The sequence below is a fragment of the Bufo gargarizans genome, unplaced genomic scaffold (genome assembly GCF_014858855.1).
Source record: "Bufo gargarizans isolate SCDJY-AF-19 unplaced genomic scaffold, ASM1485885v1 fragScaff_scaffold_228_pilon, whole genome shotgun sequence".
In the NCBI taxonomy this organism is placed as follows: domain Eukaryota; kingdom Metazoa; phylum Chordata; class Amphibia; order Anura; family Bufonidae; genus Bufo; species Bufo gargarizans.
Genome location: NW_025334074.1, coordinates 1 through 117,297, shown reverse-complemented (window position 1 = coordinate 117,297; position 117,297 = coordinate 1). Strand labels below are relative to the sequence as shown.

Below are 117,297 nucleotides of genomic sequence, written 5' to 3'. Positions count from 1 at the left end.
CCAGCCCTATACTGCCGCTCCATAGGATGATATTAGGGTGTGCTGAGCCCAGCCCTATACTGCCGGCTCCATATGGATGAATATTAGGGTGGCTGAGCCCAGCCCTATACTGCCGGCTCCATATGGATGAATATAAGGGAGTGCTGAGCCCGGCCCTATACTGCCGGCAGCTGTAGGACAGGAAAATACAATCTATTGCCTCCTGTTATCAGCTATTTCAGGGGAGAGGATGACTGTAGGACAGGAGAATACAATCTATTGCCTCCTGTTATCAGCCATTTCAGAGGAGAGGATGACTGTAGGACAGGAGAATACAGTCTATTGCCCCCTGTTATCAGCCATTTCAGGGGAGAGGATGACTGTAGGACAGGAGAATACAATCTATTGCCCCTGTTATCAGCCATTTCAGGGGGGAGGATGACTGTAGGACAGGAGAATACAGTCTATTGCCCCCTGTTATCAGTCATTTCAGGAGAGAGGATGACTGTAGGACAGGAGAATACAGTCTATTGCTCCCTGTTATCAGCTAATATAGGGGGAGAGGATGACTGTAGGACAGGAGAATACAATCTATTGCTCCCTGTTATCAGCCATTTCAGGGGAGAGGATGACTGTAGGACAGGAGAATACAGTCTATTGCCCCCTGTTATCAGCCATTTCAGGGGAGAGGATGACTGTAGGACAGGAGAATACAGTCTATTGCCCCGTTATCAGCCATTTCAGGGGAGAGAATGACTGTAGGACAGGAGAATACAGTCTATTGCTCCCTGTTATCAGCCATATCAGGGGAGAGGATGACTGTAGGACAGGAGAATACAGTCTATTGCACCCTGTTATCAGCCATTTCAGGGGAGAGGATGACTGTAGGACAGGAGAATACAATCTATTGCTCCCTGTTATCAGCCATTTCAGGGGAGAGGATGACTGTAGGACAGGAGAATACAGTCTATTGCACCCTGTTATCAGCCATTTCAGGGGAGAGGATGACTGTAGGACAGGAGAATACAGTCTATTGCCCCCTGTTATCAGCCATTTCAGGGAGAGGATGACTGTAGGACAGGAGAATACAGTCTATTGCCCCCTGTTATCAGACATTTCAGAGGAGAGAATGACTGTAGGACAGGAGAATACAATCTATTGCTTCCTGTTATCAGCTAATTCAGGGGAGAGGATGACTGTAGGACAGGAGAATACAGTCTATTGCCCCCTGTTATCAGCCATTTCAGAGGAGAGGATGACTGTAGGACAGGAGAATACAGTCTATTGCCCCTGTTATCAGACATTTCAGGGAGAGGATGACTGTAGGACAGGAGAATACAATCTATTGCTCCCTGTTATCAGCCATTTCAGGGGAGAGGACGACTGTAGGACTGGAGAATATAATCTATTGCTCCCTTTTATCAGCAATTTCAGGGGAGAGGATGACTGTAGGACAGGAGAATACAGTCTATTGCCCCCCTGTTATCAGCCATTTCAGGGGAGAGGACGACTGTAGGACTGGAGAATGCAATCTATTGCTCCCTGTTATCAGCCATTTCAGGGGAGAGGATGACTGTAGGACAGGAGAATACAGTCTTTTGCTCCATGTTATCAGCAATTTCAGGGGAGAGGACGACTGTAGGAAAGGAGAATACAATCTATTGCCCCCCGTTATCAGCCATTTCAGGCCGGGGAGAGAATGACTGTAGGACAGGAGAATACAGTCTATCGCCCCCTGTTATCAGCCATTTCAGGGGAGAGGATGACTGTAGGAAAGGAAAATACAATCTATTGCCCCCTGTTATCAGCCATTTCTGGCTGGGGAGAGGACGACTGTAGGACAGGAGAATACAATCTATTGCCCCCTGTTATCAGCCATTTCAGGGGAGAGGATGACTGTAGGACAGGAGAATACAATCTATTGCTCCCTGTTATCAGCAATTTCAGGGGAGAGGATGACTGTAGGACAGAATACAGTCTTTGCTCCATGTTATCAGCAATTTCAGGGGAGAGGACGACTGTAGGAAAGGAGAATACAATCTATTGCCCCCTGTTATCAGCCATTTCTGGCTGGGGAGAGGACGACTGTAGGACAGGAGAATACAATCTATTTCTCCCTGTTATCAGCCATTTCTGGGGAGAGGATGACTGTAGAATAGGAGAATACAGTCTATCGCCCCCTGTTATCAGCCATTTCAGGGGAGAGGATGACTGTAGGAAAGGAAAATACAATCTATTGCCCCCTGTTATCAGCCATTTCAGGCTGGAAAGAGGATAACTGTAGGACAGGGGAATACAATCTATTGCTCCCTTTTATTAGCTATTTTAGGGGAGAGGATGACTGTAGGACAGGAGAATACAATCTATTGCTCCCTGTTATCAGCCATTTCAGGGGAGAGGATGACTGTAGGACAGGAGAATACAGTTTATCGCCTCTTGTTATCAGCCATTTCAGGGGAGGGGATGACTGTAGGACAGGAGAGTACAGTCTATTGCTCCCTGTTATCAACCATTTTAGGGGACAGGATGACTGTAGGACAGGAGAATACAGTCTATTGCTCCCTGTTATCAGCTATTTAAGGCTGGGGAGAGGATGACTGTAGGACAGGAGAATACAATCTATTGCTTCCTGTTATCAGCCATATCCAGCCGGGGAGAGGATGACTGTAGGACAGGAAAATACAGTCTATTACTCACTGTTATCAGCCATTTTAGGGGAGAAGATGACGGTAGTACAGGAGAATACAATCTATTGCTCCCTGTTATACGCCATTTCACCCCGGAAAGAGGATAACTGTAGGACAGGAGAATACAGTCTATTACTCCCTGTTATCATGCATTTCAGGGGAGAGGATGACTGTAGGACAGGAGAATACAATCAATTGCTCCCTGTTATCAGCCATTTATGGCCGGGGAGAGGATGACTGCAAGAGAGGAGAATACAATCTATTGCCCCCTGTTATCAGCCATTTCCGGGGAGAGGATGACTGTAGGACAGGAAAAATAAATTCTATTGCCCCCTGTTATCAGCCATTTCCGGGGTGAGGATGTCTGTAGGACAGGAGAATACAGTCTATTGCTCCCTTTTATCAGCCATTTTATGGGAGAGGATGCCTGTAGGACAGGAGAATACAGTCTATTGCCCCCTGTTATCAGCCATTTCAGGGGAGGGGATGACTGTAGGACAGGAGAATACAGTCTATTGCCCCCTGTTATCAGCCATTTCAGAGGAGAGGATGACTGTAGGACAGGAGAATACAGTCTATTGCCCCTGTTATCAGCCATTTCAGGGGAGAGGATGACTGTAGGACAGGAGAATACAGTCTATTGCCCCCTGTTATCAGCCATTTCAGGGGGGAGGATGACTGTAGGACAGGAGAATACAGTCTATTGCCCCCTGTTATCAGCCATTTCAGGGGGGAGAGGATGACTATAGGACAGGAGAATACAGTCTATTGCTCCCTGTTATCAGCCATTTCAGAGGAGAGGATGACTGTAGGACAGGAGAATACAGTCTATTGCCCCCTGTTATCAGCCATTTCAGGGGAGAGGATGACTGTAGGACAGGAAAATACTATCTATTGCCCCCTGTTATCAGCCATTTCAGGGGAGAGGATGACTGTAGGACAGGAGAATACAGTCTATTGCCCCCTGTTATCAGCCATTTCAGTGGAGAGGATGACTGTAGGACAGGAGAATACAATCTATTGCCCCCCTGTTATCAGCCATTTCAGAGGAGAGGACGACTGTAGGACAGGAGAATACAGTCTATTGCTCCCTGTTATCAGCCATTTCAGGGGAGAGGATAACTTTAGGATAGAAGAATACAGTCTATTGCTACCTGTTATCTGCCATTTCAGGGGAGAGGATGACTGTAGGACAGGAGAATACAGTCTATTGCCCCCTGTTATCAGCCATGTCAGGGGAGAGGATGACTGTAAGACAGGAGAATACAGTCTATCGCCCCTGTTATCAGCCATTTCAGGGGAGAGGGTGACTGTAGGACAGGAGAATACAGTCTATTGCTCCCTGTTATCGGCCATTTCAGAGGTGAGGATGACTGTAGGACAGGAGAATGCAATCTATTGCTCCCTGTTATCAGCCATCTCAGGGGAGAGGATGACTGTAGGACAGGAGAATACAGTCTATTGCTCCCTGTTCTCAGCCATTTCAGGGGAGAGGATGACTGTAGGACAGGAGAATACAGTCTATTGCTCCCTGTTCTCAGCCATTTCAGGGGAGAGGATGACTGTAGGACAGGAGAATACAATCTATTGCTCCCTGTTATCAGCCATTTCAGGGGAGAGGATGACTGTAGGACAGGAGAATACAGTCTATTGCTCCCTGTTATCAGCCATTTCAGGGGAGAGGATAACTTTAGGACAGGAGAATACAATCTATTTCTCCCTGTTATCAGCCATTTTAGGCTGGGGAGAGGATGACTGTAGGACAGGAGAATACAATCTATATGTGCAACCTGCGGCTCTCCAGCTATTGTAAAACTACAACTCCCACCATGCCCTTCTGTAGGCTTATAGCTGTACGCTGTTTTGGAATTATGGGAGTTGTAGTTTGGCAACAGCTGGAGGGCCGCAGGTTGGGCTTGCCTGCTTTAGGCCTCTTGTACACGAATGTATGTCCTCCGAGATATACGGTCTGTGAGCGGGCCATATTTCCCGGGCGGCCTTGATCGTGCACGGAAGTAGGCAGCAGCATAGATTACAATGATGCTGTCCATGTCGGCCGCCCCCCACTCATATGATGTGTGAATGAGTGAATATAGTATAGGAAGTTGTACAGGATTTGAGGTTCCCACATTTGCTGTATATCGGGGTTGTAGGATCATGACTCCTTGTTAATAAAGGGGGCTGGAAACTGAGAGTGGGGTGCACATGAATTAGGGGTATAAAGAGTAGGTTAGCATTTGGGGGTCCCTCCATTACTTTTGATAAGATTGAGAATAATTTCCTAACTCATGACATTACACAGATATCTAAGGAATACAGCGGAGCAGAAGAGGTTAATGTTGTGCAGGGTTTGGGGGTTCAGTCTATTTTTGGGTGTCCTGGCCTGACCCGACTCCTGCTGTGTCAGGTGGAGCGGCAGGGGTTAATGCTGTGTGCAGGGGAGGGCAGTGTGTGGACATATTTGGATCCCCTGTAGGTTGGGCTGTCAGTCATTGGGGTGAGGGGGGTGTGGAGTCCTCCCCGGACGCCGGAGCAGTGCGGGCTCGGCAGTCAGTGGGGCAGCAGGGCACATGGTGGGCTCCGGCTGGCAGGACCATGAGTGACAGGAGGAGATGCCCGGGGGTCACTCTCAGCTCCAGGGCTCATGCGTTTTCGGTGGAGGCGCTGATCGGGGGGCACAAAAAAAGGAAACTTCGGGACTGGGAGCCGGACAAGGGCCTGGATCTCTCCATGGACGGACTGAGCCCACATGGGGACCTGGGGGAAGGAGAGGACGGGGGAGCCTGCCTGGACCTCAACCCCGGTGAGTGCCCGATCTGTGCCCCAAACCGTACTCTATACTGCCGCCTGGTACTATACCCCTATATACTGCCGCCTGGTACTATACCCCTATATACTGCCGCCTGGTACTATACCCCTATATACTGCCGCCTGGTACTATACCTCTATATACTGCCGCCTGGTACTATACCCCTATATACTGCCGCCTGGTACTATACCCCTATATACTGCCGCCTGGTACTATACCCCTATATACTGCTATCTGGTACTATACCCCTATATACTGCCGCCTGGTACTATACCCCTAAATACTGCTACCTGGTACTATACCCCTATATACTGCCGCCTGATACTATACCCCTATATACTGCTACCTGGTACTATACCCCTATATACTGCCGCCTGGTACTATACCCCTATATACTGCTACCTGGTACTATACCCCTATATACTGCCGCCTGGTACTATACCCCTATATACTGCCGCCTGATACTATACCCCTATATACTGCCGGCTGATACTATACCCCTATATACTGCCGGCTGATACTATACCCCTATATACTGCCGGCTGATACTATACCCCTATATACTGCCGCCTGATACTATACCCCTATATACTGCTACCTGGTACTATACCCCTATATACTGCCGCCTGGTACTATACCCCTATATACTGCTACCTGGTACTTTACCCATATATACTGCCGCCTGGTACTATACCCCTATATACTGCTACCTGGTACTATACTCCTATATACTGCCGCCTGATACTATACCCCTATATACTGCCCCCTGATACTATACCCCTATATACTGCTACCTGGTACTATACTCCTATATACTGCTGCCCGGTATTATATCCCTATATACTGCCGCCTGGTACTATACCCCTATATACTGCTACCCGGTACTATACTCCTATATGCTGCTGCCCGATACTATACCCCTATATACTGCCGCCTGGTACTATACCCCTATATACTGCCGCCTGATACTATAACCCTATATACTGCTGCCCGGTAGTATACTCCTATATACTGCCGCCTGATACTATACCCCTATACACTGCCCCCTGATACTATACCCTTATATACTGCAGCCTGATACTATGCTCCTATATACTTCTACCCGGTACTATACTCCTATATACTGCTGCCCGATATTATACCCCTATATACTGCTGCCTGGTACTAAAGCCCTATATACTGCCGCCTGATACTATACATCTATATACTGCTGCCTGATACTATACCCCTATATACTGCCGCCTGGTACTATACCCCTATATACTGCCGCCTGATACTATACCCCTATACACTGCCCCCTGATACTATACCGCTATATACTGCAGCCTGATACTATGCTCCTATATACTGCTACCCGGTACTATACTCCTATATACTACTGCCCGACATTATAGCCCTATATACCGCTGCCTGGTACCAAAGCCCTATATACTGCCGCCTGATACTATACATCTATATACTGCTGCCTGATACAATACTCCTATATACTGCAGCCTGGTATTATACCCCTATATACTGCTGCCCGGTATTATAGCCCTATATGCTGCTTCCCGATACTATACCACTATATACTGTCGCCTGATACTATACTCCTATATGCTGCTGCCCGGTACTATACTCCTATATACTGCTGCCTGGTATTATACCCCTATATACTGCTTCCTGATACTATACCCCTATATACTGCTGCCCGGTATTATACCCCTATATACTGATGCCTGATACTATACCCCTATATACTGCTGCCCGGTATTTACCTCTATATACTGCCTCATACTATAACCTTATATACTGCCGCCTGATACTATGTCCCTATATACTGCCACCTAATACTATACCCCTATATACTGCTGCCTGGTATTACACCCCTATATACTGCCGCCTGATACTATACCCCTATATACTGCTGTCTGATACTATACCCCTATATACTGCTGCCTGGTATTATACCCCTATATACTGCCGCCTGATACTATACCCCTATATACTGCTGCCCGGTACTATACCCCTATATACTGCTGCCTGGTATTACACCCCTATATACTGCCGCCTGATACTATACCCCTATATACTGCTGCCTGATACTATACCACTATACACTCCTGCCCAGTATTACACCTCTATATACTCCTGCCCGTTATTACACCCCTATATTTGGTCTTCTGGTATTGCACCTGCCTGGATTATACCACTATTATGGTTGTTTGTATTATTATACTAGTATTTTTTAACCCTATATGTGGCCGCTTGGTATTTTATTCCTGTATATTACTTTCTGGTATTATATTTCATAATGGGGCGGCCTGGTATTCTGCCCTATATACTCCTGCCCGGTGATGGTCTGGTTCTACCCCTGTATATGGTTATTACATGGTGTTACACCTTGGTATTATACATGTGGAGGTGCAGCTGACTGGTATCATATTATTATTATATGTGACTGCCTGGTAATGTATCTCATATCTGACCCTGGTGTATTATACTGTTACATATGACCCGTACAGCCGGCCCGGTATAATAACCTGTATACTATAGTGTCATACAGTAAGGCCTGGTAATGACAGTGTACACTGCTCCTAGACGTGAGCACTGTATACACTCCGGGGGTTATATTCCTATATGTGACTAGCCTGTACTATATATCATTATACCTGGATCCCGGCTTTTAGATTATTTTTGGATGTGGCTGCCCGGTATCATAATAGCATATGTTACTGATAAGTACTGTACCCTAATATCTGACTTTTCAGTATTATATCACAGCCCGATATTAATAAATGACTACCTGGCCGACTAGAATTATATTATTATATCTGACTGTCCGGTATTTTATTATTATATCTGTCTGTCCGGTATAATATTATTATATGTCTGTCCGGTATTATATCTGTCCGGTATTATATTATTATATCTGTCTGTCAGGTATTATATCTGTCTGTCCGGTATTATTATATCTGGCTGTCTGGTATTATATCATTATATTTGGCTGTCCGGTATTATATTATTATATCTGTCTGTCCGGTATAATATCTGTCTGTCCGGTTTTATTATATCTGTCTGTCCGGTATTATATCTGGCTGTCCAGTATTATTATATCTGGCTGTCCGGTATTATATTATTATATCTGGCTGTCCGGTATTATATTATTATATCTGTCTGTCCGGTATAATATCTGTCTGTCCGGTTTTATTATATCTGTCTGTCCGGTATTATATCTGGCTGTCCAGTATTATTATATCTGGCTGTCCGGTATTATATTATTATATCTGGCTGTCCGGTATTATATTATTATATCTGGCTGTCCGGTATTATATTATTATATCTGGCTGTCCGGTATTATATTATTATATCTGGCTGTCCGGTATAATATCTGTCTGTCCGGTTTTATTATATCTGTCTGTCCGGTATTATATCTGGCTGTCCAGTATTATTATATCTGGCTGTCCGGTATTATATTATTATATCTGGCTGTCCGGTATTATATTATTATATCTGGCTGTCTGGTATTATATCATTATATCTGGCTGTCCGGTATTATATTATTATATCTGGCTGTCCGGTATTATATCACTAAAGTATATGTGACTGCCTGGTATTATATTATTATATGTGACCGGTATTATGTTCTTATGTGACTGCTCTGTTCTCACAGCCAGGCTGCCCCTCTCGGCTGGAGCCTCTGCCCCGGGCTCTGTATTATCAGTGCTGGTGTCTGAGGGGGAGCAGCAGCAGGACCGGGAGTGTCTGAGGGGGAGCAGCAGCAGGACCGGGGGTGTCTGAGGGGGAGCAGCAGCAGGACCTGTGGTGTCTGAGGGGGAGCAGCAGCAGGACCTGTGGTGTCTGAGGGGGAGCAGCAGCAGGACCGGGGGTGTCTGAGGGGGAGCAGCAGCAGGGCCGGGGGTGTCTGAGGGGAGCAGCAGCAGGACCGGGGGTGTCTGAGGGGGAGCAGCAGCAGGACCGGGGGAGTCTGAGGGGGAGCAGCAGCAGGGCCGGGGGTGTCTGAGGGGGAGCAGCAGCAGGACCGGGGGTGTCTGAGGGGGAGCAGCAGCAGGACCGGGGGTGTCTGAGAGGGAGCAGCAGCAGGGCCGGGGGTGTCTGAGAGGGAGCAGCAGCAGGACCGGGGGTGTCTGAGGGGGAAGAGCAGCAGGACCGGGGGTGTCTGAGGGGGAGCAGCAGCAGGAGTGGGGGTGTCTGGGAGGGAGCAGCAGGGCTGGGGGTGTCTGAGGGGGAGCAGCAGCAGGGCATGGGGTGTCTGAGGGGGAGAAGCAGCAGGGCCTGGGGTGTCTGAGAGGGAGCAGCAGCAGGGCCTGGGGTGTCTGAGGGGGAGCAGCAGCAGGGCATGGGATGTCTGAGGGGGAGAAGCAGCAGGGCCTGGGGTGTCTGAGAGGGAGCAGCAGCAGGGCCTGGGGTGTGTGAGGGGGAGCAGCAGCAGGACCTGTGGTGTCTGAGGGGGAGCAGCAGCAGGACCGGAGGTGTCTGAGGGGGAGCAGCAGCAGGACCTGGGGTGTCTGAGGGGGAGCAGCAGCAGGGCCTGGGGTGTGTGAGAGGGAGCAGCAGCAGGGCCGGGGGTGTCTGAGGGGGAGCAGCAGCAGGACCGGGAGTGTCTGAGGGGGAGCAGCAGCAGGACCGGGAGTGTCTGAGGGGGAGCAGCAGCAGGACCGGGGGTGTCTGAGGGGGAGCAGCAGCAGGACCGGGGGTGTCTGAGGGGGAGCAGCAGCAGGACCGGGGGTGTCTGAGGGGGAGCAGCAGCAGGACCGGGGCACACAATATACAGTGCAAAATACATAAAACACATATATATAATAACACGTACAGCACACAATATACAGTGCAAAATACATAAAACACAGGTATATAATAACACGTACAGTGCAAAATACATAAAACACGGGTGTATAATAATATGTCTCAACAAAAACCACACGTAAAATCTATACATACTTCATTTCATTTTAAAAGGACATCCAATCAGTTCTAACGTATTCCACAAGATGCAGCGCAGGCTAACCCTGTGGATAGCCTCTCACCTCACAAGCTCTAGGTCTTATAACCCCCAGAACAGTCTAGGTTACTATTCCATGTGTCTGTTTGCTGCGTACATATACGTTTGATTTGCACTTTAAAATGCTCAAATCAGCAGAAAATGTTGGACAAGGCTGGAGGGCTGTGATGTCAGTAGGACTGTGGTCCTCTAACCTTCACTACTATTCCGAGGTCCCAGCATCTATACAAGTTGCTGGGGACTATTGCCTGTACCGCTACCAGTTCCACATTCATTATTATATGTTTTGGGGGTTTATAAGACCTAGAGCTTGTGAGGTGAGAGGCTATCCACAGGGGGCTGCGCTGTTAGAACTGATTTGATGTCCTTTTAAAATGAAATAAAGTATGTATAGATTTTATTTTGGTTTTCTGTATTTGGTGATCTGTGCATCACTTATGTTTTTTGGGTTATCATGCAATAAAATGTACAGCACACAATATACAGTGCAAAATACACAAAACACACGTGTATAACATGTACAGCACACAATAGACAGTGCAAAATACACAAAACACACGTGTATAACATGTACAGCACACAATAGACAGTGCAAAATACACAAAACACACGTGTATAACATGTACAGCACACAATAGACAGTGCAAAATACACAAAACACACGTGTATAACATGTACAGCACACAATATACAGTACAAAATACACAAAACACACGTGTATAACATGTACAGCACAAAATATACAGTGCAAAATACACAAAACACAGGTATATAATAACATGTACAGCACACAATATACAGTGCAAAATACATAAAACACAGGTATATAACACGTACAGCACACAATATACAGTGCAAAATACACAAAACACACGTGTATAACATGTACAGCACACAATATACAGTGCAAAATACATAAAACACAGGTATATAATAACACGTACAGCACACAATATACAGTGCAAAGTACACAAAACACACGTATATAATAACACGTACAGCACACAATATACAGTGCAAAATACACAAAACACAGGTATATAATAACACGTACAGCACACAATATACAGTGCAAAATACATAAAACACACGTGTATAATAACACGTACAGCACACAATATACAGTGCAAAATACACAAAACACACGTATATAATAACATGTACAGCACACAATACACAGTGCAAAATACATAAAACACACGTATATAATAACATGGACAGCACACAATACACAGTGCAAAATACATAAAACACAGGTATATAATAACATGTACAGCGCAAAATACACAAAACACAGGTATATAATAATAACACGTACAGCACACAATATACAGTGCAAAATACACAAAACACACGTATATAAAAACACATACAGCACAATATACAGTGCAAAATACACAACACACATGTATATAATAACACGTACAGCACACAATATACAGTGCAAAATACACAACACACAAGTATATAATAACATGTACAGCACACAATATACAGTGCAAAATACATAAAACACAAGTATATAATAACACGTACAGCACACAATATACAGTGCAAAATACATAAAACACACGTATATAATAACACGTACAGCACACAATATACAGTGCAAAATACACAACACAAAAGTATATAACATGTACAGCACACAATATACAGTGCAAAATACATAAAACACAAGTATATAATAACACGTACAGCACACAATATACAGTGCAAAATACATAAAACACACGTATATAATAACACGTACAGCACACAATATACAGTGCAAAATACACAACACACAAGTATATAATAACACGTACAGCACACAATATACAGTGCAAAATACACAACACACAAGTATATAATAACATGTACAGCACACAATATACAGTGCAAAATACATAAAACACAAGTATATAATAACACGTACAGCACACAATATACAGTGCAAAATACATAAAACACACGTATATAATAACACATACAGCACACAATAGACAGTGCAAAATACATAAAACACACGTATATAATAACACATACAGCACACAATATACAGTGCAAAATACATAAAACACAGGTATATAATAACATGTACAGCACACAATATACAGCGCAAAATACATAAAACACAGGTATATAATAACATGTACAGCACACAATATACAGTGCAAAATACACAAAACACAGGTATATAATAACATGTACAGCACACAATATACAGTGCAAAATACACAAAACACAGGTATATAATAACACGTACAGCACACAATATACAGTGCAAAATACATAAAACACAGGTATATAATAACACGTACAGCACACAATATACAGTGCAAAATACACCTGTATAATAACACGCACAGCACACAATATACAGTGCAAAATACATAAAACACGTATATTATATGGCTACTTTCGAACCTGCGTTAGGTGCGGATCCGTTTGGTATCTGCACAGACGGATCCGCACCTATAATGCAAACGCTTGTATCCGTTCAGAATGGATCCGTTTGCATTACCATGAAAAAAAATAAAAATAAAAGATATATTATATTTTTTTTCATGATAATGCAAACGGATACGTTTTGACTTACATTGAAAGTCAATGGGAGGCGGATCTGTTTTCAATTGCACCATATTGTGTCAGTAAAAACGGATCCGTCCCCATTGGCTTACATTGTAAGTCAGGACGGATCCGTTTGGCTCAGTTTCGTCAGACGGACACCAAAACGCTGCAGGCGGCCTCCAGAGCGGAATGGAGGCTGAACGGAGGCAAACTGATGCATTCTGAACGGATCCTTATCCATTCAGAATGCATTGGGGCTGAACTGATCTGTTATGGGCCGCTTGTGGAAGCCTTGAAACGGATCTCACAGGCGGACCCAGAAACGCCAGTGTGAAAGTAGCCCTACACGTACAGCACACAATATACAATGCAAAATACACAAAACACAGGTATATAATAACACGTACAGCACACAATATACAATGCAAAGTACACAAAACACAGGTATATAATAACACGTACAGCACACAATATACAATGCAAAGTACACAAAACACAGGTATATAATAACACGTACAGCACACAATATACAATGCAAAGTACACAAAACACAGGTATATAATAACACGTACAGCACACAATATACAATGCAAAGTACACAAAACACACGTATATAATAACACGTACAGCACACAATATACAATGCAAAGTACACAAAACACAGGTATATAATAACACGTACAGCACACAATATACAGTGCAAAATACACAAAACACACGTATATAATAACACGTACAGCACACAATATACAGTGCAAAATACATAAAACACAGGTATATAATAACACGTACAGCACACAATATACAGTGCAAAATACATAAAACACAGGTATATAATAACACGTACAGCACACAATATACAGTGCAAAGTACATAAGACACGTATATAATAACATGTACAGCACACAATATACAGTGCAAAATACATAAAACACACGTATATAATAACACGTACAGCACACAATATACAATGCAAAGTACACAAAACACACGTATATAATAACACGTACAGCACACAATATACAGTGCAAAATACATAAAACACAGGTATATAATAACACATACAGCACACAATATACAGTGCAAAATACATAAAACACAGGTATATAATAACACGTACAGCACACAATATACAGCGCAAAATACATAAAACACAGGTATATAACACGTACAGCACACAATATACACTGCAAAATACATAAAACACACGTATATAATAACACGTACAGCACACAATATACAGCGCAAAATACATAAAACACAGGTATATAATAACACATACAGCACACAATATACAGTGCAAAGTACATAAGACACGTATATAATAACATGTACAGCACACAATATACAGTGCAAAGTACATAAGACACGTATATAATAACATGTACAGCACACAATATACAGTGCAAAATACATAAAACACACGTATATAATAACACGTACAGCGCACAATATACACTGCAAAATACATAAAACACAGGTATATAATAACACGTACAGCACACAATATACACTGCAAAATACATAAAACACACGTATATAATAACACGTACAGCACACAATATACAGCGCAAAATACACAAAACACACGTATATAATAACACGTACAGCACACAATATACAGTGCAAAATACATAAAACACACGTATATAATAACACGTACAGCACACAATATACAGTGCAAAATACATAAAACACACGTATATAATAACATGTACAGCACACAATATACAGTGCAAAATACATAAAACACACGTATATAATAACACGTACAGCACACAATATACAGCGCAAAATACATAAAACACACGTATATAATAACACGTACAGCACACAATATACAGTGCAAAATACATAAAACACACGTGTATAATAACACGTACAGCACACAATATACAGTGCAAAATACATAAAACACACGTATATAATAACATGTACAGCACACAATATACAGTGCAAAATACATAAAACACACGTATATAATAACACGTACAGCACACAATATACAATGCAAAATACACAAAACACAGGTATATAATAACATGTACAGCGCAAAATACATAAAACACAGGTATATGATAACACGTACAGCACACAATATACAGTGCAAAATACATAAAACACAGGTATATAATAACACGTACAGCACACAATATACAGTGAAAAATACATAAAACACAGGTATATAATAACACGTACAGCACACAATACACAGTGCAAAATATATAAAACACAGGTATATAATAACACGTACAGCACACAATATACAGTGCAAAATACATAAAACACAGGTATATAACACGTACAGCACACAATATACAGTGCAAAGTACATAAAACACACGTATATAATAACACGTACAGCACACAATATACAGCGCAAAATACATAAAACACAGGTATATAATAACACATACAGCACACAATATACAGCGCAAAATACATAAAACACAGGTATATAATAACACGTACAGCACACAATATACAGCGCAAAATACATAAAACACACGTATATAATAACACGTACAGCACACAATATACAGTGCAAAATACATAAAACACACGTATATAATAACACGTACAGCACACAATATACAATGCAAAATACACAAAACACACGTATATAATAATACGTACAGCACACAATATACAGTGCAAAGTACATAAAACACAGGTATATAATAACACGTACAGCACACAATATACAGTGCAAAATACATAAAACACAGGTATATAATAACACGTACAGCACACAATATACAGTGCAAAATACATAAAACACACGTATATAATAACACGTACAGCACACAATATACAGTGAAAAATACATAAAACACACGTATATAATAACACGTACAGCACACAATACACAGTGCAAAATACATAAAACACACGTATATAATAACACGTACAGCACACAATATACAATGCAAAATACACAAAACACAGGTATATAATAACACGTACAGCACACAATACACAGTGCAAAATACATAAAACACAGGTATATAATAACACGTACAGCACACAATATACAGTGCAAAATACATAAAACACAGGTATATAATAACACGTACAGCACACAATATACACTGCAAAATACATAAAACACAAGTATATAATAACACGTACAGCACACAATATACAGTGCAAAATACATAAAACACAGGTATATAATAACACGTACAGCACACAATATACAGCGCAAAATACATAAAACACAGGTATATAATAACACGTACAGCACACAATATACACTGCAAAATACATAAAACACAAGTATATAATAACACGTACAGCACACAATATACAGTGCAAAATACATAAAACACAGGTGTATAACACGTACAGCACACAATATACAGTGCAAAATACATAAAACACAGGTATATAATAACACGTACAGCACACAATATACAGCGCAAAATACATAAAACACAGGTATATAATAACATGTACAGCACACAATATACAGTGCAAAATACATAAAACACAGGTATATAATAACACGTACAGCACACAATATACAGTGAAAAATACATAAAACACAGGTATATAATAACACGTACAGCACACAATATACAGTGAAAAATACATAAAACACACGTATATAATAACACGTACAGCACACAATATACAGGGCAAAATACATAAAACACAGGTATATAATAACACGTACAGCACACAATATACAGTGCAAAATACATAAAACACAGGTATATAATAACACATACAGCACACAATACACAGTGCAAAATATATAAAACACAGGTATATAATAACACGTACAGCACACAATATACAGTGCAAAATACATAAAACACAGGTGTATAACACGTACAGCACACAATATACAGTGCAAAATACATAAAACACACGTGTATAATAACATGTACAGCACACAATATACAGCGCAAAATACATAAAACACAGGTATATAATAACACGTACAGCACACAATATACAGTGCAAAATACATAAAACACAGGTGTATAACACGTACAGCACACAATATACAGTGCAAAATACATAAAACACAGGTATATAATAACACGTACAGCACACAATATACAGCGCAAAATACATAAAACACACGTATATAATAACACGTACAGCACACAATATACAGCGCAAAATACACAAAACACACGTATATAATAACACGTACAGCACACAATATACAGTGCAAAATACATAAAACACAGGTATATAATAACATGTACAGCGCAAAATACATAAAACACAGGTATATAATAACACGTACAGCACACAATATACAGTGCAAAATACATAAAACACACGTGTATAATAACATGTACAGCACACAATATACAGCGCAAAATACATAAAACACAGGTATATAATAACACGTACAGCACACAATATACAGTGCAAAATACATAAAACACAGGTGTATAACACGTACAGCACACAATATACAGTGCAAAATACATAAAACACAGGTATATAATAACACGTACAGCACACAATATACAGCGCAAAATACATAAAACACACGTATATAATAACACGTACAGCACACAATATACAGCGCAAAATACACAAAACACACGTATATAATAACACGTACAGCACACAATATACAGTGCAAAATACATAAAACACAGGTATATAATAACATGTACAGCGCAAAATACATAAAACACAGGTATATAATAACACGTACAGCACACAATATACAGTGCAAAATACATAAAACACAGGTATATAATAACATGTACAGCACACAATATACAGTGCAAAATACATAAAACACACATATATAATAACACGTACAGCACACAATATACAGTGCAAAATACATAAAACACACATATATAATAACACGTACAGCACACAATATATATATTATTTTTATGCTCTTATATAGCGGTACTATATTCCGCAGCGCATTACAGACATTATCATCCAAACTGTCCCCAATGGGGCTCACAATCTAAGGTCCCTATCAGTCTGTCTTTGGAGTGTGGGAGGAAATCGGCGAACCCAGGGGAAACCCACGCAAACATGCGAAGAACATACAAACTCCATGCAGATGTTGTTCTTGGTCGGATATATACAGTGCAAAATACATAAGACACACGTATATTATAACATGTATAGCACACAATACACAGTGCAAAATCCATAAAACACGTGTATAATAACGTATACAGCACACAATATAAAGTGCAAAATACATAAAACACGTGTATAATAACATATACAGCACACAATATACAGCGCAAAATACATAAAAAAACACCTATATAACATGTACAGCACACAATATACAAAGTAAAATACATTAAACACATGTATATTATAACATGTACAGCACACAATATACAGTGCAAAATCCATAAAACACAGGTATATAATAGGCCTGCACAATATATCGCCAAAGCAATCGCAATGGCAATTAATCGCCATATCGCAATCGCCAATTGGCCGACCCAAAAATGCTGCAATTATATTATCATATTTTTCGCTTTATAAGACAAACTCCCCCCCCCCCAAAAGTGGGGGGGAAATGGCAGTGCGCCTTATAAAGCGATGGTTGACTTTTTACGCGGTTGACACGGATGTATCGCCGGCCGCTATGCTGCACAGCGCGTCCGGCGATACATCAGTTACAGTGCGGGGAGGGAGGAGGGGCTGGAGGCAAGTCGTTATTTTAATGAACAAATGTTCTTTTATTTATTCTATTTTATTTCTCTGTTCTGTGCAGCGCTATTAAGAAAATCGCAAGTTTTGTATTTTGTACTTTTGCAGTAATGCAAATATGTTATTTAATTTAGTAAAAGATGTTTTATTTTGAAAAACACTGTGCATTTCAGTTCTGGAGTTAAGCATAACTACATTTCAGCATTATTAGTAATTTCTCTGTGCTTTTGCCTTGAAAATCCAAGCAAATAGACCTCTAGCACAATTCCCTTAAAATATCGCATCGCATACCGTTATCGCAATTTTTAGGGCCCTAATCGCAATTGCACAAAATTCCCATATCGTGCAGCCCTAGTATATAATAACACGTACAGCACACAATATACAGCGCAAAATACATAAACACGTATATAATAACATGTACAGCACACAATATACAGCGCAAAATACATAAAACACGCATATAATAACACGTACAGCACAGAATATACAGTGCAAAATACATAAAACACAGGTATATAATAACACGTACAGCACACAATATACAGCGCAAAATACATAAACACGTATATAATAACATGTACAGCACACAATACACAGTGCAAAATACATAAAACACGCATATAATAACACGTACAGCACATAATATACAGTGCAAAATACATAAGACACATTTGTATAATAACACGTACAGCACACAATATACAGTGCAAAATACATAAAACACATATATAATAACACGTACAGCACACAATATACAGTGCAAAATACATAAAACACATATATAATAACACGTACAGCACACAATATACAGTGCAAAATACATAAAACACATATATAATAACACGTACAGCACACAATATACAGTGCAAAATACATAAAACACGTATATAATAACACGTACAGCACACAATATACAATGCAAAATACATAAAACACATATATAATAACACATACAGCACACAATACACAGTGCAAAATACATAAAACACATATATAATAACACGTACAGCACACAATATACAGTGCATAAAACATGTATATAATAACACGTACAGCACACAATATACAGCGCAAAATACATAAAACACATATATAATAATACATACAGCACACAATATACAGTGCAAAATACATAAAACATAGGTATATAATAGCATGTACAGCACACAATATACAGTGCAAAATACATAAAACATAGGTATATAATAACACGTACAGCACACAATACACAGTGCAAAGTACACAAAACACATATATAATAACACATACAGCACACAATATACAGTGCAAAATACATAAAACACACATTATATAAAGCATAGCTCATAACATAAAACAGTTACAATGCAACATACAAGACACACATAATCCAGGATGTTAGGCTGCGCAAAGGATTGAGTAGTTACACTCTTTTCCCTATATACTCTGCTTTTTATTGGCCGTACTATTTATACTCCTACTGATAGGAAACATAGATTGTGAGCCCCATTGGGGACAGCCAGTGATGAGAATGTCTGTACAGCGCTGTGGAATATGTCAGTGATATATAGTGATGAGAATGTCTGTACATCGCTGTGGAATATGTCAGTGATATATAAGTGATGAGAATGTCTGTACAGCGCTGTGGAATATGTCAGTGATATATAAGTGATGAGAATGTCTGTACAGCACTGTGGAATATGTCAGAGATATATAAGTGATGAGAATGTCTGTACAGTGCTGTGGAATATGTCAGTGATATATAAGGGATGAGAATGTCTGTACAGCGCTGTGGAATATGTCAGTGATATATAAGTGATGAGAATGTCTGTACAGCGCTGTGGAATATGTCAGTGATATGTGTGTAAAATAAATAAAATCAATAAATCATACATCCAGGGCTCTGTACTAGGGCATACACTGAGGTCTGTTCTCCCACACTCCATCATATTTTTAGCTCTATACTGGAATGAGTACTATTATATTCTGCTCTTTACTGGACCATCTTATCCTATTCTCTGCTATAGCGCGGCTCATACTGTGACACTCTATGCTGAGCCCTATACTCCGCTCTGTACTCCTATAATCACCCTGATGTATAATATACTTCTATGCCAACAGATACAGGTTATAATCACCCTGATGTATAATATACTTCTATGCCTACAGATACACGAGGTTATGTACCGATTATTTATATATGGATAATAGTGTGTGATCCTGTGATATAAGCACAGAACAGGCATCATTAACTTGATAATCACAGTGTATAGTTTTACGGAGAGTTTATAATGACAATGATAATTAATATACAAAGTGTATAATCAGTCATTTATAATATAGCTCATAATATTAATGGTATATAATATATACAGGGAATGTATAATTACAGTAATATAGGAGCTGTGTAAGGGTACTTTCACACTAGCGTTTTTCTTTTCCGGCATAGAGTTCCGTCACAGGGGCTCTATACCGGAAAAGAACTGATCAGGCATATCCCCATGCATTCTGAATGGAGAGTAATCCGTTCAGTTTGCATCAGGATGTCTTCAGTTCAGTCGTTTTGACTGATCAGGCAAAAGAGAAAACCGTAGCATGCTACGGTTTTTTCTCCGGCGAAAAAAACTGAAGACATGCCTGAACGCCGGATCCGGCATTTTTTCCCATAGGAATGTATTAGCGCCGGATCCGGCATTCAGAATACCGGAATGCCGGATCCGTCGTTCCGGCATGCGCATGCGCAGATCGGTAAAAATGCGAAAAATGTACAAGACGGATCCGTCGGTCCGCATGACAAGCGGAGAGACGGATCCGTCCTTGCAATGCATTTGTGAGACGGATCCGCATCCGGATCCGTCTCACAAATGCTTTCAGGCAGCAGCAGATCGGCGGATCCGGCGGCCAGTTCCGACGACGGAACTGCCCGCCGGATCACACTGCCGCAAGTGTGAAAGTAGCCTAAGAATTCTATATAATATCCGGGGCGTTTATGTCACACACACTGCGGTGATATAGAGTATACAGGCAGTATAACATCACAGTGCCATATATGCGGTATTATATACAGGGTGTGTCCGCCTATATATATATATATATTTATTATTTTTTCTGTGTGGGGATTCGCTCTGGTAGGCAGGGTGAGCGGATGCAGTACAGAGGCAAAAAACTGTTTGTAAAGCAAAACTTCAGTGTTTATTCACACACAAGGCAAACACAAAACGACACTTTGCAGTCTTGGTGTTAGTTCACACAATGGAAAGTCCACAGAACAAAAATCACCTTGTTGGCAGTTCAATCTACAGCAGGCTGTAGGGGGCCTGTTTCCCCCAGCGTGCGTCTCTCAGTCCTCCAACATGGCACAAAACCTCAGATCCCAAAAACAGAGACTCAGCTGCTGAGCCCAGCTGCCTATTAAAGGACAGCCAGGTGCTGCCAAAACCCGGACCGGCACTTAAACTCCGGTCCGATATTTGACCTCACCTGGCTGAAAACCAGCCCAGCCGCACATGTTGGGAGGAAAATACCTGCCTTCCAGACAAAAACCCTCGCTGTGTCACATACCCCCTCTTCCTTTGTTCAACCCTGAGGGCGTGAACACACGCCAGACAGTGTACCAGGCACAGGGCATCCTCGTTTCCCTGTAACCGGCCTGCCCTGTGTTCCACTGAAAACTTAAAGTTTTGACAGGTGACGCGGACATTTCTGTCCTTGGCCTGGCTCATCCATTTGATAGGGGAGTGGTCGGTCACCAGGCGGAACTTTCTCCCTCAACAAATAATAGCGGAGAGACTCGAGTGCCCATTTGATGGCCAGGCACTCTCTCTTCACTATCCTATACCCGGTCTCGGCTGGGGTAAGTGTCACGGTCCCTCAGGTGACTGATGTCAGGAGATCGGGGAGACTGGCTGAGCGTGGAGGAATCTAAGGCTGGGTTCACACGGGCGTTGCAGGAAAATGCAAGATCTTTCCCCGCGAGTGCAAAGCGTTTTAATGCATTTTACACACACGTGAGAAAAATCGGCATGTTTGGTACCCAGACCTGAACTCGGACTTCTTCACAGAAGTTCAGGTTTGGGTTAGGTGTAGTGCAGATTTTATTATTTTCCCTTATAACATGGTTATAAGGGAAAATTATAGCATTCTTAATACAGAATGCTTAGTAAAATAGGGATGGAGGGGTTAAAAAATAAATTAAAAAATAATTTAACTCACCTCATCCACTTGTTCGCACAGCCTGGCTTCTCCTCTGTCTTCTTCTTTGATGCCCAGGAGAAAAAGGACCTGTGGTGACGTCACTGCGCTCATCACATGGTCCATCACATGATCCATCACCATGGATCTGGGGAGGCCCCGTAGCCCCGCCCAAAAAATATAACCTGTCCTATTTTTGTCCGTTTTGCGGACAAGAATAGGCAGTTATATCAATGGCTGTCCGTGCCGTTCCGTAAATTGCGGTACGTACACGGACGCCATCTGTGTTTTGCGGATCCGCAATTTGCAGACCCCAAAACACACAATGGTTGTGTGCATGTAGCCTAAGGATGATGCACAGTCTTGGGCTTTTTCTCTGCCGACTGGATCACCGTCCCTCTAATTGGTAGATGAGTGTTTTAGAGCCTTGGGTCTTATTTATGATGAACCGGATTGGATCTCTCAGGCTGAGACCAAGTTACGTGGTTTACAGCAGGGAGAACGCTCCGTGAAAATCTATTGCTCTGAATTTAGGAGATGGGCTACGGATACGGTATGGAATGATCCTGCTCTCCGTAGCCAGCTCTGTCAGGGTCTAACTGAGAGGCTGCAGAACGCGTTGGCCTTTCATGAAAAACCTCAGTCATTGGAAGCAGCCATGTCCCTTGCTGTACGTCTGGATAGACGCCTGTGGGGGAGATCTAAGGGTCCTCACCCTCAGGACGTACTGTCAAATTTGACACTTATGGTAAAGAGACACCTGTGGATACGCCTTGTGAGGAGCCTATGCAGTTGGGGGGAGCTACTCCTGGGGCTGCTGGTAAGAGCTCTGGTCATATGAAGGGAGTCCGTACAGTCAGCGTCAAGGTGTAAACAAAAAAAAAAAAAACGCTTAATCCCCAAATTACTATTAGTGGTGTGGGTGGGGAGCAAGAAAACTTACTTTTGTCATTTACTGGTAGTACCCAATTTCTTCTGTCTGCCGAGGTTGCGCTAGAGTCCAAAACTGTGGAAATCAAGGTATTTATCGACAGTGGGGCAGGAGTTAACCTGATTGATGGACAGTTTGTTCGTATTCATGGGTTGACTAATAACGCACTAGAGAAAAACATTTCTGTCTTTGCAATTGATTCTGCACCTCTTACCCCAAAAATACCTGTCGCAGGTGGTAAATGACATCCATTTAAGAGTGGGCGATTTCCATCAGGAATCTGTCTCGTGTTATGTGTTGGAGGGTCTGCCTGCTTCGTTGGTTTTCGGATAACCATGGTTAAGCAAACATAACCCTACCATCAACTGGCAAGCGATTCTTGATAGCGATATTCCTGTTTTCTGAGAGTGGTAACCAGGAGTTACCCCCGCATCCGGAGTATGACTGTCCCGTCAATCTTATTCCTGGAGCTAAACTGCCCAAAACTCGGTTGTATAATCTTTCGGAGCCAGAGTATATCACCGATAGCTTGGCGAAGGGTCCTATCAGACCATCCAAATCCCCAGTGGCTACTGGATTTGTCTTAGTAAAAAAAAAAAAAAAAAAGACGGTACCCTTAGACCATGTCTGGACTTCCGTGAGCTTAACCGTATTACCGTCCGTGATCCTTACTCCCTTCCTTTAATTCCGGATTCTGGATCTGAGGGGGGCATATAATTTGGTAAGGATCAAAGAGGGAGACGAATTGAAGACTGCCTTTAATACCCCTGAGGGTCATTTTGAGAATCTGGTCATGCCTTTTGGGTTAACCAATGCTCCAGCGTTTTTTCAATACTTTGTCAATGACATCATTAATCATCTGGTGGGGAGATTTGTTGTTGTAAATCTGGATGACTAATTTATTCTCCAGACATGGAGACTCATCAGCATCATGTGAGACAGGTGTTACAGATCCTAAGAGACAATAAATTGTATGAGAAGATGGAAAAATGTGTGTTTTTGCTGCTCAGGAAGTGCAATTCCTGGGTTACCTGCTCTCATCCTTAGGTTTTCGTATGGATCCCGAGAAAGTCCGTGCAGTGTTGGACTGGGATCGACCCGAAAATCTGAAAGCGCTTATGCGGTTTTTGGGATTCACCAACTACTACCGTAAATTTGTCTTGAACTATTCGAATGTGGTTAAACCTTTTAACTCTGGTCTGAGGCGGCATTACAAGCCTTTTCTGCTGTGAAGGTATGTTTTGCTTCCGCCCCTATTCTGGTGCAACCGAGCGTGTCTCAGCCATTCATTGTAGAGGTTGACGCATCCGAGGTAGGGGTGGGAGCACTTTTGTCGCAAGGTCCTTCACCTAGTAAATGGCACCCATGTGCTTTCTTCTCTAAGAAACTCTCGACTGCTGAAAGAAATTATGATGTAGGTAATAAGGAATTGCTGGGCAGTAAGTTGGCTTTTGAAGAATGGCGCCATTGGTTGAAAGGAGCAATTCATCCTATTACAGTAATTACTGATCACAAAAATTTGGCTTACCTTGAGTCGGCTAAACGACTGAACCCAAGGCAGGCCAGATGGTCGCTGTTTTTCACCAGGTTTAACTTCATTGTCACCTTCCGCCCTGGGGTTAAGAATGTCAAGGCGGATGCTTTGTCACGCAGCTTTCCTGGGGGGCGGGTGATTCTAAAGATCCTAGTCCTATTTTGTCTGAAGGGGTAATCATATCTGCCCAATATCCTGATCTTGAGGCTAAGGTGTTGGAGGCCCAAGAGGATGCACCGGACTCTTGTCCTCCAGGGAAATTGTTTGTTCCCTCAGAGTTACGTCACAAGGTATTTGAGGAACATCACTGTACTGTCTTGGCTGTACACCCTGGGAGTAGATCCACCGTCAATCTCATCTCGCGCAAATTTTGATGGCCGGTGACACATACTCGGCCTTCTGGATCTCTTCTTCCATTACCCATCCCGTCCAGACCTTGGGCGCATTTGTCCATGGACTTTATCACAGATTTACCAAATTCTTTGGGAAAAACTGTGATCCTGTGGTAGTTGGTTTAGCAAAATGGTGCATTTTATAGCATTGCCTGCTCTACCCAATGCCAAAACTCTTGCACAAGTGTTTGTCGATAACATCGTGAAACTACATGGCATTCCCTCTGATGTGGTGTCTGATCGTGGGACTCAGTTTGTTTCCAGATTCTGGAAAGCGTTCTGTACTTGACTGGGGGTACAATTGTCCTTTTATTCGGCTTTTCATCCTCAGTCGAACAGACAGACGGAGCGCACCAATCAGAATCTGGAGACTTACTTGAAATGTTTTGTTTCGGAGAACCAGGAGGAGTGGTCTTCATTCTTGTCGTTAGCTGAGTTTGCCATTAATAACCGTAGACAGGAGTCCACTGATAAGTCGCCGTTTTTCGGGGCACATGGATTCCATCCGCAGTTATACACTTTTCAGGTTCTCAAACTTCCGGTGTTCCTGAGGAGGAACGATTTTCCTCTTCTTTGTCTTCAATTTGGCAGAAAATTCTAAATAACCTGAAAAAGATGGGCAACAGGTAGAGGCGTGTCAGATAATATACAGATACTATGACCCCCATCATGTCCTGACACCCTGTATAAGTCTATAGTCGACCTGTATATGTGGTGTCAGATAATATACAGATACTATGACCCCCATCATGTCCTGACACCCTGTATAAGTCTATAGTCGACCTGTATATGTGGTGTCAGATAATATACAGATACTATGACCCCCATCATGTCCTGACACCCTGTATAAGTCTATAGCCGACCTGTATATGTGGTGTCAGATAATATACAGATACTATGACCCCCATCATGTCCTGACACCCTGTATATTGTCTATAGCCGACCTGTATATGTGGTGTCAGATAATATACAGATACTATGACCCCCATCATGTCCTGACACCCTATATAAGTCTATAGCCGACCTGTATATGTGGTGTCAGATAATATACAGATACTATGACCCCCATCATGTCCTGACACCCTTTATTAGTCTATAGCCGACCTGTATATGTGGTGTCAGATAATATACAGATACTATGACCCCCATCATGTCCTGACACCCTGTATAAGTCTATAGCCGACCTGTATATGTGGTGTCAGATAATATACAGATACTATGACCCCCATCATGTCCTGACACCCTATAGAAGTCTATAGCCGACCTGTATATGTGGTGTCAGATAATATACAGATACTATGACCCCCATCATGTCCTGACACCCTGTATAAGTCTATAGCCGACCTGTATAATATGTGGTGTCAGATAATATACAGATACTATGACCCCCATCATGTCCTGACACCCTGTATAAGTCTATAGCCGACCTGTATATGTGGTGTTAGATAATATACAGATACTATGACCCCCATCATGTCCTGACACCCTGTATAAGTCTATAGCCGACCTGTATATGTGGTGTCAGATAATATACAGATACTATGACCCCCATCATGTCCTGACACCCTGTATAAGTCTATAGCCGACCTGTATATGTGGTGTCAGATAATATACAGATACTATGACCCCCATCATGTCCTGACACCCTGTATATGTCTATAGCCGACCTGTATATGTGGTGTCAGATAATATACAGATACTATGACCCCCATCATGTCCTGACACCCTGTATAAGTCTATAGTCGACCTGTATATGTGGTGTCAGATAATATACAGATACTATGACCCCCATCATGTCCTGACACCCTGTATAAGTCTATAGTCGACCTGTATATGTGGTGTCAGATAATATACAGATACTATGACCCCCATCATGTCCTGACACCCTGTATAAGTCTATAGCCGACCTGTATATGTGGTGTCAGATAATATACAGATACTATGACCCCCATCATGTCCTGACACCCTATATAAGTCTATAGCCGACCTGTATATGTGGTGTCAGATAATATACAGATACTATGACCCCCATCATGTCCTGACACCCTATATAAGTCTATAGCCGACCTGTATATGTGGTGTCAGATAATATACAGATACTATGACCCCCATCATGTCCTGACACCCTGTATAAGTCTATAGCCGACCTGTATATGTGGTGTCAGATAATATACAGATACTATGACCCCCATCATGTCCTGACACCCTGTATATTGTCTATAGCCGACCTGTATATGTGGTGTCAGATAATATACAGATACTATGACCCCCATCATGTCCTGACACCCTATATAAGTCTATAGCCGACCTGTATATGTGGTGTCAGATAATATACAGATACTATGACCCCCATCATGTCCTGACACCCTGTATAAGTCTATAGCCGACCTGTATAATATGTGGTGTCAGATAATATACAGATACTATGACCCCCATCATGTCCTGACACCCTGTATAAGTCTATAGCCGACCTGTATATGTGGTGTCAGATAATATACAGATACTATGACCCCCATCATGTCCTGATACCCTGTATAAGTCTATAGCCGACCTGTATATGTGGTGTCAGATAATATACAGATACTATGACCACCCCATCATGTCCTGATACCCTGTATAAGTCTATAGCCGACCTGTATATGTGGTGTCAGATAATATACAGATACTATGACCCCCATCATGTCCTGACACCCTGTATATGTCTATAGCCGACCTGTATATGTGGTGTTAGATAATATACAGATACTATGACCACCCCATCATGTCCTGATACCCTGTATAAGTCTATAGCCGACCTGTATATGTGGTGTCAGATAATATACAGATACTATGACCCCCATCATGTCCTGACACCCTGTATAAGTCTATAGCCGACCTGTATATGTGGTGTCAGATAATATACAGATACTATGACCCCCATCATGTCCTGACACCCTGTATAAGTCTATAGCCGACCTGTATATGTGGTGTCAGATAATATACAGATACTATGACCCCCATCATGTCCTGACACCCTGTATAAGTCTATAGCCGACCTGTATATGTGGTGTCAGATAATATACAGATACTATGACCCCCATCATGTCCTGACACCCTGTATAAGTCTATAGCCGACCTGTATATGTGGTGTCAGATAATATACAGATACTATGACCCCCATCATGTCCTGACACCCTGTATAAGTCTATAGCCGACCTGTATATGTGGTGTCAGATAATATACAGATACTATGACCCCCATCATGTCCTGACTCCCTGTATATGTCTATAGCCGACCTGTATATGTGGTGTCAGATAATATACAGATACTATGACCCCCATCATGTCCTGACACCCTATATAAGTCTATAGCCGACCTGTATATGTGGTGTCAGATAATATACAGATACTATGACCCCCATTATGTCCTGACACCCTGTATAAGTCTATAGCCGACCTGTATATGTGGTGTCAGATAATATACAGATACTATGACCCCCATCATGTCCTGACACCCTATATAAGTCTATAGCCGACCTGTATATGTGGTGTCAGATAATATACAGATACTATGACCCCCATCATGTCCTGACTCCCTGTATATGTCTATAGCCGACCTGTATATGTGGTGTCAGATAATATACAGATACTATGACCCCCATCATGTCCTGACACCCTATATAAGTCTATAGCCGACCTGTATATGTGGTGTCAGATAATATACAGATACTATGACCCCCATTATGTCCTGACACCCTGTATAAGTCAATAGCCGACCTGTATATGTGGTGTCAGATAATATACAGATACTATGACCCCCATCATGTCCTGACACCCTATATAAGTCTATAGCCGACCTGTATATGTGGTGTCAGATAATATACTGATACTATGACCCCCATCATGTCCTGACACCCTGTATATGTCTATAGTCGACCTTTATATGTGGTGTCAGATAATATACAGATACTATGACCCCCATCATGTCCTGACACCCTGTATATTGTCTATAGCCGACCTGTATATGTGGTGTCAGATAATATACAGATACTATGACCCCCATCATGTCCTGACACCCTGTATATGTCTATAGCCGACCTGTATATGTGGTGTCAGATAATATACAGATACTATGACCCCCATCATGTCCTGACACCCTGTATATGTCTATAGCCGACCTTTATATGTGGTTTCAGATAATATACAGATACTATGACCCCCATCATGTCCTGACACCCTGTATATTGTCTATAGCCGACCTGTATATGTGGTGTCAGATAATATACAGATACTATGACCCCCATCATGTCCTGACACCCTGTATATGTCTATAGCCGACCTGTATATGTGGTGTCAGATAATATACAGATACTATGACCCCCATCATGTCCTGACACCCTGTATATGTCTATAGCCGACCTGTATATGTGGTGTCAGATAATATACAGATACTATGACCCCCATCATGTCCTGGCACCCTGTATATGTCTATAGCCGACCTGTATATGTGGTGTCAGATAATATACAGATACTATGGCCCCCATCATGTCCTGACACCCTGTATATGTCTATAGCCGACCTGTATATGTGGTGTCAGATAATATACAGATACTATGACCCCCATCATGTCCTGACACCCTGTATATGTCTATAGCCGACCTGTATATGTGGTGTCAGATAATATACAGATACTATGACCCCCATCATGTCCTGACACCCTGTATATGTCTATAGCCGACCTGTATATGTGGTGTCAGATAATATACAGATACTATGACCCCCATCATGTCCTGACACCCTGTATATGTCTATAGCCGACCTGTATATGTGGTGTCAGATAATATACAGATACTATGACACCCATCATGTCCTGACACCCTGTATATGTCTATAGCCGACCTGTATATGTGGTGTCAGATAATATACAGATACTATGACCCCCATCATGTCCTGACACCCTGTATATTGTCTATAGCCGACCTGTATATGTGGTGTCAGATAATATACAGATACTATGAGCCCCATCATGTCCTGACACCCTGTATAAGTCTATAGCCGACCTGTATAATATGTGGTGTCAGATGATATACAGATACTATGACCCCCATCATGTCCTGACACCCTGTATAAGTCTATAGCCGACCTGTATAATATGTGGTGTCAGATAATATACAGATACTATGACCCCCATCATGTCCTGACACCCTGTATATTGTCTATAGCCGACCTGTATATGTGGTGTCAGATAATATACAGATACTATGACCCCCATCATGTCCTGACACCCTGTATATTGTCTATAGCCGACCTGTATATGTGGTGTCAGATAATATACAGATACTATGACACCCATCATGTCCTGACACCCTGTATATGTCTATAGCCGACCTGTATATGTGGAGTCAGATAATATACAGATACTATGACCCCCATCATGTCCTGACACCCTGTATATGTCTATAGCCGACCTGTATATGTGGTGTCAGATAATATACAGATACTATGACCCCCATCATGTCCTGACACCCTGTATATGTCTATAGCCGACCTGTATATGTGGTGTCAGATAATATACAGATACTATGACCCCCATCATGTCCTGACACCCTGTATAAGTCTATAGCCGACCTGTATATGTGGTGTCAGATAATATACAGATACTATGACCCCCATCATGTCCTGACACCCTGTATATGTCTATAGCCGACCTGTATATGTGGTGTCAGATAATATACAGATACTATGACCCCCATCATGTCCTGACACCCTGTATATTGTCTATAGCCGACCTGTATATGTGGTGTCAGATAATATACAGATACTATGACCCCCATCATGTCCTGACACCCTGTATATGTCTATAGCCGACCTGTATATGTGGTGTCAGATAATATACAGATACTATGACCCCCATCATGTCCTGGCACCCTGTATATGTCTATAGCCGACCTGTATACGTGGTGTCATATAATATACAGATACTATGACCCCCATCATGTCCTGACACCCTGTATAAGTCTATAGCCGACCTGTATATGTGGTGTCAGATAATATACAGATACTATGACCCCCATCATGTCCTGACACCCTGTATAAGTCTATAGCCGACCTGTATATGTGGTGTCAGATAATATACAGATACTATGACCCCCATCATGTCCTGACACCCTGTATATGTCTATAGCCGACCTGTATATGTGGTGTCAGATAATATACAGATACTATGACCCCCATCATGTCCTGACACCCTGTATATGTCTATAGCCGACCTGTATATGTGGTGTCAGATAATATACAGATACTATGACACCCATCATGTCCTGACACCCTGTATATGTCTATAGCCGACCTGTATATGTGGTGTCAGATAATATACAGATACTATGACCCCCATCATGTCCTGACACCCTGTATAAGTCTATAGCCGACCTGTATATGTGGTGTCAGATAATATACAGATACTATGACCCCCATCATGTCCTGACACCCTGTATAAGTCTATAGCCGACCTGTATATGTGGTGTCAGATAATATACAGATACTATGACCCCCATCATGTCCTGACACCCTGTATATGTCTATAGCCGACCTGTATATGTGGTGTCAGATAATATACAGATACTATGACACCCATCATGTCCTGACACCCTGTATATGTCTATAGCCGACCTGTATATGTGGTGTCAGATAATATACAGATACTATGACCCCATCATGTCCTGACACCCTGTATATGTCTATAGCCGACCTGTATATGTGGTGTCAGATAATATACAGATACTATGACCCCCATCATGTCCTGACACCCTGTATATGTCTATAGCCGACCTGTATATGTGGTGTCAGATAATATACAGATACTATGACACCCATCATGTCCTGACACCCTGTATATGTCTATAGCCGACCTGTATATGTGGTGTCAGATAATATACAGATACTATGACCCCCATCATGTCCTGACACCCTGTATAAGTCTATAGCCGACCTGTATATGTGGTGTCAGATAATATACAGATACTATGACCCCCATCATGTCCTGACACCCTGTATATGTCTATAGTCGACCTGTATATGTGGTGTCAGATAATATACAGATACTATGACCCCATCATGTCCTGACACCCTGTATATGTCTATAGCCGACCTGTATATGTGGAGTCAGATAATATACAGATACTATGACCCCCATCATGTCCTGACACCCTGTATATGTCTATAGCCGACCTGTATATGTGGTGTCAGATAATATACAGATACTATGACACCCATCATGTCCTGACACCCTGTATATGTCTATAGCCGACCTGTATATGTGGTGTCAGATAATATACAGATACTATGACCCCCATCATGTCCTGACACCCTGTATATTGTCTATAGCCGACCTGTATATGTGGTGTCAGATAATATACAGATACTATGACCCCATCATGTCCTGACACCCTGTATTTGTCTATAGCCGACCTGTATATGTGGTGTCAGATAATATACAGATACTATGACCCCCATCATGTCCTGGCACCCTGTATATGTCTATAGCCGACCTGTATACGTGGTGTCATATAATATACAGATACTATGACCCCCATCATGTCCTGACACCCTGTATAAGTCTATAGCCGACCTGTATATGTGGTGTCAGATAATATACAGATACTATGACCCCCATCATGTCCTGACACCCTGTATAAGTCTATAGCCGACCTGTATATGTGGTGTCAGATAATATACAGATACTATGACCCCCATCATGTCCTGACACCCTGTATATGTCTATAGCCGACCTGTATATGTGGTGTCAGATAATATACAGATACTATGACCCCCATCATGTCCTGGCACCCTGTATATGTCTATAGCCGACCTGTATATGTGGTGTCAGATAATATACAGATACTATGACCCCATCATGTCCTGACACCCTGTATATGTCTATAGCCGACCTGTATATGTGGTGTCAGATAATATACAGATACTATGACCCCCATCATGTCCTGGCACCCTGTATAAGTCTATAGCCGACCTGTATATGTGGTGTCAGATAATATACAGATACTATGACCCCCATCATGTCCTGACACCCTGTATATGTCTATAGCCGACCTGTATATGTGGTGTCAGATAATATACAGATACTATGACCCCCATCATGTCCTGACACCCTGTATATGTCTATAGCCGACCTGTATATGTGGTGTCAGATAATATACAGATACTATGACACCCATCATGTCCTGACACCCTGTATATGTCTATAGCCGACCTGTATATGTGGTGTCAGATAATATACAGATACTATGACCCCCATCATGTCCTGACACCCTGTATAAGTCTATAGCCGACCTGTATATGTGGTGTCAGATAATATACAGATACTATGACCCCCATCATGTCCTGACACCCTGTATAAGTCTATAGCCGACCTGTATATGTGGTGTCAGATAATATACAGATACTATGACCCCCATCATGTCCTGACACCCTGTATATTGTCTATAGCCGACCTGTATATGTGGTGTCAGATAATATACAGATACTATGACCCCCATCATGTCCTGACACCCTATATAAGTCTATAGCCGACCTGTATATGTGGTGTCAGATAATATACAGATACTATGACCCCCATCATGTCCTGACTCCCTGTATATGTCTATAGCCGACCTGTATATGTGGTGTCAGATAATATACAGATACTATGACCCCATCATGTCCTGACACCCTGTATAAGTCTATAGCCGACCTGTATAATATGTGGTGTCAGATAATATACAGATACTATGACCCCCATCATGTCCTGACACCCTGTATATGTCTATAGCCGACCTGTATATGTGGTGTCAGATAATATACAGATACTATGACCCCCATCATGTCCTGACACCCTGTATATTGTCTATAGCCGACCTGTATATGTGGTGTCAGATAATATACAGATACTATGACCCCCATCATGTCCTGACACCCTGTATATGTCTATAGCCGACCTGTATATGTGGTGTCAGATAATATACAGATACTATGACCCCATCATGTCCTGACACCCTGTATAAGTCTATAGCCGACCTGTATATGTGGTGTCAGATAATATACAGATACTATGACCCCCATCATGTCCTGACACCCTGTATATGTCTATAGCCGACCTGTATATGTGGTGTCAGATAATATACAGATACTATGACCCCATCATGTCCTGACACCCTGTATATGTCTATAGCCGACCTGTATATGTGGTGTCAGATAATATACAGATACTATGACCCCATCATGTCCTGACACCCTGTATATGTCTATAGCCGACCTGTATATGTGGTGTCAGATAATATACAGATACTATGACCCCCATCATGTCCTGACACCCTGTATAAGTCTATAGCCGACCTGTATAATATGTGGTGTCAGATAATATACAGATACTATGACCCCCATCATGTCCTGACACCCTGTATATTGTCTATAGCCGACCTGTATATGTGGTGTCAGATAATATACAGATACTATGACACCCATCATGTCCTGACACCCTGTATATTGTCTATAGCCGACCTGTATATGTGGTGTCAGATAATATACAGATACTATGACCCCCATCATGTCCTGACACCCTGTATATGTTTATAGCCGACCTGTATATGTGGTGGCAGATAATATACAGATACTATGACCCCATCATGTCCTGACACCCTGTATATGTCTATAGCCGACCTGTATATGTGGTGTCAGATAATATACAGATACTATGACCCCCATCATGTCCTGACACCCTGTATATGTCTATAGCCGACCTGTATATGTGGTGTCAGATATAATGAGGGGGCGATTTGCGCCTTATCACAGATCACCTCAGACACCGGGAGCATCCACACTGGACTGGGGCACTTAATAAAGGGTCTAACATATACTCTATGTAAGGTAGACTGTCAGCTCTTCGGGCAGGGCCACTTATTTCCTCCTGTATCGATGTCTATAATCTGTACGTTAGTGTCGCCTCCTGTACCTGCTGAGACTGTGGAAAGCATGTGACCCCCCCCTCTACGTCACACATAGATTGGCCTGTAGCTTCAGGTAATGCTATTAACCAATCACAGCGCAGCTTTCAGTTTTCCTCAGCGGGGCAGGAGATGAGCGGGTGGATTAGCCGAGCTCTGATTGGCTGCAGAGAAGGGCGGCAATTTCTTTGCTGATCAGAGTATATAGTGTGTGTATACTATGTGTATACTACTGTATGTGTATACTATGTGTGTGTGTATACTACTGTATGTGTGTGTATGTGTATACTATGTGTATACTACTGTATGTGTATGTGTATACTATGTGTATACTACTGTATGTGTGTATGTGTATACTATGTGTGTGTGTGTATACTACTGTATGTGTGTGTATGTGTATACTATGTGTATACTACTGTATGTGTGTGTATGTGTATACTATGTGTGTATGTGTGTGTATACTATGTGTGTGTATACTATGTGTGTATGTGTGTGTATACTATGTGTGTGTATACTATGTGTGTGTATGTGTATACTATGTGTGTATGTGTATACTATGTGTATACTATGTGTGTGTATGTGTATACTATGTGTGTATATACTATGTGTGTGTGTATGTGTATACTATGTGTGTATGTGTATACTATGTGTATACTACTGTATGTGTGTATGTGTATACTATGTGTGTATGTGTATACTACTGTATGTGTGTATGTGTATACTATGTGTGTGTGTATACTACTGTATGTGTGTGTATGTGTATACTACTGTATGTGTGTATGTGTATACTATGTGTGTGTGTATACTACTGTATGTGTGTGTATGTGTATACTATGTGTATACTACTGTATGTGTGTGTATGTGTATACTATGTGTGTATGTGTGTGTATACTATGTGTGTGTATACTATGTGTGTGTATGTGTATACTATGTGTGTATGTGTATACTATGTGTATACTATGTGTGTATGTGTATACTACTGTATGTGTGTGTATACTATGTGTGTATGTGTGTGTATACTATGTGTGTGTATACTGTGTGTGTGTATGTGTATACTATGTGTGTATGTGTATACTACTGTATGTGTGTGTATACTATGTGTGTATGTGTTTACTATGTGTGTATGTGTATACTATGTGTGTATGTGTGTGTATACTATGTGTGTATACTATGTGTGTGTATGTGTATACTATATGTGTCTGTGTATACTATGTGTGTATGTGTATACTATGTGTGTATGTGTATACTATGTGTGTGTCTGTGTATACTATGTGTGTATATACTATGTGTGTATACTATGTGTGTGTGTGTATACTATGTGTGTATGTGTATACTATGTGTGTGTGTGTGTATACTATGTATGTGTATACTGTGTGTGTGTATTTGCATACTGTGTATGTGTATACTATGTGTGTGTGTGTGTATACTATGTATGTGTATACTATGTGTGTGTATTTGCATACTGTGTATGTGTATACTGGTATAGATATAATGTAGGGTGTGTACGTTGTATACCTTGTGTATATTATATAATGTAGGGTGTATCACAGATTAATGCGGATGCTGGGGGTGATTGTGCAGGTAACTAGGAGTCTCATCATTGTATTGATGGATTCTGCTCTCTTGTACAGGGTTCGGGGTGACACTTGTGTTTCTTGAGGGTGGTAGTGTCCATTTTGTGGCTCTGCAGCTGCAGAGGTACCACATCTCCCAGCATGTTCTGGTCACAGCTGTACAGGGTCGGTTTGTGTGGCTCCTCCCCCTCCTGCGGTTACCGGCTGCGTTCTGTTATGGCGTTATATAGTACCCACTGCTTCCCTGTGTGTATCTGAGGGGTCCCCTCCGGGGTCCCAGCTTGTACAGGGCCAGGTAAAATGTATTTTATTATAGAACATATTATACAGAGAAAATGTCCTGTATGTATAAAGGCGGCTTCAGTATTCCTGCAAAGTATAGATCTTTGCTCTGTCGCTGTGGTTAAACTACCACTCCTATCATGTCCTGCCCGTGGCTCAGTATGTAGGAGTCCAGAGGACGGTGTGCGCCATACTAGCTCAGGGACACGCGCTCCCCTCTCTCCTTCCGCGTCAGTCTCTGTAAGGCATGGTCGACATATACCCGCCATCCCCTGTACTTTCAGTGTGGTGCATTCTCCATGGTATCTGGCAACTTCGTTTTCACACAGAAAAACGCTGTATCTGTTGTCTGGCTGTGGCCCTGGGCCCTTCCTGATGCCTCTCTCCACCTGAGGCACTGCTCCAAGATCCGGGGAGCCGTGCAGCGGGCCTTCTGAAGGCTCTGAGGCCTGTCATGGCAACCGACTGTGCTAAATCATTGCCGTCTACGGGAGAAGCAATCAGACAATTGCAGATTCCCTTCCGGCGACTACAAATAAACATTTATAAAAAAAAATTATATATATATATACACACATACCGTATATATAAATTTGTTTTGGTTGCTCACCCCTTTCCAAACAAATTGGATAAAAAGTGATCAAAGATAATACTCAAAAAATGGTTTCAATAAAAACCACAGATCGCTCCGTAAAAAATGAATCCTCACACAGCTCTGGCAGAAAATTCCAATGCAAAGATTTTTTTTTTTTTTTATTAGTTTTAATTTTTTTATGCTTTAAAATTATTTTAAAAATGTATTGCTGTAATCGTACTGGGAACACAGTAAAAATGGTGGGATTGCATTTTGTTTTTCCAGTTTCAGTTATGGATTTTTTTCTACATCGTATGTAATATTAAATAGAGCCAACCATTAGAAAGTACAATGAAGGGTTCACATCACGCTGTATCTATACATCAGAGAAGAAAGGATACAAAAAGGCAGCGCACCGCCTTCTTGTATCCTGCTGAGTCCAGTAAAAAAAATTATATACTTTATTTATTTATTTTTTTACAATGGAACCCATTCAACCTATACTTTTTTTTTTTTTTTGTATACGTTAAACAGATGGGAAAAATGTGATGTGAACCCAACATTATCCCACAAAAAACAAGCCGCGCCCGGCTGTGAACTGAAAAATAAAAGTAAAAAGTTATGGCTAAGTGAAAAAACTAAAATCTGGAGAATGACTGCAGCAGGAAGGGGGTGTATGATGGGAGTATACACAGTCACACATATACTCCCATTATACAATATCATTTTTTATTTGCTCATTGTTATCGTGAGATATTTTTTGCTTTATACAAGACTTTCTGTTATTATTATGTGATCATAAGCGATATTTATTAGTTATCCCCAAATGATTTGATACATCTTATCATTTTCCCAGTACAATTATTCCTGGATGTTCACATTGCTCGTCTTTATGTTTGGATTTTTTGTGTCGATTTGTGTCATTTTATTAATATTTATACGATTTAAATTTCTTCTTATAATCTGGATTTTGCCGACACTTTTTAGTGATTAACCCTTTAGAAAATAGAAAGTGAAAGTGATGCCATTTAGGGTTGGTTCTGGAATGTCTGACAACAATGCGTCCTGCAGCTTTGTATAGAATAACATGGAAAGTGTTAGGATCTGCCGGCGGGGGAATGTGCCGATATCAGGGCAGGAATGATCCCACTGAGGCAGCGCAACGATGAGAGCAGGATCCGCGGACGAGCGGAGGGATAGTCCTGGAACAGTAACTGCACTGGATCTCCCATCATCTCCGCTCCCTGCTGATCTGGTCACAGCAGGACGGCAAAGGGTTAATAGGTAAAAATATATGAAACAAGATTCTTGTGTTCACGGCCTGGACTGAACCCGGCGCCAACTCTCACCACGTCCCACATACGATCCCTCGAGATGATGAGGGTGATGATCATAAAAGTTCTATTTATTTATTAGATGGTAATGAACCCAATTATAATGTATAATGTTATATCTACAGTATATACGATATTCCCAGTGATGTCACCGCTGATCTCTAGTGAATGGATAGGCAGCATTCCCAGTGATGTCACCGCTGATCTCTAGTGAATGGATTGGCTGCATTCTCAGTGATCTCACCAATGATCTCCAGTAAATGGATAGGCGGCATTCTCAGTGATGTCACCGCTGATCTCTAGTGAATGGATAGGCTGCATTCCCAGTGATGTCACCGCTGATCTCTAGTGAATGGATAGGCTGCATTCCCAGTGATGTTACCGCTGATCTCTAGTGAGGGATAGGCGGCATTCTCAGTGATGTCACCGCTGATCTCTAGTGAATGGACAGGCTGCATTCTCAGTGATGTCACCGCTGATCTCTAGTGAATGGACAGGCTGCATTCTCAGTGATGTCACCGCTGATCTCTAGTGAATGGATAGGCTGCATTCTCAGTGATGTCATCGCTGATCTCCAGTAAATGGATAGGCGGCATTCTCAGTGATGTCACCGCTGATCTCTAGTGAATGGATCGGCTGCATTCTCAGTGATGTCACCGCTGATCTCTAGTGAATGGATCGGCTGCATTCTCAGTGATGTCACCACTGATCTCTAGTGAATGGACAGGCTGCATTCTCAGTGATGTCACCACTGATCTCCAGTAAATGGATAGGCTGCATTCCCAGTGATGTCACCGCTGATCTCTAGTGAGGGATAGGCTGCATTCTCAGTGATGTCACCACTGATCTCTAGTGAATGGATCGGCTGCATTCTCAGTGATGTCACCACTGATCTCTAGTGAATGGATATGCGGCATTCTCACTGATGTCACCGCTGATCTCTAGTGATGGATAGGCTGCATTCTCGGTGATGTCACCGCTGATCTCTAGTGACTGGTTAGGCTGAGGTGTGTGATCAGACTGGTACGGGGTGATTCCGTACCCCTCCCCCGCCTCGGCTGCCATTCTTCAGCCTCTGGGTGTTGATGTAATGGTCTGCAGGACCCGTGGGGCCGGACAGAGAGGAAATCATTACTGTGTCCTGGTAAAGCTGCCGAAAACATTAGCGTATCCTGTCACTCGCAGGCCGTCCAGAGAGGAGTCCGATCAGACTACATCGGCGCCTGCCTGTAGTCTGTAACCATGGAGACAGCGAGATACGGACGCTATTGTTGGAGTACAGTACAGGGATTGTCTAAAAAGGACTTTATTAATCCCTTGACGCCGCCGACATTTTTCTTTTTTTCCTTTACTTTTTTCCTCCTCTTCCAGGAGCTGTAACTTGTTTCCTTTTTTCCGTTCACCAGATGAGGGCGAATTTTTGCAGGAAAAATAATATTTTTTAATGGCGCCATTTAAGGAGGAGCGGTCTCCCCTCCTGACATGTCTTTTAGCAATTGCCTGCATTCCCCATGTCGTAGCATTTCTGTAGCCTCTATCATGACTGTATGTTGTGCCATTCCTCTCTGGTTCCTACAATAAGTTTATGAATAAATGAACAATTAAGTGTGGCCATTTGGGGGTGCGTCCTGCCCAGTCTATCCAATCAGTGCTGCCAGTGTCAGACTCGTCGTCAAAGGAACTGGTTGTCAGTGCTCACGTTACTCACTGGTTGTCAGTGCTCACGTTACTCACTGGTTGTCGATGCTCACGTTACTCACTGGTTGTCAGTGCTCACGTTACTCACTGGTTGTCGATGCTCACGTTACTCACTGGTTATGGATGCTCACGTTACTCTCTGGTTGTCAGTGCTCACGTTATTCACTGGTTGTCAGTGCTCACGTTATTCTCTGGTTGTCGATGCTCACGTTACTCTCTGGTTGTCGATGCTCACATTACTCACTGGTTATGGATGCTCACGTTACTCTCTGGTTGTCGATGCTCACATTACTCACTGGTTATGGATGCTCACGTTACTCTCTGGTTGTCGATACTCACGTTATTCTCTGGTTGTCGATGCTCACATTACTCACTGGTTATGGATGCTCACGTTACTCTCTGGTTGTCGATACTCACGTTATTCTCTGGTTGTCGATGCTCACATTACTCACTGGTTGTCAATGCTCACGTTATTCTCTGGTTGTCGATACTCACGTTATTCTCTGGTTGTCGATGCTCACATTACTCACTGGTTATGGATGCTCACGTTACTCTCTGGTTGTCGATACTCACGTTATTCTCTGGTTGTCGATGCTCACGTTATTCCCTGGTTATGGATGCTCACGTTACTCTCTGGTTGTCGATACTCACGTTACTCTCTGGTTGTCGATGCTCACATTACTCACTGGTTATGGATGCTCACGTTACTCTCTGGTTGTCGATAGTCACGTTATTCTCTGGTTGTCGATGCTCACGTTATTCCCTGGTTGTCGATACTCACGTTATTCTCTGGTTGTCGATGCTCACATTACTCACTGGTTATGGATGCTCACGTTACTCTCTGGTTGTCGATACTCACGTTATTCTCTGGTTGTCGATGCTCACATTACTCACTGGTTATGGATGCTCACGTTACTCTCTGGTTGTCGATACTCACGTTATTCTCTGGTTGTCGATGCTCACATTACTCACTGGTTGTCAATGCTCACGTTATTCTCTGGTTGTCGATGCTCACATTACTCACTGGTTATGGATGCTCATGTTATTCTCTGGTTGTCGATGCTCACGTTATTCTCTGGTTGTCGATGCTTACGTTACTCTCTGGTTGTTGATGCTCACTTTATTCTTTGGTTGTCGATGCTCATGTTACTCACTGGTTGTCAGTGCTCACGTTACTCACTGGTTGTCGATGCTCACGTTATTCACTGGTTGTCGATGCTCATGTTACTCACTGGTTGTCAGTGCTCACGTTATTCACTGGTTGTCGATGCTCACGTTATTCACTGGTTGTCGATGCTCACGTTATTCACTGGTTGTCGATGCTCACATTACTCACTGGTTGTCAATGCTCACGTTATTCTCTGGTTGTCGATGCTCACATTACTCACTGGTTATGGATGCTCACGTTATTCTCTGGTTGTCGATGATCACGTTATTAACTGGTTGTCAGTGATCACGTTATTCACTGGTTGTCGATGCTCACGTTACTCACTGGTTGTCAATGCTCACGTTATTCTCTGGTTGTCGATGCTCACGTCACTCACTGGTTGTCGCTGCTCAGATTATTTACCGGTTGTCACTGCTCAGATTACACCCCAGTTGTCTCTCCTGGGACCTTGGTTGTCACTGCCATTTCTGCCTGTCTTTGGTCGGATCAATGGAATAATCCCAGTCTCCGTCACCATATTACGGCTGTCAGTAAATAATCTGGTGAATCAGGGATTAGAGCCAGGACTGCCTGCTCTGAGCTCTGGTACAGTGATTGGCATCAGGGCCAGACACTGTCCCTCGTGTGCCCCCTGCCCATGATTGTAATATTAATAGATGGAGATCCAATGAGTGACTGCAGGATGGCGGCATGTGCAGAATGTGTAGCCCGACTCTGTGTTATCACTGGAAATCAAATTACATGTATGAAAATCTTATAAAATACAGTTTGTGACGTGGTGATCGGGGCTGATGAGTTGTCAGGGCAGGGAGTAGATAGATCTGGGCTGATGAGTTGTCAGGGCAGGGAGCACTTGTTTCCTCTTTGTTGCTGGGGCTTGTGTATGTTTTTTCCTGGTGCTGAGTTTATCTGTAGTTCTGAGATTCTAACCCCCCTTCACAACACCCTGTCTGGCAGCTGTCAGGTGGGGGAGGGGGCGGAAAAAATTGTGTCCCCCCTTTTTAGACTATTTTGAAACTGGTTGGGCTTAACCACCCTCATGTGTGAACAGTTGCCGCTGACACTTAGGAAAACTGCAGAGAACTGTGAGCGGAACAGATGAGAGTGCGGACTGTCTATATATCAGTCACCTCCGGCCAGGGAGAGGATGACTGTAGGACAGGAGAATACAGTCTATTGCTCCCTGTTATCAGCCATTTCAGGGGAGAGGATGACTGTAGGACAGGAGAATACAGTCTATTGCTCCCTGTTATCAGCTATTTCAGGGGAGAGGATGACTGTAGGACAGGAGAATACAGTCTATTGCCTCCTGTTATCAGCCATTTCAGGGGAGAGGATGACTGTAGGACAGGAGAATACAGTCTATTGCTCCCTGTTATCAGCTATTTCAGGGGAGAGGATGACTGTAGGACAGAATACAGTCTATTGCCCCCTGTTATCAGCTATTTCAGGGGAGAGGATGACTGTAGGACAGGAGAATACAGTCTATTGCCTCCTGTTATCAGCTATTTCAGGGGAGAGGATGACTGTAGGACAGGAGAATACAGTCTATTGCCTCCCTGTTATCAGCCATTTCAGGGGAGAGGATGACTGTAGGACAGGAGAATACAGTCTATTGCTCCCTGTTATCAGCCATTTCAGGGGAGAGGATGACTGTAGGACAGGAGAATACAGTCTATTGCTCCCTGTTATCAGCCATTTCAGGGGAGAGGATGACTGTAGGACAGGAGAATACAGTCTATTGCTCCCTGTTATCAGCCATTTCAGGGGAGAGGATGACTGTAGGACAGGAGAATACAGTCTATTGCTCCCTGTTATCAGCTATTTCAGGGGAGGAGGATGACTGTAGGACAGGAGAATACAGTCTATTGCCCCCTGTTATCAGCCATTTCAGGGGAGAGGATGACTGTAGGACAGGAGAATACAGTCTATTGCCCCCTGTTATCAGCCATTTCAGGGGAGAGGATGACTGTAGGACAGGAGAATACAGTCTATTGCCCCCTGTTATCAGCCATTTCAGGGGAGAGGATGACTGTAGGACAGGAGAATACAGTCTATTGCCCCCTGTTATCAGCCATTTCAGGGGAGAGGATGACTGTAGGACAGGAGAATACAGTCTATTGCCCCCTGTTATCAGCCATTTCAGGGGAGAGGATGACTGTAGGACAGGAGAATACAGTCTATTGCTCCCCTGTTATCAGCCATTTCAGGGGAGAGGATGACTGTAGGACAGGAGAATACAGTCTATTGCCCCCTGTTATCAGCCATTTCAGAGGAGAGGATGACTGTAGGACAGGAGAATACAGTCTATTGCTCCCCTGTTATCAGCCATTTCAGGGGAGAGGATGACTGTAGGACAGGAGAATACAGTCTATTGCCCCCTGTTATCAGCCATTTCAGAGGAGAGGATGACTGTAGGACAGGAGAATACAGTCTATTGCCCCCTGTTATCAGCCATTTCAGGGAGAGGATGACTGTAGGACAGGAGAATACAGTCTATTGCCCCCTGTTATCAGCCATTTCAGGGGAGAGGATGACTGTAGGACAGGAGAATACAGTCTATTGCCCCCTGTTATCCAGCCATTACACGGGAGAGGATGACTGTAGGACAGGAGAATACAGTCTATTGCCCCCTGTTATCAGCCATTTCAGAGGAGAGGATGACTGTAGGACAGGAGAATACAGTCTATTGCCCCCTGTTATCAACCATTTCAGGGGAGAGGATGACTGTAGGACAGGAGAATACAGACTATTGCCCCCTGTTATCAACCATTTCAGGGGAGAGGATGACTGTAGGACAGGAGAATACAGTCTATTGCTCCCTGTTATCAGCCATTTCAGAGGGAGAGGATGACTGTAGGACAGGAGAATACAGTCTATTGCCCCCTGTTATCAGCCATTTCAGGTTTGAGGAGAGGATGACTGTAGGACAGGAGAATACAGTCTATTGCTCCCTGTTATCAGCCATTTCAGGGGATGAGGATGACTGTAGGACAGGAGAATACAATCTATTGCCCCCTGTTTATCAGCCATTTCAGGGGAGAGGATGCCTGTAGGACAGGAGAATACAGTCTATTGCTCCCTGTTATCAGCCATTTCAGGGGGGAGGATGACTGTAGGACAGGAAATACAGTCTATTGCTCCCGTTATCAGCCATTTCAGGGGAGAGGATGACTGTAAGACAGGAGAATACAGTCTATTGCCCCCTGTTATCAGCACATTCAGGGGAGGAGGATGACTGTAGGACAGGAGAATACAATCTATTGCCCCCTGTATCAGCCATTTCAGGGGAGAGGATGACTGTAGGACAGGAGAATACAGTCTATTGCCCCCTGTTATCAGCCATTTCAGAGGAGAGGATGACTGTAGGACAGGAGAATAGTCTATTGCCCCCTGTTATCAGCCATTTCAGGGGAGAGGATGACTGTAGGACAGGAGAATAGTCTATTGCCCCCTGTTATCAGCCATTTCAGGGGAGAGGACGACTGTAGGACAGGAGAATACAATCTATTGCCCCCTGTTATCAGCCATTTCAGAGGAGAGGATGACTGTAGGACAGGAGAATACAGTCTATTGCCCCCTGTTATCAGCCATTTCAGAGGAGAGGATGACTGTAGGACAGGAGAATACAGTCTATTGCCCCCTGTTATCAGCCATTTCAGGGGAGAGGATGACTGTAGGACAGGAGAATACAGTCTATTGCCTCCTGTTATCAGCCATTTCAGAGGAGAGGATGACTGTAGGACAGGAGAATACAGTCTATTGCCCCCTGTTATCAGCCATTTCAGGGAGAGGATGACTGTAGGACAGGAGAATACAGGCTATTGCCCCCTGTTATCAGCTATTTCAGGGGAGAGGATGACTGTAGGACAGGAGAATACAGTCTATTGCCCCCTGGCATCAGCCATTTCAGAGGAGGGGATGACTGTAGGACAGGAGAATACAGTCTATTGCCCCCTGTTATCAGCCATTTCAGGCTGGGGAAAGGATGACTGTAGGACAGGTGTTATTCAGGTGGTCCCCTGGTATTCACCCTTAACCCCTATACAGGGATCTGACCTTTGCTGCAGGGATTCACCAGGCTGCATCCTCTTGAAACAGTCCTTGTATAGTTGGCAGTGGACCCATGGGGGTCAGAGATACCAGTGCAAGGCACCAAGAGGGGCAGTCAATACTCGTAGGCAGAAAACAGTCTGAGATCAGTGCAGGCAGAATTTGTGTGTATCAATAATTTAAGTCTGAAGTCAAGGCTGCCAACTAAGAGGCAATGCGATGAACAGACATGGTCAGGAGAGGCGGCAGAGGATCAGAGATGGTAAACAGGCAAGGTTCAGTACACAGGCAGTCCGCAGAGATATGCATACCTTCACTAGGACTAGTAAGACTAGAGCTCAGGCACCTCTCCTATGGGAAAGGCACCTTGGGGGTCATTTACCTTTTTTTTTTTTTTTGCCAGTTTTTGGTTTAAAATGTCACATGATTTCCTTTTTGCACCTTTTTAAACACTTGGGCGACAATATTTTGCCTACCGGGGTGTCGCACCACTCACCCAACTGTTGCCCAGTGGCTGCAAAGCAACAGAAGAGTGAGTGGTGCAGCACCCGAGTCCACACCAGCCGGAACTGGTTCTTTACTGTGAGAGCTGTCAGTCGGTGGAGCTGTCATGTCAGGCGCTGGTTCTTCCCTGTGGGGCTACATGCACACGACCGTATGAATTGTGCGGTCTGCGAACCGCCGATCCTCTACCTATGGATACTGATGGTGTGTATCCTGCACTTCCCTTGGTTCCTGTTATAGGAATGGCTATTGTCTCTCAAATGGGCAAGAATAGGACATGTTCTGCAATTTGCGGAATGGCTGCGGACAGCTCACAGGTGACAGCCGGGTGCTTTCCACATTTTCCAAAGCCATAGAAATTAGTGGGTCCACAAAAATATAGATCAGATGCGGACCAAAAATACAGCTGTGTGCATGAGGCTAAAGAGCTGTGAATCTGTGAAATAGTCAGCTCAGGAGCTGATTCTTGTCTGTAAGAGCAGTGAATCCGTGGAGTAATCGCCCTCGGAGCTGATTCTTTACTGTAAGAGCAGTGAATCTGTGGAGTAATCGCTGTAGGAGCTGATTCTTTACTGTAAGAGCAGTGAATCCGTGGAGTAATCGCCCTAGGAGCTGATTCTTTACTGTAAGAGCAGTGAATCCGTGGAGTAATCGCTGTAGGAGCTGATTCTTTACTGTAAGCAGTGAATCCGTGGAGTAATCGCCCTAGGAGCTGATTCTTTACTGTAAGAGCAGTGAATCCGTGGAGTAATCGCCTTAGGAGCTGATTCTTTACTGTAAGCAGTGAATCCGTGGAGTAATCGCCTTAGGAGCTGATTCTTTACTGTAAGAGCAGTGAATCTGTGGAGTAATCAATCGCCTTAGGAGCTGATTCTTTACTGTAAGCAGTGAATCCGTTGAGTAATCGCCCCTAGGAGCTGATTCTTTACTGTAAGAGCAGTGAATCCGTGGAGTAATCGCCCTAGGAGCTGATTCTTTACTGTAAGAGCAGTGAATCCGTGGAGTAATCACCTTAGGAGCTGATTCTTTACTGTAAGAGCAGTGAATCCGTGGAGTAATCGCCCTAGGAGCTGATTTATTACTGTTAGAGCAGTGAATCCGTCGAGTTATCGCCCTAGGAGCTGATTCTTTACTGTACGAGCAGTGAATCTGTGGAGTAATCACCTTAGGAGCTGATTTATTACTGTTAGAGCAGTGAATCTGTAGAGTAATCGCCTTAGGAGCTGGTTCTTTACTGTTAGAGAAGTGAATCCGTGGAGTAATCGCCCTAGGAGCTGATTCTTTACTGTACGAGCAGTGAATCCGTGGAGTAATTGCCCCTAGGAGCTGATTCTTGTCTGTAAGAGCAGTGAATCCGTGGAGTAATCGCCCTAGGAGCTGATTTATTACTGTTAGAGCAGTGACTCTGTAGAGTAATCGCCCTAGGAGCTGATTCTTTACAGTACGAGCAGTGAATCCGTGGAGTAAATGCCTTAGGAGCTGATTCTTTACTGTAAGAGAAGTGAATCCGTGGAGTAATCGCCCTAGGAGCTGATTTATTACTGTTAGAGCAGTGAATCCGTAGAGTAATCGTCTTAGGAGCTGGTTCTTTACTGTTAGAGAAGTGAATCCGTGGAGTAATCGCCCTAGGAGCTGATTCTTTACTGTACGAGCAGTGAATCCGTGGCGTAATCGCCCTAGGAGCTGATTCTTTACTGTAAGAGAAGTGAATCTGTGGAGTAATCGCCCTAGGAGCTGATTTATTACTTTTAGAGCAGTGACTCTGTGGAGTAATGGCCTTAGGAGCTGATTCCTTACTGTAAGAGAAGTAAATCCGTGGAGTAATCGCCCTAGGAGCTGATTTATTACTGTTAGAGCAGTGACTCTGTGGAGTAATCGCCTTAGGAGCTGATTTATTACTTTTAGAGCAGTGACTCTGTGGAGTAATCGCCTTAGGAGCTGATTCCTTACTGTAAGAGAAGTAAATCCGTGGAGTAATCGCCCTAGGAGCTGATTCTTTACTGTTAGAGCAGTGAATCCGTGGAGTAATCGCCTTAGGAGCTGATTCTTTACTGTTAGAGCAGTGAATCTGTGGAGTAATCGCCCTAGGAGCTGATTCTTTACTGTAAGCAGTGAATCCGTGGAGTAATCGCCCTAGGAGCTGATTTATTACTGTTAGAGCAGTGACTCTGTGGAGTAATCGCCTTAGGAGCTGATTCTTTACAGTACGAGCAGTGAATCCGTGGAGTAATCGCCCTAGGAGCTGATTCTTTACTGTACGAGCAGTGAATCTGTGGAGTAATCGCCCTAGGAGCTGATTCTTTACTGTACGAGCAGTGAATCCGTGGAGTAATCGCCCTAGGAGCTGATTCCTTACTGTACGAGCAGTGAATCCGTGGAGTAATCGCCTTAGGAGCTGATTCTTTACTGTAAGAGCAGTGAATCCGTGGAGTAATCGCCCTAGGAGCTGATTCTTTACTGTTAGAGAAGTGAATCCGTGGAGTAATCGCCCTAGGAGCTGATTTATTACTGTTAGAGCAGTGACTCTGTGGAGTAATCGCCTTAGGAGCTGATTCTTTACAGTACGAGCAGTGAATCCGTGGAGTAATCGCCCTAGGAGCTGATTCTTTACTGTACGAGCAGTGAATCTGTGGAGTAATCGCCCTAGGAGCTGATTCTTTACTGTACGAGCAGTGAATCCGTGGAGTAATCGCCCTAGGAGCTGATTCCTTACTGTACGAGCAGTGAATCCGTGGAGTAATCGCCTTAGGAGCTGATTCTTTACTGTAAGAGCAGTGAATCCGTGGAGTAATCGCCCTAGGAGCTGATTCTTTACTGTAAGAGCAGTGAATCCGTGGAGTAATCGCCTTAGGAGCTGGTTCTTTACTGTTAGAGAAGTGAATCCGTGGAGTAATCGCCTTAGGAGCTGATTCTTTACTGTAAGAGCAGTGAATCCGTGGAGTAATCGCCTTAGGAGCTGATTCTTTACTGTAAGAGCAGTGAATCCGTGGAGTAATCGCCCTAGGAGCTGATTTATTACTGTAAGAGCAGTGACTCTGTGGAGTAATCGCCCTAGGAGCTGATTCTTTACTGTTAGAGAAGTGAATCCGTGGAGTAATCGCCCTAGGAGCTGATTTATTACTGTTAGAGCAGTGACTCTGTGGAGTAATCGCCTTAGGAGCTGATTCTTTACAGTACGAGCAGTGAATCCGTGGAGTAATCGCCCTAGGAGCTGATTCTTTACTGTACGAGCAGTGAATCTGTGGAGTAATCGCCCTAGGAGCTGATTCTTTACTGTACGAGCAGTGAATCCGTGGAGTAATCGCCCTAGGAGCTGATTCCTTACTGTACGAGCAGTGAATCCGTGGAGTAATCGCCTTAGGAGCTGATTCTTTACTGTAAGAGCAGTGAATCCGTGGAGTAATCGCCCTAGGAGCTGATTCTTTACTGTAAGAGCAGTGAATCCGTGGAGTAATCGCCTTAGGAGCTGATTCTTTACTGTTAGAGAAGTGAATCCGTGGAGTAATCGCCTTAGGAGCTGATTCTTTACTGTAAGAGCAGTGAATCCGTGGAGTAATCGCCTTAGGAGCTGATTCTTTACTGTAAGAGCAGTGAATCCGTGGAGTAATCGCCCCAGGAGCTGATTCTTGTCTGTAAGAGCAGTGAATCCGTGGAGCAGTGAATCACCTTAGTTGGTTACAGTAGGAACAGGTGATGGTTTCAGTAAAGGCTTAGATCAGTGGTGGTGAACCTAGGGCACAGGTGCCAGAGGTGGCACTCCGAGCCCTCTCTGTGGGCACCCGTACCCTGGAAAAAGTCTATGTTGTACCAATATGCCCTAGACTTTTCCTGCCATCCATCAGCGCAGGCGCACTATGAACAGCGCAGGCAGAGCACTGAATGCAGGCAGGATATCATAGCTAAATGATAAAGTACACAGAGAATATACTATATGGGACGGTAGTATTCAGGGCGAATTGCCGTGTTGGCACTCTGCGATAAATACGTGAGTTTTGGGTTGCAGAATGGGCACTCCGCCTGTTAAAGGTTCTCCGTCTCCGCCACTCATGGTTTCTTAGAACACAATAACATTCTGATGCTGGAGTCAGAATAATTGTGATTATAGCCCCGGGCGTGACTGGAGTGTAATAAATGAGAGAGATACAACAGGAAGGATGGAGAGAGAAAGAAAGGGGGGAAGAGAGAAAAGAGGAAGAGAGAATGACGGAAAGAAAGGAAGATTTGAGAGAGAATGGAAGAAAGACGGAGAGCAAAAGAGCGAGAGAGAATGAGAAGTGCGGGCACGGAGCGCGCAGGGCAGGGTTTCATGTTTTGGGGTCGCACCTTCCGGCGCACGTCACATACATGTATGAAAGCCCATTTATCCCCATACCTGCTGGATGTGGTTGTCAGTAGTTGTCAGATGATTTACTTCCCTCCCGTCCTGACGGGGTTAATCCCTCCTGCTTCCTACATCTGGGGTTCATTTACACCCGCGGCTGGGAGTTTATTTTGCGCAGTGTCTCTGTTGAGCTCACGTTGTGGAATATTTGATGGCGGCGCTTTATAACATGTGGCTAATTCCCGAAATAAAACTATTAGACAAATACACACCGGCCTAGGGATAACATTACACGAGCCGATAAAATCAGCGCTAACTGCCGCCGATGGCCCCACAGCCCATCCCCCACCAGGGTTATTACATCTGCCTACAGGGGGCGCATGGTGCAGAACCTGGCACAGCTTGAAGATGCCACACACGGACCTGGAACTGTGCGCTCTGCGGATTACGATTTGGTTTTTACGCAGATTCTCATGTGGATAAAACGCAGTGTAATACAGTGTCGGCCGCTACACGAATATCTCATCGGCACTTAGCTTTTTTTTCTGTGGGCAATTTGTTTTGTGCAGATTTCACCCTTTTCAATGTAAGGCTACATGCACTCGACCGTATGTGTCTTGTGGTCCGCAAATTGCCATCCGTATGCCATCCGTTTTTTTTGCGAATCCATTGTAACAGTGCCTAAAACGGCCAAGAATAGGACATGTTCTATTTTTTTTTTGCGGGTCTACAGAACGAACATACTGATGCGGACAGCACAAGGTGTGCTGTCCGTATTTTTTGAGGACCCATTGAAATGAATGGGGTTCGCATCCTATCTGCAAAAAGAATGGAATGGACACGGAAACAAACAACATTCGTGTGCATGTAGCCTAAGGCCTCATGCACACGACCGTTGTGTGCATCCGTGGCCGTTGTGCCGTTTTCCGTTTTTTTTCTCGGACCCATTGACTTTCAATGTGTTCGTGGAAAAATCGGAAAATGCACCGTTTGGCAGCCGCATCCGTGATCCGTGTTTCCTGGCCGTGAAAAAAATATGACCTGTCCTATTTTTTTCACGGCCAACGGTTCACGGACCCATTCAAGTCAATGGGTCCGTGAAAAAACACGGATGCGCACAAGATTGTCATCCACATCCGTGATCTGTGTCTGTTTTTTCCTATCATTTCAATGGCAAACTTGACGGATCACGGACCTACGGACCCCGTTTTTGCGGACCTTAAAAAAAAAAACGGTCGTGTGCATGAGGCCTAAGGGTGAGATTTGGGGAAAATCCGCATCAAATCCGCCCCAAACACTGTGGTGTGGAAACGCACAGAAACCTGCATGAAAACCGTGCACATTTTCTGTTCTGCAAAAAAAATTCACCGTTATTTTCTCCGTTTAAAAACCAACACAGAACGGATTATAAAATCTTCCAAGTGGTATTTGTATCTATTTCTGTGTTGGATACACTACAATAAAGCCTGCATTTAGATTACAACCCCAAATTAACTATTAGTGGGTCAGCTGAGTACATAGGGGTAAGGGCAGTGGTTACATTGTCTCAACCCCATCATCACTTCCAAATTGTCAAATAATAACTGAGCGTAATTTACTTGTCAACAATCGCCATGTTGCAATTGTAACATATTGAGTTCTTCTCATACACCATTTACTTTGTTACAATAAGTCCCTTCAGATTTGACTTTTCTTACAGTTCTCTCCTGCTCTATTAGGGCTAGTCCATTATTTATCAGGCTACTTTCACACTCTCGTCATGGACGGATCCGTTCAGATAATACAACCGTCTGAATCCGTTCACAACGGATCAGTTTGTATTATCTGTAACATAGCCAATACGGATCCGTCCTGGCACACAATGCAAGTCAATGGAGGACTGATCCGTTTTCTATTGTGCCAGATTGTGTCAGTGAAAACGGATCCGTCCCCATTGACTTGCATTGTGTGTCAGGACGGATCCGTTTGGCTCCGCTTCGTCAGACGGACAGCAAAACGCTGCAGGCGGCCTCCAGAACGGAATGGAGACTGAACTGATGCATTCTGAGCGGATCCTTTTTCATTCAGAATGCAAACTGATCGTGCAGCCCCATAGAAATGAATAGGTCTGCAATTCCGTTCAGCAAAATGCGGAACGAAATTGCGGACGTGTGAATGGAGCCTAACTCCTGGTTGTTCTTCTCTGATATTGCGCATGTCTCAGACTGTTCATAGGGGGCAAATATGAATCTTCTTGTCAATATATAAAGCCCGGAGTCTATATGTGAATATAAATTCCAGGATCAGCAGGGGAGTATTAAACATATATGATCATGTAACGGAGAAAATAACACCTATTATCACATATATTAGGAAATTATTTTTATATAGGGGGAAAAATGTTATGATATACATTATTAAATAAGTGGATATATAATATATATAGACATTTTGAAAAACAATAATAACCATGATTAGCAGCAATTAGATGTAATCCCTCTAAACTACAGTTATTAGTTATATCCATTAGTATTTTTAATCATTGTTTATTATACTAATCCTCCTGGATCATAACAATATAACTCATTTTTCAACCTTTTATTCTGTATTCTTTATTTTTCTATTTTTCTTTCTAATCATGTAGGATTTGATAATATTGTTTTATTTACATTCTTTAATTTGTTCTCCATCGTGTAACTTTTTTTTATAGTTTTTTTTTAACAATACCCTACCAATTGTCCCCATTATGCCCCTCCTTAGTCCCTAAAAAGTATATAATTTATTTCTCCATATTAATTCGAAATTCTCGATGTTCATTTATCCATGTATTCTACTGATCCTACAGGCTTCCATTTCATTATTATAGTCTATATATTATCCGGATCCTCATGTTTGGCTTTAATCTTTAATTGGTTTTCAAAAAAAGAGGATTTATACCATTTCTATAGTCTTATTTCCCCAATGTTTTTTTTAAATATTTTTTAAATATTATTATTATATGAAGTCTGAGAAGGGAAAACCTTCGTTGAGGCCTGTGGGGCTCATTGTGTCGAGCCTATATATCCACCTCGCCTCAATTTGCAAAAGTTTTTTATCCAAATTCCCCCCTTGGTCCCATTTTCCCTTTTTTAATGCCCCAGAACTTAAGGCTTTTAGGGTTGTTCTCATGAAAAAATGTTATATGTCGTGCAATTGATGTGTCTTTATTTGTTTCAATCGCACTCAAATGACCAGATATCCGTCGTCTCAATTCTTGTGTGGTGCCACCTACATATCATTTTGGACAGGTGCACCTTGTGACATAAATAACCCCTTAAGTTATATTTCGTATTTTTTGCCATTACTCGGGTTTGTAAAGGACCGCGCTCTGAAAGTAAACTTACAAAAGGCGCAGTCTCCACATGGGACTGAACCCCTAAGGTCCTCTTTTTGCTTTTTCGTTGGTAATTTCTGTTCTTGATGATGATGATTGTGAACAAGATAATCTTTAAGATGAAATCCTCTCCGATAGGTTACACTCGGTGTGGGCTGAGAATCTGACTGTAGTATATGCCGATACTTTTTCAGAATCGTATTGATTTCTTTAGTGTATCCATCATACGTACCTATACATCTAATCACTTTAATTTTTTCAGTATCTTATCGTCCAACAGATCGTTACGTGTTTTTTATTTTAGCATTATGAAAAGCTTTTTAAGGGGACGTTTGGGATAGCCACGTTCTTGAAATCTCCGATATAATTTTTGGCTCTCAACCATAAAAGAATTGTCATCCGAGCAGTTTCTCCGCACTCTAAGATATTGTCCAGTTGGTACCCCCCTCGATGCCAGCTTGTCCAATGTAGGGAAATACTTGTTGCTGTTGATTTTCTATAGATGTCTGTACTCAGAACACCTTCTTCAGATTTGTTTATTTTCAGATGAAGAAAGCCGATCTCTTCTTCCTGTATCTCATATGTATATTTCATGCCGATATTGTGATCATTGAAAAAAGTTGACTTACTGCCCTCCCATAGAATGAGAATGTCATCTATATACCTGCCCAATACATGATGTTGCAGGTATATAGAGACATCTCATCTGTGATTTTCCCACCACCCTAACATTTGTGTATGTTGGTGCACATGCCGTCCCCATTGCGGTCCCTTTATTTTGTTTGGTGAACCGCCCCTGAAACATAAAATAATTCCAGTAGTGATAAAACAGATTCATTGTGCTTGTGAAAAGTGACCCTTTTGTGTTTAAAAAATATCTAACTGCATTTAAGCCCAGTGGGTTCTGTATATTACTGTGAAGGGACTCTACCGCCAAACCTGCTGATAGTGTATTTGGAGGGAGAGACATAGCATTCGTTTTTGAAGGAGATCTTTTGTATCTCTTATATGAAGGTAGTGCTGTTACAAAACATCGTAATATCTGATCGACACAATTGCTGATTCATTTCCTGACACTATAGGCCCACAGGGAACTGGTGTTTTTTTCTTATGGACGTTTGGGAGTGCGTAAAACGTTTGTACCATTGGAGACTTATTGTATAGATAGCGGAATTCATCTTTATTTATCAAATTGGCAGTTTTGTCCCATGTGAGAAACTCTTTAACTCCTGTAAGTATCTTTCTGTGGGGTTATAAGGAAGAATCTAATAGTGATCCCAGTCGTAGAGCCATATTCACATAATCTTGTTTATCCTGTATGACAATCTTGCCTCCCTTTGTTACCAAGGCATCGTTCTTACTTAATTGTTCCAATGCTTTATTTTCAGAGGAGGTCAGATTTGATTTGCTCCTTTCTTTGTATGTCCTGTGTCACCAGTGTTACAAATGTATCCATTTATTTGTACTGGGAAAACGATGAAGTCATTTAAAATGTAGTAAAAGGTGGCTCTATTGGTATTTCTAGGGCTCATTGATTAAACTCTCCAAAGTTTCAACGCATTCACTCTCTTTTTTCTGCATCCGCTTAATGTCACATTCACAGTTTAAATGCGTCTTATGGAGGGCAAGTTTACGTGCGAATAAATTTATGTCTTTGATCCACACAAATTTATCGCATTGTGGTATTGGTGAGAAAGTAAGGCCTTTTGCCAATATTCTTCCGCTGTTGGTAAAGTATAAAATGACAGATTATAATCTGTGTATTTTCCAGTTTGACCCTATCAGATTAATTTCTTATTTGTTGTATTTCTACATCATTCTCTATTTGTTGTAACTCCACTTTTCCCGGTCCCTTAGTTGTACCCCTGGGTGGCCTAAACAAGAGGGGCCATGGTAGTATTTTTCTCCCCTTGAGAGGTAGGTGCCTGGAATCACCTACCTATTTTGTCGTTGTTCCATTATTTGACTTGATGATTTCGCAAAAACAAAGGGCTGTAAAAGCCGCCAGATGCACCCGGAGAGTTGGAATTTAGATTTATATTTATTATCTTTGTATTTTGAACTGGGGTCTGAGTTTTTTCGATGGAGCTTGTTGTCTGCTTTCCGCTATATCTGAGCATATTGGTCTTATTTCAGACGGATCTTATGCTTGTCTTTTAGGTGCCTGGTGTCTTCTTTTCCTAAGCTTTCTTTTTATACCTCCTCTTTGATGATTTTTCCCCGGAATAAACTGAGCTCTCCGTTCCTGATGTTTCAGTATCAGAGGTCTCCATATATTTTTGTGTATTTTTAGTGTTATGTCTCGTCTTCCAAATATATATATATTCGCGATTTACTCTCGAAATCAGATCGGTCCCTAATGTATTTTCTATGTTTCCTCTCTTTTATCTCACTTTGTAAACGATCAATGTTATTTTTTTAGTTTGCGCTCAAGATTAGCATAGTCAGGATGTCGGCTAAAGGTTTGTATCTCTTTGATTTCCCTTTCTTAGGGTACTTTCACGCTAGCGGTTTTCTTTTCCAGCACTGAGTTCCGTCCTAGGGAAAAATGTGAAAAAAATATATATAACGGATCCGTTTCTCCGGATCCGTCTACAAATGCTTTCAGTTTGCATGCAGATTGCCGGCGACGGAACTGCTTGCCGGATCACTCTGCCGCGAGTGTGAAAGTAGCCTTACCGTCTGTCCAATTTATTGACTGCAGTTTTTTCGTATTCTATAGATATTTAAGAAGTTTCAAGGAACAATCTGTTAATAGTTGTTCCCACTCTTTTGTAAACTCTGATGGGATTCTCTAACCCCTATATACCGGACCTTGTGGTAGAGAGGTCTCTAGACTTGCAGCTTCCCACCAGGACCTAACGTGTTGGTTTTACGTCTTATTTATATTTTTGAAAGCTATATTTATATCAATCGGATTAAGAGGTAAGCTAGTATTTGAGAAAACTTGATTAGCTTCTATAGTCAAAGTCTCTAAAGTTGGTTTTTGTTTAAAAAAAAACTGCCATACCTTCTGTTACTAGTTATTATCACCAGAACCAATTTTGGGGAGAGGGAGCCTTTTTATTTTTGTGTTGTTTTTGAATATTCCTTTTTATTATATAAGGGAGAGATGAGGGTCAAAAAACAAGAGAGTTTTGCACTCAAATCATCTAAATTCCAAAATAAATGACCCTAATTGGCCCAGAATTATTTTTTGAAATGCCAGAAGGCGATATTAATTCTGTTTTAGGCCTATATATACTTTATTTTTACTTTTCAACATAAATAAAAAAATCATCTTTATTTTCTCTTTTTAAAAACCAGCAATGAGGATCCGGAATTAAACGCTTCAGTTTCACCCCTATTCATTGTCAATAGGGGAAAAAACGGATCAGGATGCATCAGTTCCGTTTTGTGTTTTGGTGCCGGACTCAAAACCGTTTCAAGCTGCAGGTTTGTGTCTGGATCCGGCATGGAAATCAATGTCAGGGCGCCTGACCCGGATTTTTTTGTTAGCGACGAAACCGGATCCGGCACCCACTGACTGACTATGGTTTTCATACCGGATCCAGTTTGGATTTAATACATCCGGATCTGGCTGAAACGGATGCATCTGGATGTACTAAATGGCACAAATCCGTTTATTTCCAGTTCTGGTTTTGAGATTCTCTGCCGGATATCGAAACCGGAATTAACAACGCAGATGTGAAAGTAGCCAAATCAGATATTGAGTTCTATTTACCTAATGCATCTCACTGCTGAGGGTTTGTTACATCTGTATCTAGTGTAGGCGGTCCTCTGTGATACATGGTCGCTGCGTCCTGGCTGATACATTGTAACAAACTATCTGCACACTTGTGCTCTGGATGCATTTCTCTCAGGGTGCTGCTACACGGTCCGCTATTTTATGCAGTTTTTAAAGCCAAAATCAGACATGGATCATAAAAAAGTCTGAGAATTCAGGACAAATTTCCCTCTTTTTTTATCCGCTCCTAACGTGGCAGCTCCTCACAGAAGATTGTCTGACCTGTATGCAATTGTAACAGACACTCAGCTGCGAGAGACCTAAGCTCTGGACGGGTTTTCACCCTCTGGATGGAGCTAAGTACGTTCATATTCATTGGCAGCAAGCAGTGGTAAGAAATTGACATAAACATATTTATTGGTGATCGGGGATTAGATCTGATGAGGGTTTGAGTCCACGTTTTGTGTCTGCCACGCCCTTTATGTCATTTATGGGATATTTTCTGTAATGTTTGTCGATGAGCAGCAATCAAATTCCCCATGACTGCTCTTCCTGGCCCTCTCATCAGAGCGCAGGCCGCGCCGCCAGACCTATCTGGACTGCGGTAACTAGGGGGGCGCTGTCACACATGACTGCGGTAACTAGGGGGGCGCTGTCACACATGACTGCGGTAACTAGGGGGCGCTGTCACGCATGACTGCGGTAACTAGGGGGCGCTGTCACGCATGACTGCGGTAACTAGGGGGCGCTGTTACGCATGACTGCGGTAACTAGGGGGCGCTGTCACGCATGACTGCGGTAACTAGGGGGCGCTGTCACACATGACTGCGGTAACTAGGGGGCGCTGTCACGCATGACTGCGGTAACTAGGGGGCGCTGTCACGCATGACTGCGGTAACTAGGGGGCGCTGTCACGCATGACTGCGGTAACTAGGGGGCGCTGTCACGCATGACTGCGGTAACTAGGGGGCGCTGTCACGCATGACTGCGGTAACTAGGGGGCGCTGTCACACATGACTGCGGTAACTAGGGGGTGCTGTCACACATAACTGCGGTAACTAGGGGGCGCTGTCACGCATGACTGCGGTAACTAGGGGGCGCTGTCACGCATGACTGCGGTAACTAGGGGGTGCTGTCACACATGACTGCGGTAACTAGGGGGCGCTGTCACGCATGACTGCGGTAACTAGGGGGCGCTGTCACACACTGCTGGTAGAGGCTATTAAGGTTGCCTGGAGATGTGGTGGGGTTGTATTTATGAGGTGCACATCGCCCACACTTTCCCCCAGTGTCTGGACTTAAAGGCTCATTGTTCCGGATGACAGGTCCTGGCCGCCCTGCAACAGGTGGTTCCTATCCAAACAGGTCACCTTTTCTGCTCAGACGCCATAGGGTGCCAGGCGGAGCAACACTCTGCCAGCTGCTGCCATCTGTCCTGTCCTTCCCCCGTCTCTGTGAGTCCCTGGGTCTAGTACCTATCATAGACCAGTTCGAGTGGCAGCACAATTTCCTGGTGGTATATGTGGAGGGGGTATCATGTGCCGGACTATCAGAATAGTACCCTGGGAACCCTGTAGTATTCATGCCCTGTGCACCAGCAGTTTTAGTGGAAGGGTATGAAACGATGTAACAGCATGACAATGTATCAGTGCACCGTCCAGCTGCACACAGGGAAAACCACAGCCGAAAAATTACACAATAAGGGCCACATACCACACCACTTTTTTTAGGTGGCAGCAGCCAGGGGCTGTCAGTCATGAGGTATCAGCCAGGGGCTGTCAGTCAGGAGGTATCAGTCATGAGGCTGTCAGTCAGGAGGTATCAGTCATGAGGCTGTCAGCCAGGAGGTATCAGTCAGATTTTGTCAGCCAGGAGGTATCAGCCAGGGGCTGTCAGTCAGGAGGTATCAGTCATGAGGCTGTCAGTCAGGAGGTATCAGCCAGGGGCTGTCAGTCAGGAGGTATCAGCCAGGGGCTGTCAGTCAGGAGGTATCAGTCATGAGGCTGTCAGTCAGGAGGTATCAGCCAGGGGCTGTCAGTCAGGAGGTGTCAGTCACAGTCTATCAGCCAGGGGCTGTCAGTCAGGAAGCTGTCGGTCAGGAAGTATCAGCCAGGGGCTGTCAGTCAGAAGGTATCAGTCAGGAGGTATCAGCCAGGGGATGTCAGTCAGAAGGTATCAGTCAGGAGGTATCAGTCATAAGGCTGTCAGTCAGGAGGTATCATCCAGGGGCTGTCAGTCAGGAGGTATCAGCCAGGGGCTGTCAGTCAGGAGGTATCAGTCAGAAGGTGTCAGTCACAGTCTATCAGCCAGGGGCTGTCAGTCAGGAGGTATCAGCCAGGGGCTGTCAGTCAGGAGGTATCGGTCAGGAAGTATCAGCCAGGGGCTGTCAGTCAGAAGGTATCAGCCAGGGGCTGTCAGTCAGAAGGTATCAGTCAGGAGGCTGTCAGTCAGGAGGTATCAGTCAGGAGGCTGTCAGTCAGGAGGTATCAGCCAGGGGCTGTCAGTCAGAAGGTATCAGTCAGGAGGCTGTGAGTCAGGAGGTATCAGTCAGGAGGCTGTCAGTCAGGAGGTATCAGTCAGGGGCTGTCAGTCAGAAGGTATCAGTCAGGAGGCTGTCAGTCAGGAGGTATCAGCCAGGGGCTGTCAGTCAGGAGGTATCAGTCAGGGGCTGTCAGTCAGGAGGTATCAGCCAGGGGCTGTCAGTCAGGAGGTATCAGCAAGGGGCTGTTAGTCCGGAGGTATCAGCCAGGGGCTGTCAGTCAGGAGGTATCAGCCAGGGGCTGTCAGCCAGGAGGTATCAGCCAGGGGCTGTCAGTCAGGGGCTGTCAGTCAGGAGGTATCAGCCAGGAGGTATCAGTCAGGAGGCTGTCAGCCAGGAGGTATCAGCCAGGGGCTGTCAGTCAGGAGGTATCAGTCAGGGGCTGTCAGTCAGGAGGTATCAGCCAGGAGGTATCAGTCAGGAGGCTGTCAGTCAGGAGGTATCAGTCAGGGGCTGTCAGTCAGAAGGTATCAGTCAGGAGGCTGTCAGTCAGGAGGTATCAGCCAGGGGCTGTCAGTCAGGAGGTATCAGCCAGGGGCTGTCAGTCAGGAGGTATCAGCCAGGGGCTGTCAGTCAGGAGGTATCAGCCAGGGGCTGTCAGTCAGGAGGTATCAGCCAGGGGCTGTCAGCCAGGAGGTATCAGCCAGGGGCTGTCAGTCAGAAGGTATCAGTCAGGAGGCTGTCAGTCAGGAGGTATCAGCCAGGGGCTGTCAGTCAGGAAGTATCAGCCAGGGGCTGTCAGTCAGGAGGTATCAGCCAGGGGCTAGAGTATTTTTCACTCCAGGCGCACGCCTTGTCATAAATTAGCCGAATCCTGCGGCAGAGTAAAAAGCCGGGCTTTGTAAATGACCCAAAATATAGTTACATTGGCTTTATACGCTTTGTGTGGACCTAATACTTCTCACAGCTGATGGTTTGTTACAATGTATCCAGTCTAGACAATCCTCTCTGAGCCAAACACAGGAACACAAATCTCACCTGTGCTGATATTGTGTTTTGTAACAATGTATCAGTGCAGGTAAAATGTGTAATTCGAGGATTGTCTCGACTGAATGTAACTGCACCAAGCCCTCAGCTGTGAGAAGTATTAATTAGGTCAAGATGGATGGTCAGTCTCAGCAAGGATTGTCTAATTCACTAACAGCAAGCAGAGTTGTTGAAAATGGTGAGAAACTGAAACATAAAAGTCCGCTAGAAAGATGCCGGAGCTTTCCTCACATTTCAGGACAATGGGGCACACTCACCAAGCTCGCCCGTTTTTGGGCGTACAGTTAGAGCGGTGTATTTCATTCCTTCATTAAAAGTCGCCCAGCGTTTCAGGAATTAGACGCAAGGTATTTTCGTTAGTCTATTCACTTTTGGGTGTTTTTCAGATAGACGGGTTCATATTCACTTTTTTGCGCATAAAAAAAAGACTAATCTGTGCGGAGAAAAGTCGCACGTCTCCCAGAAAGTGACTTTTATGGCAATTTCACCACTGGAAACAGACGAAGAAAAGTATGGCCGGCAGGGGAGAGGAGTAGACTGTTTTGTGACAAATTCAGGAGTAAAAAAGTTGCTCCTACATAAATAAGTGGCAAAAGTTTAAAAACTTCTGAAATATCAAAACAGCAAATCCCTCCAAAACAGGCACAATTTCAGTAGTAAATATGACTAAAACCTCACAGGCACAAACTCTATAGTAAATGTATTTACATACAGTGTGACTGCCCCGGCCCTTTAAGACTGTCCCTGTTCACAGGAGACACCGAGACCTTGTGATCTTGCGGTTAATGACCGCCCTCATTGATTTTAATGGGACATCTCATCTTGCCTGTCTTCTGGCACCTGCGCTGTGGCTCACAAGCTCTGTTTCTAGCTGTAGAAGTGCTCCTGGCTGTAGTTGTGCTCCTGGCTGTAGTGGTGCTCCTAGCTGTAGCAGCACTCTTAGCTGTAGATGTTCTCCTAGATGTAGAAGTGCTCCTAGCTGTAGTGGTGTTTCTAGCTGTAGAGGTGGTTCTGGCTGTAGCGGTGTTCCTAGCTGTAAAGGTGCTTCTGGCTATAGCAGTGCTCCTGGCTGTAGCGGTGCACTTAGCTGTAGAAGCGCTCCTGGCTGTAGTGGTGCTCCTGGCTGTAGTGGTGCTCCTGGCAGTAGTGGTGCTCCTAGCTGTAGTGGTGCTACTAGCTGTAGTGGAGCTCCTAGCTGTAGCAGTGCTCCTGGCTCTAGTGGTGCTCCTAGCTATAGTGGAGCTCCTAGCTGTAGCAGTGCTCCTGGCTGTAGTGGTGATCCTAGCTGTAGCAGCGCTCCTGGCTGTAGTGGTGCTCCTAGCTGTAGTGGAGATCCTAGCTGTAGCATGGCTCCTAGCTGTAGCAGTGCTCCTAGCTGTAGCAGGGCTCCTGGATGTAGTGGTGCTCCTAGCTATAGTGGAGCTCCTAGCTGTAGCAGTGCTCCTGGCTGTAGTGGTGCTCCTAGCTGTAGTGGTGATCCTAGCTGTAGTGATGCTCCTAGCTGTAATGGGGATCCTATTTGTAGAAGTGCTCCTGGCTGTAGTGGTGCTCCTAGCTGTAGTGGTGCTCCTAGCTATAGTGGAGCTCCTAGCTGTAGCAGTGCTCCTGGCTGTAGTGGTGCTCCTAGCTGTAGTGGAGATCCTAGCTGTAGCATGGCTCCTAGCTGTAGCAGTGCTCCTAGCTGTAGCAGGGCTCCTGGATGTAGTGGTGCTCCTAGCTATAGTGGAGCTCTTAGCTGTAGAAGTGCTCCTGGCTGTAGTGGTGATCCTAGCTGTAGTGGTGCTCCTAGCTGTAATGGGGATCCTATCTGTAGAAGTGCTCCTGGCTGTAGTGGTGATCCTAGCTGTAATGGGGATCCTATCTGTAGAAGTGCTCCTGGCTGTAGCAGCGCTCCTAGATGTAGTGGTGCTCCTGGCTGTAGTGGTGCTCCTGGCTGTAGTGGTGCTCCTAGCGGTAGCAGTGCTCCTGGCTGTAGTGGTGCACCTAGCTGTAGTGATGCTCCTGGCTGTAGTGGTGCTCCTAGCTGTAGCAGTGCTCCTGGCTGTAGTGGTGCACCTAGCTGTAGTGGTGCACCTAGCTGTAGTGGTGATCCTAGCTGTAGCAGGGGTCCTGGCTGTAATGGGGATCCTATCTGTAGAAGTGCTCCTGGCTGTAGCAGCGCTCCTAGATGTAGTGGTGCTCCTGGCTGTAGTGGTGCTCCTGGCTGTAGTGGTGCTCCTAGCGGTAGCAGTGCTCCTGGCTGTAGTGGTGCACCTAGCTGTAGTGATGCTCCTGGCTGTAGTGGTGCTCCTAGCTGTAGCAGTGCTCCTGGCTGTAGTGGTGCACCTAGCTGTAGTGGTGCACCTAGCTGTAGTGGTGATCCTAGCTGTAGCAGGGGTCCTGGCTGTAATGGGGATCCTATCTGTAGAAGTGCTCCTGGCTGTAGCAGCGCTCCTAGATGTAGTGGTGCTCCTGGCTGTAGTGGTGCTCCTGGCTGTAGTGGTGCTCCTGGCTGTAGTGGTGCTCCTAGCTGTAGTGGTGCTCCTAGCTGTAGTGGTGCTCCTGGCTGTAGTGGTGCTCCTAGCTGTAGTGGTGATCCTAGCTGTAGCAGGGCTCCTGGCTGTAGTGGTGCTCCTAGCTGTAGTGGTGCTCCTAGCTATAGTGGAGCTCCTAGCTGTAGCAGTGCTCCTGGCTGTAGTGGTGATCCTAGCTGTAGCAGCGCTCCTGGCTGTAGTGGTGCTCCTAGCTGTAGTGGAGATCCTAGCTGTAGCATGGCTCCTAGCTGTAGCAGTGCTCCTAGCTGTAGCAGGGCTCCTGGATGTAGTGGTGCTCCTAGCTATAGTGGAGCTCCTAGCTGTAGCAGTGCTCCTGGCTGTAGTGGTGCTCCTAGCTGTAGTGGTGATCCTAGCTGTAGTGATGCTCCTAGCTGTAATGGGGATCCTATTTGTAGAAGTGCTCCTGGCTGTAGTGGTGCTCCTAGCTGTAGTGGTGCTCCTAGCTATAGTGGAGCTCCTAGCTGTAGCAGTGCTCCTGGCTGTAGTGGTGATCCTAGCTGTAGCAGCGCTCCTGGCTGTAGTGGTGCTCCTAGCTGTAGTGGAGATCCTAGCTGTAGCATGGCTCCTAGCTGTAGCAGTGCTCCTAGCTGTAGCAGGGCTCCTGGATGTAGTGGTGCTCCTAGCTATAGTGGAGCTCCTAGCTGTAGAAGTGCTCCTGGCTGTAGTGGTGATCCTAGCTGTAGTGGTGCTCCTGGCTGTAGTGGTGCTCCTAGCTGTAATGGGGATCCTATCTGTAGAAGTGCTCCTGGCTGTAGTGGTGATCCTAGCTGTAATGGGGATCCTATCTGTAGAAGTGCTCCTGGCTGTAGCAGCGCTCCTAGATGTAGTGGTGCTCCTGGCTGTAGTGGTGCTCCTGGCTGTAGTGGTGCTCCTAGCGGTAGCAGTGCTCCTGGCTGTAGTGGTGCACCTAGCTGTAGTGATGCTCCTGGCTGTAGTGGTGCTCCTAGCTGTAGCAGTGCTCCTGGCTGTAGTGGTGCACCTAGCTGTAGTGGTGCACCTAGCTGTAGTGGTGATCCTAGCTGTAGCAGGGGTCCTGGCTGTAATGGGGATCCTATCTGTAGAAGTGCTCCTGGCTGTAGCAGCGCTCCTAGATGTAGTGGTGCTCCTGGCTGTAGTGGTGCTCCTGGCTGTAGTGGTGCTCCTGGCTGTAGTGGTGCTCCTAGCTGTAGTGGTGCTCCTAGCTGTAGTGGTGCTCCTGGCTGTAGTGGTGCTCCTAGCTGTAGTGGTGATCCTAGCTGTAGCAGGGCTCCTGGCTGTAGTGGTGCTCCTAGCTGTAGCAGTGCTCCTAGCTGTAGTGGTGCACCTAGCTGTAGTGGTGCTCCTGGCTGTAGTGGTGCTCCTAGCTGTAGCAGTGCTCCTGGCTGTAGTGGTGCACCTAGCTGTAGTGGTGCACCTAGCTGTAGTGGTGATCCTAGCTGTAGCAGGGGTCCTGGCTGTAATGGGGATCCTATCTGTAGAAGTGCTCCTGGCTGTAGCAGCGCTCCTAGATGTAGTGGTGCTCCTGGCTGTAGTGGTGCTCCTGGCTGTAGTGGTGCTCCTAGCTGTAGTGGTGCTCCTAGCTGTAGTGGTGATCCTAGCTGTAGCAGGGGTCCTGGCTGTAATGGGGATCCTATCTGTAGAAGTGCTCCTGGCTGTAGCAGCGCTCCTAGATGTAGTGGTGCTCCTGGCTGTAGTGGTGCTCCTGGCTGTAGTGGTGCTCCTAGCTGTAGTGGTGATCCTAGCTGTAGCAGGGCTCCTGGTTGTAGTGGGGATCCTAGATGTAGTGGTGCTCCTGGCTGTAGTGGTGCACCTAGCTGTAGTGGTGATCCTAGCTGTAGCAGGGCTCCTGGCTGTAGTGGTGCTCCTAGCTGTAGCAGTGCTCCTGGCTGTAGTGGTGCTCCTAGCTGTAGCAGGGCTCCTGGTTGTAGTGGTGCTCCTAGCTGTAGCAGTGCTCCTGGCTGTAGTGGTGCTCCTAGCTGTAGCAGGGCTCCTGGTTGTAGTGGTGATCCTAGCTGTAGCAGGGCTCCTGGTTGTAGTGGTGCTCCTAGCTGTAGCAGTGCTCCTGGCTGTAGTGGTGCTCCTAGCTGTAGCAGGGCTCCTGGTTGTAGTGGGGATCCTATCTGTAGCAGGGCTCCTGGCTGTAGTGGGGATCCTATCTGTAGAAGTGCTCCTAGCTGTGGTGTTTCTAGTGCTACAGCCAGCCCCTCGGTGCTCCAACTAACTAATTTGCACAAATATAAAAGTAATGATATTTCTGCAGCGGTACAAGCTAAAAACAAAAGACAGCTATTGTTTTAATCAGCATGATCAACCCCATTAGGGAGTTTGCCTGCTAGGGTTTATCATGCTGACAGGTTCGCTTTAAGGGCTTATTCAGATGGCCTTATGTACGGGTACGCATCTGTCCTGCAATTTTGCGGAACAGGTGTGGATCCATTCATTTCAGTAGGGCTGCAAAAGATCCGGAGAGCACACCGTAGTTCAATTCCACGGCCCTGCAAATAATATAGAGCAGGCATGGCCAACCTGCGGCCCTCCAGCTGTTGTAAAACTACAATTCCCACCATGCCCTGCTGTAGGCTGATAGCAGTCTGGGTATGCTGGGAGTTGGGGTTTTGCAACATCTGGAGAGCCTCAGGTTGGCCATCCCTGATATAGAGCATGTCCTATTCTTATAGGCATTTCTATATAGCACTGGCTGCAAAATGCAGAACGCAAACGGCCGGGATCCATATTTTGCAGACCACTGAATGAGCCCTAAGTCTGCTGTGTGTTTTCCCAAGCTAGAAGAAAACGCAGCGTAAACGCACATCTGTGGTTGCAAAAACCGCATACATTTTTTTGATGCCTTTTTTGGCTGCAGTCAAAGCGCAACACAACCACGACGCGTGGCAGCGCCCTAACGTTCCAGCCTCTAGAGTACTAGTGCAGGATTAGAAAAGGAAAGCAGTGATATGATTGGTCAGCACGGTCACACAATACACGATATGAGAGAAAAGGTCCACCCGCACTGACAGATGTACGGTATGTCTACACACATCTCTGTAGATACAGACACTGACCAGCAGGGGGCGAGGGGCTCACAGGGAATCTCAGCAGGACTCTGACCACAGAGGCCCTGGCTCACTATTAACCCTCGCAGCTCTGTAAAGTGTCGTCAGTACCAGGACACTGTCATAGGCAGCACACAGGGCCGTTGGACATTACCATGTCTTTTACATTGTATCCTGTTACATTATAGTTTTATTACATCATGTTACACGATGGGACGTGTTATATATCACATTACATTACATATTACATGTTACTATATAGGATGTTTTATTAGATTATACGTTTATTACACTTCACGTTACAGTTTATTATATATGACATTATATTTTATTAGATGACACGGGTTGTAGGTCACTAGGTTCTTAGAGATGTATACATGTACAGGCGGAGCGAATCGCGCTGTCTGCGGGGGTCAGGAAGGCGCTACAGCTGCTCCGTTTAGGGTACTTTTTGTATATAGTGTGAAATGTGGGGACATTGTGTCTGTCACTGTGTATAGGGGTGATGGAGGTGATCACTATAGAGGTCATGTATGGATGATGTGTATACAGGAGGCTGCGATCACTATACAGGTGATGTGTATACAGGAGGCAGCGATCACTATACAGGTGATGTGTATACAGGAGGCAGCGATCACTATACAGGTGATGTGTATACAGGAGGCAGCGATCACTATACAGGTGATGTGTATACAGGAGGCAGCAATCACTATACAGGTGATGTATATACAGGAGGCAGCGATCACTATACAGGTGATGTATATACAGGAGGCAGCGATCACTATACAGGTGATGTATATACAGGAGGCAGTGATCACTATACAGGTGATGTGTATACAGGAGGCAGCGATCACTATACAGGTGATGTGTATACAGGAGGCAGCAATCACTATACAGGTGATGTATATACAGGAGGTAGCGATCACTATACAGGTGATGTGTATACAGGAGGCAGCGATCACTATAGAGGTGATGTATATACAGGAGGCAGTGATCACTATACAGGTGATGTATATACAGGAGGCAGCGATCACTATACAGGTGATGTATATACAGGAGGCAGCGATCACTATAGAGGTGATGTATATACAGGAGGCAGCGATCACTATACAGGTGATGTATATACAGGAGGCAGCAATCACTATACAGGTGATGTATATACAGGAGGCTGCGATCACTATACAGGTGATGTATATACAGGAGGCAGCAATCACTATACAGGTGATGTATATACAGGAGGCAGCAATCACTATACAGGTGTATATACAGGAGGCAGCAATCACTATACAGGTGATGTATATACAGGAGGCAGCAATCACTATACAGGTGATGTGTATACAGGAGGCAGCGATCACTATACAGGTGATGTATATACAGGAGGCAGCGATCACTATATAGGTGTATATACAGGAGGCAGCGATCACTATACAGGTGATGTATATACAGGAGGCAGCGATCACTATACAGGTGATGTGTATACAGGAGGCAGCGATCACTATACAGGTGATGTATATACAGGAGGCAGCGATCACTATACAGGTGATGTATATACAGGAGGCAGCGATCACTATACAGGTGATGTATATACAGGAGGCTGCGATCACTATACAGGTGATGTATATACAGGAGGCAGCGATCACTATACAGGTGATGTATATACAGGAGGCAGCGATCACTATACAGGTGATGTGTATACAGGAGGCAGCGATCACTATACAGGTGATGTATATACAGGAGGCAGCGATCACTATACAGGTGATGTATATACAGGAGGCAGTGATCACTATACAGGTGATGTATGGATGATGTATATACAGGAGGCAGCGATCACTATAGAGGTGATGTATATACAGGAGGCAGCGATCACTATACAGGTGATGTATATACAGGAGGCAGCGATCACTATACAGGTGATGTATATACAGGAGGCAGCAATCACTATACAGGTGATGTGTATACAGGAGGCAGCGATCACTATACAGGTGTATATACAGGAGGCAGCAATCACTATAGAGGTGATGTATATACAGGAGGCAGCGATCACTATACAGGTGATGTGTATACAGGAAGCTGCGATCACTATACAGGTGATGTATATACAGGAGGCAGCGATCACTATACAGGTGATGTATATACAGGAGGCAGCGATCACTATACAGGTGATGTATGGATGATGTATACACAGGAGGCAGTGATCACTATACAGGTGATGTATGGATGATGTATATACAGGAGGCAGCGATCACTATAGAGGTAGTGTATGGATGATGTATATACAGGAGGCAGCGATCACTATAGAGGTGATGTATGTATGGTGTATATACAGCAGGCAGCGATCACTATAGAGGTGATGTATATACAGGAGGCAGCGATCACTATACAGGTGATGTATATACAGGAGGCAGCGATCACTATACAGGTGATGTATATACAGGAGGCAGCGATCACTATAGAGGTGATGTATGGATGATGTATATACAGGAGGCAGTGATCACTATAGAGGTGATGTATGGATGATGTATATACAGGAGGCAGCGATGGCTATAGAGGTGATGTATGTACAGGAGGCAGCGATCACTATAGAGGTGATGTATGGATGATGTATATACAGGAGGCAGCGATCACTATAGAGGTGATGTATGGATGATGTATATACAGGAGGCAGTGATCACTATAGAGGTGATGTATGGATGATGTATATACAGGAGGCAGCGATCACTATAGAGGTGATGTATGGATGATGTATACACAGGAGGCAGTGATCACTATAGAGGTGATGTATGGATGATGTATATACAGGAGGCAGTGATCACTATAGAGGTGATGTATGGATGATGTATACACAGGAGGCAGTGATCACTATAGAGGTGATGTATGGATGATGTATATACAGGAGGCAGCGATCACTATAGAGGTGATGTATGTACAGGAGGCAGCGATCACTATAGAGGTGATGTATGGATGATGTATATACAGGAGGCAGTGCAGATCCTGGGCCTTGTGTGGGATCTCATGGAAAAGACATGGAATAATTCAGCGCTTCCTGCAGTCCGGGAGCTCCAGACAATGATCACCGTCTGACAGTCGAAACATCCTAGAAACTGTTCTGAGACATCCGAGCTCCGAGCGATTGTCAGCGGAAATACGTGTCCCTGGGGCGACGCACTGTATGATGAGGGGGCGACATGGAGGATGTGTTCATTGCAGTATAGTGCAGTCAAGACAAGTAAATTGTGGTGGACCTGAAAATATCTGGTCTGCGGTGGATATGAATGATATCTGCAGGAATCATATGGAAAATAATATGGAAAATAATTCCCATAATTCAACCTGCTGCCCAAATGGGGGAACTCTGGTCAGTAAGGGGTTAACCATTTCAGGGATCTTGGAGGGACCAGAATCAGTACTCACTGAGAATAAGCTTCTTGGCTGGGTCACCCTCTTGCATTTTGGTCAGTCAGGCTCTTACTGACAGCACGGTCGCCTTCCTGACTACACACGGTACAGAAAATACGGATCCCAATTCTCCAGTCATCACTGAGGGCACGGTGACACAACGGCATTAGTGGTCACCATGCCACGAGGAGCAAACTGTCTGCCCAAAAAGTGGTAGTGGTGGCCTTTTCTGCTTCTGACTAAAGAGGAAGCAGATTAAAGCAGAGGCGGATTGAAACGTGTTAGTCTCTAGTGATGGCCAGGTTAGGAGCTACCACATTATGAGATCTGATCACTTTGGCTTGAAACGTGTTAGGTTGACATCTTGGTGTCCCTTCTGAGATAGCCCTATAAGCAGAAACTAGTCACAACGTACGGTCAGCCTGTACACAATAAGAGAAGTACAATCACGTTGGCTTGAAATGCGTTAGCAATGGCCTCTCTTTGCCCTGTCAGCTTCTAAGTTAAACCAATAAAGAGACTTCTAGTCTATGGCCGGGATCACAGCTTTTTTGATGACCCTGCCCTTTAAGAGCCTCTGTTCTGTACAGACCTATTGCTTTATACAGCTGAGGCGTTGTTACTGTGGGGTCCTGTGTAGACAAACCTTAGAGATAAAAACACCAGCAGCAAAACAAATCTCTGTCCTGATAGTTTGTTACAGTGTATCAGTACAGGCAGAGTTATGGTGGTTACAGTGTATCAGTACAGGTGAGTTATGGTTATTACAGTGTATCAGTACAGGCAGGGTTATGATTGTTACAGTGTATCAGTACAGACAGGGTTATGGTTGTTACAGTGTATCAGTACAGGCAGGGTTATGGTGGTTACAGTGTATCAGTACAGGTAGGGTTATGATTGTTACAGTGTATCAGTACAGGTCGGGTTATGGTTATTACAGTGTATCAGTACAGGTAGGGTTATGGTTGTTACAGTGTATCAGTACAGGCAGGGTTATGGTGGTTACAGTGTATCAGTACAGGCAGGGTTATGGTTATTACAGTGTATCAGTACAGGTAGGGTTATGGTTGTTACAGTGTATCAGTACAGGCAGGGTTATGGTGGTTACAGTGTATCAGTACAGGTAGGGTTATGATTGTTACAGTGTATCAGTACAGGCAGGGTTATGGTTGTTACAGTGTATCAGTACAGGTCGGGTTATGGTTATTACAGTGTATCAGTACAGGTAGAGTTATGGTTATTACAGTGTATCAGTACAGGTAGGGTTATGGTTATTACAGTGTATCAGTACAGGTCGGGTTATGGTTATTACAGTGTATCAGTACAGGTAGGGTTATGATTGTTACAGTGTATCAGTACAGGTCGGGTTATGGTTATTACAGTGTATCAGTACAGGCAGGGTTATGATTGTTACAGTGTATCAGTACAGACAGGGTTATGGTTGTTACAGTGTATCAGTACAGGCAGGGTTATGGTGGTTACAGTGTATCAGTACAGGTAGGGTTATGATTGTTACAGTGTATCAGTACAGGTCGGGTTATGGTTATTACAGTGTATCAGTACAGGTAGGGTTATGGTTATTACAGTGTATCAGTACAGGCAGGGTAATGGTGGTTACAGTGTATCAGTACAGGTAGGGTTATGATTGTTACAGTGTATCAGTACAGGTAGGGTTATGGTTATTACAGTGTATCAGTACAGGTAGGGTTATGATTGTTACAGTGTATCAGTACAGGCAGGGTTATGGTGGTTACAATGTATCAGTACAGGTAGGGTTATGATTGTTACAGTGTATCAGTACAGGTAGGGTTATGGTTATTACAGTGTATCAGTACAGGCAGGGTTATGATTGTTACAGTGTATCAGTACAGGTAGAGTTATGGTGGTTACAGTGTATCAGTACAGGCAGGGTTATGGTAATGGTTACAGTGTATCAGTACAGGCTGGGTTATGGGGGTTACAGTGTATCAGTACAGGCAGGGTCATGGTGGTTACAGTGTATCAGTACAGACAGGGTTATGGTGGTTACAGTGTATCAGTACAGGTAGGGTTATGGTTATTACAGTGTATCAGAACAGGCAGGGTTATGATTGTTACAGTGTATTAGTACAGGTAAGGTTATGATTGTTACAGAGTATTTGTACAGGTAGAGTTATGGTGGTTACAGTGTATCAGTACAGGCAGGGTTATGGTAATGGTTACAGTGTATCAGTACAGGCTGGGTTATGGGGGTTACAGTGTATCAGTACAGGCAGGGTCATGGTGGTTACAGTGTATCAGTACAGACAGGGTTATGGTGGTTACAGTGTATCAGTACAGGTAGGTTTATGGTGGTTACAGTGTATCAGTACAGGCAGGGTCATGGTGGTTACAGTGTAACAGTACAGGCAGGGTCATGGTGGTTACAGTGTATCAGTACAGACAGGGTTATGGTTGTTACAGTGTATCAGTATAGGTAGGGTTATGATAGTTACAGTGTATCAGTACAGGTAGGGTTATGGTGGTTACAGTGTATCAGTACAGGCAGGGTTATGGTAATGGTTACAGTGTATCAGTACAGGCTGGGTTATGGGGGTTACAGTGTATCAGTACAGGCAGGGTCATGGTGGTTACAGTGTATCAGTACAGACAGGGTTATGGTGGTTACAGTGTATCAGTACAGGTAGGGTTTTGGTTATTACAGTGTATCAGAACAGGCAGGGTTATGATTGTTACAGTGTATTAGTACAGGTAAGGTTATGATTGTTACAGAGTATTTGTACAGGTAGAGTTATGGTGGTTACAGTGTATCAGTACAGGCAGGGTTATGGTAATGGTTACAGTGTATCAGTACAGGCTGGGTTATGGGGGTTACAGTGTATCAGTACAGGCAGGGTTATGGGGGTTACAGTGTATCAGTATAGGTAGGGTTATAGTGGTTACAGTGTATCAGTACAGGCAGGGTTATAGTTGTTACAGTGTATCAGTACAGGCAGGGTTATAGTTGTTACAGTGTATCAGTACAGGCAGGGTTATAGTTGTTACAGTGTATCAGTACAGGCAGGGTTATGTTCACTTGTGGTGAAGATTTGTTGTATATTCTGCCAGTTGTGTCCACGGGGTATGATGGGCCTGACATATGTCAGCAGAATTCTCTACGCGCATCCAATCTTGGGGTATACGTCGCATGAATTTTTTACCTGTATATTAGAAAGTGTAGTCGACTGAAACTCAGAAATGCACAACCCCCCCCCCCCCACTAGAAAAACATAATTTTTTGTATGGAGTCAGTGGGCCACGTGCTGCATTCCTTGGGGCTGTATATCTGGTGGGTACATCCTCATATGTGCGCTGCACGTGGCGCTCCTCAGTCTCATTAGAGGATTTATCGCTCGACGTGGGGCGATGTTTCCACACGTGGCTACGTCACAGTGATATTGTCCACCACGTGGCACACACCGGCTCCATTATGGAAAAATTACATTATTTCAACAAGTCTTCGATCCAGAAATAAGAGGAAGGGTCGGCATAGACTGTGTGACATGTCTTAAAGGGCAGCTCCACATGTCGCATCATTTCACAGGTTACATCTCCAGGAAGTGCTGAGAAGCTGTGCAGTGTACTGATCCTGAATTACATTGTGTCTTACGCTCCAGTCACATCCAGAGCTGCATGCACAATCCTGCTATTATGTCAAGTCTTATACTGTAGTCACCGCCAGAGCTGTAGTTACAATTTCACTATTAAGTCATGTCCTGTACTGTAGTCACCTCCAGAGCTGTAGTCACAATTCTGTCGTTACATCAGTTCTTATTCTCCAGTCACATCCAGAGCTGCAGTCACATTCTGGCTGCACTTGTCATCTGAGCTCCATGTAAATGCGGAGCGCCTACAGTGCAAACCATCGGCGTGAAAAGCATTACGGGAGTTCAGGTTAGGGGAGCGTCTGACTGTTCAGCGCTGTCAGATTCCAGTGACAGTCAGAAAACTGTGACTGCAGCTCTGGATGTGACTGGAGCTCTTATGTGTGGTGTTGCCATCTTCTCACGTGTGTTTCTTCTTGTTCTGGCAGATTCTGAACACAGCACCAGCTCAGACACAGAGGTCCTGGCGGAGAGGACATCCTGCTCCTATGAGACGTGCCCGGATTTGGCTCCTTCTCGAGTCCCCGATCCCCAGCCCTTATCTGCGTCTTCCATGGATGAGATCCAAGTGGAGCTGCAATGTGCCGACCTCTGGAAGAGGTTCCATGACATCGGGACAGAGATGATCATCACCAAGGCTGGCAGGTGAGCAGACTCGGCAGACAGATGCAGCCAGGGACGGACTGGGAACTTTAAGTGGTCCTGGAAAAAAACTTATAATAGTGGCCCTATGTTGAAGGCGGGGCCAGCAGTACTTTAATGCTGCAGAAAATACTACCCTAATAGAACAAAATACCACAGTGCAGCAGAAAATACTGCTGCCTGCACCACAGTATCCAGCTGTATCTCTGTCCTGAGGATGGCGATGGCGATAAGTCATAAGAGGACCTATGGCCACCAGCCAGGTGCATAAGTATCTGATGCTTCAGATGGTTATGTCCCGATCCGGCAGCTGCGAGGAGGGGCGGCTCCCTGGGCATCGGCCCACTAGGAAATTTACCTGTAGGGTCTACGGTCAGTCCCCCCCTGGACCTTAGTGAACATCGAGCCAATTGTAAGACTCTGCCCGGGGATCATGATAAGTGACAATGAAAGATCCTCCCTGAAATCTGATGGTTGGGTGAATTCTAACAACAGTATAGATTCTGCTAAAATGAAAGGCATCCCTGAGGAGCCATAGGTGAAACATCTGGGCCCTGGTGACCTAGTGGGATAATGCCTGTCTCTGGTGATTCACTGGTCTTCTATATCTAAACCCTGGTGATCTATTGGTTGGTGTAATGTCTGCTCCCTGGTGATCTAGTGGTTGGTGTAATGTCCGGTCCCTGGTGATCTAGTGGATAATGCCTGACCCAGACTAGTTAGTGGTGTAGTGCCCCTCCTTTGTGGTTGTGTTCACTCCTCGTGGGCTAGTGAGATAATGTTCCTGGTGAACCTGGTAATGATCTCTCGTCTATTCCCTGGTGGTCTTGAGGGCAAGCATCTGTTTCTCATGATTCACTGGTATAGTGGCCCTCCATGGTAAACCATGAGGATTGTGTACATTTGTGGTAGCCATCTGGTAGTATATTTCTGCAGTGTGACTGATGCAGCGGCGCGGTGTCTGTGATACAGGAGCGCGGTGTCTGTGATGCAGCGGTGTCTGTGATGCAGCGGCGCGGTGTCTGTGATACAGGAGCGCGGTGTCTGTGATGCAGCGGTGTCTGTGATGCAGCGGCGCGGTGTCTGTGATACAGGAGCGCGGTGTCTGTGATGCAGCGGTGTCTGTGATGCAGCGGCGCGGTGTCTGTGATGCAGCGGCGCGGTGTCTGTGATGCAGCGGTGTCTGTGATACAGGAGCGCGGTGTCTGTGATGCAGCGGTGTCTGTGATGCAGCGGCGCGGTGTCTGTGATGCAGGTGCGCGGTGTCTGTGATGCAGGTGCGCGGTGTCTGTGATGCAGGTGCGCGGTGTCTGTGATGCAGCGGCGCGGTGTCTGTGATGCAGGTGCGCGGTGTCTGTGATGCAGGTGCGCGGTGTCTGTGATGCAGGTGCACGGTGTCTGTGATGCAGCGGTGCGGTGTCTGTGATGCAGGTGCGCGGTGTCTGTGATGCAGGTGCGCGGTGTCTGTGATGCAGGTGCGCGGTGTCTGTGATGCAGGTGAACAGTGTCTGTGATGCAGGTGCGCGGTGTCTGTGATGCAGCGGCGCGGTGTCTGTGATGCAGGTGCGCGGTGTCTGTGATGCAGGTGCGCGGTGTCTGTGATGCAGCAGCGCGGTGTCTGTGATGCAGGTGCGCGGTGTCTGTGATACAGCAGCGAGGTGTCTGTGATGCAGGTGCGCGGTGTCTGTGATGCAGGTGCGCGGTGTCTGTGATGCAGGTGCGCGGTGTCTGTGATACAGCAGCGGTGTCTGTGATGCAGGTGCGCGGTGTCTGTGATGCAGGTGCGCGGTGTCTGTGATACAGCAGCGGTGTCTGTGATGCAGGTGCGCGGTGTCTGTGATGCAGCGGTGTCTGTGATGCAGGTGCGCGGTGTCTGTGATGCAGCGGTGCGGTGTCTGTGATGCAGCGGTGTCTGTGATGCAGCGGTGTCTGTGATGCAGGTGCGGCGGTGTCTGTGATGCAGGTGCGCGGTGTCTGTGATGCAGCGGTGTTTGTGATGCAGGTGCGCGGTGTCTGTGATGCAGGTGCGCGGTGTCTGTGATGCAGGTGCGCGGTGTCTGTGATTCAGGTGCGAGGTGTCTGTGATGCAGCGGTGTCTGTGATGCAGCGGCGCGGTGTCTGTGATGCAGGTGCACGGTGTCTGTGATGCAGCGGCGCGGTGTCTGTGATGCATCCTGCGGTGTCTGTGATGCAGGTGCGCGGTGTCTGTGATGCATCGTGCGGTGTCTGTGATGCAGGTGCACGGTGTCTGTGATGCAGCGGCGCGGTGTCTGTGATGCATCCTGCGGTGTCTGTGATGCAGGTGCGCGGTGTCTGTGATGCATCGTGCGGTGTCTGTGATGCAGGTGCACGGTGTCTGTGATGCAGCGGCGCGGTGTCTGTGATGCAGGTGCAGCGGTGTCTGTGATGCAGGTGCGCGGTGTCTGTGATGCATCCTGCGGTGTCTGTGATGCATCCTGCGGTGTCTGTGATGCATCCTGCGGTGTCTGTGATGCAGCGGTGTCTTTGATGCAGGTGTGCAGTGTCTGTGATGCAGCGGTGTCTGTGATGCAGGTGACGCGGTGTCTGTGATGCAGGTGACGCGGTGTCTGTGATGCAGGTGCGCGGTGTCTGTGATGCAGCGGCGCGGTGTCTGTGATGCAGGTGCGCGGTGTCTGTGATGCAGCAGCGCGGTGTCTGTGATGCAGGTGCGCGGTGTCTGTGATGCAGGTGCGCGGTGTCTGTGATGCAGGTGCGCGGTGTCTGTGATGCAGGTGCGCGGTGTCTGTGATGCCGGTGCGCTGTGTCTGTGATGCAGGTGCGCGGTGTCTGTGATGCAGGTGCGCGGTGTCTGTGATGCAGGTGCGCGGTGTCTGTGATACAGCAGCGGTGTCTGTGATGCAGGTGCGCGGTGTCTGTGATGCAGGTGCGCGGTGTCTGTGATACAGCAGCGGTGTCTGTGATGCAGGTGCGCGGTGTCTGTGATGCAGGTGCGCGGTGTCTGTGATGCAGGTGCGCGGTGTCTGTGATGCAGGTGCGCGGTGTCTGTGATGCAGGTGCGCGGTGTCTGTGATGCAGGTGCGCGGTGTCTGTGATGCAGGTGCGCGGTGTCTGTGATGCAGGTGAACAGTGTCTGTGATGCAGGTGCGCGGTGTCTGTGATGCAGCGGCGCGGTGTCTGTGATGCAGGTGCGCGGTGTCTGTGATGCAGGTGCGCGGTGTCTGTGATGCAGGTGCGCGGTGTCTGTGATGCAGCGGTGCGGTGTCTGTGATGCAGCGGTGTCTGTGATGCAGCGGTGTCTGTGATGCAGGTGCGGCGGTGTCTGTGATGCAGGTGCGCGGTGTCTGTGATGCAGGTGCGCGGTGTCTGTGATGCAGGTGCGCGGTGTCTGTGATGCAGGTGCGCGGTGTCTGTGATTCAGGTGCGAGGTGTCTGTGATGCAGCGGTGTCTGTGATGCAGCGGCGCGGTGTCTGTGATGCAGGTGCACGGTGTCTGTGATGCAGCGGCGCGGTGTCTGTGATGCATCCTGCGGTGTCTGTGATGCAGGTGCGCGGTGTCTGTGATGCATCGTGCGGTGTCTGTGATGCAGGTGCACGGTGTCTGTGATGCAGCGGCGCGGTGTCTGTGATGCAGGTGCAGCGGTGTCTGTGATGCAGCGGCGCGGTGTCTGTGATGCATCCTGCGGTGTCTGTGATGCATCCTGCGGTGTCTGTGATGCATCCTGCGGTGTCTGTGATGCATCCTGCGGTGTCTGTGATGCATCCTGCGGTGTCTGTGATGCAGGTGCGCGGTGTCTGTGATGCAGCGGTGTCTGTGATGCAGGTGACGCGGTGTCTGTGATGCAGGTGACGCGGTGTCTGTGATGCAGGTGACGCGGTGTCTGTGATGCAGCGGTGCGGTGTCTGTGATGCATCGTGCGGTGTCTGTGATGCAGCGGTGTCTGTGATGCAGGTGACGCGGTGTCTGTGATGCAGGTGCGCGGTGTCTGTGATGCAGGTGCGCGGTGTCTGTGATGCAGCGGTGCGGTGTCTGTGATGCAGCGGCACGGTGTCTGTGATGCAGCGGCGCGGTGTCTGTGATGCAGGTGCGCGGTGTCTGTGATGCAGGTGCGCGGTGTCTGTGATGCAGCGGTGCGGTGTCTGTGATGCAGCAGAGCGGTGTCTGTGATGCAGCGGTGCGGTGTCTGTGATGCAGCAGAGCGGTGTCTGTGATGCCGAGATGGCGATGGTAATCTGATGGTCAGAGGTGTGTGTGTGGGGGGGGGGGGGGGTAGATCATTCAGGGCCCGTGTTGATTGCAGCCAGACAAGGACATCAATAATGAATCAGACGTCAGCAGTAATTTCATTATCTCGCCTCCCCCTGGCCCGCGATGATGGTATGGTCCAGAGACATGATTACTAAGCCTAGAAGAAGTACAGAGATTAATGAGCTCGTATATCTGTCTGAGCCGAGGAGATGGAGGGGACGGTGTCTGGACGGAGGCGAGCTCCCCGGTCGCTGCAGCAAGAGCTCAGACATCTTGTCATGTGTTTACTGAACATGAAGGCTGGAGCCGCCGCTGTTTATAGGAGGGGAATCCCAGAGGAATTTTCCTTTAATTTTGGATTTGCTATTAATAGACGTGAAGATGAAATACAAACTCATACACAAGGAACCTCTGCTCCGAGGACAAATCCTAAAAAACTGGAGCCATTGATTCTGGAATGAAGTGTCAGTGTCTTCACTGCGAATGTGACATTCAAACGCATGAGGCTCACAAATCAGAACGCCGCAGCGCTGCCGCCTCTTCCTAACTGCGCTATTTACTTCTTATGTCAGCCAGACCCGGGTCCTCGGCCGCTGTCACTTAGTCACAGAGTCACCCAGGCTCCTCTCCTGGCGCTTGGCTGCTCCCATGCCTGCTATAGATGTGTGGGAATGCATACACAGCCGCATTTCTGCTCTGGAGCTGAGACAAAGCTACCCCATTTATTGGGGCCAAATTGGACCCTTAGTGATAGTGGGTGTACTATATATATATATACTAGCAGAAGGACATTTAATGTTCGTGTGTGTCGTTAAAAGATATCGACAGTATCCACTATAACATTGACATATACAGTACCCCACCCCCTTAACAGTGACCTCCACAGCCCCCACCCCTAAACACTGACCCCCCCCACAGTTCCCTATCCCTTAAAATGGGACCTCCACAGCAGCCCACCCCCTTAACTTTGACCTTTACAGTACCCCGCTCCCTTAACAGTGACTTCACAGTACCCCGCTTCCTTAACAGTGACCTCTACAGTACCCCGCTGCCCCTTAACAGTGACCTCTACAGTGCCCACCCCTTTAACAGTGACCTCCACAGAGGTCTGCCCCCTTAACAGTAACATCCACAGCGTTCTCCTCTGTAACAGTGACCTCCACAGTGGCTGCTCCTTTATTAGTGATCTTCACAGTACCCCATCTCCTTAACAGTGATTTCCACAACACCCTGTCCGCCTCTACAGAAATCTGCCCCTTGGGTGGCCAGAGGTCTGGTTTTAGGCCGGACAGTGCGGCCTTCAGACTCCCTGTCCTCCGTCCGGCGCAGGGCCTGGACGGACGCAGGGATGTCCTTTTGAACAGCTCACTCTCAGACAGCAGCACCGTGCTGTCTGAGCGTGAGCTGCAGGGAGAAAATCACCCTCCCTCGATCCCCTGGAGCTGATCTAAGTTGATTTTTACCTTCATTTTTTCAATCCCCGTCGGCTGAAGAGTGGGGGGGGCGTGACCTAACTGAGTCGGGCGTGGCTTAGCAGGACCTGGGGAGGGGTTGTTAAGTCCGTCTTTTGAGGGTGGCCTGAATGGCCATTAACTGTGACCTCCACGGCACTCTGCTCCCTTAACAGTGTCATCCACAGCACCCTGCCCCTTTAAAGCTGACCTACAGCAGTGAAGAAAAATGGCGGGTTGTTATGGAAACCTGGTGTAAAAGTGTGTGTATGTGGAGACTAAGGGCCTGCAAGCTTCTATTGGCTGATAAGGGTCATGTGACCGTGTTTATGGCAGTTGGGATATGAAGAGCAAGACTTGCAGGCTTGTATTGGCTAATGTACGTCATGTGATGTGCCATATTTGCATTTTTTTGGGAATATCTCAGGAACGGTACGTGCTACAGAGCTGAGACCCGGTCTAAAACCTTCCCGGACACCTGATGTACCTGTGTGCCAAATTTCGTGATTGTAAATGCGATGGTGCGGATTCCTTTAGCGGACACACACATACACTCAGCTTTATATATTATATAGGGGGATAACTCTCCGCTCTGCATCTCTGCAGTCACATTAAGACCTATAGCTCCGTCACCCCCCAGAGCTGCATTCACAATGCTGCTGACTGCCATTTGGAAGCTGACAGACGCACCCCTTGCAGGTTAGCTGAGCTCCTCGTGGCAGTTCATGCCATGCAGTTTCTTACACTACATCTTCAATGATGCCACACGGCAGGGAATGTTTACAGGGCAGGCCCCTGCAGAAGGCAGCTGGCGGATGTGAAGTCCTGCAGCCTGAGAGCAAAGCGGAGACTTTTACTACTTTTTGTTTTTACAGTTTCCTGATGGTGGCTGCAGTTGTAGGGTAATCTATTCAAGGGGACCCCAATAGTAAACTGCAGGGAGGTGATAATCTGCACGTCTGGAAGAAAACCCCAATTAGTCCAAACTCTGGGCCTGGCCGCCTACCGAGACCGTCTAGGTCAGAGGTCATGGTAAAGCGAGAAAATAAAACCGTGTTTGTGTAACCACATTAACCTTCCCTGGATACGATGTGTGTATCACCGAGATCAGACCCAGAGGCTCCGGAATGTCCCCCACAGGGAGGGATGGTGAATGTGCAAACCCCAGGGATTCAGCCACAGCCATTTTACGAGAATTTTCCAAATACCCGGCGCGGCCCGAGCAGCGCGCAGAAGAAGACGCCTCTGGAAACCTGTAATTTGTCCATTGCTTCTCGGTTTGGTGCACATTCTGCGGGCTGGAAATATGGAGAAATTTATGATGTGTGAAAACGTGCTGGAACAACTCCTCCAGAACGAAGCTTTTTGTGGAAACAATTAGTCCTCGTTATGTGCAAAGACCCACAAGTAGTCTGAGGACCCCTGACCTCATTATGTCCCAGTATGGCCAGACCTCCATGTCACTCCTTGTAATGGTCTGGTCCCAGTGATATCCAGGGAAAGACGGCAGATGTTCACCTATCACAGCCGCTCTGGTGGTCAAGTCCCAGGATAATGTCTAGCAGAGTCAGACCATAGGGCTACAGTCGAAGGTTTGCGGTGGGCTGCACATGCTGCTGCTATGTTTGTTCATCATGGAGTGGGTCGGGTGGTTTGAGGGATGTGTTGTCTTACCTGCTCCCGATTTTGGGGCAGTTTGGTGGAACACAGCATCTACAGCCATCTTGGTGAAGGCTTGGTGGCTGCTTCTCACAATAGGTGAAGTCAGTGGAGAAGAGCAGGCTTGGCTTTTCATGAAACTTGATGGGATGTGGATTTGAGGCACCGAAATAGACAATTGTCCTGAGCGGCTTTCTTCTCCCACCGGCTGCAGGACTGACCTGAGTCCTCCCAGGTTTCAGTAGAAGAATGAAGATATCAGAGCACAGGATAATTTTCCAGTTCTTCCAGCTCATCCTCTTCCTAGTCACCCCACCACCAGTGCTGACCACATACCAGGAATATTCCGAATTCACTGCTTCCCAAATTCTTCAGAGGAAGACTTGTTATTCTGAAGTTTCCCAGATCACTTAACATAAGAGCAAGGTTTATTTGAGGAGAACATTGGAAGAGCTTGGGAAGTGTCCAACATCTTGGAGGGGAATAGATCTAAATAGGGAAGTCTGACTGTACATGGATGATGAAAAGGTTCAAACCGAGGCATTAAGGGCAATGTTATCCCTGTCAGTACATCATATGAGTGGAAAACACATCAATGCAAATATTCGAGGTGCATGTTGAAGGAATAGAGTCCTGAATAATCACAGATGCATAGCAAGACCTCAAAGGAAGACTCCAGAACCCACTGATACATTGTCATACGTGCGATACATTGTGTTCTGCCTAGTGCAGGACCTGAGGGGGCGGGGCATGACACATAGATTCAAAGCAAACCAAAGACAGATCCCCGTGTCATGCGTTGGCCGTCCGATCCTGCACCAGACATAACATCAGTTATAATTCACTCCTTATCACACATGTCCTGGTTCATGGTTTTAAGCTGAGTCATATTGACTCCTGATCAGTAATCTATAGAATCTGCATCTGAAAACCCTCTTTCTATTCTAACTTCTTTTATGTTGCTTACAGGCGGATGTTCCCAGCAATGAGAGTGAAGATCTCGGGGTTGGATCCCCATCAGCAATATTACATAGCGATGGACATTGTGCCTGTGGACAACAAAAGATACAGGTGAGAAGATACTGAGCGTGGAGCGTGGAGTACATAGAGCTGGAGCAAATGTATGTCAATAAGACTTCTCTCTTAAAGGCCGTGTCCACTAATTACAGCTTTGCACATACAGTAGTGTTTCGTAACAATTTCCAGCTGCATTGTGTGCACAGCTCTCATGCAGACCTATGTGTCTCCAGGGTTACAGCCTTCTGCTTAACACTGTATAGCCTAACCTTGCAGTCAGGTGTCACTTCATCTGCTCCTTCTTCTTGTAACCTGCAGGCTGTACATGATTATTATTAAAGCGCCATTTATTCCATGGCGCTGTACATATGATAAGCGGTGCACATACATAATACAGACAAGTGCACTAAGCATGAACAAGACGAGTTACAGACTGGTACAGAAGGAGAGAAGGCCCTGCCCCCGAGGGCTTACAATCTACATGGTATGGGAGAAGGACACAGTAGGCGAGGGATCATTGATAAAAACCCTGTATGTGACTGTTCTGCAGGGAGCTGCAATAGTCAGCCATCCTGTGCTGTTCATCATTGGTCCCTTTATTGCCTCCAGACTCCTCTGTCCCCTCCTCCTGACTCCTCTGTCCCCTCCTCCTGACTCCTCTGTCCCCTCCTCCTGACTCCTGTGTCCCCTCCTCCAGACTCCTGTGTCCCCTCCTCCAGACTCCTGTGTCCCCTCCTCCAGACTCCTGTGTCCCCTCCTCCAGACTCCTGTGTCCCCTCCTCCTGACTCCTCCATCCCCTCCTCCTGACTCCTCAGTCCCCTCCTCCAGACTTCTCCGTCCCCTCCTCCAGACTCTTCCGTCCCCTCCTCCAGACTCCTCCGTCCCCTCCTCCAGACTCCTCCGTCCCCTCCTCCAGACTCCTCCGTCCCCTCCCCCAGACTCCTCCAGTCCCTCCTCCAGTCCCTCCTCCAGACTCCTCCGTCCCCTCCTCCAGACTCCTCCGTCCCCTCCTCCAGACTCCTCCGTCCCCTCCTCCAGACTCCTCCGTTCCCTCCTCCAGACTCCTCCGTTCCCTCCTCCAGACTCCTCCGTTCCCTCCTCCAGACTCCTCCAGTCCCTCCTCCAGACTTCTCCGTCCCCTCCTCCAGACTCCTCCGTCCCCTCCTCCGTCCCCTCCTCCAGACTCCTCCGTCCCCTCCTCCAGTCCCTCCTCCAGACTTCTCCGTCACCTCCTCCAGTCCCTCCTCCAGGACTCCTCCGTCCCCTCCTCCTGACTCCTCAGTCCCCTCCTCCAGACTTCTCCGTCCCCTCCTCCAGACCCTTCCGTCCCCTCCTCCAGACTCCTCAGTCCCCTCCTCCAGACTCCTCAGTCCCCTCCTCCAGACTCCTCAGTCCCCTCCTCCAGACTCCTCAGTCCCCTCCTCCAGACTCCTCCGTCCCCTCCCCCAGACTCCTCCAGTCCCTCCTCCAGTCCCTCCTCCAGACTCCTCCGTCCCCTCCTCCAGACTCCTCCGTCCCCTCCTCCAGACTCCTCCGTCCCCTCCTCCAGACTCCTCCGTTCCCTCCTCCAGACTCCTCCGTTCCCTCCTCCAGACTCCTCCGTTCCCTCCTCCAGACTCCTCCAGTCCCTCCTCCAGACTCCTCAGTCCTCCTCCAGACTTCTCTGTCCCCTCCTCCAGACTCCTCCGTCCCCTCCTCCGTCCCCTCCTCCAGACTCCTCCGTCCCCTCCTCCAGTCCCTCCTCCAGACTTCTCCGTCACCCTCCTCCAGTCCCTCCTCCAGACTCCTCCGTCCCCTCCTCCTGACTCCTCAGTCCCCTCCTCCAGACTTCTCCGTCCCCTCCTCCAGACTCTTCCGTCCCCTCCTCCAGACTCCTCAGTCCCCTCCTCCAGACTCCTCAGTCCCCTCCTCCAGACTCCTCAGTCCCCTCCTCCAGACTCCTCCGTCCCCTCCTCCAGACTCCTCCGTCCCCTCCCCCAGACTCCTCCAGTCCCTCCTCCAGTCCCTCCTCCAGACTCCTCCGTCCCCTCCTCCAGACTCCTCCGTCCCCTCCTCCAGACTCCTCCGTCCCCTCCTCCAGACTCCTCCGTCCCCTCCTCCAGACTCCTCCGTTCCCTCCTCCAGACTCCTCCGTTCCCTCCTCCAGACTCCTCCAGTCCCTCCTCCAGACTCCTCCAGTCCCTCCTCCAGACTCCTCCAGTCCCTCCTCCAGACTTCTCCGTCCCCTCCTCCAGACTCCTCCGTCCCCTCCTCCGTCCCCTCCTCCAGACTCCTCCGTCCCCTCCTCCAGTCCCTCCTCCAGACTTCTCCGTCACCTCCTCCAGTCCCTCCTCCAGACTCCTCCGTCCCCTCCTCCAGACTCCTCAGTCCCCTTCTCCAGACTCCTCAGTCCCCTTCTCCAGACTCCTCAGTCCCCTTCTCCAGACTCCTCAGTCCCCTTCTCCAGACTCCTCCGTCCCCTCCTCCAGACTCCTCCGTCCCCTCCTCCAGACTCCTCCAGTCCCTCCTCCAGACTCCTCCGTCCCCTCCTCCAGACTCCTCCGTCCCCTCCTCCAGACAACTCCGTCCCCTCCTCCAGACCCTTCCGCCCCCTCCTCCAGACAACTCCGTCCCCTCCTCCAGACCCTTCCGTCCCCTCCTCCAGACTCCTCCGTCCCCCCTCCTCCAGACTCCTCCAGTCCCTCTCCAGACTCCTCCGTCCCCTCCTCCAGACTCCTCCGTCCCCTCCTCCAGACTCCTCCGTCCCCTCCTCCAGACTCCTCCAGTCCCTCCTCCAGACTCCTCCAGTCCCTCCTCCAGACTCCTCCGTCCCCTCCTCCAGACTCCTCCGTCCCCTCCTCCAGACTCCTCCGTCCCCTCCTCCAGACTCCTCCAGTCCCTCCTCCAGACTCCTCCAGTCCCTCCTCCAGACTTCTCCGTCACCTCCTCCAGTCCCTCCTCCAGACTTCTCTGTCCCCTCCTCCAGTCCCTCCTCCAGACTCCTCTGTCCCCTCCTCCAGACTCCTCCGTCCCCTCCTCCAGACTCCTCCGTCCCCTCCTCCAGACTCCTCCGTCCCCTCCTCCAGACTTCTCCGTCACCTCCTCCAGTCCCTCCTCCAGACTCCTCTGTCCCCTCCTCCAGTCCCTCCTCCAGACTCCTCCGTCCCCTCCTCCGTCCCCTCCTCCGTCCCCTCCTCCAGACTCCTCCGTCCCCTCCTCCAGTCCCTCCTCCAGACTTCTCCGTCACCTCCTCCAGTCCCTCCTCCAGACTCCTCTGTCCCCTCCTCCAGTCCCTCCTCCAGACTCCTCTGTCCCCTCCTCCAGTCCCTCCTCCAGACACCTCTGTCTCCTCCAGACTCCATTGGGCTTTGTGGAATCCAGTAATAGAGATAATGGCAGCACTGCAATGATGATCCCTTATTGACCCAATTCATTATTTCAGCTCTAAACAAGCCTATCTCAAATCCAACATGCCCATTCCTTCTTTTCCCAATATCTGCTGACAGGGGAGGTCCAGACTCCTCTATACACATAAGATGCTTTGGCCGACATACCGTACACCTGATGTCACTGGCACCTAAAGGCTCTCATTTTTTTATTATAGCTAAGATTCCACATTTTGCTTGGACCATACTGTAGCCTTGAGGATTTGAGTGTGATAAACTCGAATGACCCTACTAGGCGCCATTCTGCTTGACCGACCCTTCACACCCCACTGAATGTCACTATTGAGGCCACCTTCAGCCCCCGTATACATCCTTATCCACATGAAGCATCACAGAGACGATTCCTGTTTTCTTCTCTTTCAGATACGTTTATCACAGCTCCAAGTGGATGGTGGCTGGGAACGCCGACTCCCCGGTTCCTCCTCGTGTTTACATCCATCCAGACTCCTTGGCCTCTGGGGACACCTGGATGAGGCAGGTGGTCAGTTTTGACAAGCTTAAACTCACTAACAATGAGCTGGACGATCAAGGACATGTAAGTGCTGCCTGGTCTTGTGACTTCATTGGGTACATGAATGATGCATCTCACACTTACAGGACACTATACTGTTACATATAGAAAACGTGGGTAAGATGAGCATATTGGAGCTTCTCTACTCTTCTGCCAGGTCTTCTACCACTTCTACTCAGTGTGTTCTTCAGCCTTTTGACCCCACGGCCACCCAGAATCTGGCAACCCTGATGAAATGCACTTAAGCCATGGACCTTCCTCTTGTGTTGCTCTGGTTGAAACATCTTCAATCATTGAGCGTTCTTCTCCCTTTAGTAAAGAGTTAGTTGAGTCCACTGCATTTTTCGTCGCTTTGTGCATTCGATGCGACACTGCATGCCTCTTAATGCTCCATTGGTCTGTGTTTGGATACAGGGAATAATACCATGACTCCCGTGTATGTGGTTACAGATAATCCTGCACTCCATGCACAAGTATCAACCCCGTGTCCACGTTATTCGAAAGGACTTCAGTAGTGACTTGTCTCCAACCAAGTCCGTCCCAGCCGGAGAAGGAGTGAAGACTTTCAACTTTCCTGAAACCGTTTTCACCACTGTGACCGCCTATCAGAACCAGCAGGTGAGGCCTCCAGCCAAGAGTCGCAGGCCTTCACCGTAATATTTGGAATGTGCCTTGTATTTTTTCCTGAATAATTGATTTATTTGAGGATTTTTATTATTTTTAGCATGAGTGAGTCATGGTTTTGTTTTGTTCCAGATTACAAGGTTGAAGATTGACAGAAATCCCTTTGCCAAAGGATTCCGGGACTCGGGAAGAAACCGGTATGTCAGAGAATTAGCGTGCAGGCCAAAGCTCAGATTTTTTGGCTATGGATCCTTCCTGGGATCATTTAGCAAACACATTTTCTTGTAAAAAAGAAAAGAATTGAAAATGATATGTTTATGTTAATTTGCTTAGAGAAGCTTGTGGGAGACATGTAGAGGCCAGCAAGGTCTAATTCCTTATAGACTGAGACAAAGACGTATCATTCATCAAGCTGAGGTCTTTTCTTCTCGTGTGCTACCACATAATGTGAGACAATTAAGGCACCGCTTATCTCCATCTCTATGGAAAGTCAGTGTAAGCCCTGTTTTTATCATTATACAAAAGATTTGAGCCAGATGCTGGAATTACAGGAATGGGGGACCCGTTCCCTCTATATGAATGGAGTAGTAGGTCAAGCATGTGCGCTGCCGGTCCATTCATCTTTATGGAACTGCCAAAAACAGCCAATTGCTAACTTCATCTAACTGGAATACCCCTTTAAAGGGCATCTGTCAGCAGACTTGTCCCTATGACACTGTCTGACCTCTTACATGAGTGCTTGGCAGCTGAAGGCATTTGTGTTGGTTCCATGTTCATATGTGCCCGCATTGCTGAGAAAAAAAATGACATTTAATATATGCAAATTAGCCTCTGGGAGCAATGGGGGCGTTGCCGTTACACCTAAAAGCTCTGCTCTCTCTGCAACTGCTGCATCATCTGCACTTTGATTGACAGGACCAGGTGTGATTACATTTACACTGCCTAGCCCTGACAATCAAAGTGATAGAGAGAGCAGAGCCTCTAGGTGTAATGGTAACGCCCCCGTTGCTCATAGAGGCTCATTTGCATATATTAAAACATCATTTTTCTGAGCAATGGGGGCACATATAAAATAGGACCAACACAGATGCCTTCAGGTGCCAAGTGCACATGGAACAGGTCAGCCAGTGTCATAGGGACAAGTCTGCTGACAGATGCCCTAAGAGTTTAAATGGATATTTGCGACTGATCTCTATAGACTGGTTTATCTTCCGGGAATTCTGTTGTAAAATGCCCTTTTAGAGAGCTGTCAACTACTCCGACTCTTTCTATTATGACCAGACATGACACTCGGGCAAAAGTACTTCAGTCCAACCACAAAAACCATAGATCTCCATTGTAGACCAATTCATTCATGTAACCATAGACCTCCGATGTAGACCAGTCCATCCATGAAACCATAGATCTCCATTGTAGACCAGTCCATCCATGTAAACCATAGATCTTCATTGTAGACAAGTCCATCCATGTAAACCATAGATCTCCATTGTAGACCAGTCCATCCATGAAACCATAGATCTCTATTGTAGACCAGTCCCTCCATGAAACCATAGATCTCCATTGTAGACCAGTCCATGCATGTAAACCATAGACCTTCACTGTAGTCCAGTCCATCCATGTAAACCATAGATCTCCATTGTAGACCGGTCCATCTATGTCAACCATAGATCTCCATTGTAGGCCAGTCCCTCCATGAAACCATAGATCTCCATTGTAGACCAGTCCATGCATGTAAACCATAGATCTCCATTGTAGACCAGTCCATCCATGAAAGCATAGATCTCCATTGTAGACCAGTCCATCCATGTAAACAATAGATCTCCATTGTAGACCAGTCCATCCATGTAAACCTGAGATCTCCATTGTAGACCAATTCATTCATGTAACCATAGACTTTCATTGTAGACCAGTCCATCCATGATAACCACAGACTTCAGTTGTAGATCAGTCCATCCATGTAAACCATAGACCTTCATTGTAGACCAGCCCATCCATGTAAACCATAGACTTCCATTGTATACCAGTCCATCAATGTAAACAATAGACCTTCATTGTACACTAGTCCGCCCATGTAAACCATAGACCTTCATTGTAAATTAGTCCGCCCATGTAAACCATGGACTTCAGCTGTAGACCAGTACATCCATGTAAACCATAGAATTCAGTTGTAGATCAGTCCATCAATGTAAACCATAGACCTTCATTGTAGACCAGTCGATCCATGTAAACCATTGATCTCCATTGTAGACCAGTCCATCCATGTAAACCATAGATCTTCATTGTAGACCAGTCTATCCATGTAAACCATAGATCTTCATTGTAGACCAGTCCATCCATGTAAACCATAGATCTTCATTGTAGACCAGTCCATCCATGTAAACCATAGATCTTCATTGTAGACCAGTCCATCCATGTAAACCATAGATCTTCATTGTAGACCAGTCCATCCATGTAAACCATAGATCTTCATTGTAGACCAGTCCATCCATGTAAACCATAGACCTTCATTGTAGACCAGTCCATGCATGTAAACCATAGACCTTTATTGTAGACCAGTCCATCCATGTAAACCATAGATCTTCATTGTAGACCAGTCCATCCATGTAAACCATAGATCTTCATTGTAGACCAGTCCATCCATGTAAACCATAGATCTTCATTGTAGACCAGTCCATCCATGTAAACCATAGATCTTCATTGTAGACTAGTCCATGCATGGAATTTTTAGACTTCTATAATAAATATCAGGTCACTGGCTTTGCTGATCTTGTGGTCCACAGCTGTTGGACTATTATTGAAGTGTGCTTGTAATAATACTCTTTATCTTCAGACTTTCTGGGACCTCACATGATAGCACCATTATTGAAAGTTCTCTTAATAGCCTTTATATAGACTTCAGCTTCGCCGTCTCTGGTTTAATGTTGGTTCCATAATAAGCAAAAAGGACAAAACAGTTAAAAGCAGAACTTGTCACAATACATTTCTCCTGCTTCCTGGAGATGGGATCCAGAGTACGTAGCGCAGGACCGACAGTCTATAAAATCCCTCTTTAATTGCCTACAGCACTCTCAGAATAACTCAAAGTATCTGCAGTAGAAGAGTGGTCTGGTCTATAAATACTCCGCACAATAAAGCAGATTACCGGGCGAGGTGAATGCTGATAAATCTGGAAGGTTTGGGATTTGCATCAGACATGTGCCGGCGCTGTAATACATGTCTTAATAACAGAGGATTAGGAGGCATGACCAGGCCGTAACATATGGCTAATTTCTATTGATACTACACATAGACATGAATGCCGGCCATAAAGAGGAGGAATCATTCTCAGGTTGTCACAATGAGATGTAACAAAGAATTTATTATTTAACACCTTTTCCTATAATCACATGTTTTGGTGTATTGCAGGGGCTGGGTGGGCTGCTAGACAGAAAGGCGGGGTGACTTAAAGGAAATCTCCACTTTTACATCAGTTGAATTCCAGGTTGTGTGACTATTGTATCTTTTTCACTCATTTAAGGCTACACTGTATTGTCTTCTCCATTCACAAATTCTCATTTCTTGGGAGATCACATATCAGTCACGTGTCTGAACCACATTTGCCTGATCTCTAATTTGTGTCCTCTCTTTTTCTTCTATTTAATTCAGCCATTTAACATTTGTTTTTTTACTTTGTCTCATAATATGTTCAGGATAAGATGAGGCTTCAGTCTGGTCATTTGTCTCTTTGAGGGTGGTCAAGACCCTACCTTTTCATTTTCCTTGCTGTTCTGTGTAATCTCAGAAGGCAACACTTAAGTTCTACTCTTCCTTCATCCTGTTACACCTAAGAAATCTGACACCTTACCCTACTCCTGGTGACCTTCCTCCATCTTCTTCCAAGTGACCCTCACCTTACTTTACTCCTGGTGACCTTCCTCCATCTTCTTCCAAGTGACCCTCACCTTACTTTACTCCTGGTGACCTTCCTCCATCTTCTTCCAAGTGACCCTCACCTTACCCTACTCCTGGTGACCTTCCTCCATCTTCTTCCAAGTGACCCTCACCTTACCCTACTTTTGATTAACCTTCATCTATCTCCTCCCAATTGACCCTCCCCTTATCCTACTCCTGAGTGACCTTATTCTATCTATATTATCCCAGGCGACCTTCATCTTACATAGTTAATACGGTTGAAAAAAGACATAAGTCCAGCAAGTTCAACCCTGTTCTTATCTGACCTTTATCTATCTTCTCCCAAGTGACCTTCACTATAACCTACTCCCAAGTGACCTTCGTTCATCTTCTGTCTTGTGACCTTCACTTTACTTCTTAGTGACCTTCCTCTATCTCTTTCCAAGTGACCCTCACCTTACCCTGCACATGATTGACCTTCATCTATCTTCTTCCAAGTAACCCTCACCGTACCCTACTACTGAGTGACCTTAATCTATCTACATTCTCCTAAGCGACCTTCACCTTACCCAGCTCATATCTGACCTTCCTCTATCTCTTCCCAAGTGACCCTCACCTTATGCTACTTCTGAGTGAACTTCTTCTATCTCCTCCCAAGTGACCCTCACCTTATGCTACTTCTAAGTGAACTTCTTCTATCTCCTCCCAAGTGACCCTTACCTTACCCTACTCCTGAGTGATCTTCCTCTATCTCCTCCCAATTGACCTTCAGCTTTCCTTGCTCCTCAGTGACTTTATTCTATCTATATACTCCCAAGCGACCTTCACCTTACCTTGTTCTTATCTGACCTTCATCTATCTTCTCCAAAGTGACCCTCACCATACCCTACTCCTAAGTGATCTTCATTTATCTTCTCTCATGTTACCCTCATGTTCTCTCACATGACCTTGATATATCTCCTGTCACAAGACCTTTATATATCTCCTCTCATGTGACATTCACTTTATTCTTCAGTGACCTTCATCTATCTCCTCCCAAGTAACCTTCATCTTACTCTACTCTACAGAGACCATTTGTCTCCTGTCATGTGACCTTCATATTAACCTAGGGTCCTATTACATTGTATTTTTGGGCAGGACAAGCGCCCACAATAGGCATTTATTTGCTTGGCCTTTTACACCGATGCAAAGTGTATCTGGGAGGAAAGGTTACTGGTTCATTTGTTCCTCTCCCATTCAGTTCTATTGATTGCTGCCGGTAAGGGTCATCTTTCATTCTGGGCTTTATTAAGTGATAGGTGGCACAACTGTAGAGGCTAGTTATTGGGAAAGTGTTCCTATGAACACCTATTTCCTGATAATTGGCCAGACCTTTATCTCTATTTGATCGTCTTCTGATGCCTCGTCTCCTAAGCCTACCAAATGTTTGGTTGCATGTTAATAGACCCATGGATCCATTCCTTCCTTTGTATGAAAGGTATGGCCCTGCCTGGTATTGCCCAGCAGATGTTCGATATTCTGCTTGATCATCTGCTATTGGTACTAAAATCTACAACAAGCCCAATGTCTAACATTTGCCAACTTCAATAATAATTAGTGAACAAGAACGACTTGAGAAGGAGACCATGAGGATCATAATAGACCGATATATCCTTACACACTCAGTCATCTTACACCTAGCTCTTCAGATACTTAAGTAAACATGGCTTTTGGTTGAGCAACCAAATCTTTTCCAATGTGGTCTCACATCTGTGGCCAAACTGGAAAAGATTCTGACAGCCATGTATGCACACTTTGATTTTGTTGCTTGAATCCTGGACCAACCTCACAGGGTTTGGCCAACCTTACATGACACTGCTCATCTTGGCTCCTTTTATGACTTACATTTTTTTTCCAAACTTTCCTCTACAATACTTATCTGTCCATCATCTATGACATGTCTCTTCACTCTTCACTCTCTCTCATGACTCTTCAAGATTTCACTCATCTTCTCCAAGACATCTCTTACCTTCCTCGGCTCCACAATGGTGACGACGTAGCTGACACAGTACACACCATGTGGATCCCATTATCCAGATATGCAAAACATCTTGTTCCATTTTCCTTACAATACAGCAGTTTGATTTATTGCTCGATATTAAAAATGTGGAGCGCTAAGACAAGGGAAAGAAAGATGAAAAGATACATCAAATTTTTCATACCTATTAAAAGTACAAAACTCTGTTTAAATGGATCCAAATGTAGAAAGATCCAAGGAGCAGACCCCAAATAGCTTTGCTTTGGTTTTCATTTGTGTTTAACACAAAAGCACATATGTAAGGTCGGTCCTGCTCCAATACCCAGCACAAGAGCTGCTCAAGTCGCTTATCGTCACATTTACATGGAGCCGACTCTGACAGTGGAGAAACAGGACCAGGTCCTTCAGCAGACTTCTCATCTATAATGTAGTCAGTTCAGTCTGTGAGTTAGACAAGACAAGGGAAGCTTTACATTTTTCCTTACATATTAGTAAGTCCTAGGGATACAGTAGCGGTCAAAGATGGCAACCTAAGACTGGCCCATTAGTTCCTAGATCTTCCCTTCTTTCTAGGTGCATGGTTTCCTCCAGTACTCCTCTCCCACCTCCATGACCACCACCCCCAATTGCTATTAACTTTCTAGGTTCTCCCTATTTTATTCTAATCATTGCCTTGAAATTTGCAGCCATCGGTTTCTTTTGCTGTGGAGTGCTTACACAGGTCATCTGTCAACACAGGTTGCTTTGTATTGTTAGATACTTTCCCATCTGCCCTCTGGAGGTGAGCCCGGCACTATGCACTATGGCGGTGCTGACAGTGGGGTTGGTTGACCTGTCAGGGAGCAGGGACGCCGAAATCAATCGGTGCCGGCGTCACGTGCTTCCTGAGGCTGGGCTATGTAAACAGGCAGCTGCTGGCCACAGTTGCCTGTGATTGGTATTCCTGCCTCACTAGCTACTTTTGTGTTTGTTACTCTGGATCTCTGACCTTTTGCCTGTTTCTCTGACTTTACCACTGTGTTTTGATTTTGCCACTGACGTGACCTCCTGGTATTTTACTTTGCTTGTTATTTGACCTTGCTTGATTTTGGACTCTGTTTGGTATTAGACTAGTTTGTGACCTTGCCTTTGCCTGCTGACTTTGTCACTATCGTTATTTCCTGGTTTCACTCTGCAGTGTATTTGACTTAGCTTTTGTACTTTGATCCAGTCCTGGTTATACCTGTCTGGTTTTGAATTTCTGTCTGACTACTCTTTAACCCATTTAGGTTTAGGCCTCTGCACGAGTCAGGGACCGTCGCCAAGTTGTGGGCCACTATTTAGGTCGGATTGTGCGGAAGTAGGTAGGGATAGTAGTGTGGGTGGAGTACAGGGCTGCACTATTCCCTACCCTTCATGAAGTGGGTTGTACATCGACAGGTGGCCCTAAAGAGAGACTCTTTTCATCCTTCAGCACATTTTCCCAGCGAGTATTACCTAAAAGACTTCCTCTACCACCTGGATCTCCACAAGGAGAACCCGTATCCCCTGAAATCTGCATTTAGGAGAGTAAGTGGAAATTTTTTTCCAGTGGGAAGAAACCTACACTTTATACATTCATGATCTATACTTCATGTTTAGTGGCAGGCAGAACAGATATGGGACTTGAGCATTGGGTTCAGAGAAGGCCCCCATTAGGGTGATACACGGGCCCAAACCTTCCTGTGGGCTTCAAAGACTCACTACCCACCAGCCACCGCATTGGACATATGATGTTTCAATTCTTATCCATGGTCACAATGGGAAAATCCGGTTCCTGACATGGTGCCCTTCATTTTACATAAGTGATAATGTACAGGCCCCAATTAGACTTTTTTCCCCCATACCCCATGGACCCACTAAATATATGGCCTAGGCTTGGGAGGTTGCATAAAGATTGTATTATTCTCCTTCATCTCAAATCGCAAGTCACTGAGCTTGAGCAGAAGAACATTCCTCAGGTGCCTACCGATATGGTATTAGACATTGTAGGGGCCCGGTTCTTTCTGATGGCAGCTCTTGGTTCAGACCAGCTTTGAAAAGCTGTATTGGGTTCCTACAGTTTTGTAGTATTTGCTAGGGCTGTTTTAAAGTCCACGTTTCCTTTGGAGAAACGTCTTGAGGTGCGGCACAGATGAGATGGTCATTTGCAGCATATAAAGTGTTCTCCAGGGAAATGTACAGTCTGCAGAGTAAAGCGTCAGGTCTCGTTCACAGTTTGTCAGGAGATCTGCTGTGCGTTTTTATTGAGTGTTACATAAATGGATCCTGTCTTCGATTTCCCTAATTGTTTCTCTCGTCTGCAGGACGGGCCTGGAGGCTATCATGGAGACGTATGCATTCTGGAGGCCACCAGTCCGCACTCTTACCTTTGAAGATTTTACGACCATGCAGAAGCAACAAGGTGAGCTCAGCCTCTATCCAGATACCATGAAGCTACACTTGTTTGGGGGGAGTTTTTATCTTTCATGTGTTGAACAGCTGAGGTTCTGTACCAATGGTTTTAGTTAAAGATGAAAAAATACTCCGAGGATTAGCTATGGAGGTGATGAAAACGGCATTTCTCTCTGGTTATCCACCCAGAAGTTTATGATAATTCTTGGCTCCAGATCAGCCACACATTGCATCACATTAATCGCATTAGAGGAATGAAGTGAGCTGCAGGCGTGGTCTGCTCTGTAATAGCTCTTTGTAGCATCATGGCCGTCCCGAAAATCCAGACCATGCACGTACTCCGCTCCGTACATAGAGTCAATAAAGAAAGTTTGACCTAAAGGAGACACACAATAGATTGGTAGATGTTCTGGCGGTAAAGCATCTGATCCTTTCAGATTTCCAGAGCTTTGTACAAGTAGGGATTCTTGGGAAGACCTCTGATTTCATGGACCTCCATTGAGTAGAACATAGTAGGTATTGTATGGATGCAGAATGCAGATTACATTTCCAGTGTGCTACATGATGTCTTAAAGAGGTTGTCCGTCTGATTACAATTTTTTTTAATTTTTTATAAAAAGGTCAGAACAGAGTAAATTACAGTAAGATGAGTATCACTTACTCTATTATTTTATACTGTTCCGAGCCCTTTTTTACATTTAATAGGCTGGACAGTCACATTGAAGGGGTTTTCCAAGATTAAGATATTGATGACCTATTCTAAGGATAGGTCATCAATATAAGATCATTGGGGGTCAGATACCAGGGAGCCCACCGATCAGCTGTTTGAGGAGGCCGTGTTGTCCATTGTATAGTGGCTGTGCTTGGTGTTGCAGTTCAGCCCCATTCACTTGAATGCGATTGAGCTACACCTAAGTGACGTGACCCATGAACTTGATGTCAGTGGCCTAGAAAGAGGCCATGGTGCTGAAGTCTTCTTAAACAGCTGTGTGTCAGACCACCACCCATCTGATATCCAGGGGTAGACTGGCCCAAGCCCTCTTTATGCTGCTGGCTGGGTAGGATCTGATCCTCTCCGCTTTTAGGAGTCTCAGCTACTTATGCACCTGACCGGTGGCACTGTGTTATTTCGTTCTGCTGAGGCAGTATATTTTGCTGCACTGTGTATTTGGTTCTGCTGGGGTGGTATTCCGTGCTGCACTACGGTCTTGCTGGCACCACCTACTTCTGTTGGCCCACCTTCTGTCAATTTGGACCTGCCTACAACATGGGGCCACTTTAAGTTCCCCTGAGCGTAGACCATCAATATGAAAATCTCTGAAAACCCTATTAACTCTAGTGAGATCTTTAGTTACTCTGTGTTATTAAAGGTGTCGTCCCACCAGAGACGTTTTATTGTGGATTCTGAGACACAGGAATAAATAGGCTTAAGCAATGGCTAAGTGAATAAATGAATTACTGAAAAGCATATAAAGTAAAGAAACGGTCACTTTGCTCAGGTCAAATCCTGGCAAGCTCTCGTTGTGCTGCAGCGCCCACGATATTATATTACAGAATACAATATGCCAGAATATTTGATAACAGGTGTGTGTGTTGTGCACAAGTCCAGCATTAGCAAATACATCTGGTATGTGGCCTTGAATCTGGTATCTAAGCTAGAAGTTTAGAAATGGTAGAAACCCTTCCAGATAGGGATATTTATGGTATATTGCTAGGATATACCATAAATGTCAGATAGATGCAGGCTCCATCTCTGGGACCCCCTCCTGTCTCCTGAACGGAGCCACAAAGTTAGGAGAGAGCAAGACGCGCTTGCGCGACCACCCATTCCGTAAATAGCCGAGATTGTTCTTTCTGATGGCAGAGAATGGAGGGGGTGCAGTGCATCCGTGGTGCACTCTTTGTTCACTTCAGGGGCCACTTCTGCTCCCACCTTAGGACCCGCTCCAATCTAACTGTTATTCCATATTCTAGTGGTATACCATTATTAAAGGTTGTTTAGAAAAAAGAAAAATACAGCATCATCCCTGCCCATAGGTTGTCAGTACTGCAGCTCAATTAACATAATTTGGCTGCACTGCAATACCACATGCAACCTGTAAATGTATGTGGAGCTGTTTTTTAACTGCACATATAGAAAGTACCAAAAGCAGACATCATATAGCTACACTGACACCAAGTTATACGTTTCCAGAGAAATGAAACATGTTTTGTCCTGATGTGAAGGTGTTACTGTTAGTATGTTACTTTGTTACTGAGGGCCTCCTGTATCGCTACAATTTGTCTTCTCAGTGGCTCTCTTCCTCTTTTCTCTTCAACCTTTTCAAATATAATTGCCTTCCCCAATGAGCCAAGCCTCCTCCTAGAAGAATAAGCTTCTAGGGGTTTCCTCAGAGGACATCCCATGTCCATGTGTCCTCCTAGGTGACCCTGGTTTGGAACCTCCTCTATGAACTGCTGTGGCAGACTCATTACATGGAGGACCACTGACTTAAAGAGCCACCATGTAATACGACTTTTTTCTCCATTGTCCAGAAGTGGCTTCAGCTGATCACCACAGCCACTTCTGATCAAGCAGGGGTTGTCGTTGTGAGGTAACCCCTCTGGTCAGTGACATTAGGGAAGGTTTGGACTAATGTGGTGAAGGACCAGCCTTTGGGAGGGTAGAGGGTTACCATTCAGTCAGTAATCAAATTTCATAGGTGTCTATGCTTTTCCTGGTGGTGTCGAGGAGCATCAGAAGGAGATTGGTGTCCTCCTATCCCCCGTGGTTAAAAGTGTGGTGTTGTCAGGGAGCACCGGAAAGGGTTTCATTTAACAGAATGGCACTTTTAGTGTTAATGCTTTGCTCATCGGTTCAGCGGCAGGTGGTGACCTTTATGGTCAGGTGGACATGGACCATTAAGATTCATTACTTCAATGTTCAGTAGAGGGTAATTAGCTGAGGATCACATGGGCAGACACCGGCCTGGCATCGGTCTCTATGATCTCCTGACTGGGAGCAGGTCTGACATCACAACCATCACTACTGGTGACCTTAATATAACATAATAAGTGCCAACGTCCTGTTCAGAGGGTTATTATAGTAACACGTTTTAGAATTAATTTTATTGTCTGCATACTGAGTGTGGAGGATCCGTATACTGATGTGTATGTATCTTTATCCTCATATGTATGATTGTAGATGATCTGTATACTGATGTGTATGATTGTGGAGGATCCGTATACTGATGTGTATGAGCGTGGAGGATCCGTATACTGATGTGTATGAGTGTGGAGGATCCGTATACTGATGTGTATGATTGTAGAGGATCCGTATACTGATGTGTATGAGTGTGGAGGATCTTTATCCTCATATGTATGATTGTAGTTGATCTGTATACTGATGTGTATGATTGTAGAGGATCTGTATACTGATGTGTATGAGCGTGGAGGATACGTATACTGATGTGTATGAGTGTGGAGAATCCGTATACTGATGTGTATGAGTGTGGAGGATCCGTATACTGATGTGTATGATTGTAGAGGATCTGTATACTGATGTGTATGAGTGTGGAGGACCCGTATACTAATGTGTATGATTATAGAGGAACTGTATACTGATTGTATGAGCGTGGAGGATCCGTATACTGATGTTTATGATTGTAGAAGATCCGTATACTGATGTGTATGAGCGTGGAGGATCCGTATACTGATGTGTATGAGTGTGGAGGATCCGTATACTGATGTGTATGAGTGTGGAGGATCCGTATACTGATGTGCATGAGTCTGGAGTTGCTGTAGCAGTGTACAGGTTGAAGTCTGTGAGATCCTCTGCGGTGTACAGGTTGAAGTCTGTGAGATCCTCTGCGGTGTATGGGTTGAAGTCTGTGAGATCCTCTGCGGTGTACAGGTTGAAGTCTGTGAGATCCTCTGCGGTGTACAGGTAGAAGTCTGTGAGATCCTCTGCGGTGTACAGGTTGAAGTCTGTGAGATCCTCTGCGGTGTACAGGTAGAAGTCTGTGAGATCCTCTGCGGTGTACAGGTTGAAGTCTGTGAGATCCTCTGCGGTGTACAGGTTGAAGTCTGTGAGATCCTCTGCCGTGTACAGGTTGGAGTCTGTGAGATCCTCTGCCGTGTACAGGTTGGAGTCTGTGAGATCCTCTGCGGTGTACAGGTTGAAGTCTGTGAGATCCTCTGCCGTGTACAGGTTGGAGTCTGTGAGATCCTCTGCCGTGTACAGGTTGGAGTCTGTGAGATCCTCTGCCGTGTACAGGTTGGAGTCTGTGAGATCCTCTGCCGTGTACAGGTTGGAGTCTGTGAGATCCTCTGCGGTGTACAGGTTGAAGTCTGTGAGATCCTCTGCGGTCTACAGGTTGGAGTCTGTGAGATCCTCTGCGGTGTACAGGTTGGAGTCTGTGAGATCCTCTGCGGTGTACAGGTTGGAGTCTGTGAGATCCTCTGCGGTGTACAGGTTGGAGTCTGTGAGATCCTCTGCAGTGTACAGGTTGGAGTCTGTGAGATCCTCTGCGGTGTACAGGTTGAAGTCTGTGATATCCTCTGCGGTGTACAGGTTGAAGTCTGTGAGATCCTCTGCGGTGTACAGGTTGAAGTCTGTGAGATCCTCTGCGGTGTACAGGTTGAAGTCTGTGAGATCCTCTGAGGTGTACAGGTTGAAGTCTGTGAGATCCTCTGCGGTGTACAGGTTGAAGTCTGTGAGATCCTCTGCGGTGTACAGGTTGAAGTCTGTGAGATCCTCTGCGGTGTACAGGTTGAAGTCTGTGAGATCCTCTGTGGTGTACAGGTTGGAGTCTGTGAGATCCTCTGCGGTGTACAGGTTGGAGTCTGTGAGATCCTCTGCGGTGTACAGGTTGGAGTCTGTGAGATCCTCTGCGGTGTACAGGTTGGAGTCTGTGAGAACCTCTGCGGTGTACAGGTTGGAGTCTGTGAGATCCTCTGCGGTGTACAGGTTGAAGTCTGTGATATCCTCTGCGGTGTACAGGTTGAAGTCTGTGAGATCCTCTGCGGTGTACAGGTTGAAGTCTGTGAGATCCTCTGCGGTGTACAGGTTGAAGTCTGTGAGATCCTCTGAGGTGTACAGGTTGAAGTCTGTGAGATCCTCTGCGGTGTACAGGTTGAAGTCTGTGAGATCCTCTGCGGTGTACAGGTTGAAGTCTGTGAGATCCTCTGCGGTGTACAGGTTGAAGTCTGTGAGATCCTCTGCGGTGTACAGGTTGGAGTCTGTGAGATCCTCTGCCGTGTACAGGTTGGAGTCTGTGAGATCCTCTGCGGTGTACAGGTTGGAGTCTGTGAGATCCTCTGCGGTGTACAGGTTGGAGTCTGTGAGATCCTCTGCGGTGTACAGGTTGAAGTCTGTGAGATCCTCTGCGGTGTACAGGTTGAAGTCTGTGAGATCCTCTGCGGTGTACAGGTTGGAGTCTGTGAGATCCTCTGCGGTGTACAGGTTGGAGTCTGTGAGATCCTCTGCGGTGTACAGGTTGGAGTCTGTGAGATCCTCTGCGGTGTACAGGTGAAAGTCTGTGAGATCCTCTGCGGTGTACAGGTGGGAGTCTGTGAGATCCTCTGCGGTGTACAGGTTGAAGTCTGTGAGATCCTCTGCCGTGTACAGGTTGGAGTCTGTGAGATCCTCTGCCGTGTACAGGTTGGAGTCTGTGAGATCCTCTGCCGTGTACAGGTTGGAGTCTGTGAGATCCTCTGCCGTGTACAGGTTGGAGTCTGTGAGATCCTCTGCGGTGTACAGGTTGGAGTCTGTGAGAACCTCTGCGGTGTACAGGTTGGAGTCTGTGAGATCCTCTGCGGTGTACAGGTTGAAGTCTGTGATATCCTCTGCGGTGTACAGGTTGAAGTCTGTGAGATCCTCTGCGGTGTACAGGTTGAAGTCTGTGAGATCCTCTGCGGTGTACAGGTTGGAGTCTGTGAGATCCTCTGCGGTGTACAGGTTGGAGTCTGTGAGATCCTCTGCGGTGTACAGGTTGAAGTCTGTGAGATCCTCTGCGGTGTACAGGTTGAAGTCTGTGAGATCCTCTGAGGTGTACAGGTTGAAGTCTGTGAGATCCTCTGCGGTGTACAGGTTGAAGTCTGTGAGATCCTCTGCGGTGTACAGGTTGAAGTCTGTGAGATCCTCTGCGGTGTACAGGTTGAAGTCTGTGAGATCCTCTGCGGTGTACAGGTTGGAGTCTGTGAGATCCTCTGCCGTGTACAGGTTGGAGTCTGTGAGATCCTCTGCGGTGTACAGGTTGGAGTCTGTGAGATCCTCTGCGGTGTACAGGTTGGAGTCTGTGAGATCCTCTGCGGTGTACAGGTTGAAGTCTGTGAGATCCTCTGCAGTGTACAGGTTGAAGTCTGTGAGATCCTCTGCGGTGTACAGGTTGGAGTCTGTGAGATCCTCTGCGGTGTACAGGTTGGAGTCTGTGAGATCCTCTGCGGTGTACAGGTTGGAGTCTGTGAGATCCTCTGCGGTGTACAGGTGAAAGTCTGTGAGATCCTCTGCGGTGTACAGGTTGGAGTCTGTGAGATCCTCTGCGGTGTACAGGTTGAAGTCTGTGAGATCCTCTGCGGTGTACAGGTTGGAGTCTGTGAGATCCTCTGTGGTGTACAGGTTGAAGTCTGTGAGATCCTCTGCGGTGTACAGGTTGAAGTCTGTGAGATCCTCTGCGGTGTACAGGTTGAAGTCTGTGAGATCTTCTGCGGTGTACAGGTTGAAGTCTGTGAGATCCTCTGCGGTGTACAGGTTGAGTGCTCATTAATATTCATGATGTCCTCTGGTATCTTTACATGCCTTGGAATAAAATATACTGTATATTCTTGTGAATACAGAGACTCCATCTACATCAGAGATAACATTCTTCTCTCTACTTTTGTCCTAGGTGGCAGCACAGGAACATCTCCTACAACCTCGAGCACTGGGACTCCATCTCCCTCAGCATCTTCTCATCTGCTCTCTCCATCTTGCTCTCCACCAACCTTTCATCTGACACACAACTCCTTCAATGTGGGCTGCCGTGAAAATCAGCTATGCAACCTTAACCTGTCGGAGTACCCCGCCTGTGCCAGGAGCAACATGGCCGCACTCCAGGGCTACTCCAGCCTGAGTGATAATGGATACAACAGGCTGCAAGGAGGAAACTCTGCTGGTACCCAACCATCTGAGACCTTTATGTCCCAGAGGACTTCCACCTTAATCTCTGGAATGCCCACTACTTCCTCTTTGCCAAGCAACAGCAAGATGGATGCATATAGCGGGCAGCTGGGCTCTTACCCAACCTCACAATTTCAATATATGATGCAAGCTGGAAACCCTTCCTCCAGCTCCTCCTCCTCGCACATGTTTGGAAGCAGCCACATGCAACAAGGTTCCTACAATGCCTTCTCCATCCACAACCCTTACAACCTTTATGGATACAACTTCCCAGCTTCTCCTCGCCTGGCAGCGAGCCCCGAGAAACTTACTGCACCACAAGGCACTTTACTCTGTTCCTCACCCTCTAATGTTGCCTTTGGGGACAGGCAGTACCTGTCCTCGGGTATGGATGCCATGCACATGATTGGCAACCCTCCAAGCAATCAGCAGGCCTCAAATGCCTGTGACAGCAGACAGTACGGAGGTGTCCCTGGGTCATCATCACAGATGTCCATACATATGGTTTGAAGACCGTCTGGGTCTTTGTGGAATGGTCAGTAGAAACCACAGTGCCTTAAAATAGTAGGATTAGCATGGAGCCATGACTGTCTCATGGGAGGTGGCGGATGTACAATGCAGTTGTCATGGACCTAGCTTGCAGTGTAACCTGTAGATCTCTCCTGTTTTTGGATACTATGTTGAAGAGCCTCTGGACGTATGGTGGGAACATCCTCACTGCTTGATCAAACTGAAGCCCCTCGGGGTCTTTTAGTAGGATGTTGAACCCGACAATCAATTCGGAACAAATATTTGGTAAAAAATACAAGACTTTGTGAAAGTGTTGGACATCTGTGGACGCTACTCTGGAAATCATTGGGTGGTGGTGGTTGTGGTGTTGGATATTCGAGGAATGTTGTGTTACAGGACTTCTGTTGGATGTAGACGTTGGGGTTGAACTTGTGACTCCACGTGGCAGGCCGGCTGCTGGGAAATCGGAGCATGGAGATTAATTGTGATGAGGAGATGAGGGGGAAAATGCTCCTTTGAACTGGTCATTGGGAAGTGAGGTGGAACGGGTGCGAGAACGTTTTAGACAGATGCCTCAGTGGATGTGTGTCACAGGAGATCATCACATGTCCAGGTTACGAGATGAGCGTATCTTCTCGTCCAGACACTTAAACAAGTATTATTTACCCCATGTAAATACAGCAAAGACGTTTTCCTCTGTTTCTTCTGTCTCCTAGATGTGTTCACATTAAGGAATTGTTGTGATATTAAAAGTGCACTTTGGAGCGATCGGGGCGATGGCTTCTTCTGAAATGTAGACATCACACTAGAACATAATGGAAAGCTTGGGATTTATCGCAGGGTTGGTGGTCCTCCAGTCTTCACACAAGGGAGTGGTCCGAGCCTTGCTGTCTAGAGGTTTCCTTCAAGGCTTGTCTTCCAAAATATGAAGAATTTATACCAAATCCGCTCCCTTGAGAGTAGATAATATCCTGTGCCTGGAGCGCTCGTAGCTTCACCATTCTGTGCCTTACACTAATTATCTGTATATTATAGATGATGTTGGCGATATTACGGGGTGTCCGCTAAGGTTCAGCGTCTAACCATGATTCTGATACCCAACCGCAGCTTTTTGGGTGACTTTTTCCAGTGGAAATTGTACTTATTGACCCTGCCACGTGGATGTATTAAGTCTGAGTACATTCCTATGGGAGGTGGCCACATACAAGTGCACATGACACGTAGGTCTAGATGAGGAGATACGTAAGTGTCTCATCTCCTGTCCTACCCATTGGGAAGAACGGCTTGCATGTAGCGGTGGTGATGGCCTTGAGGTCTACCAGGAGTCTCAGATTATCTCACCTTTGCTGAGTGTGCACTCACACTCATCTTATCACAAGGCCTGGGGATGAGGTCTGATTCACCCATTGAGCCCAGAAGCCTGAGGCCCACAACCATGAAGAGCTAGTCCGAGGGCAGGGCCATGTAGACCAGGCGGCAGGGGCCACTTGTGCAAGAAAAGTGAACAGGTCCCAGCTCTCCAATAGCTTTCATGAAGTACCCCCTTACATGCCATTCAGTAGATAGCAGGAAGCAGTGGCCCCCAGCAGGAAGCAGTGGCCCTCCCTTTTCTCACTGGGCCCCAGGTGTAGACAGTGCTGTAGGATGCATCCTCCACCTTCATGACATCATGCAGATGTCATTCAGTCAGTTGTTGTCTAAGGACGGCCGAAGCTCGAAGAGCTCTGCTCTTCCCGCTCTTCAGTGCAGGTTCTGTTTGTATCTACGGTGTAATTATTGCGCTGCTTTATCGCTTCATTTATATCGCTTTTCTTTGAGTCTTCTGACGTCATGAGAGCAGCAGGCCCCTGCAACCCCTCACTGCCACGCCATTATCATGGAGCCCGAACCTAAGGCGGGATATCGTTCGGGGCGGCACACAACTTCTATTTATTGTCTTGCTGTATCACTTTTATGGTTATTTTACATGATGCTGTGCGGTAATGTGTAAGCAAGATAAATGCAGGACTGGGGATAGCAGTAACATGTGGACGTGGGCTCTGTGGGGCCAGGTCTGCTGCTCTTGTGAATGGTATAAAACCGCAGCTGTGTGATAATGCAGATATGACATAATCCGATTTCTGTTTGTTGATGTGATGTAGATAATAATATTTAAGTGCGAAGTGGTTGTGGGGGAGGGGAGAGCAGCGATCAGCTATGTAACACATCACTGTGTATAAGTGCCAAGCACACAGAAGCTCAATAAATATCTCTGCTCTAACGTGTCTCATACCGTCCAGTCTCCGAAATATTACATAATCTGTGTGGGAAATTCACTACCATATGAGAAGACTTGTAACTATAGCGGTATTATAGTAGGTATATTCTTGTACATAGGAGCAGTATTATAGTATTTATATTCTTGTACATAGGAGCAGTATTATAGTAGTTATATTCTTGTGCATAGGAGCAGTATTATAGTAGTTATATTCCTGTACATAGGAGCAGTATTATAGTAGTTATATTCTTGTACATAGGAGCAGTATTATAGTAGTTATATCCTTGTACATAGGAGCAGTATTATAGTAGTTATATTCTTGTACATAGGAGCAGTATTATAGTAGTTATATTCTTGTACATAGGAGCAGTATTATAGTAGTTATATCCCTGTACATAGGAGCAGTATTATAGTAGTTATATTCTTGTACATAGGAGCAGTATTATAGTATTTATATTCCTGTACATAGGAGCAGTATTATAGTAGTTCTATTCTTGTACATAGGAGGCAGTATTATAGTAGTTATATTCTTGTACATAGGAGCAGTATTATAGTAGTTATATTCTTGTACATAGGAGCAGTATTATAGCAGTTATATTCTTGTACATAGGAGCAGTATTATAGTAGTTATATTCTTGTACATAGGAGGCAGTATTATAGTAGTTATATTCCTGTACATAGGAGCAGTATTATAGTAGTTATATTCTTGTACATAGGAGGCAGTATTATAGTAGTTATATTCTTGTACATAGGAGGCAGTATTATAGTAGTTATATTCTTGTACATAGGAGCAGTATTATAGTAGTTATATTCTTGTACATAGGAGCAGTATTATAGTAGTTATATTCCTGTACATAGGAGGCAGTATTATAGCAGTTATATTCTTATACACAGGAGCAGTATTATAGTAGTTATATTCTTGTACATAGGAGCAGTATTATAGTAGTTATATTCTTGTACATAGGAGCAGTATTATAGTAGTTATATTCTTGTACACAGGAGGCAGTATTATAGTAGTTATATTCTTGTACATAGGAGGCGGTATTATAGTAGTTATATTCTTGTACATAGGAGGCGGTATTATAGTAGTTATATTCTTGTACATAGGAGGCAGTATTATAGTAGTTATATTCTTGTACATAGAAGGCAGTATTATCGTAGTTATATTCTTGTACATAGAAGGCAGTATTATAGTAGTTATATTCTTATACATAGGAGCAGTATTATAGTAGTTATATTCTTGTACATAGGAGGCGGTATTATAGTAGTTATATTCTTGCACATAGGAGGCAGTATTATAGTAGTTATATTCCTGTACATAGGAGCAGTATTATAGTAGTTATATTCCTGTACATAGGAGCAGTATTATAGTAGTTATATTCTTGTACATAGGAGCAGTATTATAGTAGTTATATTCCTGTACGTAGGAGGCAGTATTATAGTAGTTATATTCTTGTACATAGGAGCAGTATTATAGCAGTTATATTCCTGTACGTAGGAGGCAGTATTATAGTAGTTATATTCTTGTACATAGGAGGCAGTATTATAGTAGTTATATTCTTGTACATAGGAGGCGGTATTATAGCAGTTATATTCTTGTACATAGGAGGCGGTATTATAGTAGTTATATTCTTGTACATAGGAGCAGTATTATAGCAGTTATATTCTTGTACATAGGAGGCGGTATTATAGTAGTTATATTATTGTACATAGGAGCAGTATTATAGTAGTTATATTCTTGTACACAGGAGGCGGTATTATAGTAGTTATATTCTTGCACATAGGAGGCAGTATAATGCACTTATACGGTATAGGGTGTGAGGTCTGCACAGCCATTAGAATGTGAGATATCTCCGTGACAATTATACGTTTCTATCTGCGGTGATTTCCCCGTCTCTCTCTGTTCTGGGGGTTCCTGTCGGATTTCTGCACAGTATAATCAGTGGGCTGCTCCCAGAACCAATGCAGTGTAACTTTACAAATACTTTCAGTTACATCCAGAGCTGTATTCCCAATTCTGCTGTTATGCCATGTCCTCTACTCCAGTCACATCCAGAGCTGTAGTGAATGTACTGCTGTAACATCATGGCTAATAATTCAGTCTCTTTCAAAGCTGCAGGTATAATTCTGCTGCTTGCCATTAGAGTGCTGACCTTCGCCTCCACCGTCTGCGCTCCTGTGTAGCTGTATACTATGCCGAAAGCATTATGGGGGTGCAGAAGAAGCCCCAGGGCAGAAGGTGTCTTATACAGACCCTGAACTAGCAGGGACAGCCGTAAGATGTGAGCACCTGCATCCTGAGATCTAACATGAGACAGGAGGACTTTGAGTGCTGCTCTGGATGTGACTGGAGCATGAGACCTGAAGGTCTACTTGTCTTTGGAGATCTTTGGTTCTGAGGGGACAGATTTCCACTATTTTTCATCCTCTCCAGATGGAAACCAGATCTTGTTTTAAGTGCAAATTTCCTCAGCATTATGTCTTCAGCCTCCTCCATATAATAACATCCAGACATCGTCCCAGATCAAAGATAAGTCCATCGCTTGTGGCCACTGAGCGCTGTACCCCACATACGGCGAGCTGTGGGGGGCTCCCAGAACATCAATCCCCGAGAAAGGCCTGGAGACGTCGGACACCAGTGACAAATTCACATCTGCTCTACCGTCAGTGTTTTAAAGGGCCAGTACACTGGGAAGGAATTTATCTGACGGGAGTAAAGAACCATGACAAACGACATACGTTATACCCCATTACATCTACTACTCCAGTCACATCCAGGGCTGCAGTCACAGTTCGGCTGGCTCCCTACCATTATCTCCTCAGAACCTCCTGCTGCTCCAGTGTCTGTACACCGTGTGCAGAGCAGGAGTGTGGCTGGCAGCCAGGGGCGCACATAAAGGTGAGGGGGCCCATAGCAAAGACAGAAACGGGGCCCTTCTGGCGCTGGTTAGCTGGCTGGCAATATAGTAGTCATTAATTCAGAAGCAGCTGACAGAACTTTGAATGCAGCTCTGGATGTTGCTGGAATCATCTGCTACAATTTATCTAGAAATGAGTCCCAAGAAGATATCATCCCATCATGCACCAAGGCGTCCTCACATCCCGAGTACATGACGGCTCAGAGTTTTCTCGTGACTAGTCCTAGGTGGCACCAAATCTTACGTATGTCTGCTACTGCAGTGCCGTAACACACTAGGGCCTCCTCTTGTCAGCAGCAGTAGTCCCACAATGCACCAGGACTCACTCGTGTCAGCAGTGGTAGTCCCACAGTGCACCAGGGCTCACTTGTGTCAGCAGTGGTAGTCCCACAGTGCACCAGGGCTCACTCGTGTCAGCAGTGGTAGTCCCACAATGCACCAGGGCTCACTCGTGTCAGCAGTGGTAGTCCCACAATGCACCAGGGCTCACTCGTGTCAGCAGCAGTAGTCCCACAATGCACCAGGACTCACTCGTGTCAGCAGTGGTAGTCCCACAATGCACCAGGACTCACTCGTGTCAGCAGTGGTAGTCCCACAATGCACCAGGGCTCACTCGTGTCAGCAGTGGTAGTCCCACAATGCACCAGGGCTCACTCGTGTCAGCAGTGGTAGTCCCACAATGCACCAGGACTCACTCGTGTCAGCAGTGGTAGTCCCACAAAGCACCAGGGCTCACTCGTGTCAGCAGTGGTAGTCCCACAATGCACCAGGGCTCACTCGTGTCAGCAGCAGTAGTCCCACAATGCACCAGGACTCACTCGTGTCAGCAGTGGTAGTCCCACAATGCACCAGGACTCACTCGTGTCAGCAGTGGTAGTCCCACAATGCACCAGGGCTCACTCGTGTCAGCAGTGGTAGTCCCACAATGCACCAGGGCTCACTCGTGTCAGCAGTGGTAGTCCCACAATGCACCAGGGCTCACTCGTGTCAGCAGTGGTAGTCCCACAATGCACCAGGACTCACTCGTGTCAGCAGTGGTAGTCCCACAAAGCACCAGGGCTCACTCGTGTCAGCAGTGGTAGTCCCACAATGCGCCAGGGCTCACTCGTGTCAGCAGTGGTAGTCCCACAATGCACCAGGACTCACTCGTGTCAGCAGTGGTAGTCCCACAATGCACCAGGACTCACTCGTGTCAGCAGTGGTAGTCCCACAATGCACCAGGGCTCACTCGTGTCAGCAGTGGTAGTCCCACAATGCATCAGTGCTCACTCGTGTCAGCAGTGGTAGTCCCACAATGCATCAGGGCTCACTCGTGTCAGCAGTGATAGTCCCACAATGCACCAGGGCTCACTCGTGTCTGCAGTGGTAGTCCCACAATGCACCAGGGCTCACTCATGTCAGCAGTGGTAGTCCCACAATGCATCAGGGCTCACTCGTGTCAGCAGTGGTAGTCCCACAATGCACCAGGGCTCACTCGTGTCAGCAGTGGTAGTCCCACAATGCACCAGGGCTCACTCGTGTCAGCAGTGGTAGTCCCACAATGCACCAGGGCTCACTCGTGTCAGCAGCAGTAGTCCCACAATGCACCAGGACTCACTCGTGTCAGCAGTGGTAGTCCCACAATGCACCAGGACTCACTCGTGTCAGCAGTGGTAGTCCCACAATGCACCAGGGCTCACTCGTGTCAGCAGTGGTAGTCCCACAATGCACCAGGGCTCACTCGTGTCAGCAGTGGTAGTCCCACAATGCACCAGGGCTCACTCGTGTCAGCAGTGGTAGTCCCACAATGCACCAGGACTCACTCGTGTCAGCAGTGGTAGTCCCACAAAGCACCAGGGCTCACTCGTGTCAGCAGTGGTAGTCCCACAATGCGCCAGGGCTCACTCGTGTCAGCAGTGGTAGTCCCACAATGCACCAGGACTCACTCGTGTCAGCAGTGGTAGTCCCACAATGCACCAGGACTCACTCGTGTCAGCAGTGGTAGTCCCACAATGCACCAGGGCTCACTCGTGTCAGCAGTGGTAGTCCCACAATGCATCAGTGCTCACTCGTGTCAGCAGTGGTAGTCCCACAATGCATCAGGGCTCACTCGTGTCAGCAGTGATAGTCCCACAATGCACCAGGGCTCACTCATGTCAGCAGTGGTAGTCCCACAATGCACCAGGGGTCACTCGTGTCAGCAGTGGTAGTCCCACAATGCACCAGGGCTCACTCGTGTCAGCAGTGGTAGTCCCACAATGCACCAGGGCTCACTCGTGTCAGCAGTGGTAGTCCCACAATGCACCAGGGCTCACTCGTGTCAGCAGTGGTAGTCCCACAATGCATCAGGGCTCACTCGTGTCAGCAGTGATAGTCCCACAATGCACCAGGGCTCACTCGTGTCAGCAGTGGTAGTCCCACAATGCACCAGGGGTCACTCGTGTCAGCAGTGGTAGTCCCACAATGCACCAGGGCTCACTCGTGTCAGCAGTGGTAGTCCCACAATGCACCAGGGCTCACTCGTGTCAGCAGTGGTAGTCCCACAATGCACCAGGGCTCACTCGTGTCAGCAGTGGTAGTCCCACAATGCACCAGGGGTCACTCGTGTCAGCAGTGGTAGTCCCACAATGCAACAGGGCTCACTCGTGTCAGCAGTGGTAGTCCCACAATGCACCAGGGCTCACTCGTGTCAGCAGTGGTAGTCCCACAATACACCAGGGCTCACTCGTGTCAGCAGTGGTAGTCCCACAATGCACCAGGGCTCACTCGTGTCAGCAGTGGTAGTCCCACAATGCGCCAGGGCTCACTCGTGTCAGCAGTGGTAGTCCCACAAAGCGCCAGGGCTCACTCGTGTCAGCAGTGGTAGTCCCACAATGCATCAGTGCTCACTCGTGTCAGCAGTGGTAGTCCCACAAAGCACCAGGGCTCACTCGTGTCAGCAGTGGTAGACCCACAGTGCACCAGGGCTCACTCGTGTCAGCAGTGGTAGTCCCAAAATGCACCAGGGCTCACTCGTGTCAGCAGTGGTAGTCCCACAATGCACCAGGGCTCACTCGTGTCAGCAGTGGTAGTCCCACAATGCGCCAGGGCTCACTCGTGTCAGCAGTGGTAGTCCCACAAAGCACCAGGGCTCACTCGTGTCAGCAGTGGTAGTCCCACAATGCATCAGTGCTCACTCGTGTCAGCAGTGGTAGTCCCACAAAGCACCAGGGCTCACTCGTGTCAGCAGTGGTAGACCCACAGTGCACCAGGGCTCACTCGTGTCAGCAGTGGTAGTCCCAAAATGCACCAGGGCTCACTCGTGTCAGCAGTGGTAGTCCCACAATGCACCAGGGCTCACTCGTGTCAGCAGTGGTAGTCCCACAATGCACCAGGGCTCACTCATGTCAGCAGTGGTAGTTCAACAGTGCACCAGGGCTCACTCGCCTCAGCAGTGGTAGTCCCACAATGCACCAGGGCTCACTCGTGTCAGCAGTCGTAGTCCCACAATGCACCAGGGCTCACTCGTGTCAGCAGTCGTAGTCCCACAATGCACCAGGGCTCACTCGTGTCAGCAGTGGTAGTCCAACAGTGCACCAGGGCTCACTCGTGTCAGCAGTGGTAGTCCCACAAAGCATCAGGGCTCACTCACGTCAGCAGTGGTAGTCCCACAATGCACCAGGGCTCACTCACGTCAGCAGTGGTAGTCCCACAATGCACCAGGGCTCACTCGTGTCAGCAGTGGTAGTCCAACAGTGCACCAGGGCTCACTCGTGTCAGCAGTGGTAGTCCCACAATGCACCAGGGCTCACTCGTGTCAGCAGTGGTAGTCCCACAATGCAACAGGGCTCACTCGTGTCAGCAGTGGTAGTCCCACAATGCACCAGGGCTCACTCGTGTCAGCAGTGGTAGTCCCACAATGCACCAGGGCTCACTCATGTCAGCAGTGGTAGTTCAACAGTGCACCAGGGGCTCACTCGCCTCAGCAGTGGTAGTCCCACAATGCACCAGGGCTCACTCGTGTCAGCAGTCGTAGTCCCACAATGCACCAGGGCTCACTCGTGTCAGCAGTCGTAGTCCCACAATGCACCAGGGCTCACTCGTGTCAGCAGTGGTAGTCCCACAGTGCACCAGGGCTCACTCGTGTCAGCAGTGGTAGTCCCACAAAGCAACAGGGCTCACTCACGTCAGCAGTGGTAGTCCCACAATGCACCAGGGCTCACTCACGTCAGCAGTGGTAGTCCCACAATGCACCAGGGCTCACTCGTGTCAGCAGTGGTAGTCCAACAGTGCACCAGGGCTCACTCGTGTCAGCAGTGGTAGTCCCACAATGCACCAGGGCTCACTCGTGTCAGCAGTGGTAGTCCCACAATGCAACAGGGCTCACTCGTGTCAGCAGTGGTAGTCCCACAAAGCACCAGGGCTCACTCACGTCAGCAGTGGTAGTCCCACAATGCACCAGGGCTCACTCGTGTCAGCAATGGTAGTCCCACAAAGCACCAGGGCTCACTAGTGTCAGCAGTGGTAGTCCAACAGTGCACCAGGGCTCACTCGTGTCAGCAGTGGTAGTCCCACAAGGCACCAGGGCTCACTCGTGTCAGCAGTGGTAGTCCCACAATGCACCAGGGCTGACTCGTGTCAGCAGTGGTAGTCCCACAATGCGCCAGGGCTCACTCATGTCAGCAGTGGTAGTCCCACAATGCACCTGGGCTCACTCGTGTCAGCAGTGGTAGTCCCACAATGCAACAGGGCTCACTCGTGTCAGCAGTGGTAGTCCCACAATGCACCAGGGCTCACTCGTGTCAGCAGTGGTAGTCCCACAATGCACCAGGGCTCACTCGTGTCAGCAGTGGTAGTCCAACAGTGCACCAGGGCTCACTCGTGTCAGCAGTGGTAGTCCCACAAAGCACCAGGGCTCACTCACGTCAGCAGTGGTAGTCCCACAATGCACCAGGGCTCACTCGTGTCAGCAATGGTAGTCCCACAAAGCACCAGGGCTCACTAGTGTCAGCAGTGGTAGTCCAACAGTGCACCAGGGCTCACTCGTGTCAGCAGTGGTAGTCCCACAAGGCACCAGGGCTCACTCGTGTCAGCAGTGGTAGTCCCACAATGCACCAGGGCTGACTCGTGTCAGCAGTGGTAGTCCCACAATGCGCCAGGGCTCACTCATGTCAGCAGTGGTAGTCCCACAATGCACCTGGGCTCACTCGTGTCAGCAGTGGTAGTCCCACAATGCACCAGGGCTGACTCGTGTCAGCAGTGGTAGTCCCACAATGCGCCAGGGCTCACTCATGTCAGCAGTGGTAGTGCCACAATGCACCAGGGCTGACTCGTGTCAGCAGTGGTAGTCCCACAATGCACCAGGGCTGACTCGTGTCAGCAGTGGTAGTCCCACAATGCGCCAGGGCTCACTCGTGCCAGCAGTGGTAGTCCCACAATGCGCCAGGGCTCACTCGTGCCAGCAGTGGTAGTCCCTCAATGCACCAGGGCTCACTCGTGTCAGCAGTGGTAGTCCCACAATACACCAGGGCTCACTCATGTCAGCAGTGGTAGTCCCACAATACACCAGGGCTCACTCGTGTCAGCAGTGGTAGTCCCACAATGCACCAGGGCTCACTCGTGTCAGCAGTGGTAGTCCCACAATACACCAGGGCTCACTAGTGTCAGCAGTGGTAGTCCCACAATACACCAGGGCTCACTCATGTCAGCAGTGGTAGTCCCACAATGCATCAGGGCTCACTCGTGTCAGCAGTGGTAGTCCCACAATACACCAGGGCTCACTCGTGTCAGCAGTGGTAGTCCCACAATACACCAGGGCTCACTAGTGTCAGCAGTGGTAGTCCCACAATACACCAGGGCTCACTCATGTCAGCAGTGGTAGTCCCACAATGCACCAGGGCTCACTCATGTCAGCAGTGGTAGTCCCACAATACACCAGGGCTCACTCATGTCAGCAGTGGTAGTCCCACAATGCACCAGGGCTCACTCGTGTCAGCAGTGGTAGTCCCACAATGCACCAGGGCTCACTCGTGTCAGCAGTGGTAGTCCCACAATGCGCCAGGGCTCACTCATGTCAGCAGTGGTAGTCCCACAATACACCAGGGCTCACTCGTGTCAGCAGTGGTAGTCCCACAATACACCAGGGCTCACTCGTGTCAGCAGTGGTAGTCCCACAATGCACCAGGGCTCACTCATGTCAGCAGTGGTAGTCCCACAATACACCAGGGCTCACTCGTGCCAGCAGTGGTAGTCCCACAGTGCACCGGGGCTCACTCGTGTCAGCAGTGGTAGTCCCACAATACACCAGGGCTCACTCGTGTCAGCAGTGGTAGTCCCAGAAAGCAGGCAGAGGACTAATGAAATCCTAGATGGCCCCCTTGATGACGGCTGCCTCCTGCCCCATGAAGCTGCACATGCACGAGGACTCTGCGAGGAGGTGCTGTGTTCTCCTGGTGCCCACAGCCTGCCGGGGAGAGGAGGCGCCAGTCAGGCTTCTTGCTGGTGCGTCGGCTCCGCTCTCTCTCATTACCAGATTTTTTTCTCTGCATGAGGCTAAGCCCTGAAAGTCTCTTTTCTGCTGTTTAGCATGGAATCCTCATCAAAAACTTGGCCGGAGTCTTTTATAATGTGCGTAAAACATGGAGCTGAGGTTTATTCCAGCTGAAAACTCACATCTTGCTATAAAATACTCAGCATTTCCAATGAGTCCATTTGGCTCAGACACAAGACTCATGTCGCTGCCTCAGTCTTTTTTCTACAAGCTACAAATAGAAAACCTTTCCCAAATGCCCCGGATTCACCAGGGTGCAGAGTGTGGGCCCATCGTGCTGAGCTCCACCACTGGATGGGATTGAACAGGTAGTTGGTGGCTCAGTGTCTCCTATGGTGCCAAGATGACTTCACTATTTTGGGGTGTAGCTTGCCAAGGCAGAAAAAGCCAGAGGGCCCTGGTGTCTGAGGGGGCTCAGGTGGGGGACTGGTGCAGATTTTGAGACCAGGAGAGAAGTTACCGTTGATTGAGGAGCTCTACCCACCACTCCCTATATCCAGACAGCCATAGTTATTCCCACCTTCTAATACTCTGCTCTGAGAGCCCCCCTACATTAGGTGACCCCACTGTTCAGCCATACAGCTGCCTAGGTCTCAAAGCAATCTCTGTTCTTTCCCTTTAAATGTCCTGTGTGCCGTTTTGCTCAGATGAAGCATGACGGGAGAGATGCTCTTGAATGAGAACATGTTTTCAAGCTGATATAATGGAGCCAGGATGTCATGAACAAGCAGGAAGGATCTCCACATATGCTCATGACAGGGCCCCAGGTAAGGAAGGATTTTGGCACGATTCATCTCCTTGTGGTCAGAAGCGGCCTTCTCTTTCTCCGGACTTTCATACGAAGATGCCATAAATAATTTCCACATCTGAAGTGTGATCAGTGATAAGATGGATGATGGTTGTGCTGTTCCAGATGTGGTAATCGTATACAATCATCTCACCATTATACCGGTGAAATAAGGTACAGCAGAGACTCTGCCAGCGCTCAGGACACAAGATAAGAAGCTGAACCGCGGCCAATGGGATCTAAAATAAAACTGACATCAGCCAGTAAAGGCTCATCTATAATAATAATACAGCTCAGAAGTCACATCAAAGAGCCTTCTTATCCTCCTCTTCATCAGTCTCCTCCTCACCCTGATCCTGCTCCCCTCCTTCTCTTCATTCTCATCTTTCTTCTGCTCATTCATCTTCTCATCCCTCTCCTCATCATCCTTCTGTTCATCCTCATTCTCCTCCTTATCCTTCTACTGATCCTCACATCATTTTCTTCCCCCTAATCCTCCTTAGCCTTCTGCTCCCCCTCCTCCTATATGCTCTCCTCCTCATCGTCCCTCTCCTCCCTTTGCCTTCTCATCCTTTTTTTCCTCCTCATCCTTCTCATCCCCCTTATTCTCCTTTCCCTCCTTTTCATCCTGTTACTTCTTATCCTCCACCTTAACTCTCATCATCCTCTTTCTCATCTTGATGCTCATCCTTTTCCACACTTTTTTTCTCATCCTGATCCTCCTTCTTCTTAGTGTCCTTCTTCTCATCCTAATCTATCCTCCTTCTCTTCCTTTTCATCCTGCTCCTTCTCACCCTGATCCTCCTTCTTCTCAGTCTTCTTCTTGTCATCCTACTTTTCCTTCTCCTCCTTTTCCTTTTCATCCTGCTCCTCCTGATCCCCCACCTTATCTTTCTCCTCCTCA

At 46.1% G+C, this 117,297-nt stretch overlaps 1 protein-coding gene across 1 annotated transcript; it reads left to right on the top strand.

Annotated features, from left to right (window-relative positions):
• Positions 1–5,180: 5,180 nt before the first annotated feature.
• TBX15 (T-box transcription factor 15) lies at positions 5,181–106,187 on the top strand. Its single transcript, XM_044272921.1, has 8 exons — positions 5,181–5,469; positions 74,826–75,042; positions 83,347–83,448; positions 87,184–87,355; positions 87,782–87,949; positions 88,088–88,152; positions 96,188–96,285; positions 103,142–106,187. Exons 1-8 carry the CDS (start codon positions 5,262–5,264, stop codon positions 103,921–103,923), a joined length of 1,812 nt encoding a protein of 603 aa, XP_044128856.1. The 5' UTR covers positions 5,181–5,261; the 3' UTR covers positions 103,924–106,187.
• Positions 106,188–117,297: the final 11,110 nt, after the last annotated feature.

Excerpts from the sequence above, each read along its gene's own strand:
- TBX15 (XM_044272921.1), top strand. The coding sequence starts at position 5,262 with ATGAGTGACAGGAGGAGATGCCCGGGGGTCACTCTCAGCTCCAGGGCT. Across the intron at positions 5,470-74,825 it reads CTGCCTGGACCTCAACCCCG|ATTCTGAACACAGCACCAGC; the intron begins GTGAGTGCCCGA and ends TTGTTCTGGCAG. Across the intron at positions 88,153-96,187 it reads CGGGACTCGGGAAGAAACCG|GACGGGCCTGGAGGCTATCA; the intron begins GTATGTCAGAGA and ends TCTCGTCTGCAG.